Here is a 124,322-nt window from a genome sequence, read left to right on the forward strand (position 1 = left end):
TGTTGATTTTTTTTTTTTTTCTAGTACTAGGGATTGAACTCAGGGGTGCTCAACCACTGAGTCACATCTCCAGCCCTCTTTTTGAGACAGAATCCTGCTAAGTTGCTGAGGCTGGTTTTGAAGTAGCAATACTTCTAGGGTCTCCACCTCCAGAATTGCTAGGATTTGCACACTGGTGCATACCACTGTGCTCTGCCTTTGTCAGTGTTTCAAAACAGATTTAAGGTCACTTTCAAATCTGAACTAGGTGTTAAGGATTCAGAATGAGGAATAAAAGGAATAAGGAATAAAAATAAAAAGGGCTAGAAATGAGACTCAGCGGTTAAGTATCCTTGGGTTCAATGCCCACTACTGGAAGAGGCAAAATTATAGAGAGGGTAACTAGATCAGTGGCTGCCAGGGGTGGGATAGGAGGAGGCTGAACAGGGCAAACATTGGAGATTTTTTTCTGGACAGTGAAAATACTCTATATGACATGGCATTGATGGATACGTGATATGACACATTTGGCAAAATCCACAGAACTTTGCAACACAAAGATTTAAACCTCAATTATATAAATTGTAAACTCATTTAAGAGGCCTGGGATCCCAGGATGGAATGCAAAAGCCAACAGGAACCCAACTGTACAAGTTTAAAAGCAGTGTGTGTGTGTGTGTGTGTGTGTGTTGGTGGGTATTGAACCCAGAGTCTTGTACAACCTAAGTAGCCCTCATTCAAAATTAAAAGAACCACCAACCAGTTGAGGACTAGATACAGAACTTCTGGTAAACTGACTTATAGAATACAACTTAGTAGTCAGGCTAATGTGATTCTTCCTCCTACTCACCCAAAATTTAGAACTTAACATCTTAATGTGTTTAGGCTGCTATGATAATGCAATACTGTAGACTGGATGGTTTATAACAGAAATTTCTCAGTTTTGGAGGCTAGGAAGTTCAAGATCAAGGTGCTGGCAGATTTGCTTCCTGTAAGGGCCCTTTTTGTTTCTTGTAGAAGAGCTGTCTTCTTGCTGGGTCTCACATAGCAGAATGCTCGAACAGGAGAGGTAGGACACTAATCCCATTGATTGAAGACTCTACCCTCCTGACCTGATCACCTCCCAGAGACTCCACATTCAAGGACTATCATACTGGGTATTAGAATTTAATTATGAACTTTATGGAAACAGATTTAGTCCACAGCACTCCGTTATCATTTAATAGGAACACACCTGTAGTACTACATGTGCCTTATGCATATATTCCCAGTGAGGCCTAGGATGACTGGCTTGTCTTTAAAAGGCAGACCCTGACTTCTGCCTAGGTGTATTTATTTTGTGGAACCAAGAACCTAATAGTACATGAAAATGAGCACGGCATACATGGTTAGTGATGTGCCCACTAGATTATGTGGCTCAGTGAATATAACAAATTAAGTGACTATAGCAGCTAACTTGGAAAGAACAATCAGTTTAAAAGTTCCTAGTCTTATGCAACTCCTAGTCTGCAGTACTAACAGAGAAATTCCTTCAGTGAGGTCTCATTCTGGATATACATGCATCCTATCTCTCACCTTCCCCATAAATACAATAGGAAGACTTATTAATTTCTTGTAACACCTCTAATATAAGCCAAAGCATCACATAGTAAAGTTATAGCATTTTAAGAGGTGACAACAATATGCAGCCCAGGTATTTATAGACTGCAGTCAGAAATACATTAAAAAAAATTGGGTTGTTAAAGAAACATTATGTTGTCTAACTCGGGATATCTGTTTTCACATAATAATGCTATCACAGGGAATTCTTATCCTAGATGATATCTTAAGACTGAAACTCCTGGATTGATTATAATTATGAATTTAGGATTTGAATGGACATTAATGGTCTTTCCCCAAAAGCCAAATAAAGAAAGCACAGACAGAATTATCTAAAATTACAAATAAAGAATTTATTTAAAAGTTTTCATCTTTTTTAGAAATAAAGATTTAAAAAACAAAAAATTTGCAAAAATGGTAATTGTGTTATATCCTAATTGCTTAGGTGTGTTCTGTAAATTCCAAACAAGTAAAGTAATATAAAAATATATTTTCAAATCTTTATAGAACAAAAAAGAAAACCACATCAACCATTAAATACTTTTGGATTTTTCTCTACTCCTCCCACAGATGATTTCACAAATATAAAAACTGATGTACATTTACTCTCTGAAGTACAAATATCCAACAGCTCAGTAATTATGTGCAAAGTAGACATATATTTACTTGCTATGGAAAGCTGAATGAAGAATAATCATTAAACACTGATTATAGTTAAGAAAATGCTGTTGGGGAAATGTAAAATAATACATATACTTTTGGTTATTATGTACTTCTCTTTTTAAAGTAAATATAGCTTTTAGAGGTAAATCTTTTGAAGGTTATCTTTAAAGAGTTGTGAGGTGGCTATTTTATTTCAGATTTGTCGGTAAAACCCAAGCCAGGAGAGGATCATTTTCTTTTTTCTCCACGTGGTCAGTCAGTTTCATTCTCTTAAGGAAGGCCTGATGAAGTAAGTTGAGAGGATGTATTTCACCAACCACCAACACAAGATTGTGAACTGTCAACTAAAGACACCACCTCTGACATGGATGGCTTCATTCAATCCATGTTCTACCAACTTAATGTCTTCTAGATCATCTTTTATGATGCTAATCAAGTGACTAAGGCCTTCCTGTTGTTGTTTCAAATGCTAGAATAAAATAGAACATATTAATGTATTATTCTACTAAATTGCAAGCTACTCATAAGAAATTTTAGTATTGTATTAGCAATAATATAGTACGTAGTAACTGCTCTAAATAAAACAGGCAAGCAAACATTTTTACATCTTTTACTAATAAAACTTTAACATAACCCACAGTAAAAGTATACTCTCAAGAAAGGTAAAATATGAGCAGCATCTTAAACAGATATATTGTTATATTAAAACAAAATTAAGTTGAAGGTACTTAAATACAGATGAATACAGATGGTCAGAAAAGTAAACATTTTAAAAACAATTTTCATGTTTTGAAGTACAAAGTATGTAATGATGGTAAGGGTGATGATGAATATAGTTGATAACATTTTAGGAGTCCTTCCCATATACTAACATACTGTTTAATAACTTCACTGAAATTAACTTGCTTATTAATTCATTTAAAATCCTTGAGCACCCTTTGGAGTATCAGGGTCATTTTTACTTTAAAGAAACTGAGACGTAGGTAAGTCATTTGCCCAAGGCAATAAAGTAGAGGGCAAGTTGTGGTTCAATTCCAAAACATTTTAGAAAGATGGCTGTTTATATGATTTCCAATATTACTGCATGTACAGACTCTTTAATATGGCTCTGTACTATAATGTGCTAATAGTCACCTCACAACTCTTTAAAGATAACCTTCAAAAGATTTACCGCTAAAAGCTATATTTACTTTAAAAAGAGAAGCACAAAATAATCAAAAGTATATGCATTATTTTACATTTCCACAAAGTTCTAGATTTGCTTTGTTAATGACACAACTATCTAAAATCCTCAAGCTCATGCCAGTACACCTAGTATGTTTCACCAAGTTACCATCTTTTATACAAACAACAAATACATATGTGTATACATACACACATATATACATAATATATATGTATACATACACACATACATATATGTACTTAACACAACTATCTAAAATCCTCAAGCTCATGCCAGTACACCTAGTATGTTTCACCAAGTTACCATCTTTTATACAAACAACAAATACGTATGTGTACACATATGCACATAATATATATATATATGTATACATACACACATACATATATGTACTTATATACACACACAATTTTTTTTGTCATTGTTGCTGCTGCTGTTGCTAGGGACTGATTCCAGAAGCACTCTTCAACACTGAGTTACACCCCCGTCCTTTTTTTTTATTTTTAAATTTATTTTCAGACAGGGTCTTGCTAAATTGCTAAAGCTTGGCCTCAACCCTGTGATCCTTTCTGCCTTAGCCTCCCAAGTTGCTGGGATTACAGGCACGAGACATTATACCTGGTTTAATATTTTATTTATGCACAATCAATATTTGAATAGCTTTCATTAAATAAATTTGTATGAAAATACGTTATAGTAAAAAAATCTTTTTTTTTATTCAAAGTGAGCCTTAGACACATGGTTGAAGATTCTGGCTATCCCAACCTCTGCATAGGTCCCTTAACACTATATACTTGTATGTGGCATACAGATTGAGAAAGTATGATCTCCAATAGTTGCTCTTCAATTTAACATGCACACCCCTCCCCCTATGACCTTGGTAAAATGCAAGTTGAGTAGATTTAGAAAAAAGACTGAGATTTTGCATTTCTAATGATCTTCCAGGTGCTCCTGCCACCTACACTTTGAGTAGTAAGGTCTAGGTAACTTTACAGCTTCTATTACCTCTAAATTACCCTTTATATGCTCAGAGGAGATGATGATGGGCATGATTCACTTATTTTTTATTGTGGTAAAATAGAAAATAAAATTTATCATTTGAACTGTTAAGCCCAAATCAGGGGTATAAGTACATTGACAATGTTGGGCAGTAATCACCACCATCTATCTCTAGAACTTTTCATCTTCCCAAACTGAAATTCTGTGCCAATAAAATAGTACTCTCCATTCCCCCCTCTTCTCATCCCCTGGCAACCACCATTATTCTCTATTAACTGGACTATTTTAGGTACCTCATGTAAGTGGAATCATACAAAATTAGTCCTTTTATGGCTGGCTTATGTCACTTAGGATAACATCTTCAAGGTCTATCAATGTTATGGCATGTGTAAGAATTTTCTTCTTCTTAGGAATAAATAGCACATTGTGTGTGTATATACATGGAGGCATATCTGTTCAAATACCTGCTTTCAATTTCCTTGGGTCATCTAGAGTGGAACTGCCAGATCACCTAGTAACTCTGTTTATAACATTTTGAGGCCCTACCACATTGTTTTCCATAGGCTCCACTTTCCTTAACAGTTCAAAGGTTCCAACTTCTCCACATCATTGCAAACACATTATTATTATTTTTGGATAATAGCCATCCTAATGAATGTGAAGTGGTAAGCTGACACTTTTAAAAAGTACATCTTTGTATAACACTTACCTGCTTAATTTCTCTCAATAGATCTGCATCTATATAATATCTTTCTTCAGATTTGACTGCTCCAAAATGATTTTGCATTCTGATTTGGGACATCAGTTCATTTAGTCGGCCCTAAGAGTAAGAATGGGTCAAAATACAACTGCTAACAACAGCAACCATTTCAAAAAGAGAACCTTTTGAAAGGAGAGTTTCAAAATTATCAATTAAAAATTTCCAATTCTTGCTCTGTACATTATTCGAAGCACTAACACAAGGCAAAAAAAATCATGACTAAGGTCAATTAAAGAATGTTAAAAAATGCAAAGTTATTGTTTGAAAACTACTTAAAACTTGTCTGCAAATCCACCTGAAATAAATTCTAGCTTTATGTTGTAGAAATGCTTACTTTGAACTGAGTAGGTGCATTCAGTTCACACTGAATTGTATCTAGCTGAACCCGCAGCTGCTCTTCATCAGCTTGGATGGCATAACCACTTTTCCTTTGAATTTCCTGTTTGATTAGGACCTATTAAAAAGAAATCATCAATACTAATAGAACTTTTTTCAGTTATGCAAGTAATTTTACTAATTGTTGACAGAAATTAGCTGAAAACTAACAATAAAGCTGGGCTTAACAGTTCAAGACCTGACTCACATTTCTGTGGTACTAGGTATAAGTATCACTTAAGTGCTGGTAGAAGGAGTACAACAGTTCTTTTAAACCTATGGTTTTTATACTTTTTTTTCTTTTTGTAAAACACTGTTTTAAAAATTTATATATGACAGCGGAATGCATTACAATTCTTATAGAGCACAATTTTTTATCTCTGTTTGTATACAAAGTATATTCACACCAATCTTGTTTTCATACCTGTACTTTGGATAATAATGATCAACACATTCTACTATTATTAATAACCCCATACCCCCCCTCCAACCCCTCTGTCCTATCTAGAGTTTGTCTATTCCTCCCAGGCTCCCTCTCTCCCTACCTCACTATGAATCAGCCTCCTTATATCAAAACATTTAGCATTTGTTTTTTTGGGATTGGCTAACTTTACTTAGCATTATCTTCTCTAACTCCATCTATTTACCTGCAAATACCATGATTTTACTCTTTTTTATTGCTGAATAATATTCCATTGTATATACATGCCATATTTTTTAATCCATCTGTTGAAGGGCATCTAGGTTGGTTCCAAGAGTTTAACTATTATGAATTGTGCTGCTATAAACACTGATGTGGCTGTGTCCCTGTAGTATGCTGTTTTTAAGTCCTCTAGGTATAGACTGAGGCGAGGGATAGCTGGGTCAAATGGTGGTTCCATTCCCAATTTTCAAGAAATCTCCATACTTCTTTCTATATTGGCTATACCAATTTGCTGTCCCACCAGCAGTGTATGAGTGTACCTTTTTCGCCACATCTTCACCAACACTTATTGTCTGTCTTCATAATAGCTGCCATTCTGACTGGAGTGAAATGAAATCTTGAGTGGTTTTGATATGCATTTCACTAATTGCTAGTGATGATGAACATTTTTTCATATATTTGGTGATTGACTGTATATCATCTTCTGAAAAGTGTCTGTTCAGATCCTTGGCCCAATTTATTGATTGGGTTATTTACTTTTTTGGTGCTTAGCTTTTTGAGTTCTTTATATACCCTAGAGATTAGTGCTCTTCGGATGTGTGAGGGGTAGGCTCTCTATGCACCTCACAGTTTTACACCTTTATAGCCTTTCAGAATCAAGTGTTCTTTATATAAAAATGTGAGCTTAAAATAATTTTAAGTTTTTAAAAATTTTATTGGACTTCTGCTTCAGATTTAAAAAGCAGTATTAGCCTGTCTAGAAACCATACAAGAATTTTGGCAAATTTTCTCTCATTCTCTCAAGAGAAACAGCACTGACTAAAGTTCATTCCTCTATACTTTCGTTCACACATACAAAACATACATGCACATACATGTATCTAAAATACAACTATACTGTTATTATGTGTCGTGCTTCTTTCTTTAAGCGAACTTAATAGTACATCGGGAATCAGTGCTGAGACTACTAAAGGTAGATTTGCTCTGCTCTTACCCCCAATCCCAAAATACACAGTGTCAAAACTGCAAGTTCCTTCAAACTTTCATCCATACTCCTAATTCTTTTTTTCCCCACAAAGTTAACTCAATTATAATCATACTAAAATCCTTAAGAAGTGTGGCTCTAATTTGTTATTTTTAACAGCTTCATGCCTTTTCATGAGTAATAACCAATAATCAATCATTATTATCTTGATAGGCATATATTTATTTCTAGTTATGATTCTATGACCAATGCTTTAATACATATTTTTGTGTAAAGATCTTTCTAGACCCCCAAGAATGAGATTGCTGGGCTTAAAAGTATGTTTTCAGTTATAATAGAAGCTGCTAAGACGGCTTTCTCCAAAAATTCTAACTGTGTAGATTCACAAACCACTTGTCAGAGTTACCTATACCCCACATTCCTGCCAGCCACTGGTAGTGGTGGTTAAAATTTTCTGATCTGATGAACATAAAAATTTTTTTCTTTAATTTGCAAATCCCTGACTTCTAGTAAGCTAGAGGAGCATCTCTGGTTAAGAAGTAACTTTGTATTTGTTTTTCTGTGACATGCCTTTACAAATATTTTGCCCACATTTCAATTAGGTTTTCTTGTCAAATTATAGAATCTCTTTTGTATAATACATATATTAACCTAAAGATAAAATAAATGCTTTTTGCAAAATTTCCACAACTACTGACACATGGCTTCTGGTATATTTTGCCATAATGTTTTCTAATTCTTATGTAGTATCTGTTTTACAGTTTTTGACCAAGTGTCTCTCTAGTCCCTGAAGTTGTACATGCAGCCTCAGGAGTTTTTTTTTAAGAGTTGTGTCTTTAATCTACTTTTGTATATAGTATGATGCAGTGGTCTACATTTTATTTTCTCACAGATATTATAGCATTGTTTACTAAACAATCTCACTGAATTGAACTACCACCTCTGTCATATGTCAAGCATACAGATATACTTGCATCTACTTACAGATTTTCTATTCTCTTCCAGAGATCTTTATGTCTAATCCTATTGTCAATTTAACATTGATTTGACCACAAGAGTTTTTTTTTTTTTTTAAGAGAGGAGAGAAAGAGAGAGAGAGAGAGAGAGAGAGAGAGAGAGAGAGAGAGAGAGAGAGAGAGAGAATTTTTTTTAATATTTATTTTTCAGTTTTTGGTGGACACAACATCTTTATTTTTATGTGGTGCTGAGGATCGAACCCAGCGCCCTGCGCATGTCAGGCGAGTGCGTTATCACTTAAGCCACATCCCCAGCCTGACCACAAGAGTTTTAAAGTAGGTTCTTAAACCTTACTTATAAAGGAAGGTCCCATTCATTTTTTCTTTTATATTGTCCTAGAAGCTAGACTCAAACACTTATCCTTCTTTATTAAAAAAAAATTTTTTAATCAATTTTTTAAATATTTAATTCCTTTTTAAACTTTATGATGTCTTTTCATCTAAAAATATGTTTTTATCTATTTGTAAAGACCTCAAATTATGTACTTTCCTCATAAATTTATTCCTAAGTATTTTATAGTTTTGTCATCATAACAAATGTTGTATTTTCCTGTTTTCATGATGATATAAGAAAAGCTAATTTTTACACTTTATATCTAGCCAGATTACACTAATTCTATGAGAAATTGTCCTGAGTTTTCTAAATAATGTCATCAGCAAAATGATTGTTTTATCTCCTGTCCAGTATTGATATTATTTTATTGCTTATTATATTTTTGAAAACCTCCATGATAACAGTGATTAATAATGATAAGATTGGGTATCTCAGGGTCTAGGTTCTGAATATCCATTTTTATGTTTTGCCTTTTGAAATATTTGCTATTTTTGGATATAGTCTATTATATATTTTCCCTTAATGTGTTAGAACACTGTTATATTGAAAGACTGTCATTTCTTCATTTAGAATTTCTGGGGTTTTCTGGTCCCAATTCACTGAGGTATAATCCACATACAACAAAATTCACCCACTTAGGTGTAGAGTTCTATAGGTCTCTAGTTAATTTTGACAAATATATACAGTCATGTAACCACCACCAAAATTATGATGACCTGAGTCTGACCACTAGCACTGCAGAGCCTCCCACCCGCCACAAAAAAGCATGAGAGAATGAAAAGAAAAAAGATACCAAAAAAGTACAAGAAGTTTAAAGTAAGTTATAAATCTGATAAAGGAAGTCCCCATCATTATTTCTTTTTATCCCTCTAGAAGCTAGTTTCAAACACTTATCCTTCTTTATTAAAAAAAAAAAAAAAAAAAAAAAAAACCAAAACAAAAATAGACAAAAAAACTTGCAAAAAAAATAAATAAAAAAGGTGTTTGGAGTATAGCTAAATGGTAGAATTCATGCTTAGTATGTATAAGGCCCTGGGATAATCCCCCATACAACCCACAAAAGTATGTATAAACTATTTCCATCATCCCCAAAAGTTCTCATCTCCAGCCTCTAGCAGCACTGTCCCATTTTTGCATGTCATATAAATGAAATCATGCATTATATAGCCAGTAAGTCTTTTTTTCACTAAACATAATTTGCATTTTTTATTAGAACCTGTTCATAGATTTTTTTTTTAAGGTGCTAAAAATAGAGATGTAAAATGCTACAGCTGCTTTGAAAAACAGTTTGGCAATTTCACAAACAATTAAATGCAGTATTAACCATATGACCCAGAAATTTCACTCCTAGATTTATACCCAAGAAAATGGAAGCATACATCTAATAAAATGTCCACAAATATTAATGACAACATTATTCACAATAGCCAAAAGGTGAAAACAACCAAAGTGTGGATCAAATGATGAGTGAATAAAAATGCAGAACATTCATATGATGAAGTATTACTCAGCAATAAAAGAAAATGAAGTACTTTAACATGCTACCACATGAGTTTATTTTCTTTGATTTTTAGAAATGAAGTTTTTTTTTTTTTTTTTTTTTTTAAGCCTATACATTTTCCTCTTGAGGACAGTTTTTGCTGCATCCCACTGATTCTGGTATGTAATATTTGTTTTCATGATAGTTTATAATTTCAGGGTGCTTTTTTGTTATTGTTGTTCATTTTTAATTTTCTCTTGTTAATTTGGAAGTTCTGTTGTTTTTTTCAACCATTAGTGGTTACACTCCCTTTTCTGGCATTCAAAAATAAAAAGTATTTTCTACTTTATGAAGACTAGATATCAGTGATTTCATATATGCTTTCCTCATACTAAAATGCTTTATTTCTTCATGGTTTTCCTTTACTCTGTTACCAAGATGTGAGTTTTACTCTCCTTACCCAACCCTGTAAGACTTCTCCAATGTCTAGGTTTTACTAAGTTTGGTACTTACTGTTTGGATCATTATTTCTTCTGAGTCTCTTTTTTTCCTATATTCAGCTAGTAATTCACAGGTATCATCTTGTAAATGTTGGGGGGAAAATTCCAAATTACTACCTGTAAGGTTCTATGGGAAAGGTCCATGAGTTTCCTCTTATATTGTGCAATTTTGGCCATAGTTGTAGTTTGATTCTTTTGTAGCTCACTAATATCTTCAGATATAATCTGTGGGGAAAAAATGCCTTTTAGATAAGTCAGGTATGGGTATTACAATTATTTATCAGGGGAAAAAATGCCTTTTAGATAAGTCAGGTATGGGTATTACAATTATTTATCAGGTATGCCTATATACAAAGCCTAAATCTGAAATAAACTTGAAATTTATCTCTCAAAATATGAAATTCTTTCCCTTTAATTCTGCATTTGCAGTTTTTCCTTCTTATGTATCTAAAATCATAAGTTACTATTAAAAGAATTCTTCAGAGCACTAGGATATTTGGGCATTGCATAGTAAAAAGGGGCAGAGGATAGGGGTAGGCTTAATCACCTCAATCTATTGCCATAAAATATAGTATAGCCCAAAACAACTGTTTACAGAATATTTGGAGTAATCAGATTGGAGAGGAAAAGATATATGAATTCTACAACTGAATACATTTTTATGACACTGGATCTTTAATTTATTCTTTGCCTGGCTTAAAATCCTACTTTCTGCCTTACAAAATCTTAACAAACTAGGTTAAAAATCTCTCCATATCAGTAAAGCATTCCAACTGGATTTAATCCCATAACGGTCCCATCATAATTAATCATTCTATGTCACTGGCTAACATAGACATAGGAAAGAGGATAAGAAGATTGTATAACACATTTTAACAAGTCCATCTGTGCATATCACCTTTGAAGGAAATAAATGCCAGGCCATTATAAAGAGACAAAACTAGGTGACCATGTTACCATCTGCAGTATTTATTGACCATCCAGGAATTAACCAGAAAGGAGCATGCAAGATTTTTAAAAAGAATATATTAAAATAATTATGAAGGACATAAAAGACATCAGTGATTAAAGAGACAAATTATATTCATGTATGGAGTGATTTAGCATTAGGATTCAATTCTTTACTAATTAGTCTTTACATTTAATACAATTTCAAAATTCTGGCATTTTGAAAAACTGATTCCAGTATCTTTATGAAAAAATAAAGGTCCATAGGGAGCCAAGAAAACCCTGAGAAGAACAAAAACTGGAAATTCAATCTACTAGCTTTTAGTATGTGTTGCAAAGCCACAAAAGTAAAAAAACTCTTGTGAGAACAGACCAACTGGACCCTGAAACATAATAGATCTAGAATTAGATCATATACATATATATACATATAATAATTCAAATTCTTAGTTAAATGGGGTAAATCAAATTTTTTATGGATATTTGAAAAATAGACCCACCATTCAGAAAAAAAGTTCAAGTTACATAACATGTAAAGAGGTGAACTCCACTGAGGGCAAAAGAGGCAAATGTGAAAGATTAAACTCTAAATGTTAGAAAAAAATGTAGGTGACTCTTAGATCCTAGGGTAAAGAATGGTTTAAAAAAATTTCTAAGGACAAAAAAGGAAAATCAAAAACACCCCAATTTAGTTATAATAAAATTAAGAATTTCTATTCCACAAAGGACATCAAAGCAGAGATAATAGATGAAAAACTAGAAATTACTTGTAAAATTAAGATGTATGGGCTGGGCGTGGTAGCACACACCTGTAATCCCAGCAGCTGGGGAGGTTGAGGCAGGAGGATCACGAGTTCAAAGCCAGCCTCAGCAATGGCGCTAAGCAACTCAGTGAGACCCTGTCTCTAAATAAAATAAAAAATAGGGCTGGGGATGTGGCTCAGTGGTCTACTGCCCCTGAGTTCAATCCCCGAAAAACCTCCAACACTTGGAAATGAAAAATATTTTTAAATAATTCAATAATCAAAAACAATCAAAATTCTCAAAGGAAATTAGAAAATATTTTGAGTACCAAAAAAGAAAATCAATATTTTTGAAATATATCAAATCATATTTATATGATATCAAGAACCCTATTATAAAGAAGGTAGTTGTATAAAGCTATAATTGTTAAAGTGCAGTATACTGGTTCCCCATAAGAGAAAAATGGCACCCATGATAAAATAATTAAATGTCTCTAGTCCCTCTACCTACTTCCAGAACCAGAGAATAAAAAGCTAGTTGCTTACATCTAATCTGGTCTGATGCTGCTTAGTCATCTGATCTTGAACCTTCAATCTTCGAAGCAGCTCTTTGAAACCCACCATTGGTACAGGAATTAACCTGAAGAAATGCAAGTAGTCAATTATCTGATCTTAAGTCTGTTACTACAAAATATATAAGATTTTCATAGTAATATATAATTTTACATCAAATTTCTAGATGGATCAATATGAAATCAAGTGTTCCTCCCTATTTTACAAATGAGGAAATAATGAGGAAATATAGTTGTCAAAAATTATAATGAAACTCAATGTTAATTGGGGAAATGGCACTCAGATTTCTTCATCTCTAGTAGTTTTCACCACACTATGGGTCTCCCCAAACATTTTTTTTTTTTAAAGCAATGAAAATAGACTCCTCAAATGTTATAAATACAATTAAGAGCTTAGCTTACATCTGTTTGCTTCCATAGTAGTAAATATTAGCTTGAAGAAACACTTACTTTTCAGAATCAGGGTTATCCACCTTGGCTTGTTCCCAAATAATAGGATCAACACCTACCACAAAGAAAAAACATTTTTTAAACACTTTTCTGTGTTTAAAATATGTGTATGGGAAAGATTTTCCCCAAAGACAGACTCAGAAGCTATAATGAAAAATGATTGTCAAATATGATCATTCTAAAAGTAGAAAGTTTTATAGGACAAAGCTAAAACAAAAAATACAGGTTGAAAGGAAATACCTAAAACCTACAGGATAATAGATTAACCTCAGAATACAGTTAAGAGCTCCTATTATGACAGAGACAGACCCTAATAGAAAATGAACCAAGGACATAAATAGGTAATTCACAAAAAATACAAATATTTAGCTAATTCAACTTTGCTAGTAATCAGGAAAATGCAGATTAAATATTAATTTTTAAATTAATTTATTGCCATCTGTAGCAAAACAGCAGCAGTAAAAAATATTGCTGTTAAGAATTCCAATGGAGCCAGGCGTGGTGGCGCATGCCTACAATCCCAGAGGCTCGAAGTCTGAGAAAGAAGGATCGCAGGTTGAAAGCCAGCTTCAGCAACTCAGTGCGAAGCAACTCAGTGAGACCCTGTCTCTAAATAAAATACAAAATCAGGCTGGGGATGTAGCTGAGTGGTCGAATGTCCCTGAGTTCAATCCCCAGTAACCCCCCAAAAAACAAGAAATTTAAATGGTGGGGGTTTTTTAGAGGGAAATTTGGTAATATCAAACGTATATATCTAACATACATAATATTGACTCCAATTTCATTTCCAGAGATCCATTCTAAAAAAGTACATACCCATGTACTCCAGACATATCTACAAGGAAACAGTTTATAAAACTGAAAACTCAGAAACAACACGGGAATTAAATAGCAACACATATGTGTAAAATACTATGTAGGTGTTTAAATAGAATAAAATTTACCTTCATGTACTGACATGAAAAGTACTAAGGAAGACTGTAGATGAAAAGGCAAGCTACAGCAAATGTACAGTGGAAAATCCTTTTTTAAAGAAACTACAAGTACGTATGCTTACATTTAAAATCACAGATAAAGAATTAATAATTACTTCTAGGGAAGGGAAATAAAGGAAAACTAGTCAATAGAGTTAGGCCATCTAGAATCTCTTACGGTGGAAAAAAATCCAGGTTTTATTTGAATATTCAGCTTAAGAGATAAGCTATAGGAAATCAAAATAATATAAGAGGGTAGATGAATTATGTATTCTTTTTCTTTAGTTGATAATTTCTCAATATTTCTAACAAATATATTAGCTATATAGTAAAGAGTTACATGAATGAATGAATACAAATATTCAAAACGATCTCACAAATAAGTAGACATGTGATAAGCTCATACTGATTAACATTAATAACCAACCAACATCTCCTAAAAGGGGAACACTTATTTCTAAATCTTTCATTTTTTCAATTGTATGACTCTAGAAACATACCAGCAGGAGGATTCTGTAAAAGCTGTTTAATCTGTGCAGGAGATAGTTCTGTTCTAGTCATAGAAAGTGTTACACCAAGTTGCTGCAATTGTGTTTTTATATTAGCTTGTTCAAAATGTGCATATAATGTTGTAGCTGGAACTCTTCTTGATGTACCATTTGGAGAACGTTCAACAACATAAATGACAACTTCTGTCCTGTAGGAAAAAAACCCAACTTATAAAATATTGAGTACATATAACCCACAGCCACAAATATCAATACAACGTATGATTTTAGAAGGGTGCTAGATGAATTCAGAATTTTTTCCCCCTCAAATCTTGGACAATAAACCCTCAAATTCAGTTGTCAACCAATTTAAATGATAAAAGTTAAAATGCAGGTCAACAAGATCAAATTTGTGAAAAGGTTTGGTCAGCTGCAAAGTCCTACATAAATGTTATTTGATAATTTTTCAGGACTAAGAAATACTTTGAAGATTCTGCTGCAACTTATGGGTTACTTTTCTGCATTACTGATAGCAAGAAGTAAAATTCAACCTTAAAATGCCTTGCCACTAAGACTAAAAATCATATGAGGACAAGGGAAGTAAAGTAATCACAATTAGTCATGAATGAACATGAATGGTAATAAGTTAATTAAACCTTCTAGTAATATCATGTGGCATTCAGTTTGTATAACTGTGATAAAATATTTCCTCCTGGTCTTGAATGAAAGTCTGAAATTATTAGCATCTAATAAGAAATCCAAAATTTAAAAAAAAAAAAGCTTTTAAACAAACATTTCTACAAATACTAAATAACCACCAGCTGGGAAATAATATTCTGTTCTAAGATGTAATCTGTGTTTCAACAACAACAACAAAAAAAAACTCTGCTGACTACTCTCTGGACCAGGGCACACAAAAATAAATAGTATATTTTATGTATACTTACTGATCATCTGGCAATGTTTTAATACCCTCTACATTTACAGTTAAGGTCTGGTTTCCTCCCAAAATTTTGTGCAATGATTCTACCAACTGCTGTTGTTGGCTTCGAATATCTGTTTCCTTTTTGTTGAAAACTAAAACCACTAGCCCATCTTCATCTTTATTATTGGGCATACAACTATAACCTACTGCCTGCGAAATGACAAAATAAATAATATAAAAATATGTACACATCTTAAGTCAAGAGTTTAATATTAATAGCTTAATAACTGCTAAAATGAGGCAAAACAGCTTAATGTTTGGTTATGAAGAATACATTATTTTGTACCCAAAGAAGTCACACGATTATAACTATATTACCCAAGAATAATAACAGGGTGAAATTAAAATCTGCTCCTTAAAATAGTAACTGAAGAGCTTTTACTCAGAAAAAAGTTTGATATTCATTATTGTTGAATATTTAGAACCAATCAAACAACTTTGCATGTCATTATAAACATTAATGCAAAAATCACAGGCCAACTGAATTTATTTCTCAATATACCTGATTCATAGAATCTTAAAGTTCTAGATAAGGAAGTGATTTACAAATAAATACTTTTAATGTACAATAATGAAACTGTCAGGTTAAAATCACTAAAAAAAGGTCTATCATTTTATGGTTTCTTGTAACAAAACTTTTATTAAACATGTTAGTTTTGGGTGTTTTTTTTTTTTTTTGGTGTAGTTGTAAATGGATAGAATGCCTTTATTTTATTTATTTTGTATTCAATTCTAAGGATTGAACCCAGTGCCTCACATGTGCTAGGCAAGCACTCTACCACTGAACCATAAGCCCCAGACCCAGGCTAAAATATTTTTATTTTTATCTTGTTATTGCTCTTTATCTTGTTTTCAAGCCATTTATCTTGTTACCACTTACAACTTTTTAAAAGTATTTAAATTCACTCAAGTGTATAATATGCATTTTACCATTAGTATAGTATACTTCAACTTTTGAAAAAAGAAAAAGTTTAAATCATTATATTCAACTTATATCTACTATTGCATTTCTTATCACTAAACAAAAGGATTAAAATTTCAACTAATTTACTCAAAAAATATATAGGTTGAGTAACTGAAATCCAAAGTGCTTCAAATTCTGAAATTGTTTTTGATATGATGGCTCAGTGGAAACTTTCACACCTGCTCTCATGTAATGGGTTGCAGTCAAAACAGCAATGTGCTTCAGGTTGTGTATAAAACTATATAATACATATATGAATTTCATGTTTAGATTGGGTCCTATCCCCAAGGTGAGTCTCATTATGCATATGCAAATATTCTTATTCAGATGTGCAATCTGAAATGCCTTTGATCCCAAATGTGTACTTTTTTGTTAGAGTGATGAGACTAAGATATGTACTCTAACAAAGACAGGCTGACCACTTTTTGTTTCACTCTGTTCAAGCATCTGATCCTCAGCCTGTAGCTCCAAACACAAGACTACTGGTTAAGTTTAAGGGACTGACACAGGTCAACGTAACTCAGAAAAGGCTGAAGTACAAGGCTGGTGTGTGTATACAGCTAAGTGGTATGACATTTGCCTAGCATGCAAAAGGCCCTAGGTACCATCCCTAGCAACACACACACACACACACACACACACACACACACAAACACACACAGGTTGAAATATAAAACTGACTAAAATACATTAACTTTTTAAGTAGACCTACATATTCTCTTTCACTGATGGATGAATATATGAAGTCAAATTCAAATGAGATGGTTGCATCGCTAGCAATCAGAGAAATGCAAATTAAAACCACTCTAAGATACCATCTCACTCCAGTAAGAATGGCAGCCATTATGAAGTCAAACAACAACATGTGCTGTCGAGGATGCGTGAAAAAAGGTACACTCATACATTGCTGATGGGACTGCAAATTGGTGCAGCCAATTTGGAAAGCAGTGTGGAGATTCCTTGGAAAACTGGGAATGGAACCACCATTTGACCTAGCTATTCTTCTTCTCGGACTATACTCAAAAGACCTAAAAATGGCATACTATAGGGACACACCCAGATCAATGTTTATAGCAGCACAATTCCCAATAGCAGGACTGTGGAGCCAACCTAGATGCCCTTCAATGGATGAATGAATAAAAAAATATGAATAAAAAAATATGGCATTTATACACAATGGACTAAAAAATAACAAGATCATGTCATTTGCAGGGAAATGGTGGCAGATTATGCTAAGTAAAGTTAACCAATCCCCAAAAAACAAATGCCGAATGTCTTCTCTGATATAAGGGAGGTGACTCAAAATGGGGTAGGGAGGAAGAGCTTGAGAAGAAAATTACCTTTAGATAGGGAAGAGAGGTGGGAGGGAAAGGGAGGAAAATGGGAATTGCACAGAAGAGGGAAGGAAACCCCCTTTGTTATACAGAATACAGGTATGAAGATGTGAGGGGGGAAAAAAAAGAAGTGGGTCACATTAGATTAGGTAGAGAGAAGTGATGAGAGAAGAGGCGAGGGAAAGGGGGGAAAGGAAGGACAGCAGAATAAAATAGATATTATTACTTTGGTTATATACATGACTGCATGACCAATGTAATTCTGCAATCTGTACACTCAGAAAATGAGAAATTATATCCCATCTGATTCAAATGCATGATATATAAAGATCATTGTATTGTCATGTGTAACTAATTTAAAAAAATTTTTAAAAATGAGATGGTTGCTTGGTAGACAAGAAATTAGAACAAAGAAAATGGCAATAGGGTTACACGTGCCAAGGACAACTGTCCACTGGCCAGGTTGCAGTTTACTTACCAATGTTATATGAATACAACTAATGTCTAATTTTGAGTCTCCCCTTTACAGGTGTGCAAGGCAGACCATTTTCCCTTAAGTTATAAGTCATGTTCTAGTGATACATTATCTTTAGCCATATTCTGATCCCTCTGAGCCATAAAAGAAAACATTCTGATTTTATAATTTCTATATTTTTTAAAGTATAATCATACCATGTTCAAGAAGTACTAAAGAAACAAGCAACTGTTTTCTTGATATAATTTTAATTCAAAAATCATGTTCTTTTGAATGTATTCTTTGTAAAATAAAGAGCAGAAACAGAATTAATACCTTAAATCGGCAAAAGGGATTTTCTTGTGTGAATTCCACTGGTGGAATATTATTATTGAAATATCCTTTTCCTGTTCCCCAAAATGCCTGCAGTTGATTCCATTTTGCCAAAATAGCATCTCTTTCATCTCCCAATAGTGTCGGAGCAGAAAGAGCACTTGCAGTATTTATCAGCTGGTTGGACTGGGTAGGAGCTTGGGCAGGCTGACTGAAGAGACCACCTAATGCTAAAAACAAACAAACAACAACAAAACCCAATTCAAATCCTTAGATGGGATAGGCAGAATAATGCCCCTCCCCCAAGATGTCCTTATCCAATCTACAGACCCTTTATGTGTTATCTTACATGGCAAAAGGGACTTTATAGATGTAATTAAGATAGGTGTACTGCAATATGGAGATTACCCTGGGATTATCAGGATGGGTTCAGTATAATCATAATTGTCCTTTAAGATAGAAAAAGGAGCTCAAAGTCAAAGTAAGATTGGAAGACGCTATGCTGCTGACTTTGAAGATGGAGGAAGGAATCACAAACCATGAAGTGTAGGGAGATTCTAGGAGCTGGAAAAGGTAAGGGACTGAATTCTCCCTGAGAGTCTCCAGAATTTATCACAGATCTGCCATCACTTTAACACAGTGAAACCCATTCCTGGATTTCTTATCTTTAGAACTGTAAAGTAATAAATTTCTGTTGTCATAAGCCACGCTGATAATTTGTTATGGCAGTATAGAAAAATAAGACAAAGGGACACAAGACAAGTCTTAAATACTAAACTTGCTTTTTCTAATGATGAGAGCTTAATACAATTAATTCCATTACTAAAACTGGAATTAAACCATATGAATATGAAAAAGTAAAGTTTTTGAAGTTACAGGATTTAAAAAATAAAATTGCTATTGTATTTCAATAATATAAATTTGTATAATATGTTTCTATAATATAAATAATATAAAAATGATTCTAAAAATCATTATATCACTGATTATAAAGTAATATATAGTGAAAAGACTAACATAATTGGCATCAGTATGCCAGGCTAAAGCTTTAGATAACTGTGTAACTTGGAGCAAGTCTCTGGGCTTCAATTTCTCCAGTGTAACAATGGCAAAGTTGATAGAGCAGAAAAATATTAAGAAAGCTGTCAAGCTTGGGCTGGGACGCATTCATTCACGAAGCCCTAGGTTCAATCCCTAGTTCCAAAAAAGAAAAGACTAAAAAAAGAGACTCCCCCCCCACCAAAAAAACAAAGAAAGCTATCAAGCAAGAGCTGAGTTACTACTACATGGCATTAATTCACATAACAAAAAAGTTACCTTTTGATGATCTGATTATATCAAAAGTCTCAGGTTGTTGGCGAACAAAGGAAAGAAAAAGTCTAAGGCTCAGAGCTTAAGGCAAAGTTTATCTAGCTTATTAATAATATCGTATTTTCTTTGTACTTAATTTTGGTCATCTTTCTTTTCCTCTTAATTTTTGAGATGAGTACAGCCCAAGTTGGGCTTTGGTAGGCTCAAGTAACACTCCTGCCTCAGCCTCCTAAGCAGCTGGTACCACTGTGCTTGGCTGGTTCTATTTTTCTTTATAGCAAATTATACAGGGTTGCTTTCCATTTATATCAGCAATATATATCTTCCTTAAAATTTTAACTACATGATGTTAAAGAGGAAATAAATTTAAGGAAACTTCTTAAAAGGATATGTAGATAAGAAAAAAAAAAAAACCATGAAGACATTATCAAAATGACCTGAGTTTTAGAACACTATATCTGACATTTAAGTTCTCTCTCAGCTCTAAAGAGTGAAAGTATCACCAAGGTCTATAGGTCTTCTACAGAGATAGAGAGGTGCTCCTATTACCTACCATCCAGAAGAGTATTATTAGTACCCAAACGGGTACATAAAAATTGGAAAGAAATGGACTGGAAATCAAAACATGAATCCTGGCTTATTATAAGCTTACTTTTTAGCACTGAGTAAGAAATTCCAAGGTTTTTCTTCCTCAACTTTAAAAAAAAAAATTTAACATGTTAATGAACATTTATTTTATTAATTTATGCTGAGAATCAAGCCCAATGCCTCACACATGCTAGACAAACACTCTACCACTAAGCCCCAATCCCAACCCCTTCTTCAACTTTTCAATGAGAGAAGATCTATACTGATTTATATTCTGCCTCTCCTTTTACATTTCACACTGGATTACAGTCACACTAGTCTACTCAAAATTCACAAGCTAGAAGACATTAATGAACTCAAATTACAAAATCCAATAGACTCTCTTCAAGCCTTAGCATATCAGATTTCTTATATCTTCCTACCTTGTCAGAGTCATTTTGCCATTATTTCTTTAGCTACCCAAAGAAAATCTTTTTCATTGAACATACCACACCTTTAGAATTTTTTTATTTGTTTTTTTTAGTTATATGTAAAAAGTATAATGTATTTTGTCATATCATACCTACATAGAGTGCACAGCCATTTTGGGAGGCTGAACATGTTATGGTCGTTTAGAGTTCTTAACAATATTGTCTCTCCTGGTATATGTGTAAGTGCACATGTGTATGTATGTGTGTGTGTGTGTGTGTGTATATATATATATATATATATTTTTTTTTTTTTTTTTTTTTTTTTGTGGTACTGAGGATTGAACCCTAGTAGAACCTACCACTGAGCTACATCCCTAGCACCTTTTTTTTTGGTCCTGGGGATTGAACTCAGGGACACTCCACCACTGAGCCACATCCCCAGCCCTATTCTGTATTTTATTTAGAGACAGTCTCACCAAGTTGATTAGTGCCTTGCTTTTATTAAGGCTGGATTTGAACTTGCAATCTTCCTAACTCAGCATCCTGAGCTGCTGGGATTATGGACTACCACACCTAGCCCCAGAACCTTTTTACTTTATTTGCTAAGTTGCCCAGGCTAGCCTTGAACTTGAGATCTTCCTGTCTTAGCTTCCCAAGCAGCTATGATTACAGGTGTGTGCCACCAGGCCTGGCTATATACAGTGCATATGTGTGTGTGTGTGTGTGTGTGTGTTTACTATACCTTTATGCAACAAATGTGTCAGATAGAGCTACATACTAAGGATACAATGGTAAATAAGACAGATATCTTCTAAACAAATTGAGCATATCATAACAATTGTGAAAAGTTTCTCAGAGAAGAACAAAGGCTATGAGTACTAAGTAAGGGAGTAAATAAAGCCTGAGAAAGGGCGTCAAGAGAAATCTAACTGGAACTTGTTGGCTAGGCCATGAGGTAATACTATAGACAAACAGAATGTGCAAAATCTCTGGGGAAGAAGAAACTGGCAAAAAGTTTAAAGAGTACTGAAGGATGTGGCAGGGATAAAAATAGAATGAGAGTATCAACGAAGTGCTCCCATTTCCTAGAAACGTGACAAGGTAAGTGAGCATCAAGAATAATAATGAGCCGGGTACAGTAGCACTCTCCTTTAATCCCAGCAGCTTGGGAGGCTAAGGCAGGAAAATTACAAATTCAAAGACAGCCTCAGCAACTTAGCAAGGCCCTAAGCAACTCAGTGAGACTCTGTCTCTAAATAAGATACAAAAATGGGCTGGGGATGTGGCTCAGTAGGTTCAACCCCAGGAACCAAAAATAATAATAATAATAATAATAATAATAAATGCAACTAACTGAAATATATTTATTAAAGTCCACACTTTCAAATGATAATTTTAAAAAGATCAAAAATTTAAAAAATTCCAACTCATTGGACACTACTGGAAATGAGGCCACCAACTCCTTATAAAAATTTGTCTGTTAGAATTTTTCCTGTCTTTCCCATATAAACTTTGTATCAGGGTGATCAAGTAGGCTTGGGGAAATGAAGAAAAAATTCATTTTATAGAGAATTTCAGTGAGGAAGAAGGAAATTAGAAAATTAACATTTTGTAATTTCTCATAAAATAACTAAGGCAAAGATCACCAATGAATGAAGCCATCAGATTAAAGGCTGATGAGGAACTTTATAAAGAGATCAGCTACTACCACATGAACCCACTAATCAATTTTAGCTGGATAGCCTCCCAGTGTGATGTAATATGAAGCACATAACACCACTGCCAGGATTCTTGCCCACGAGTCTAACCTGAATCTAAGCAAGTCTCTAAAGTTAACTTCATTTATCAGAATTATGAAGGATGAAACTAAATAATACAAAGAAATAACCATTAAAAAAATCCAGAATGGGGGACATTTCACAGGACAACTGGCCCAATTTCTGCAACAGTTCCTGAGAGGGAGAACAAGAAAGTAGGAAATTCTGTATACTAAAAACCTTAAAGAGACATAACAAGAAAATTAATGTGTGGAGCTTATTAGGATTAGAAAAACCAAATGAGAGGCTGGAGTTGTGGTTCAATGGTAGAGTGCTCACCTAGCACACATGAGGCACTTGGTTTGATCCTCAGCAGCACATAAAAATAAAATAAAAGTATTGAATCCACCTATAACTACAAAAAACAAAACAAAAAAACACCAAATGAATAAAACATTTTGGGACATATGAGGAAATTTGATTATGGACCAGGTATTAGATAATAACAAGGAATTCCTGTGGGTTGGAATGATATCCATGGTTGTTTTTCATTTTTTTTTTGTATAAGGGATTGAACTCATCAGGGGCACTTGACCACTGAGCCACATCCCCAGCCCTATTTTATATTTTATTTAGGGACAGGGTCTCATTGAGTTGCTTAGCACCTTAATGTTGCTGAAACTAGCTTTAAACTCACAGTCCTCCTGCCTCAGCTTCTCAAACTGCTGGGATTACAAGTGTGTGCCACTGCGCCCTGGATGTTCTCGTTCTTAAAGAGAGAAACATTAAATAAAGGGTGAAATGATGTGTTTAGAATTTGCTTTAAAGTATTCCAATTTTTAAAAAAGGGGAAAAGGAGCTAGATAAAAACAAATGTAGCACATTCTGACTTGATAACTCCAGGTTGCAGATATATAAAAAACAGTAAATGTTCACTGGATTCACTGAGATAATAACTGACCTTAACTATTTGACAGAGTAAAGAACAGAAACCAGATTAGTGTGGGCTAAAAGGAAAGAGCACTAGAAGGTGTACTCTAACAATCATTTCAAGTAGTTTGTGAAAGGGAGAAGAGTGATAGTTGAAGTGAAATGTGAAAGTGTGTTTTTTTGTTGGTTTACAATTTTTATTATTGTTTTGAAGAGGAAAAAAACTACTTCAGGTTGTTTTCGATAAAAAGGACACAGGTAGAGAAAAGTTGAAGACTTTTTAGGGGTTGGGGAACGTAGCTAAGGTAGCTAGAAGAATCAACAGCACAAGGGCCCCTCTCGAAGATAGGCATTAAAAAATGCACAGCACCGGTGTAAGAAGGAAAAACTGCTTACAGATGGAGAAAGAGATTTAAAAGTGGGGAAAGTTGAAGGAACTGCAATAAAGGATTCCATCTATTCTTTGAATTGGGGGGTCAAGGCCATCTGCTAAAGTGAGAACAGAGAAATTTGAGATTTTAGGAAAATAAAGGTCCAAAATAACTACCATAGAAAGTGGGAGAATAAGTTAAAAATAGAAAATTTGTCTGATTACCAAGCAATGCTGAGGTCCCAACTGAGATTGGTGATACAGAATTTACAGGGGTTATACAATCTTCTGTATGATTTTTTTTTTTCTCAAGCACTATTTGGTTGGACAAATACACAGGCTTGGACTTTTTCCCCCTCGCTAGGCGAATGGGATACATTGCTAAGGGAATTTAACATACTGACAAGAGTCACTGATATGTAAGACAATGCAGTCTAAGCCAGTTAAAGAGATTATATCAAACAGACTTGGGAGCTAACCTAAGAGGTGCGCAAAGGTCAAAGATGGAAATATTTAAACATCAATAAGAATTACTGCATTGGATTAAAAAATGCTTGAGTTCCTGACCAAAAAATAGTCAACTTTGAAGAATGTTAGGGAATCAATTCTGAAAAGAGTAATAAAGGGAAAGAATCAACCAAATAGATGAGATAAAGTTTTTCTTTATAGATAACTCCAACAAGCAAATGGAAGAGAAATCAAGGTGAAATAGCACTGTTTCTTAATCCCTACTGAATTAATGGATCTAGGTAATGATCACCAATGGCTGCTAACATCACACACAAACAATCAGATATTATATGCCCTTCTGATGATGCATACACTACCTAGGAAATAATCTTATAAACAAAAACCTAAACTATCAATATAAAAAAGCCCCTGGATCCAACTCAACTACTAAGAAATATAGAGGACAAAAGAATGTCTTAAACCACACTACAAGAATGCAATCAGGGGAATGAGATTGATCAAATTATGTTATAAGCAAGTATGAATATGGCATAATGAATCCCACTATTATGTATAATTATAATGCACCAATAAAAAATGCAACCAATAAATTTCTAAACAAGAAACTAAGACAAATAATCTGATGTCTTCAACAAACTGAAAAATAAGAAAGAGCAATAAAAGGAGAACATACAGAGATTTAACACAGGCAATCAATACTATTACACACATGAGAAAAGAAAATGATAATAAAAGAGGACTATAGTTCCTCTGACTATGAACAAAAAAGGTGGTGGACTTCTGAAGTGGGTAGCCAGGGTCATCTCTCCAGAGTTCATCTTATGCATACTTCAGTAAGCTGAACTCTTGAGTAGTTTTCTGTGTTATTTTTAACAAAAAGAATTTAATGGAATGATCCTATACAAGGGACCTTGTGATCCTAATCATGTCCATCAGTTTTCTCCACAGTTGCTATCATATTCAAACATAAAAAGTAGCTTTTGGTCTCCTTGGAATGTTTATAATTCTTCAAAAAAAAAAAAAAAAGAAGATAATTCACTAAAGCATTTTAAATGATACATTCAATAATGTTGGCTATTATTGTTATGGCTTTATAGTTGAAGATGAAAACCTTATACTTACTATTTTGCTGCTGTTGCTGCTGCTGTGTGTTAAATCCTCCAAATCCCAGTCCAGTTCCCAAACCAGTACCTAAACCAGTACTAGTTCCTGTTGTTGTGCCAAAACCAGTACCAAATCCAAAACCTTTGTTCTGAGTACCACCAAAGAGTCCTTTGAATAAAGAAATAAAAATTAGAATTGCATAGGTTAAAAAAAAAAGTTGTCCTCTACCACATTTATTTTAACAATGACTTCTGATGGCTTCTTACCAGTAGTGCCTGTGTTAGTTGGGGCAGAAAAGCTGAATGCAGAACCTGCAGTTGTAGATGTTGTACCAAATCCTCCAAACCCACCTAATTAAAAAAGGATAAAAATAGAAAGAAAGATTCTTTTCTACATATAAAGGCAATTTTTCAAATTATATCATAAGTAATTGCTACACATAAAGTCAAAATATATTGATCTAAATTTTCCTTCCTCTACTTTCAACATTAATTTTTTAAAACTATACTACTAATCAAGAAGTCAATATATAACAAGAAATAGCAGCTAAATATTTTAAATAGAAATATCACATATAATATCTTCCACCTAAAGAGGTGATTCTTTCACAGCTGAGAAAACATATAAGTCTACTGCCATAACTCTAAAATGATTATTACGCATTTTCATTATTAATTATTATAGTTATTATTACTTTGAGATGTGATCTCACTATGTTGACCAGGCTAGTCTCAAACTCAATATCCTCCTGCCTCAGCCTTCTGAGTAGCTGAGATTACAGTTATGAGCCATCATGCCTGGCTCTTACATATACCTTTTTTGTTTTGGTAGCAAGAATTGAACTCAGGGCACTCCACCACTGAGCCACATCCCCAGCCCTATTTTGTATTTTATTTGGGGACAGGATCTCACTGAGTTGCTCAGCACCTTGCTGCTGCTGAGGTTGGCTTTGAACTCACGATCCTCCTGCCTCAGCCTCTTGAGCTGCTGGGATTACAGGTATATGCTACCGCGCCGGGCTCTTACATGTACTTTTAGAGTAGGATTGCAAATTCAAATGTCTGTAAGATTTAGACCAATAAAATTAATGAGTAAAGTAGACCAGATGTTTTCTGAACTGTTTAAAATGAAGTTTTTAAAAATGACAGCAGTTCCTAAATTCCAGCAGATTATTGTTGCAAAAGAATGGTAGTTTAGTAGATCATAATACTATTCCCATTTCCCCCCAAGAGACAGAAAATCTGAATTTTCTACACAGAATTTACAGTTTTTAGTTTTGTGTATGTGTGTGTTGCTGGGGCTCAAACCCAGGGCCTTAATCATGCTAGACAACTACCCCTGCCCTCATTTATAGATTTCTAAATCTTAATTCAATTTCAAATGTTTTAAAAAATAGTGTTGTGGGAGGCTGAGACTGGAGGATTACAAGTTAGAGCCCAGTTTGGATAACACAGCAAAACCCAGTCTCAAGGAAAAAAAAAGAGAGCGAGCGAGAGAGAGAGAGAGAGAGAGAGAGAGAGACTGAAATTGGCGAATTAATTTATATCTACATTACCTTATATTTCTATTTAAGTCCATGTCAAGACTAAGCAACTTTTCAAAGGAAACATACTACTATATAAGAATGTGTTTCTTAATGGAAGAAATAAGGGGAAATAACACAAATGGAAGCAGTGGCAGGGAAGATGAGCAGAGCTAGCACCAGTCTCTGAACTACAATGTGGAAACTCCAACAAATTTCTACTTTAGGTAGTCTAATAACAAAATTAACCTTAACCATATCTAACAACATACGAATGGAATGGAATAGGAGCCAATCTAAAATCATTTCGTTTTTACTTATTGCCAGTTTTTAGCTGATTATCAATTGATGGCAAAAAAACTTTCAAAGTGTATATTTGAAATATTAATACCGAGTTATAACATAGGTTTTCTGAGCTAACTTTGATCTCATGTTCTTGTAATAAAACTGATTCATCAATATTGCAAAATAAAAGATATAAGAAGAAAAAGCAATTTGATATCACCATTTAATTCGGATTTGGAAAGTTACTCAGAGTAGACTGTGTTTTGCATGTATAGGCACAACTAAATATTCTATTAACTTGTAGGTTTATTGCAGTACTGCAAACTAAATGATAAAAAAAACCTTAAAGTATTAAACACTGTTCTTAATCTTTTCATTACTCCTCACTTCCACAGAATAACTTATGATATAATCTGAATTGCCTACACACTGAAAACACTAGTTATTGACTTATCATGTTCCACAATGTTTTATTGAATTAGTGGATCTGCATGGACACAAAATAAGATAGTAAAAAGAGTTTCTACCAGTCCTTTGCTGAAAACTAAATTAGTCAACATATGAAAGGCACTGAAACATCATTTTATTATCAAAACTCAAAATTAACCATAACTCCAAATCAACATTAAATCAAGCGAATACCAACAGGTTTATTTATTGTTGTTGAATTATGAGCTGGGTGGCTTTACTTGGAAACACAAACTTCAAATTAAGGTTTGTTTTACCCAGTGCCAATTTTAAGCAATCAGGAAAGTAAACATACCAAAGGACAGTAATTAGTGTCCACTTCAAATATACCTTAATGATAACAGGTTATTTTATCTTTGGAATTTAAACTATTTCTCAAACTGTTTTCATATGCTAAGGTAATAGTCTTATTTCAGTAACAAGTGAATGAACAAAAATACATAACTTTCCAAGCATATTTTAAGAAGTAAAGAAAGTTTACAAAATGCATATAATTGGCATGGGCATAAAAGGCATAATGGATGAAAAATTCATATACGAGCAGCTGAAAAACAAGATTTTTCTATGGTATCACTGTATGTAAAGTATACATAAATCTATTTTAAATTCAGACATATATTTATTATTGTTTGTGTCTTGAAAAAATTTTGATGAGCTTCAAACAATCCATAAACAATCTTCATAATTATCTTTTTGAATGCAAAGACATCTGGTCCACCTTTTAAAACTCAAAATGTTATCTAATAAGTTAAATTTCTCTGAGAATTTCCTAAAAATCCAGTAAAGATGTGGATAATTTTTCCTATATGTCTTATAGAAATATATCCTAATCTGATGAGTTGACCAAAGAAGTACATTATTTTAAAAGGGTTATAAAACAAGACTTACTGCTGTTCGTATAAGACTGTTTCTCTTGGAAACACAAGAACAATAAAATGAAATCCCAATGAAAAAAATGTAAAAAAAAAAAAAATGAAAAATGACTGCAGGAGTCCAAGAATTCCAGGAAAATCAGCCTGTCTGGTGAGCTTACAATTTGAAAGACACATCTAATAATTTGGAAGATATAAAAATTCATTCCAAATTCTTATTTTATTCGTTCAATGAAATGCAGATTTAACAAGGGAACGTTATAACTTGCAAGGCCTTCCAAAACCCACATAATTTAAGATAGTCACAACTTGATAAAAATGTTTTATTTTCGATTTTCATTAAGAAATAAATTTCCTTCCCTTATTAGACAAGTCACTGTTCTTTCTCTGGAAACCACGAAATATTATTCTTGGACTCCAGCTCCCAACACTCGTTTATGACCCGCAGTTATCTACCTGCACTTGCCAGACTGTTACCAAAATTGAACGGAGTCGCCGAGGTAGTAGAAACACCGAAATTCCCAATATTAAAGTTCACTGCAGGATTAGCAGTTAATCCGAAACCCCCAAAATTAAACCCACTGGCGGTGGAGTTGGCAGTCTCAAGCCCACCAAATCCTGATAGGCGTGCAGGCAAAGAAACAAAAATTTAAAAGGGGGAAGGGGAAGAAGAAGAAAAAGAAAAGAAAAGTAAGATAAGGATTACAAGATTCAGCAAGGAATTTCACAGAAGTGAACAAACCTACTTCGCTTCAAATAGGTTGAGAAAGCAGAGGAGATGGGGACACAGAGGGAAGGAGCTGGAGCGTGAATTCCCTCGGCGAAGACCACTAAGGGCTTAGGCACCGCCCCCCACTCCGCCCCAGGGCTAGGACGAAGGAGTCTCCCGGCAGCTCGGGGCTCCCCAACCTTATACTCGCCCGAACCACTGTGCATTCCCGCCTGGCCGAGAGACTGATGCGGAGAGGAGCTGGGGGTGTCGGGTACGAGGAGATTGGAGCGGTCTCCAACCTCTACGAGTAGGACTCCTCATGGGCGGGAAGCAATCTGCGGGAGGATGGAGTCCCGCGGGGACCCAAGCGCAGGGCGCGAGATGCAGATAGGGCCTCGAGTACCCCAGCGGCCTCCTCAGGAACCGCCTCCACCCGACCTGCGGCCGCCCGCCCTCTTCCATTGCCCCCCTAAAGTGTTTTGCGCGGTCGGGAGACCCAGGATCTCCAAGCCCGCGTCTCGGACCCGGGGGATGGACCAAAAGCTTCCCTAGTTCCGAGAAGGTCCGGGGGATAACTTACCCGCGGGTGCCCCGGTGGCTGCAGCGGTGCCCGAGGTGCCCGAGGGAGCCCCAAAATTGAAGGCCATGTCGCGGGAGCGGGGAACTAAACCGGAGCAAAGAGCTGCTCCCGCGACGCGACGCTCAGTACGCTCCTCTTTTCAGTCCGGAAGAGAAACCACCAGCCTTTCTACCGCGTTCCGCCCCTTTCGGGCCTACCCGAAGAGGCGGGAACAGACCCTGGGCGTAGTGGGTGGAGAGTCGAAAGGGAACGCCCAGGACCCGCTCGCTTCCGGCGGGGGGTGGTGTTTCGTGGCTTCACGTGGCGTGGAGCGTCACAACTCAGGAAAATGCTGGAGAGCTCGCCAGGATGTGCCGCCCGCCTGAGCGCCCTTAGAAATTACCATAGCGGGGTTCTTTGGAAAAGTTTTGCAGGGGCCGAAGTTGTTACTGAAGAGATGGGCGGTCAGCCGCTTGGGATGAGCACGTGCTGGAGAGTACACGATGCTGACCCACTAAAAAGAGGGCCTGGAATCTGGGGAAAGCTCCCTGAGGAAGTGATGTTTGAACCCAGTCCTGAAAGCTGAGTTGGAGAAGCAGAGGCAGAAAGAGGAGGCATGTCGGAAGAACTGAAAGATAATTGTGTAGTGGCAACACGTTATGTGTACCATGTGCCAGGCAGTCTACTTATCATTTTACACTATTTTAATCCTTAACTGTCTAAGGAGACAGTTGACGATTATTCCCATTTTATGGTGGAAGTAACAGGTACCGGGGAGGTTGTACCCTTGACCTATAAACAGTAAGGTGAGCATTGAGAAGAATAGAATGGCCCCTGCTGAAGCCAGTGAGCCTTGTAACTGCTGACATCTGTGCCCCTATTAGTCCTCGCAATAACCCTACAGAAGAATCTGTTGTTAAGCCCTTTTGGACTGAGGTTGAGTTGCTAAGCAGATTACCCAAGCTACCCCAAATCACCTTGCTGGTAAGTTTTGGAGCCTAGTTTTGAACTCAGGTTTCTTGACTCCAAAACCCACATTTTAAAAAAATTATAAAGATATTTAGACAGCACAAATTTGAAAGTAGAGAAAAGAGACAATGTCTCAGAAAGGAAAAATAATAAAAGGTTATGACATGGCTTACTTGTGGAGAGTTCCCACATAATCCCAGTAATTATGATCTAGTCATAATTATAACACAACTCCCTACTGGAAAGATGGGGGAAATAGAGAAAAAAATATGAGTGTATAGGGAAAATGGTAGGAAAGAGCCAGTCTTCATCCTTCATAGATGGGAGTCTGGGTAACACTAAAATTTACAATTTTAAAATAAATAAATAAACCTGAAAATATACAAAGCAGATGCTATCTAGAGTCAAGGAGCTAAATTTAAAATAAAGGACTAAAAGAGGTACTTCTGTGTGTGGGTTTTTTTTTTTTTTTTAATACCATACTTTGTAGAATTCTGTATGTGTTTGTATGGATAATTTTAGTAAAAATAAAACCATAAAAGCCCATGTACCTATCAAAAACTTAACAAACGTCCATTGCTACTGCTAGGAATTTACCTTATAAATGACTTGGCAAAAGGTTATTCAATATTGCATTACTTTAATGATAAATTATTGGAAACAGGGATTTGGCTAAATCAATTGTTGACATTTTTACAAAGGGGTATTATTCAACCATAGACTTGGAACAAAAAGAAAAGCTCTTTATGCATTAATAAGAAAGCTCTCAAAAGATAAATCTCACATACACACACAGGTACAAAACAATTCAGAACAACTATAATATGCCACAATTTGGGTTTAAAAAAGAGAGAGCTAGAAAATATAAATATACATATTCAAAATAGTCCTGGAAGATATACTTTTTTAAAAAAACAATATTGGTTGTATCTGGGATAATGAATTGGGTGGCTAAGAGATAGTAGTAAGGGAAGACTTTTCACTTTTTGAAAATGTAAAAAGTTTACTTATTTAAAAATTATTAATATGCTAACAGTCATTATTGCCAGATTCCTAGTGAAAGCCATGATATGCAGGTGAGGATGAAGACTGAAAAATGATTGGTTGATGCAATGTAAAGGGGAGGGAAAGTGTCCATCAGGAATCTCTAGTTTCTGGCTTGATCAACAGGACAGATTGTGATGCCATTTCACATTTTGGAAAATGAGTTTTCTTTACTTACTGACTTGAGGACAAGGTGACTGGGGATATCCAACAGGTGTTTGGGTTTGTGGGGCTGAGATTGAGCAGAGAGATTCATGTGTAGATTATAAGTGAAAGCAGGGAAATAAATGCTATTATTAGGGAGAGGGTATGTGTACCTTTCCTTTTGTTTTGTGGTGCTGGGATTGAATCCAGTGCCTTGTACATGCGCATATGAGGCAAGCACTCCACCAACTGAGCTACATCCCCAGCCCTGTGCACCATTTTTAAGAAGAGAGCCGAGACCCCTCATGGGAGCCTAAGATAGAGTGTCCAGTCCATTGCCTATTTTTGAAAAATACAGCTTTATTGGAACACAGGCACATCTTTCACATGTTGTTTATAGCTGCTTTCAGGCTGCAAACAGCAGAATTGATAAGTTATGGCAGAGCATAACTAATGCCAGCATGTGGCTGGCAAAACCAAAACTACTTTCTATCTGGTTCTTTGCAGAAAAAATAATAATCCCAACCTAGACTTCTGCAGTGGCCCTTGTAGAGTGGTGAGCAGGACTGTCTGAGTGTGACCCAGGCAGTTCATTCTGGGTCACCTGGAAAATGAATTAGTTGTGGCTGGAGTAACCCCCTTCTAGTAAGGAGCACCCAAACTCAGGTTCCCATGGAACCAATGCCATCTCCCCAGCAAGATTGTAACATTCTAGGGACAACTGGCATTCCCAAATAACAGTAAACCAATGGCAGTCCAAATCCAAACCACCTGTTACTATAACTGCTTCTTCATGCTTCTCCTATCGGAAGGAGGATGAGCAGGGAGACACATTCTCCCTACAGAGACTACTGTGACCCTCAACTTACTTCCCCATGGGCTAGCAGGAGGATGGAGAGTCTGTACCTTCTTTTATTCTGACAGTCTTCACCTTATACATTTTAACTTCTCCCCCATAAAACCCATTCCTTAGCCCATGCTATGTGGCTTTGTGGAATTCACCAGGAAGGATGGCATATGACAGCTGAAAACAGAATACCTATCTTCCCTACCAGTGGGGACATCAAAAGGACCCACTTGGCACTACAGCCTTCTAGCATTTCTCTGCATTCATGTCCACTTTTCTAATTCATTCTTCACCTGAAGCTACAATGGGTCTTTCTAAACAAACCTGTTATCTCACTTACCTTCTCCTCACAATCCAGTTTAAAATACTTCAGTAACTTACCATTGGTCTTAAAATAAGCCAAAATACCGAAATCTTTATATAGCTCAATGTGACCCAACATGACATGGCCCCTCCTTTCTCCATAGCCTTAGCTTCCCTTTCTGAACTCCAGCCAAACATCTCAAGTCACTTGAAGTAAATATGCTTCTTCCTGCTCTTGGGCACATTCATTCCTTCTGTCTGAGATGCTTTGCTTTGCATGAAACTTAGTTGAATTATTACATTTACCTGTATGATCGTTTGGTTACTATTTTTCCCACTAGACCATAAGGTTCATGTCTCTTTTTGGTCATCAGTAGCCTAGTTTATGGTATAGTACCTGGCATATAGTGGATGCCCAATAAAATTAGTTGAGCACATTTTTAGGTATAATGTAGAAAAGTCAGGCCTTAGTACCACATACTGTATGATTGTGTTTATATTAAATGTGTGGAAAAGGCAAATCTATATAGACAGAAAGCAGCTTAGTGGTTACCAGGGACTGGGTAAAGGGAATGACTGTAAACTGGCATGAGAGACTTTATTGAGATGATGAAAATCTTCTAAAATTGTACAACTCAGTAAGTTTACTAAAGATCATTCTATTGTATATTTTAAAAGGGTGAATTTTATGGTGTGTAAACTGTATGTCAAGGTGTTTAAAAGTTTAAAAATAGTTGAACAAGTGGAAGAATATAATTGCTGGAAATGCAACTTTCATCTTGTGATACACGTACACGTTTCTGGTTTTTGTTTTCTACACCTTTCACCTTATACCATACTGTCTTAATTGTTGTTTCTGGATATGTTTTAATACCTATTAGTCTTTTAAATATGTTTTCTGGATTTTTCTACTCCTTGATTTGAAATCATTAGGCTTGGTATGTTGCAAAGTTCCATGTGTCTTTATATACCTTTGGTTAAGAAGATATAGATTTAGAGGATCCTCTCTGAAAGCCTTCTGGTTGGACCCCTGCGGGCTCTTCCCCGCCCCTCTTCCCCGGGGAGCGGATCGCCACTGTGAGCCCAAATCTAGACCTGACCTGGAGGCACTGTCTCGCAGGCTTTTGCTCCCTGTGCCCGAAAACAGTTTGAGCTCAGGACTCTCCCCGGGGCCATCTGGGCTGCCAGGGATGCTACAGCTGGCAGAAGACGCTACTGGCATCCCTGAAGTTTGATCATTTCCAAGGCCAGTAACTACAATGGGTCTCCCACACCAGGAGGCTGATGAGTAATGAGTACTATTAAGGCTTATTTCAAATGTAAAAAACCTTGAGATAATGTACTAAAATTGTTCAGAAGGTTGTTTTCTTAGTGAAATGCTACAGGATTTTCTTTAGCCATCCGGAGTTCCTGCCTTCGTCCCAGTGCCAAGGTGAAAGAATTTACAGTGTTGCTAAGAACGGGAGGAAACTTCGGCTGAGAACTGAAAAGAAACTTTGGCTGAGAAACGGAGGAGACTTCGGAGCTGTTGCTGTTTCTGTTGCTACAACTTAAGCTAGCTGCCTGCAGAACTTACCTGGACTGTGATTTACCTGGACTGTGAGTTAATTTATTGAGACACTGTTTTACCTGGACTGAGACAACAAACTGTAATCTACAACAAATTGTAACTCGATATTTTTGCTAACGGTGTCATTGCTGGTATAATTTTTCCAAGGGCTTCTTGCATGGAGCCATCAATTAGCTTGGAATTGTAACATTTTGTATCCTCCCTTTCTGTTTCTAGCAGGTTATTTATGGTGTTTCTGTAAAAAACACTATGGTCGTTATTTAAATTAAACAAAAGGGGGAAATGTTAAGGTCTGTAAACAAGTCAGGATGGCACCTGGTATTTTGCCAAGAAATGTTAGAGTCTGTAAACAAGTCTGCATGGTGCCTGGCAAAATGCCAGAGGGAGTGGTTTGTGAAGTAACAAAAGCGAGCCATTAAGTGTGGAGATTCCTTATTGGGTTGACTGCTGTATCAACGTACACAAGTTATTCGTCACCCCCCCCCCCTCGCTTATTTTGCTGCAGTCGGACTTCGACAGACCCCAAAACTGAAGGAGAAAAGACTAAAGGTATAACATTAGACTTTGCCTTCTCAGCCAAAGGGCTTAAGCCCTAGGCTGGAGAAGTGGTGGATGAAGACTGGTTTCTGTGTTCTTCATGGGCCTGTAACAACCTCTAAGTGAAGTAGGGATGGAAGGAGCAGGAAAAGCCCAAAGCCGAAGGGGCGGAGCCAAGACTCCTGGGTTACTGAGGACCTCCCTTCTGTCCTCTGGTGGCATTTAGCTACTTTGAAAAATGGGGAGAAACTGTACAGAGTCTTACTGTCTGGTACACAGTAGGTGCTTAACAATTACTGAAAGAACAAATAAATGGTGCGATGCTCAAAAAAAAAAAAAAAGATGATGATATAGGTTTGAGGCATTCCCCTTGTGACACAAACCAACTGAAATTGGATTTGGGATTCCTAGGAAAGGCGTATGCTAGGGACCACGTCCTTGATGTATAGGGACATTTGTAACACAGAGCAAGGAACTGTATGACTGATCTGGATCTTCTCTGATTTGAGGAATAAGATGCAACATTGAGAAGGGAAAAATTTTGAAGATGATCTGAATTTTTGGACTAATGATTCCTAATATTGGAATTATGGAATAATAAAAGTCCCGATGTCCCTAGAAACAGAAGCTTCAGAACCTCTCCAGTAGCTTTCTTATCCTCCTGAGCACTTCTGGGTGGATTTGTCTGCATTTTACTTGCGTGTTCATGAAGGCAGATTTGAGATAAGGATATTAGTGCAGATAGATGATTTGAGAGGAAGCAGCAGCTCAGGCACAGGACCAGTGAGGCAGAATGAGGAAATGCTAATAGAAAGCAGCTCCCGCTGTGCCCAGTCCTGGTTCAGGAGCCATGTTGAATAAGCATGAGCACTGCTCCTCTGTGGATTAGAACACTGATCAGCTCATTGAGCCTTCTTTGATTTAGGGTGGCCCTTGTATTATTAGCTCTCCCCACACTCCTTTGGGGCTTCCAAGGGCTCTGGAGAAACCCCCGAGGCAGAAAAGTAGAGTATGGGACCAATTGAGGGTGGCCTGAAGGGGTGCCTCAGGGCTGCATCTGTTAAGATGTATTTTTTAAGAGAAACTCCATAGAAAACTGGACATCAAATGACATATGATTCTCAGTGAACTTTTATATAAAGTTTTTTATTAGTGAAATATTTCATTGCATTAAGGGTAGAAATAAATCAGGCCAAGAATCACATGAAATAAACCAACTGTATAAGATACATGAAGAACATTCTGACACAAGCAGTTTACTCCAGTAATAATGTCCAGAGGGCCAACTATGAGGATCATTTTTTGGCAGAATTCATGTCTCAAGCAATTTAAATTAAAAATTAGTCTCCCTTAAGTAAAAACCCCAATAGGGGTTAGTTGTGTAGTGCTTATTCCACTTGACCATTGGTGATCTTTCTAGAACACGATGAAATAAAGTCTAATGGGAAAAGCCGGGAGCTAAAAGTGGAAACGGCCATTTCCTGCCCTGTGATCAACTCCCAGTTTTCCCTGTCTGCCATGCTGTGATTACGGCAATGTTGACAATCACAAAGCCTTTGGGGTCTTTCCAGGATGATGGCTGCAAGGGAATAAGCAAGAGGAATAGTTTGCTATTTTCAACCTAAAATCAAATAGGTATAATCATTCTTCTTAACCAACCTATAATTTTAACTATAGTTTATGGATTTGCCACAGACTTTTCAAAAGGAAAATATCAAATGTAGTTTTAAGTTGTCACTGTTAAGAATCATGGCACAAAAATATAATCAATGTATATTTGGTCTCCTTGCTTATATGAGATTTAGTCTAAATGTGTACATCATTTATAGTATTTAAAAGTCTTCTCACAGATATTCATATCCTGAGAATAGAACCAATGAGTACATACTGGCCTATCTGTTTCATTAGTGTGGATAAGTAGATACATGATAAACAAAATATGCCAATTATATAATTAAATATTGATAAATATTTAATGTAGGTATTTGGCATTATTGAAGACCAAATATATTTGATACAAATTTTCATGTTTTGATGATTTGGGGTATCTAAGGTTTTTATGTTGATTTATAGAAATGTTTGAGTGTATAATGAATTGCCCCTTCAAGAAGGGAAACACATTACATATTGCTTTAGTCTATAGAGAAGAAAAATTGGGGCATGTAAATTAATTTATTACTTCCCTGTAGGGCTAAGAAACTATGTAAGTGAAATCCATGATTTTTTTCTTCATTTGCTTACAGTGAAATTCAGTTTTAAACAAATATCAAAAAAATCCCTTCGAATGATTCAGTTGTTAGGAAGTTCTATAGGCACTTTGCCAGATAACTGTATAGGCTTCTCAATTAAAAATGCATGATGAACTTTGAGAATCAAAGAAAATACCCTTGAATCCTGAACACTGTGACTAATGATGATTCCCAATCTTCTGCCTTTGATTACACTGAAAACCAAGAATTATTTTGAAGAGACTTGACTCTGCTTCTCATCCCAAGGGGACCTTTCTTTAAAGCACATTAGGTGTAGTACTTTACTCGTCATTCTGTTAGCAAAATGATTGTCGCAGGAAATGTAGGGCATTTTCTCTACTCAGTGAATGACAGTGAGCCACAAAACACTGGAAGAAACTGAATCTGAGGAAAGAATTTATAAAAAGTTTCAAGTTACCAAGAAGACTGCTGAAGAAGAAATGTCTTTCTAATCTAGACAGACTCCCTGAAATTTATGTGTAACTTAGGCTATGGATGGGTAGATTTTTTATATTCATAATTTTACCCAAAAAATCACTCAGTGGGGGATCACTGATTACATCCTCCCAGAAGCATCTTTCCACATCAAGATAATTTTAACTAAAAGTAAAGTTAACTATCTACAAATATCATAACTAGCATTTAGTTCTACTCGACATGAAATATCTGGAGCTATCCTCACCAAGCTTACTTATGCATTCTCTTTGTTCACAAAAGTACAACTTAAAAATCCTTAGGAGCATATCACTATCCACTCATGGGTACCACCTCACCTGATCCCTTCCCTGCTTGAGTCCCACATAGAATAAATGTAACCAGAAGACCATGTTATTTTCCTGGAGGAATTTGAACTGAAGACTAACATGAAATGCAATATGTAATGTTTTAAAGAGGAAATCAAATGCATTTGAATAATGTACTGAAAAAGGTTATCATTTTACCCTGTATTCGAAACTCTTATTTACTTTTGTTTGGGGAGTGAAGTGGAGGAATACAACATAAAGCAGTATATACGTATTTTGAGCACAAAATTTGGTGAATGAAACATATTGACAGGTAGTATTAACAAGAGATGTAGAGACATTATATCTACAACTGGTCACAAAATTCTGTAGCTACCCAACAACAAAAAATGACTATACAAGAGTTTATTAAATACTTGCTAGACACATGAAAAAACAGTTTCAGAAACCATGTGATTTTCATGAAGCATAATGGTCAGCCATGTCAGTCTGCTTTTCACCTCTGGCCAACATGCTGTCATCACTTGCCAGCACTGTCTTCTCTCTCCTAACAGGCGAGGAGTCTACGAGGATGTGGAGTTTCCCCTCATCTGTTTCAGGACAGTTCACAAGTTCCTTCACCAAGCTCAGGTGATGGTTAAATTCAGTTAGGTTCGTATGAGTGGTGCTCTTTCATCTGCTGTTCCCTGAGACACAGAAGAGAGACAGAAGGGAAGTCAGGTGTTCATGTCAGAAACTGCCCCATATGTGAAGAGTTGGGGTTGGGGTGGTAGGTGGAGGAAGATGGAGGAAGAGAGCCTAATAGTGTGATCAGTAAGTGTGGCCTGAGCTAACACAGAGAAGGGTGCTTCTCTGGTATAGGCGTGAAAGTGGTCAGAAAAGGCCTACTGGAGAAGGTTACGTCTGAAGCTTCTTAAGGGGCCCTTGAAGAAGCAGGCCAAGAGAAGAAATGTGAGTGGATTCCACTCCCACCAAGAAAACCCCACTCTATCCCCCTGCCTTACTTGACACACTCTTCTTTGACACACATGCCTTGCTTACCATTTGGTCCATCAGTAATGTAACCAGGAAATCATTGTGTTCCCACATAGAAAGCCCCAGAATCCATCCTACTGAGCCAGCTAATGGCCCTTCAATGAAGCATAGTTGAGGAATCCTCTGGAAAGTTAACCAAGTAAGGGAGAAAGAAGTTCATTTAATCAGTATTCACCTCCTCCATGGATCCCTGTCCTCGGCAAGCCAGCCAGGTGAAGACCAAACCAAAGAACACACCGAGTGCCATGATGATGTAGGGTATGTTGGTGATAATCAAAGTAGTGTTAATCACAGACTTTAGTCGACTAGCAGTCTCTTTATCAATGAGAACACTCTGCGAAGCAAGAACATAATATTCCCTTGATGACTAAGTATCAGGAGTAATGGTTTTCTTTCAAATCACCGAACACAATTTGGTTATGTCCTTTTGTTAGAAAGCCACATATATTGAAAATTGATTTATATATTAGAGTAACCAGAGGGGGAATTTATTCATGAATATCTTTTCTCCTGAAGACATATGTAACTCTCAACATAAATTGTAAAAGAGTGAAAAATAATTCAGAAATGCTGAGATAATGTATTTTGTATCAGATAATTTCTTCAAAATCTGGCTCAGCATTGCTTCCTTCCAGAAGTTACCTCTGGCCACCTCAGACCTGACAAAAGGCCTGTTCTCTAGACTTCCTCCTCACCCTATGGAACCTCCATTTGTTGTTTCTGCATTCCCCATCATAACTGTGGTTTACCTGTTTATCTCCCAGTGACTGTAGGGTCAGTGAATGTAAGACATCTCAGTCACCTCTGCACTGGATACAGCACCCAGCACAAAGAAAGTGACCAGTTAATCCTGATTGACTCCATGGATGAATGAAACACTCCAAAAATGGTGCATGGAAAGTGTCATTTCTCTCTTGATTCATCTATAGTAATCAGGACCAGATGTCTTAACAGAAAGTTCAGGTAAGTTGTAGGGCTAACCAGAATTCCAGAGTGTTTTCAGCATGTAGTGCAGAGGAATTCTCATCTAGTGTCATGGATGAGGTATCTAAAGACCTTAATCCCATAAAAATTAAGGGCAACAATTCTGACTTAATTTGCATTGAATGAGTCACAAGGTGGAATGGCGATTCTTTCAAAAACTGACCAATACCCCTCAGGGTCAGAATTTCCTTATTGGTAAAAAGATGTTGGGGCAGGAATCTCCAAGATCACTTCCAGGTCTAATATTTCATTTTTCTAGAGAAGAAAAAATCGAACTTCTAGAAGATAGCAAAAGCAAAAGCTTTTACTCGATGTTTTGAGATTCAATCAGGTATTTAACAAAAAAGCAAAGCAAAAGCTAGGGGGAGAGAGCACTTCAAAAATGCCACTCTTTTGAACTCAAACTGGCAGGAAATCATCTGTCTGTACTGTCAAAAAGTTCTATGTTTGTGTCCTTCCCCACAAACAATGACAATGACAATTCCTGGAGCGATCCCAACCAGGTCCTCTAAATTGGCAAATACTGCCTGAATTTTTCCTATGAAACAATAAGGCTTGTCTTAGAACTGTAATCACAATTTATAAACATGACCACCAACATAATGCTAAATGAAGAAATAAAAGATGCAAACCTGCGTCTATGATATTATTTCAATAACATCAACTCATAATATCAAAACTAGAAAAATACTTGGAGGCAACAAACATCTGAAGATGTCACCTGTCGTCCTCAAGGACTGAAAGGCTTATCAGTGCTTTACTTTATACACTTTTTTTTTGTCATTTCCCAACAGTTCTACAAAGGGCACAGGTTTTACTAAATAGAAAACATTAATCTTTGTTTAGTTGTCTCTGGAAAAAATTTTTAGAAAACACTGAGAAATAAAAACGATACCTTAAGTGGGCATTAGATTTTGTGAATAGCGATTTTAAAAATTCTTTTTCTTACTAATTTCATTAAATTTTCTATGAATAACAAGTATTTTAAGGAAATGGAGAAAAATAATAAAAACTTTAAAATGTAACTGTTAATAATAGAAGTTTACCAATCAATAATTTATTATTATTTTTCTCTTTTTATTATTTTTTGCATTACAATTCTTAATACACCTTTATACCACAATTTATCATGTCTCTGATTGTATATAAGGTATGTTGACACCAAATTCACATCTTCATACGTGTATTTTGTATAATGATGAGGGTCTCCTTCCACCATCCATGCTCAATAATTTATTTAAGGAGAAAAACTTACATGTTTTCCCCTTCAAAACTAGATGAAAGAGGGGAATGAAGACATATAATCACAGTAAATCAGATACGTGATTTTAAAGAGAGTTTATCACAGGGGTCTTAAACTGACAGGGTTTCAAATAAGGAGGCAAAGACTTAAGACATATACATGAGCTCTGGCTATTCTGCTTCAGCAGAGCTGGACAATGCCTCATTTCACTTCTGCATTTTGTTTCTCACATAACCAGTTCCAGAAGGGAGTTTTACCCAACTAATGTTCTTTTTTTTTTTTTTTTAAAGAGGAGAGAGAGAGAGAGAGAGAGAGAGAGAGAGAGAGAGAGAATTTTTTAATATTTTTAGTTTTCGGCGGGCACAACATCTTTGTTTGTATGTGGTGCTGAGGATTGAACCCGGGCCGCACGCATGCCAGGAGAGCGCGCTACCGCTTGAGCCACATTCCCCAGCCCCCAACTAATGTTCTTGAGAAGGAAAAATTCTGTCATTTCTTCAAAACTCCCAGACACAGGCATTGCCATGTAAACATTTAAGAGAAATTTTCTGAGGACAAACAGTTTTAAAATCATCTTTCCTCCAGCATGGTGGCACGTGTTTGTAATCCTACCTACTCCAGAGGAAGGAGGATCACAAATTCAATGCCAGTCTGGAGAATTTAATAAGCCTCTCTCTCAAAATACAAAAAAAAAGGGCTGGGGGTATAGCTCAGTGATAAAGCACTTGCCTAGCATGTGCTATTCCCAGAACCCACTCCTCTACAAGTATCTTTCCCTACTTTTTCATATCTTAAATTATACAGAGCTACAATAGAAGACATTATAATGGAAGTTTTCCAAGATTAGATAGTTAAAACATACCTGTGGCTCCCTCCCTCTCAGAACTTACCTCATTGAGATACATCACTGGGAAAACCATGGTTCTAATGTCTCCTGTTTCACTACAAAGACAAATGATGACATTATTTAATAGTTTTCCTCATCACCATAGTACCTTCACCTGGAGAACATGTTTATATGAAAATTTCAGTACATGTTTTTCATTAAATTACTGGAATTTACAGCATATTTCTTAGTTATGTTTGCAAACATATCAATCATAAGTTATATTTCAGTGTGTCAGTCTAGCAACTCCAAGGGCTGCACTTAGATTATCATTTTATTATTATTATTATTATCATCATCATCATTTTATCAAAACACAAATCACTGAAAGTAAACTCATCAAAATGATCACTGTTCTCCCTAGAATCATCACAAGAAGACTACACCAGATAGAACAATGCCACTGTTCCTCAGAAAGTTTTGTAACTAGGCCACTTAAGTACTAACTTTGAAACAAGAGTCAACTAAATGTTTTCCATGTGCCAGCTTTGTGATGGGTGTTTTGAGGACATTATTTGATTCAATTTTTGATGGCAGTCACATGCAGAAGGCATTAATTCAGATTTACAGCTGAGAAAATTACAGCTCAGAGAAGATAATTTGCTGAGAATTGCCAAGAGCAGGTGGTGGAGCCAGGATTGTATTCCAGATTTTAGCTACTAAATTATATTGCCTCTTTAATACATATATGCATGTTTTTTGTTTGTTTGTTGTTTTGTTTTTGTTTTTTATTTTTTGAGACAGAGTCTCACTATGTTGCCCACACTGGTCTTGAACTTATGGGCTCAAGCAATCTTCTTACTTTTCCTGCTTTAGCCTCCCAACTACCGGGGACTAAGGCACACTCCACCATACTTGATTGAGAAAACATATTCTTACAAACCCCATTTGCTTCTTAAAAAGAACCACAACATAAAATTAAATCTGGTGAATTCAATGGGAGAAACAAAGCAAGATGATAGATAAATAGAATAAGACAGTATGTATAGTTTCGCATCCTGTTTTTCATTCAACATTTTATCCTAAGCATTTTCGCATATCTAAAAAAAGTCCCATTGAAAGTTTGGGCAGGAGGTTATACTTAAGAATTCTAACCTAAGGAGTGGTTTATAGGTGGAAAATGGGAGGAAAAGCCTGGACTCAAGAAACTCTTTTAATTGTCCAAATGAGACTTTTGGCTGGCCCCAGATGGGAGCAGAAACAGGGGAGGGATGGCAACCAGAGTCATGGTGTATGATGGGAAAGGCTTGATGGAGTAGGTAAAAGCAGGTTGTATGCACAAGTCTTACTAGCTATGTGAGCTTCAGCAAGTTTCTTAAATTCTCTGTGCCTTGGTTTCCTCATCTGTAAAATGAGGATAATACAAAGCTGTAAACTAAGGACTTAGAACATCTACAGAAAGCATATGATTATAAAACAAGTAAATTCCAAGACCTTGGCACCCACAAAAATGCTGATCATTCCCCTCCCTGAAGAATGGGGTGAGCAGTTAGACACTGCCCCATCAGAAAGTCAAGGTAGCAAAACTAGTTTCTTGCTTCTGTAGAAAAAAGCAAAACTTACATAAAGTCATCTAATTTTTTGACATAAATGTTGATTTGGAACCTCTTGGCTGCTCTTAGGATAATTCCAGTCAACTGCAAATCAGAAGTGAGAAGAAAACATTAGGATTTATTATATCACAAACATGATATTTTCAATCAAGCATCATTTCTATGAGGCTCTGATAAATAGGCGACTATTACCATGTTTAATGGGCAGAGTAATACAAGGAAAAACTGAACAAGAATTGATTGTGTCAGGTAGACCAATGCTTTCATATGAATGTGAATCCTTGGGAATTCTATAAAAATTCTGATTCAGTAAGTCTGGAGTAGGGCCTGAGACTGGGCATTTCTAAAAAGCTCACAGGATACTGCCACTTTGCATGGCAAAACCTGAGAGGATCCCAGCAGGAAGGACAGCCACAGATCCCCTGTCAGGACTGGACAATTGTCCAGAGCTAAGAGGAGGATGGTGGTCCCATCTAGGGAATGGCATCCCAGTCTAGGCCTACATCACAGAGCCCAGGGAGAGTAGCTACATCAGTTGTCTTCCCCAGGGCAGCTCCATCTTTGCACTAATAGAACCATGTCCATCCCTTGGCAACAAGCACTGCACTCCATTGGCTGATGAGAACTGATTGGTGGCTAGGAGAGAAGGAAGAGAGTCACACCTGATCTCATTCAACGAAGGGTAAGATCACTGGTTCTCAGATACCGATGTGTTGAGTGTAGCTGAGAGTGAAATGCCCATGAAATGTGGTACTAAAATATTGTTGCAGGGCTGGGGATATGGCTCAAGCGGTAGCATGCTCGCCTGGCATGTGCGGGGCACTGGGTTTGATCCTTAGCACCACATAAAAATAAAATAAAGATGTTATGGCCACCGAAAAACTAAAAAATAAACATTTAAAAAAAGAATATTGTTGCTTTTCTTTATTATCCCATAATGTTCAAAGTTCCAAGATAAAGTTATCTGACCTGATTTAGCCTCTACAGTGAGAGACTCTCACATTGTGAAATGATATTCCTATCATTTCAACATGGTTTTAGTTTTTCTCCTCTATGAATACAGGATCAAAAATGCATAAATAGATCTGATGTTTTAAAAATTAATAATATCATATAATAAACTCTCAAAAGTACCATAGAAAGAAGTTTACCAAAAGTGACTGAAGCTAATATACATATTTAAATTTCAGCCAAAATGTTCCTGACAGTGAGCAAGCAGAAAGATGTCTTTAACCTTACTGATTTGTGTCCCAATGGGAAAAACATATATATGCTCAGGTCCAGGGTTGGCAACAGAAGACTAACAAGGTTAGTTACATGATTCCAATCTCAGGTGTTTCCAATAGCTGAATTTTCACTGCTGCTACCTCCATCCTTCCTTCTTTTTTTTTTTCAAGTAAGTTTGAAGGTGTTTCTGCATATTAGATCCTCAGACTCAGCCCTCTAATGACAGGACTATAAGACCATCCCTCAACCTGCACTGATCTACCTTTTCTTCCCCACTTGAAGGAATACACATATGTAAAAAAGTGTGCTTATTAAGATGCTCAAGACCAATTGAACATCGCATATACAGAATAAAAAAATGTATTCTTTTACCAAGAAGAAGGGTGTACTCACAGGATTAATGTCCACAAATGTCTCATGATCTTCCTTATTTGGATGCATGCCATGTATGGCAGAAACAAACTTCTCATCTGCCTGGTAAAAGTGTGGGAAAGACATAATAATGGGTGCACCTGCATTTTAATGGAAACAGAAATGAATGAAGGTGGTTTTTAAATTTTTAAAATATAAAATGTATATACAGTTCCTGAATACAAACTTGGTTCCTAAAGTAAAAAGAAAAGCCATACATAAACTTGAAGACAGTGGGCAAACTAAAATACCTTTCTGTACCTCCTAATTCAAGACTTATGCATCATCTTCTGCCATCTCATATACTCCACATTATTTTATTGCACATTATATATACAGAAGTCCTTGCTAAATTATTTATTCTTCAACAAATATTTATTGAACCTATAAAGTGCAAACTTTATGTACATTAAGTAATACTCCTAGTAGTTCTATGAAATTAGAATTAATATATCCTTGTTTTGCATTTGTAGAAGCTGAGGTTCACAGAAGTTACAAAATTTGCCCAGGGGGCTGGGTGTGGTGGCACACACCTGTAACCCCAGAGGCTGATTCAGGAGGATCATGAGTTCAAACCCAGCCTAGGAATGGTGAGGTGCTAAGCAAGTCAGTGAGACCCTGTCTCTTAATAAAAAAACAAAAAATAGGACTGGGCATGTGGCTCAATGGTGGAGTGCCCCTAAATTTAATCCCCAGTACCAGAAAAGAAAAAGAAAGAAAGAAATTTTCCCAGGATATGTAGCTCTCAGGTTAGGAAGGCAGAATTCTAATTGAATGAGGACATCCCACCTCTAAGTACCCATTTCAATTGCCATTCTTTGGGCTGGCAGTTCTGGCTCAGTGAGAGATGCTTTCCTAGTAAGTATGTTGTTCTGGGTTCAACGCCCACCACAAAGACAGGAAAAATTCTCTACCAGTGAATAGAAATGTATTTTTTCCTTGTTTCTGCTTTTTTTTTAATTTATTTTTTATTATTTATCAAAGATAAACTTTGTTCTCCTGGATACGTTGATGCAAGAATTTTTAAAGAGTTTGCCTGGCATAATGAATCCAACTATTATGCATAATTATAATGCACCAATTAAAGAATTAAAAAAGAGAGTTTGCCTGGTTGGTGCAGTATGTCTGTTAACCAGATCAAGGTTTGCCCATATGAAGACGGATTTTTTTTTTCTTTCTTACTCATTTTAAGAACTGAATAGGGAAATAATTATTAAAGGAAATCTATTCCAGATCTGGATACTGAAAAGAAGATATTGCTGCCAGAAAAATATGGTTTTGGAGAAACGAGCTTATTGGCAAGTAATTTAAATCTGTTTACAAACATACCAGCCCATGGCTCCAGGTACACGTCATCTCTCACGTGCATAGCAGTTTGCACTTTACTGCTAAACAGTTTCACACAGCCCCAATTTTCTTCTCTCTGACCTACGATGACCTTTGAAATGTCTCTTGAGGGTTTAATAAGAGCCAGACACTGTCTACAATTATAAAAAGAGGATTCTGAACATCTATTTAGTAAGTTATTGTGGATAATTCAACATATAACTGTTAAAACTAATCTTCAAGATGAAGAAGAGGAGACTGGGGTTGTGGCTCAGGGGTAGAGCACTCACCTAGCACATGCGAGGCCCCAGGTTTGATCTTCAGCACCACAATAAATAAATAAATAAATAAATAAATAAATAAATGTATTGTGTACAACTAAAAAATAAATATTTTCAAAAAGTTTAAAAAAAAAACTGATGTGATTCTGCAATCTGTATATGGGGTAAAAATGGGAGTTCATATTCCACTTGAATCAAAGTGTGAAATATAATATATCAAGAACTATGTAATGTTTTGAACAACCTACAATAAAAATTAATTAAAAAAAAATAAAAATAAAAACTAAAAAAAAAAAAGTTTAAAAAAAGAAGAAGATAGCTCTGTCAGCCATATCACTGGTATTATCAGTGATACAGATAAAAGGAGATAAAGGTGCAGACAGTAAGAGACAATGGGAAATCTGTGGTCAGGTTCAAAACTGATTCTACCTCAAAATCATTATAAATCTTTGCCAAGATCTGTTCTTCCTGGAAATCAGATTGTCCAGCTTTTCCTTTAGCATTGTGTGAAACATAAAACCAGTACATTACTTTGTATGTATTAACTACATGTAAATATGCAAAGCCATTAGAATAGCAGCACATGCAGTAGAAAATGCTCAGTAAATATAAGGTATTATTACAATTATGACTTCTAAACTACTGCTCAGAAAACAAAAACAAAAACAAAAACATGGCATTCTAAAACAACATCACACACATTTTTTTTTTTTTTTTTTTTTTGTCATTCAATAGCCATGCCATAAAACATTATTCTGGAAAGCTCAGAATCATTCTTTCTGTTGGGCTGGCATCATGTTCTTGGTTGCACTCCCCATCTTTCTGTACCCTAGACCACCACGATCCAAGTCTCTCTGAGTTCTTACCATTTTTGCAGATGCTGACATTCAACACTCCTGACCCCAAGCACTTTCCTTCAGGTAGACAGAAGCCGGTATTGTCTGAGGTATTGGCTAATATTTCTGCAGGCACCTTATACCGGAAGGCAGGCAGTCCCTGTACACTCTCAAAGTCACTGAAAGTTATGTACACTGACCTGTTAGGGTGTAAGAATAAAAAGTCAATGTGGGCTCTAGTCAGCATGATCTGCCCAGAATGGGTAAGTGAGCAATAGTTCTCAGGGACAACACAGCCCAAAGCTATGGGTAAGTGGAAAATGAAGATGCAAAAGAATGATTGAAAGGTGTTTGGCTGACTCACTGTGAAATAAAGTAGGTCGATTGTAATGAAAGATGTTGAAGAGGTGGCAACTATGGTAATAGCCAATGAGGCCAGGGAAAACAGAATGTGTGGTAAAAAATTAAATAGATAACATAAGCAGAGTGTGGTAGCACACACCTGTAGTCTAGCCACTTGGGAGGCTGAGGCAGCAGAGAGAGACCCCATGTCAAAAAGAAGAAGAGATGGAGGAAAAGAAGGAAGACATCTGGAACGGAGACATGTTTAAAAATAAATAAATAAAAGAGTCCTCTAGACCAGCATGGACAGATGACAGTGTGGTGACCACAAGCAGAGAAGGTGGCACCAAGTGTAAGACCCAAGCAAAGCACAAGGGGAAAAGGCAGCCAAAGGCTTGGCCAGGTAGAGTCTTAGGAACTTGAAAAGTGCCACATGGGGCAGATATTTGATTTCAGCACATAGAGTCTTGAACCATATAATGACATTTCAGTGGGCGATGACCACATATGGGACAGTGGTCCCATAGGGTACTGCCTAGTGACATCAGTGCCCTATATGAGTTTGTGAGTATACTTTATGATGTTCACACAATGAGGAAATCACCTAATGATGTGTTTTTCTTAAAAAATTCCTGTCATTAAATGATGCATGATGCACCTTGATACCCATTTCCCCAAATAAAGAGTTTCCATGTTTTGTCCCAATCATTCATTTAAATAGAGTTCAATATTATCTGCCTTCCTAACTGTTTCAAATGCAGTTCCATGTATTGTTATAATTACCCTGCCTTACATCTGCATGGGGCCTGATCGACACAGCACATTCACGTACACCACCCTCACTGATCCTCCAGCCCTTCATTTGAAGATGAGGGGAATAGATTCCTGGGCCTCACTTTTTCATCTTGGAACCAGAGGCATTGATGCATCTTTGCAAGGTTGTGAATCACACGAGAGGCCTTCCACTGTACATCCTAGCCCAGGACAATTTTTAATGAAATATTTTAAGCAAACAGAGAAAGAATATAGAAAATACCTTTATATCCACTTCTCAGGTAAGTAAAAAACTATATTATGGATACCACTGATGCTCTCTATATAATGTTTTGGTTTCATTCCTTCTCTGCCTCTCCTGAGGAAACTACTATCCTGAATCTGGGGTTTGTCATTCCATTCAAGTCTTTGTACTTTTCACATATTTGTGTATTCATAAACTATGTCATTGTTGAGTTTTAGAAATATAAACAATACCCCAAATTCTCTTACTGTAATTTGCTTCATTTGGCATTATATTTTAAAATTTTATTATATTAATGTACATATAGCCTGGTTCTTTTATTTTAAATCCTATAAGATATTCCATCATATGAATACACCACAACTTATTTACATTCTCCCTTTTCATAAGCATAGATTGCTTCTAATTTTTCACTAGATAGTCCATATTGCAATGAACTTCCTTTCTGTGTTTCCTTGCATGCAGATACAAGAGTTCATGCCTGGAACCATCTTGTAGAGAATTACAGAGCCATGAGTTTGTACCTCTTTGTTTTACTAAACTTTACCAAATGGTTCTCCAAAGCCAGTTACATCAGACAAGAATATGTTTCCTCTGTCCCCAATCTTTTTTTTTTAAGCTTTGAGTATTTATTAAAACACTTATTTAATTTATTTTAAAAACACTAACTATACATTTAACTTTTTAAATTATACATTCATGTAATTTAATTTTTAATTATATCTATATTTAACAACAGAGTCACAAAACTTCCCCAAATTCAACTGGTCTGTCAGAACAAGCCAGCTCCAGTATCTATGACCCATAAAGTCCTTAATAAAGGGAAAAAGGAGTATCAGCAAACCAAAGTCTGGTTCAGGACACCGAGTACATGAAGGGTAGGGTTTACATTTTTTAAAATTTATTTTTCCATATTTTTATCGGTGCATTATGGTTGTATATAATGGTGGGGTTGATACAAGCACACAATATTACAATATAATTGGCCAATATAATTTCCCATTTCCCTCCTTTCCTCCTTCTCCTAGTCTGTCCCTCTCCTCTACTCAACTGGTCTCCTTTGATTTTCATGAGATCCCTGCCCCTCACCTTTCTTCTCTCTAGTTTCCACATGTAAGAGAAAACACAACTCTTGACCTTCTGAATTTGACTTATTTCAAATGGTCTAAAGTTCCATCCATTTTCCTGCAAATGACATAATTTCATTCTTCTTTAAGGCAGAATACAACTCCATTTTGTATATATACCGCATTTTCTTTATCCTTGCCTACAGTGACACTCACCTTGGATGCATAGTTTGGCTACTGTGAAAGGTGCTGCTATAAACCTGGGTATGCATGCATCACTACAGTATGATGTCTGTCCCAAATCTTTGAAACTTCCTCTGGCCCTTCTGAGTTCCTCTGTTCTACACTGCACTCAAACATCTCCTCTTTCCATCCTTCCATAGGTATTTAGTAAAGAGAGTGGTTAGATAGAAGGTGAGTGTGATGTTCTACAGGAGAGGTGGCAAGGATCTAAAAGGGTCCAAACTGTGGCACACACAGGGAGCAGGGATGGAGAGGCGGGGTGAATCCAAGTGCCACCTCTGAGGGTGGACTGATATCACGTGGTGCCTGAATAAGTGTAATACAGGAGGGAGAAGGACAGGTCTGCAGGCCAAGGACTCTGGGGTGTGGCTGATGGCAGGTGGTGCAGTCATGGGAGACAGGAAACCCTGGCAGAACAGCAGTGTAGAGAAGTGTGAGAGCAACGAATCACAGTGTGTAATGCTACAGGTTCCTTCTGCCTGGAGGAGAAGTTTCACAGGAAGCCCCACAGGAGTTGGTGAGCAAGAAGATGGAGGAGGCAGGGGTTGGCTGTTCCAGAAGTCTGAGAATAGAAGCAGAGGTGACGTGACAGAAGAGCAAGGTCAGGGTGGAGAGGATGAGGTCAGGGAAAACAGAATGTATGGTAAAAAATTAAAAAGATAACGTAAGCAGAGTGTGGTAGCACACACCTGCAGTCCAGCCACTTGGGAGGCTGAGGCAGCATAGAAAGACCCCGTGTCAAAAAGAAGAGATGGAGGAAAAGAAGGAAGACATTTGGAATGGAGATATGTTTAAAAATAAATAAATAAAAGAGTCCTCTAGACCAGCATGGACAGATGCCAGTGTGGTGACCACAAGCAGAGAAGGTGGCACCAAGTGTAAGACCCAAGCAAAGCACAAGTGGAAAAGACGGGGTTGGGGTACCAGCTCAGTGGGTAGAGCACTTGCCTGGCATGTGTGAGGCACTGGGTTTGATTCTCAGCACCACATATAAATAAATGAATAAAATAAAGGTCCATTAACAACTAAAAAAATGTATTAAAAAACTATATTGAGATTCCATCTCACTTCAGTCAGAATGGCAATTAGGAAGAATACAAATAATAATAAATGTTGGCAAGGATGTGGGGGAAAAGGTACACTCATACATTGCTGGTGGGACTGCAAATTGTTATAACCATCCTCAAAAGCAGTATGGAGATTCCTCAGAAACCTACAATGGAACCACCATTTGACCCAGTTATCCCACTCCTTGGCATATACCCAAAGGACTTAAAATCAGCATACTATAGAGATGCAGCCAAATCAATTTTTTACAGAAGCTCAATGCACAGTAGCTAAACTATGTAACCAAGTGCCTTTCAGCAGATGAATGATAAAGAAAATGTGGTAAATATGTACAATGGACTATGACTCAGTCTTAAAGAAGAATGGAATTTTGGTATTTGTCAATAAATGCATGGAACTGGAGGCTATCATGCTAAGTGAAATAAGCCAATCCCCCCAAACCAAAGGCCCAATGTTCCCTCTGATATGTGGATGCCAACGCACAATAAGGGGTAGGGGGATAGATGTTCACTGGATTAGACAAAGGGGACTAAAGGGAAGGGAGAGGGATGGGAGTAGGAAAGACAGTAGAATTAATTGGACATAATTTTCCTATGTTCACATATGAATATGTGACCAGTGAAACACCACATCATGTATAACCACAAGAATGGGAAAGTGTACTCCATGTATATCAAAATACAATCTACTGGGCTGGAGATTTGGCTCAAGTAGTACCGCGCTCGCCTTGCATGCGTGCGGCCCAGGTTTGATCCTCAGCACCACATATACACAAAGATGTTGTGTCCGCCAAGAACTAAAAAATAAATATTAAAAAAATTCTCTCTCTTTAAAAATAAAATAAAAAAAATACAATCTACTATCATGTATATATAAAAAGAACAAATAAAAAAATAATTGGAAAAAAAAACAAACAGGCTCTGGAGTCTGTGCTCTCTTAATGTGCCATCAGCATTCATCACTATTATGCATAATAAGTACATTTGCACACATTCCTCATGCTTTAGGTGTTCTTGTAGTAAAAATCCTTAGCTTTAAAAAATAGAACTCATTTTTAAAGTTCTTACCTGCAGAAATCAGATGGGAAGACATAAAGGACTTCATCTTTGGTTATTAATGGATGAAAAGAATCTCCATCTGTCCCATTAATCATATTGCATTCATCTGTTGCCCACCAGTTAAGTGACCTACAATTGATAAGAGTCATGATGATCAAAATGGAATGTAGATTATTTTAAATGGTCAAGACTTTCCATGATGGAATCGGAGGTGGCTATATTCATACACAGACACAGAGTCCTAGGGATTAGGAGAGGAGAAAAGTAGGTCCTGGACCTCAAATCCATCTTAGTAACATAAAAGCTCCAAAGCCTTATTTTCTTCTTCCAAACTGTGTATCCTACATAAAGATTTAGGAATATTGATTTACTTAAAGCAGTAACCCAATTTAGCATTAATAATGCCTTGTCCACAGCCAGCCCAGGCCACAGACTCTGAATAGACATATCTGGCTCTATAATATTCATGACAGAGTCAATGCATCTTCTGAATACTACTCTCTTCCAAAAATAATGGAGGACTTCTCTTGGATCACAAGAAATACTGAAATGACTTTATGCTAACTGAAAGCACAGTTGAGATAGCATGTTTTTTAAAAAACAGTTTTTAGCCATGTGTGGTGGCACATGCCTATACTTTCAGCAATTCAGGAGGCTGAGGCAGGAGGATCACAAATGTAAGGCCAACCTTAGCAACTTAGTGAGACCTGATGTCTAAACAAACAAACAAACAAATGAAGGAGGATGTAGCTCAGTGGTAAAGCACCATTGGGTTCAATTCCCAGCACCAAACACACACACACACACACACACACACACACACACACGTTTGTATGTATATTTTAAACTAATGATACATCAGTAGAATAAATACTTATGTCTGCTCCCCCAGGTGATAGTAACAGGATCTTTGGGAGGTGAACAGATCACAAAAGCAGAGGCCTGATGAATGACACTAGTGCCTTTGTTAAAGAGAAGCCAGTGATTCCCTTCGCCTTCCCATGTGAAGTTACAGTGAGAAGAAAGTCACCGTGAGGAACTGAGCCCTTGCCAGTCATGAGTCAGCCAGGGCCTTGATCCTGGACTTCCCAGCATCCAAAACTGTTTCTGTAATCTGCTCAGTCTATGATAATTTGTTTTAGAGGTTTGAATGGACTAAAACAGTTCAAAATACAAAAGAAAGGAAAGGGCAGGCAATACATAGTAATTTCCCCAATTTCAGTACAAGTTCAAGAACTTGGGGCTTTTCCCAAGTCCAAGGAAAGTTGTGGGTGATAAAACATGAAAGGAGAATATCTGGAAAGTCTATACTAGAATTCAAACGTCTCCTTAGATAAGGTAGAGATGAGAGATGCCAAGTGGTGAGTAGGGCTAAAGACGTCTGGCTGCAGATTTGAACGCAAGGAGAAAGAACTGGAAGTTCCGCCCTGAAGTTAATAAAGATTAAAAGTGGTCCACCACGGGTTTGAAATCAGGGTCTAACGGGCAGAGATCAAAGAGGCCAAAGAGCCGGGCACTGTGGCACTCCTGTAATGCCAGTGACTCAGGAAGGTTGAGGCAGGAGGATTGCAAGTTTGAGGCCAATCCAGGGAACTTAGAGAAACACTGTCTCAACATTTTAAAGCCTTACGAAGGTCTGGGGTTGTAGCTCTGTGATAGAGCACAACTGGGTTCAGTCCCCAGTATGGAGAAAAAAAGAAATAGCCAAAAAGCAGGGTGTAGTGGTGCACCTCTGGAATCCAGCTGTTTGGGAAGCTGAAGCAGGAGGATAACAAGTTCGAGGCCAGCCTGGTCAACTTAGCAAGATGCTGTCTCAAGATAAAAAAATAAAATAAAATGAAGGGCTGAGGGTGAGCATGTGGCAGAGCTATTGTATTTCACTGGCTACTCAGAATCTCCCTGTCCCATCCCCTGGGCTTGTGACCCCACCTTGAGGAACCCCCTTTATCCTCCAGTTCAGAAGGCCTAACTCCCCTAGAGCTCTTGTCCCTGCCTGCTGGGTTCCTGCTGCAGCCCAGTGCCCGAAGCAGACAATCACCTACCCTACCCATGAGCAGTATCATGGGTGAGGAGCCTGCCCCTGGCAGACAGCTCTGGTCCCCAGGTGTGATGGGGCACACAAAGGGGGCTCTATAAGCTCAGTGCCCTTGGAGCCATCCCCACTGGCCCCTAGAATGGTCTGGATGAGCCCCTCCTTCAGAGGTCTGCCACAAGCTGCACTAGGGCACTGTGTGCCCATCTTCTGGTGTCCTCTGGCCCATGCAACACCCTCTTCCCCTTTCCTGAGGCCTCCCAGCACTTGGGTCTGTCTCCCTCTGTAGTATGGGGTCTGGTAGGTGAGGTGAGTGGAGGTGACATGTCTATAGTGTCCCCTGTAGAACAGGCAATGTAAACCACACTTGGTCCCAGCCCAGGTCTGGGCCTTGTGCTAGTGATGGCATTCCTTGGGTCCAAGCATGGGTGGCCATCAGAGCAGAGAGTGCCATCAGAAAGCAGAGGTGAGCTGTGTCCTCCCACCCACTGACAGTCCCCCATTTGTTCAAATTGTCAGAAAGGTCTCTGTGATGCCTGTCTCATTCCCTTGTTTCGAAGGTCCCTTTGTGGGGGGTTCCCTGCAGGACAATTAAGAGTTATTGAATCAAAAAAAAAAAAAAAGGAGGGGGGGCTTGTGTGTGGTTCAGTGGTAGAATGCTTGCCTAGCATGTGCAAGGTCCTCAGGCTCCTCCTCAATTCAAAACAAACAAACAAACAAACAAAACCGCCAAAGAAAGCAGCTTGTACCTGCTGTTTGGATTTAAACTTGTAGAAAGTTTAGTGGCTGGGGAGGCGGGAAACCCAGACATATACCCATAACCAGAAGTGGAGCCCAGCTTTCTGCTGATTACCCCAGTGCAACTGCTGGAGGCTCAAGGTGGGCACACTGGTTCTGGACTGGGGACTCCGGAGTGTGTGACTCCGGAGAAGTACAAAATCCGTAGAGAGAGGTAAGGAGAGATAAGTAAACCTGTGCACACTGATAACAGACTCCCTTCCCAACTAAGGTAACAAGATTCCTTTAGGGGCTTGGGTTGTGGCTCAGTGGCAGAGCACTTACCTAGCATGCGTGAGGCACCAGGTTCTAACCTCAGCACCACATATAAATAAGCAAAAGATAAAGGTACATCAACAACTAAGATAATTTAAAAAAAAAAGATTTCTTTAATTGAAGGAAACTTACATTAAAGGACCAGAAACAAAATCAACAACAAAGAAATGAATTCACTTTAGAAGAAATTAAAATAATGAAACAACCTGGCCAATACTTTAAATATGTATTCTGGTTAGTATCCTCCAAGAGACAAATGAAAAAATAACATCCTTAAAAAATAGTGGGAAATTATTTAAAAAATAAAAAAGAATGAAATAAGGAAGATACAAAAATGTAAAATAAAGAAATCTTAGATATAAAAAAAATAGGTTATTTTTCTGGGGCGGGAGCACTCAGTATAGGAATAAAACCCAGGCTGTACATAGCTAAAGAGAAAACTGAACTGGAAGATAGTTCTAAGGAATTTACAAAAATAAAAGCTCAGAAAAATTAAAAATTAAAGGACCAAGATATAGAAAGTAGATGAGAGGCTTCAATAAATGTGTAACAGGAATTCAGGGAATTGGGGGTTAAGTAAGACTAGGCTGAAAAATACCAGAGGGGCTGGGTTGTGGCTCAGTGGTAGAGCACTTGCCTAGTATGTGTGAGGCACTGGGTTCAATTCTCAGCACCACATATAAATACATAAAATAAAGGTCCACTGACAACTAAAAACTATTTAAAAAATAATACCAGAGAAACAGTGATTGAAGAGAGATAATTGCTGAAAGTATTCAAGGTATCCCTCAAGGGCCAAACAAAATAACTACAATAAATTCAGATCTGGATATGGTTTTGCAGAAGATAAAGGGAAAAGATGAAGACCAAAGGTCAATGGAGTAACAGCACCGTAATATTGAACAGTTGTTCTGGAATTCTGTACCTGGATAAAATCATTCAAAACTCAGAGTGGAATAATGACATTTAATATATGCAAAGTCACAGAGATTCTACCACCTCAGAGCCTTACTGAATGAAAGAGCTAAGCATTCTGGGTTTCTCCATCTATTTAACATTCTGGACTTGGGACTTTCTGTCCTGTATTGGTAGGCTTTAGGGCTGCAATGCCACTACCCAGTAGACCGATGCCAGCAGCACTCCTAGGCTGAGACAACTAAAAAAACGTCCAGACACCAACAAATGTCTCCTGGGGTCGGGTGCAGGGGAGTGAGGTGGGGTAGCAAAATGACCTGTGATTGCAAATCACCATATTAACAGACAATCTTTAGCAAGAAAAAAAATGAACCCAGGAGGAAGACATAAGAAGAAAAAAAGTATAAATTAGTAAATATGTTGGTGAGATAATGATTTTTTTTTCTTATATTTAACTTGGTAAGAGTGAGAAGTAAGGTGTAGACAAGAGTAACAAGGAAGAGGTACATGTGTGGGTGGTAAGATCTGGGTAAAGTTATTGTCTTTCTCCTTCCTTTGGAAGGAGAAAAAGAGAAGAAACAGATGTTGGGAAAAGTTATGGCTAAATATAAATCATAAAAACCTAAGTGTGGAAGCAAATGTAGAAATAAGTCCAATATATCAAATAACATATCATTTTATCACAAATGTACCCATAATTACAACATCTATATAAAAAGATTAAGCTCTCCTATTAAAAGCGTGGAAAATAGATTGGATATAGAATGACATTCAGCTATATATATCCTTTTTACAAGTACCAATACCTAGCCACCTCGGACTTCCTCCACCCCACCACCAGACTGTTAGACAGTCGTCCTGGCTTCTTCAAAAATTCTTTTAGAGATCTTATATATTCGGGTGTGTGTGTAAATATGTTCGTGTACATATATGTGCATGCTTTTAAAATTTATATGACTGTTAATTTAAAAACAGTTCAAAAATTGTGACGCTAGAAGAGTCCCCCCATTCTGCACCCAGTTTCTCCCATTGTTAGCATTGGGCATTACTGTAGAACATTTGTTACAATTAATGAAGTAATGTAGATATGTTATTATTAACTGATGTCCATACAATATTCCCATTTCCTTAGTTTTTCCCTGATGTTCTATTTCTGTTCCAGGATCCATCCAGGACACTATGTGACACATCATGGTCATATTTCCTGGGGTTCTTCTGTGTTGCAATACTTTATCACACTTGCCTTTGTATTTGATGACCTTGGCAGTTTTGAGCAGGGATGGCTGGGTATTTTTTAAAATATCCCTCCTTGAGGATTAGTCTGGTATTTTTCTCATGGCTGGGCTTTGGGAAGAAGACCACAGAGACAAAGTACCGCTTTGTGCCTGTTATCACCCGGGTATCCACACGACCTGCCACTGCTGATGCCCTTGGCTACCTGGCTGAGGAGGAGTTTGCCGGTTTTCACCTCTGGGAAGTGACTGCTCACCCTCCTTACTGCCTCCTTGGTTCGTTTGACATGGTTCATGTGTGGACATGCTTTTTAAATTTGTAGTTCTTAAAAGAAGTAGTATGTCAGGTACACCGTGCAGCATTTTGCCTTAATAATTCTTACAGAAAATGCCTTTTATTTTTTCCTGTTCTTTAACTAGCCAGATGACTGATACGGAATAAGCACTAACAGGACAAGTTAACCACTCATTTCATGGATTTTCTGGAATCTACCTTTGAAACAGAAAGAAATGTACCTCTCACAGATATTAGCTAAGCTTTCTGTAAAATTATTCCAATGAATTAGAAATACGGTAATATGATATGCTTACTTTACACCTAAAATTGCTATTGACATTTTTCATTATGTTACCCAAAATTCTTTCTACAAAAAATACACATGATGAATTTCTCTCAGAATGTGAAGTCAGGATGCAGTCTATTTGCTTGAAATAACACAGCCAATAAACCCCACAAAACTCATTGTACATCCCTTTTCCTGGATTGCTCTGAAGTTTACAAGTAAATCAAATGTTCAGGAATGGAACTCCTTGATATTGGGCTTTGAAGAACTAGCCTCCTTCTCCCTAAAAGGTTTCTCATTTTTCTGACTCTAAAAAAAATCAAATTATTTTGTTTTCTATATAGTTTTATTGTAAGCTATCTCAGCTCCTGTTTTGGAAATAGCTTAGTGATACATTGTAAGTATTAAAATATAAAACATTCTTAAAATGCTATAATACTGAACTTACACATATTTTATCTTTAGAGAAAAATACATCAACAATTCACAACCATGAAATTAAAAAGAGAACCAGAATCATCCTTCCCTCCCCAAACAATCACTGGTTGGAAAGTATTTGTGCTGTGGCTACGGCACATCTTTCCATGACTACTGAGAGAGACTTGACCCTGACTTGTAATTTACACCTGATCCTGATAACTCTACAAATCATTATTTAATTTGAAAAATATATCATGTCCCCTTAATTCACAAAATAATTACAAGAATATTTATACATTTTCACATTTACATACTTTGACATTTTCATTCAAAAATGCTAAAATTTTTAAAGAATGCATACTTAGTTCAAATAAAAAATGAAAAAAATAATTAAACCTATAAGTCGTTAGACTTACGTTTTTCCATTCCACTCCACAATTTTTGTAAAGTTAAGGTAATTGTCTTCTCCAGTTAGGAAAACGTAATCTCCATCATTAGTTCCATTTTTCTGAAAATAAATGAATGTGATAATTTAAAATAACTATGGTGGTTAACTTTATGTCACTTAGTCTAGGATAGGCTGTTCAGTTGTTTGGTTAAACACAAGTCTAGACGTGCTATTGTGACAGCATTTCATGGATGGAATAAATACCTACAATCAGTTAACTAACTAAAAGACATCACCCTCAAGAACGTGAGTGGGTGAGGCAGATGCCTATAATCCCAACCGCTCAGGAGGCTGAGGCAGGAGGATTGCAAATTCAAAGCCAGCCTCAGGATTTAGTGAGGCCCTAAGCAACTCAGCAAGATCCTGTTTCAAAATGAAAAACTTTTTAAAAAGCACTGGGGATGTGGCTCAGTGGTTAATTTAACCCTGGGTTAAATTCCTAGTATCAAAAAAAAAAAAAAAAAAAAAAAAAGTGAGTTGGTGGACCTCATTCAATCAGTTCAAAGGCTTGAGAACAAAATCTGAAGCATCCTGGAGAAGGAATTTTTTCAGAAGACTGTGACATAGATAAGAGTATCTATCTTATACTGAACTTGAAAATAACTACATATTTAAAGATCAGCAAACTACCTGCGATCCTGGAGCCTACCTACCCCTAATCTAACACTTCCTTCCTGAGGTTAATTTTGTCTATTACCAACTTGCCAACTATTTATGTTATTCAAGAATTTTTTCTTCCAAAAAAAAAAAAAAAAAAAAACACTTTCTTGTCAGGCATGGTGGCAGATGCCTATAATTCCAGCTACTCAGGAAGCTGAAACAGGGAGGGTTGAGGCCAGTCTTTGCAACTTAGCAAGACCCTATCTCAAAATAGAATTTAAAAAGGGCTGGGGATGTAGCTCAGGGGTAGAGCACTTTCCTAGCATGTGCAAGCCCTGAATTCAATCCCCAGCTTTAGGGTAAAAAAGAAAAACAAAACAAAACAAAAAAAACCACATGCACATACACTTTCTTATTTTTCTTACAGTATAAGACACATCTAGAATGACAGACAATTTTGGAATTCTAGAAGAAAATTTAAGTTAAGAAGAAATCTTGTTGCCCTCACCATAAGCTGAACAAAGAAGGTTTGAAAAAAACTCAACGTACCTCATAAAATAGGCCAAAATATGGGGAGATGTCAGATCTGAAGGCATGGATAAGGGACAAGATCTCATCTTTGTAGCCCCAGAGCAATTCGTCAACCGTGTGAGTCACGAAGAGCTTCTGCTGATAGGCTTTCAACATGGCTTCGATGAGCGTCCTGAGGAAGCGGACCTGGGCCCATTCTATGACCGTCTGGGTGACAAAGGCAACTTAAGATCAGAGTGTGCTCCTCTCCAAAACACCTCCACCCTACTCCCTTCTACTATCCCTCAGCAAGAGGAGCTGGAAACTTCTATGTTGAGGTTAAAGAGCTGAAAATCAGTCTGTGAGCTCCTCTCTGGTTGCATGTGGAATAATAAGGCTCTTCAGTTGTTGTTCTTTCTCATATTATATTTTGTAAATGTGAGCTTAGCATCCTCATTTGCAGGCTGTTATCCCAACATCACAGAAGGGGAAAGTTCTTGTGAATACGTGGCATTTTTGACCACACGGTGGCGCTAAGGTTCCTTCTGAGCGGAGCTGAAAGTTGTACCCTCATTATAAATGGCACACAACTAGGTCTCAGAGTAAGGCAGGATCTGGGATCCATATTCCCTCAGGTTCTAGGTCCAACAAGTGTCTAACTGAATATGTATGGGGAAGTCACCTAGGAGGTACAGTGAGAACCTCAGAAGAGGTTGGTGTACTTGAATCAGAAAGTTTCCTAGTCCCAGAGGCTCGGGAGGCTGAGGCAGGAGGATTGCAAGTTCAAAGCCAGCCACAGCAACTTAGCGAGGCCCTAAAGCAATTTAGCAAGACTCTGTCTCAAAAATTTAAAAAATATAAAAAGGGATGGGGATGTGGCTCAGTGGTTAAGTACCTCTGGGTTCAATCCCTGGTCCCCCACAACCTTCAAAAACAAGTTTCCTGGGTTTCAGTATAGTATAGGTAGAATATAGGTGCCATTATAAAGTGGAATTGCCATTATCAATAGGTTCTAATCAATGGCCCATTCTTTGCAATTTGAAAAAGGGAGAAAAAAGTCATTCTGCATATTTTGAGAATCTGAAATACCAGATAGAAATCTGAACTAAGAAGTGGTATGCGAATTCTATTGTTAGAATAACAAAAAAGTGGGGGAGGGGGCAAATAAGTATGTTTTAAATTACTAGCTACCAAAGAAATTCTTATTTATTTCACAAGTGCTAATGCTGAACACACAGAAAGAAACTTTGAAAACAAATCCTAAAATTTGTATTTTTATTATCATTTGAAAAGACCTTGTTAATAGACCTCAGGGGAAAAAGTCTAAGATGGCTTTAAAGAAGAGAAGGAAGATACGTTTTCTATATTTTATATATATATTTTAAACATAGTAGTTCCTAAATAGGTTTCTAAATAGTGGTTCCTAAAACCAAAACCATATACTAGCCTTATCTCTTTCCTTTCTTCTAAAATTCACAATGACATAAAAATGCCTGCTTACCAGTACAGGAATATTCAGTGTTCTAATTAAGTCAACTTTAGGGTCTCCAACAGATTGGTTCCGTTCAAAAACGTATGCCTTGTTGCTAACGGCAGATATTGTTGTTCCGTTATCTCCAAATTGAACATTTGCCTTGTTTCTGATTTCCCTAAAAGAAAAAAAAAAATATTTGAAAATAGATACCACTTTCATAAACAAGACTTTTCCTTTTTTTTCAGTATCAAAGTTATACTTTCAATGTAACTCTTTCTAAAGGATAAATTATTTAGAGAGGCTGTATATAGAAACCCTTAAAACCTTGGGATTGAAGCTAAAATGTGGGATTGATTGAAGAAAATGAGGCTTCAGATAGTTTTCTCCAAAAAGGTTGTTTTCATTCTTTCCCCCCATGATTGGGAAAGGACAGCAGTCAAGGGCCATCTTGACCAGGGAACTGAAGTAACCAAGAAACTCTCTTTCCTTGGATATGGTTTGATCCTGAAATATTATCAACATTTTTACTTCAGTTTATAGCTTCACTTTGAATTTCAATTTATTTATTAATGCCTTCTTATTTCTATCCTGAATGCAGTTGAAAATTCATTGAAGAAATTGTGGTTTACTGGGTGTGGTGGTGCATGCCTGTAAGACCAGCTACTTAGGGGGCTGAGTGAGACAGAATTGAAACTTTGAGGCCAGCCTCAGCAACTTAACAAGATTCTATCTCAAAATAAAAATTTTGAAAAGGGCTGTGGATATAGCTAAGTGATAGAGCACTTGCCTGTCATATGCAAGGGCCTCCCCTGGGTTCAAACCCCACTACTGAGGAAAAAAACAATGAGGCCCAAGGCTTGGTAAGTTAAAACAGTTTATTCTTGTTTGTGATGCAGTTCAGTTTGGTTCAAGTTAGTTCCCCAAACGAGGTATTAGGAAATCTCTTAGAAAGTGTTTGGTAGAGCACAGTAGGATAACTATGGTTGACTCTAATAACTGAATAGTACAAAATATCTAATAGAAAGAATTTCAATGTTCCTAACATATATAATAAATGAGATGATAAGTTAGTTGTCATGATTAGATCAGTCCACATCCCACATACAATACATATAACGAAATGTCCCACTGTTCAGCATCAATATATATAATTACTAAGTCAATCAAACATATGTCTACATACATGAATATATAAAGAACTCAAAAAATGCCGAGAAAACAAATAAACCAATTAATAAATAGGCAAATGAATTAAATAGACATTTCTCAAAGAAGAAATACAAATGGCCCAACAAATATATGAAAGAATGTTCTACATCATTATCAATTAGGGAACTGAAAATCAAAACAACATTGAGATTTCCTGTCAGTCCAGTCGGAATGGCAGTCATCAAGAATACAAACAAGAATAAGTTCTGGAGAGGATATGGAGAAAAAGTAATACTTTTACATTGTTGATGGTTTTGTAAATTAGTACAAACACTATGAAAATTAGTATGAAGATTCCCCAAAAGACTAGACAGGGAACCACCATATGACTCAGCTATGTCACTCCTTGGTATTTATCCTAAGGAATTAAAGTCAGTATACTATAGTGATACATGCATACCCATGTTTATAGCAGCACAGTTCACAATAGCCAAACTATGGAACCAGTCTAGGTGTCCATCAACTGATGAACGGATAAAGAAAATGTGGTATATATACATAATGAGTTTTATTTGGCCATAAAGGAGATTAAAATTATGTCATTTGCAGGAAAATGGATGGAACTTGAGACTATTGTTAAGTGGAATAAGCTAAACTCAGTAATGTTATATGTTTTCTCTCCTATATGGAAGCTAGAGAGGAAAAAGGAAAAGAAAGATATTCAGGGGTAGGTGTCTTTTGAAAATCAAATGGAGATCAGTAGAGCAGAGGAAGGGCCCAGAGGGGAGGGAAAGAGGAAATACTGGGGAATGAATGCTATTGGCCAAATTATATTGTTACATTGTGTTCATGTATAAGTATGTAACAATGAATTCCCACCACTATGTACAACTATAATGAACCAATAAAAATATGGAAAAATAAATGAATAAAATTAAGGGTTAGACTAGAAATAACAAAACAAAGTGATTTGTTAGAAGATGGAGGAGGAGAGGGAATTTCAAAACTAAACCCCTGCTCAGCCACATCTGGTGCTGACAGAGAGGACACATTTCTCCACATTCAACTGGCATCCCCAGAGCTTCTCTGTAGCAAGTATGAGGACCAAACCTTCTGCAAGAGTAGCTGTTTACAATATGTGCTTAGCTCTGCACATTAACTGAGCTCGATGCTAAGGAACTAGATGTAGAAAAAGTGACGCGAGAGTGAACACGAGTTTGCAGGCAAAGAAAGCCAGGCTGAGGAGCCAAGAGGAAGAACTCAGAATAGGTCCAGGGGTCAACTCTGCCAAGTTAGAAAACTAATGTCAAAAGTCAATGATCTGGCCCTAGGTCATGAACTTAGAAGCCTGGATAACCCCAAACCTAGAGCCTGCTTTCTTTATGTTTATTTATATTTACTGACTAGAGATAGCTTTTTAAATGTTTTCTTTTTTGCTTACCCTGGAAGATCAAGGTTTTCCAAATCTAAAAAAAAAAAAAGTAATTCCCTGAAGGTTGACTTCGTCAGGTCACTTACAGTTAACTACGTGACTTCTCTCACAGTCTGGAGTCCTCCACCAGTCATCGTAAGGCATGACTGACACTTGGCCTTTACAGAGCGCTCTAACTGAAAGAAGACAGTAAGACATGACCTCTGATTCCACAGAGGCCAAGCAACCACAGAGAGAGACAGCCAGGGCTTTCCTCTCAAAACAACATGCTAGGGGCTGGGGTGGTGGCTCAGAGCGCTCGCCTGGCATGCGTGAGGCATTGGGTTCGATCCTCAGCACCACATGAAAATGAAATAAAGGTATTATGTCCATCTGTAACTAAAAAAGAAATATTTAAAAAATATATATGTTAGTCTGAGGAAACTAAAATGTTTTCCTCCCAAGCACTCTGGTCACTCTGGCAACAATGAGATGAACACAGCACACAAAGAAGGGTTTTTAGTAATAACATCAACAAATCTAGTGACCCAAATCCCCCATGAGTAATCACCAACAGTCAACTAAAATCAAAGAGGCCATTGGTAAACAGCGGGTCGAGAGCAAGAAGTGATCACTTACTGCCCTATGGTATCAGAGAACAGGAAAAGACACTTTTAAAAGTAGACCAAAGAAGCATCTAGAAATACAAACAAGAGTTTAAGACAAAAACAAAATTAGTCAAGAAACCATATTTAAAAGTGCCTGATAGTTCCTCTTAATTAAGAGATGCTAATGAAACTCAGACCACAGTTAACATTTGTTAATCTCAAAGATGGTTCTAGTCATTAAGAAATGACCTGGGCCTGTGCTCTAGACCTGTAATTCAAAGCAACTCAGAAGATTGAGGCAGGAAAATCAAAAGTTTGAGGTCAGGCTGGGCAACTTGGTGAGACCCTGTCTCAAAAAACAACAACAAAAAAGGGCTGGGTGTAGTTCAGGGCTGTCTGCAATACTGTCATTCAACCCTTTCTTTGGGTCCTTTTGGTTCCTTTATTCACTTAATCCTCCGTTGAGAATCACTGTAGGGAGTGACTGAGCACAAGAGAGAAGCTTAAGTTGAGATCTGACTGCTAGGTTTAGCATTCAACCCTAGCATTCAACCCATACTTGTTCTGGGACTAAGAAGTTGCTCATTGCTTCTGTGCTCAGTTTCCTCATCTGCAAAATGGAGGTAATAACATGTCTATCTTGTAGGGTTGTTATGAGAATTGAATCCATAGAAATCGACGATCCAGTGAGGACACACCTGGCACATACTAAGTGCCTAGAAGCACTAGTTACGAATACCATGTGCAAGGCTTGTGCTTAGCTCTTGAGAGGCAGGATGAGTCCTGGTTCTTGTTTGTTTTCAGAGAACCCACAGCAGGACAGGGAGACTGCCACTGAAACACTGCCTTCCTTGTGGTAGGTGCTCTGCTGGAAGACCACAGGAGCTAGGAGGACCATGGGGAGGGCGGCAGCGGGAAAGCAAATCCTGAGAACATCATCATGCACCTGTGGGTTGGTCCTGGATAGTACAGAATGCCCCTAGGTAGGATGGTGGAGGATGCCTTCCAGACAGAGGCGGACGGACAGCCGGACAGACAGCACAGAATGACAGCACAGGACCCACTTCCTGAGTGCATAGGGGAAAGCTGTGGTCAGGGCAGAGGATGACATGACTGAGATGATGTGAAAGAGCAGCATCAAGTAAGAGCAAGGCTGCACGGAAAAATCACGTCTCAAAGGCAAGCACTAAGGTGTGGGGGATCTTTTTCTATTTTGCTTACTTTTGAGTTTAAGGATTTAAAAAAAATACATTATTTCATTCAAAACCACTTCTGTTCCTTTTTTTTGGGTGGGGGGCTACTAATCTAAAAGACTATCATAGAAGAGCAAGTCAGGCTTAGAAGAAGGGTAGGCACTCTTCTTGGAAACAACCGTGGGATTTTAATTTTTTTATCATTTCTTTGATATTAAAAAATTATATGCTTAGCTGAGAGATAAGAATCCAAGAAATAGAAGCACACAATTTAAAAATTTGAACAAAGTTTCTACCTTTGCTAAATGGAAAGGAAGACAGTTTGATCCTTAAAAAGTTCCATGTGAAAAAAAAAGGCTGAATTATAAGAAAATAGACTTGAATATCAAACCTTTGATGGGAGTAGGACTTCTTTCTTTGTAACTGACACATATAATTGTGCATATTTATGAGGCACAGTGTAGTCCAATACACTATAAAATGTGTGACAATCAGATCAGGGCAACTGGCATATCGATGGCCCAACTTAGGAAGCAGTGCTCCTTCCTTTGTTCTGGGAGCATTCCAAATTCTCCTACTAGCTATTTGGAAGTAATTAATTGTTGTCTTACCGTGTGCTATTAGAATATTAGAAGTTCCTCCTCCTATTCCTTGAACTCACTGTCCTCCATCTCTTCAACCCCCCACCCCAGGCTCTGGTAACCTCTATTCTGCTCTCTGCTTCTAGGGGAGCAAGGTTTTTACATCCCTCCTACCGAGGTTTTTAGATCCCGCATACGCATAAGATCGTGCAGTCTTTGCCTTTCTGCGCTTGACTTATTTCACTTAACCTAACGGCCTTCAGTTATATTGCCACAAATGATAGGAGCTCCTCCTTTTCTAAGTCTCAATACTATTCTCTTCTGATACAAGAACTGGATCTGTATGTTCAAAAAGGAAGGAATCATTAGAAGAAGGTGTAGTAGTAATATATTCACTATTAAATATTATCATGATCAACATTTATTTTATAAAAATCAAGATACAACATGGACCCTTCTTTGTGTGCAACCAGAGAAGTGAAAAATTGTGCCCCATGTGTGTACAATGAATGGAAGAGCATTCTGCTGTCCTGTATAACTGATTAGAACAAATAAATAAATTAAAAAAAAAAAAAAAGATATAACATGGGGGCGCGGCCCGGGACGCGGGGGCAGGCACTAGCTACCCCGGGGGTGGGCGCTGCGGTTGAGAGGCTCTGAGGCTGCGGCTGAGGACCTTGAACGCTGTGTGGTGCCACCGTGCAGCGCGGGGTCTCTGGGGTGTCCGCAGAAACCCAGCCTCCGGGACCTGCCTGCCCTGCGACTATGGCGTCCTGGAGCAGCACGTCAACGCCCAGATCATGCAGCTGCGCCACAGCAAGCACCACGCTGCCAACGTGAACAACCTGAACGTGGCGGAGGAGAAAAGTACCGGGAGGCACTGGCCAAGGGAGAAGTTACCGCTCAGGTGGCCCTTCAATCTGCACTGAAGTTCAGTGGCGAAGGTCATGTCAATCACACCATTTTCTGGACAAATCTGAGTCCTAATGGTGGTGGAGAACCCAAAGGAGAGTTGCTGGAAGCCATCAAATGTGACTTGGGTTCTTTCCACAAGTTTAAAGAGAAGCTGACAGGTGTCTCTCTGGGTGTGTGTGTGTGGGGGGGGGTCAGGTTGGGGTTGGCTCTGTTTCAATAAGGAGCAGGGACGCCTGCAGATCGCTGCCTGTTCTAATTAGGATCCTTTGCAAAGAACAGCAGGTTTTATTCCACTGCAGGGGATGGATGTCTGGGAGCATGCTTATTACCTTCAGCATGAAAACATCAGCTCTGGGGCTGGGGCTGGGGCTCAGCGGTAGTGCACTTGCCTGGCATGTGTGAGTCACTGGTGTTCGATTCTCAGCACTACATATAAATAAATAAAATAAAGGTCTATCAACAACTTAAAAAATATTTTTTAAAAAAGTCAGACCTGATTATATCTGAAAGCTATTTGGAATGTAATCAATTGGGAGAATGTAACTGAAAGATACATGGCATGCAAAAATTAAAACATTATCATTATATTGAGTATGTTAAGCTCCTTATGGCTATTTTTGTAGTAGAATACTGCAATATACTAATAAGCCACTTGACTATAGCATTTATTGATGATGATATATGATGACATGATGATTCATTGATATACATATTCGATAACAATAATTTAGTGTTATAATTTCCTTTTTAAAAAATTTTTTATTAGGCAATTGTTTGAGAATCATTACTGCTCTGTGTGATTTAGTCTTAATTGAACATTTTCCTCAGAGAGCTAAACTTGCTAGTAGTTATAATTGTCAACATAAAACAATGAAGAATATTCCATCCCTATATTTTGGGGCTTATGGAGAAGCCCTTGTAACTCCATTCTATTGCACTTAGAGAAAATGTAACCTTTTGCCCCAGTTCTCACAGTAAAATAGGAAATGGAGTATTTCTTTTTGTATTGAAAATTGTTCTTTTCTTACATAATGCTCTATCTAATGGTACTTGTGATGGCTATCACCCAATGGTCTCTATGGTCCCATGTATAAATAGTTAATACCACCTTGTCATTTAAAAAACAAAAAACTTATTGCTGATTGAAAACTGCTTTATTATGAGGAGATAATTATGCATCTGGATTTACAAAGACTGATGTAAAATTTTGTTCTCAAACATTGAAGTATGTATTTATGAAAGTGCTGTAGGTGGGCACATCAGGGACTGGCTGGCACTGTCGACAGTGGGGACACTGAGGATCTCGGGTGAGGCCATGGACATTCTAGGGTACTCCCCTTCTCTCCCTCCTATTGAAGGGTCTCTCCCTCTCCTGAGAGCTGCGCCTGGCCAGATGCCACCTTCCCTAGTCGAGGCAAATGGATTTCTGCCTGGTGTCAACACTGGCCTCCCTCAGGTGCATTTCTTTCAAATATATGTTTTATATTTCTGTTTTCTTCTAAAGAATTTGTAGCCACCACAAAAGCTTTCTATCATTTTTCAATGGAGGGAAAAACTACCCATATCAGTGACACAGCATTTCAGCATACATTCCAGGTAGTTTTTGCACAGGAATGCCCTATACATGCTGTTCCCATGTGGCAGGGATTCTGCTTGTATCTGGCTTAGCAATGTCACGAATCTTCATCTTTCATCATCTCCCTAATTATCTTTAATGGCTATATGACATTTTATCATTTGAGCATTTCCTCATTTATTTCATAGTTTTATTACTGAATATTTCATTTGCTTCTGTTATTTATTATCAGTTATGCTCTTGTGAGCAACCCTATGCATGTAGGTTTTTACCGCCTGTTGGAATATTTTCTTTATTTTTATTTTTATTTTATTTTTTCAGTTGTAGGTGAACACAATACCTTTATTTTATTTATTTATATATGGTGCTGAGGATCTAACCCAGGGCCTCACATGTGATAGGCGATCACTGTATCACTGAGCCACAACCCCAGCCCAGGATATTTTCTTTATATGTAGGTTTTTTCTTAACCTAGTTAATAATGTTTTCCCAAGGTCATTCATTTTAAACATTTTTCCCCCAACTTAATTTTTCTATTTCTTTTCATGGAAAAATGGATAACACAGCAGTTTCAATACTGAAGACTAAAGTTTAAAAAAAAAAAAAACACCTTAAATACAAGGTACTTTTCCTTTAGAATTCAGTTAGGAAAGTATTTAGTTTTCTGAGTGTCAGCAGTGTTGGCTGTTGATAACTCTGTGTGTGTGTGTGTGTGTGTGTGTGTGTGTGTGCATGGATTGAAATGCTCTGGAGACTTATAGCTGTCCTTTATATCACAGGGACGTGACTCTCACAGAGTGCAAATGGGAGGCACATGGTTACCGGTGGCCTCTGTTTAATAGACCTTCTAGGAACGTGGGACTTTTTGAGAGATAGGCTTTGGAATACACATCATCTGCTAGATCAGGGTTTATTTTGAGCTAACAAAGATTTGCAGAGTCTACTGACACATAAAGCTTTGACTCCTAAGCTTCCAGATTTCAAAACAATTCAATGTTGAAATTTCTATGGGGCTCTATTTTTGCTTTGGCTTTCCTATCGATAAGAATGAGGGAAGCACACTCCCTCACTGTTTGTGTCTCCTCCATGATGGATCATAGTTAAGTGACCAAGAGGATTTATATACTCACGACTTTAATCAGCCAGCAGAAAACGATGCTAAAACTGTCTAGCTCTCTTTTCCATAATAGAAAAGAAAAACAAGTAAAATTTTCATTTTTTAAAAAAAGAACGAATATTGTTCATGCAAGGATTTTTGTGACCAGTTCAACAGTGCCTGCTGTAGTCATGATTGTGCTGGAGGGAAAGAAGCAAGCAATACAAATATTTTCTTTGTATTTGTTGCTTGAAACGTTGTGCAGTAATTAAACTTTGATGTTAAGAAATTGCTATATCACATCCCTCAATTTCATGGCCTTAAAATGAAATTTGAGTTTGTGTTGAGCACCTTTAAAAAAGTAATAATGAAACTGTAAAATGAAGATTGATGCAGGTGGTGAGTCATGTCTGAAATTGGGTATACATATATTTTATTTTCTGTTTTAATTTCAGGGGAATGACTTTGGGGGAAAATCGTTAGGAAAATGTTTGATAAATTATTGTTCCTCCTTTTCACTCCTTGCTGCTCCCAGCAAGCTGATGTCCTGTCCTAGGAGGTATGCACCAAACCCAGAACCTGCTGAAAACCCTGTAAGATCCAGGTTAGTTTTCATTTAATTCATTAAAGAAACATTGATTTTCCTATTGCAGTTGTATAGTTTTATGATTGTTAATAAAAGAATCTGTCAGTTTTTTTAAAAAAGATATAACATGGGAAAATGCCTATATATATACTTATATAATGCCTATGTATATTTACATATATATAATATATATGTATTTGCACATGCATATAGTATGAGGACTACCTAAAAGTTAAACTCACCCTAGAAAAATGGCTGAGAGCACATCCACCAAAATATTAACATTGCTTATCTTTGCGACAGTGAAATCTTGGATAGTAGATTTTTCCTCTTTTACTTTATTGCAGTTTCAAGTTTATATTTAGTGATTACTGTATATGTATGTATAGCATATAAATACACAAATATAGGTATACATACATGCATATATATAATGTTTATAATATAAAATATAGCTTATCCCTTTAAAGATAATGCTACATATGATATTATATATTTTGATTACTATTTCATAATTCAATATTACTTCATAATCAATGAACAGTTTTTTAAAAGCCCACTTTATATCCCTCACATCTTCTTTTCTTTTCTTCTTCTTCTTTTAGTATTGGATTTTGAATCCTGGGCCTCGTGAATGCTATGCAAGCACTCTACTACTGAGCTACATCCCCAGCTCTTTTAATTTTATTCTAGACAGGGTATCACTATGTTGCCCAGGTTGGCCTCAAAGTTTCACTCCTCCTGCCTCAGCCTCCTGAGTAGCTGGGATTACAGGTGTGTGGTAACACACCTGCCTCACATCTTTTTTCCTTACTATCAGGCCTAAAAAAGAAATGAACAAAACCGACAATGTAACTACGAAACCCAACATTATATAATGGGACATTTTAACAAATTCATATAAGAGGGCAGGGGATATAGCTCAGTTGGTAAAGTGCTTGCCTCACATGCACATGGCCCTGATTCAATCCCCAGTACCAAAAAAAAAAAAAAAAAAAAAAAGAAGAAGAAAGAAAAAAGAATTAGTTGAAAAGGACTTGGACAATTATCTTTTTAATTTTTGAAATGTTAAATAGTAAGAAAAAGAAAAAAGATGCCTAGAAAAATTTTTTTAAATCTCAAAATGGTTGCAAAGCCACGAGATATTATAAATTCGATACAAATTTTAGGCACATTTGTCACTAAACAAAGAATTAATGAAGCAAAGTCGTATCGATCCACAGCTTTACAAAAATACAAAAAATACAAATAAGGCACTACATTCCTTACACCAGACGGACTGGTTTTTATCAACACGTGGAACTGCATCATCTTTTCCCAAGAACAATCACAGTCTGAACTAGCCCAAGGTGTCAACCTAGGGGGAAATGTGCCAACTGTCAATGGTAATGGGCAGGTGAGTCAGGCCTAGCACAGCCTTTCCCCACTCAGAGATTTCCCATCACCAGCAGCCCCACACCCTCCCCTTCCTTTGCCCCAGGTCCCTTGGCACAGCAGACACAGTCAGCTGATTCGGGTGGAGGGAGGGAGACTGTGGAACTACCAAACACCTGAGCAGGAGCTTCTGAATGCTCAGCCTATCCTGTATAGGAAACAACAGTCTCAAGTGACAGAAATTAGATCCAAGGAATGACTACCAAAAGCAAATATATGGAGCCCAACAGGCCCCATAGAGGGGCCTGAAAAGCCATGTTTTTCTATGAATCCCAGATCTCACAATCCATTCAATCTAGTTAGAAGTCCTCAACAGTCTGCTCTGTGTTTATGCATGTTCCTAACAAAGCTACTCATTTTCAGGACCCAGTCCCTCCTTCTTGATCCTATTCTTGAGTTTTCCTGCCTAAGTCTTGTGGCTCCAGCTAAGCCACTCCTGTTCTTTGTTTTTAAACAATTTCTCCTCTTGTGTCCTATGAATTTAAGCCACAGCCAAGAATATTTCATTAACTTATTCCACACATATTCATTAGACACTGAATATTCCAAATGAAAGGACTTGATTCTTGTTCTCCATGGAGCTTCTGGTACTTTGGAAGGAAAGACAGATATGTAAATCAATTATTAAGATGATATAAGGAGGCTGATTCATGGTGGGATAGGGAGAGGGAGCAAGGGAGGAATAGACGAACTCTAGATAGGGCAGAGGGCTTAGAGGGGAAGGGAGGGGGCAGGGGGTTTTTAATGATGGTGAAATGTGATGATCATTATTACCCAAAGTACAGTTATGAAGACACGAATTGGTATGAATATACTTTGTATCCAACCAGAGATATGAAAAATTTTGCTCTATATGTGTAATAAGAATTGTAATGCATTCCGCTGTCATATATAAATAAATTTTTTTTTTAAAAAAAACGATGCATTTAGTTACTGTTGTAATGGGTGCACATACCAGGGACAAGTTCCAGGAAGAGGCAGATTTAAGCTAAATAAAATGTTGATGAATTCACTCTTTGACAGAGGCAACTGATGCAAGGTAGAGTTTGGGACAGTTTATGAGTAATTGCAGAATGGTTAGAATTGAGCTGTCCAATATGGTAACCCCTGGCGGCATACAGCTATGTGTGCTAAAAATATAACTAGAAGGAAATGAAACATGCTGTAAATGTAAAAGACACATGGGATTTCAAAGCCTTAGTATAAAAAAGTGTAAACTATCTCATTAATATTCTGAATATCAATAACATGTTGAAATGATACCATTTTGGATCTTATTGAATTATATAAAATATTAAAATTATATTTGCCTGATTTTTTAACTTTTTTTTTTTTTTTTTTTTACCAGGGATTGAGTCCAGAGGTACTTAATCACTGAGACACATCCCAGCCCTTTTTTAATTTTGAAACAGGGTCTCACTAAGTTGCTGAGGCTAGCTTTGAATTTGCAATCCTCCTGCCTTAGCCTCCTGAGTTACAGGGATTATGTGGGTGCACCGCCATACCTGGCTGTTTTGTTGTTGTTGTTAACTTTTTAAAATGTGTCTAATAGAAAAAAAAATTCAATGTCTTGTGTGACTTGTATTAAATTTCTATTAGGAGATTCCTAACCTTCTTTGTGCCATAAGCTCCATCGGCTGTCTATGATAAAACCCTCAGGATCATTTCTCAGATCAACATTTTAAAATACAGGAAATAAAATACCCAGAATTATTAAGGAAACCAATTTTAGTCATCCCTTGGTATCTGCAGGGGGTCTGTTCTAGCTCCCCACCCCCATATGCACATCCCCAGATACTCAAGTCCCTTAGATAAAATGGTGTAATATATGCATATAACCTACGCACATCCTCCCATACATTTTAAATTATCTCTAGATTACGACACCTAGTACAATGTAAATGCTATGTAAATAGTTGCATATTATTGTATTGTTCAGGAAATAATAACCAGGAAAAAATATGTACCTATTCAATAAGAAACAATACCACAGCACTAACTATATTGTACATAGCAGCAACAATGTAATGTTTTCCCAAATATTTTCAAATCAACAGTTGATTAACTATTCAAACAGACAGAAAGATGGACAAGCCCAGAACTTACAGATACAGAGGGCCTACTATATACTAAAATACTGTTATCAAGTTAAAAATCTGTGATTTAAGAAGCAATATGTATATGCCTCTTTATCAACACTGTAAGAAGTAGCAGCAGGTTGGATGATTACCATAACTTTAAAGTATTTATGAACATCAACAATATTTCAAGCAGCTTCAATGAGATCCAATGTCTGTGCCTCCAGTAGTAAGGCCTCAGGAACTGCTAATACAACATATGATCTATGGAAGAACCCCTGAAAACAATGTTCCTGAACTTTCCCCAAGAGTAATTAGTCAAGGCCCATATTAAATGGGAACATGGAGGGCTGTGTTTATAGTTGAACACTGTTTTAATTCTAGGATTTATTCCTAAAACACATCTAACAGAGCATACCTACGCCTAGATACAACAACCAGGAGACATTTCAGCAGAATGTTGAGTTTACTTTCAGTTGACTAGAAAACATGTCGTCTTCTTGGTGGTTTGCTTTTTGGAGTTGAGGTCCAGTAATCCTCTTGCCTCACTCACCCTCTTTTTTACTTATTTATTTATTTTTTGTGGTGCTGGGGATTGAACCCAGGGCCTTGTGCATTCTAGGCAAGCACTCTACCAACTGAGCTATATCCCCAGCCCTTGCCTTACCCTCTTCACTAGCTGGGACTATAGGCACATATCACAGCACCCAGCTTAGAGTCCATGTCTTTTTTTCTCAGGAGTCAAGGATAATGACCACAGGAACAGGCCAGGAGACCCGGAGTGGAAGTCGTGTGTTGGGGTTCTTTTTGAGTTCTCAGGGGAGTTTTGTTCCTGTGGAGGCAGCCTCCCCCTCACCTTAAGGAATTTAGTTAAAACACTAAAACTACCACCATGCAGTATACTGGATCCTAATCCTGTAACCATTTGTTGCTGCCCAGGAGAGCCTCATATAGAGAACTGCTCTGCCACACAGCACAGTTTCTTTAGTCATAGCATTTTTAAAGAATATTTTTTAGTTGCCAATGGGTTTTTCACTTTATTTGTTTATTTATATATTGTGCTAAGGATCAAACCCAGGACCTCACAAGGTTTGATGCCAGGCAAGTACTCTACAACTGAGCCACAACCCCAGTCCCTAGTCATAGCATTTTCCCTAGTCATAGACATAAAAGTGCTTTAAAAAATGAGGACCCCACCAGGCACTGTGGCACACACCTGCAGTCCTGGCTCTTTGGGAGACTGAGGCAGGAGAATCACTTGAGCCCAGGAGTTTGAAGTCAACTTGAGTAACACAGTGAGACCTTGTCTCTCAATAAATAAGAAAATAAAAATAAGGACCTAAGCGTTTTCTTAAAATTACTTTACATAACAACTGGGTTCATTTTACCATTCTGGATTTTTGAATTATGACCAGACCAAATAAATCCATTAAGACTAATAATAATAGCAAACACTTACTTGCTATCACTAATTGTGTGCTAGGCACTAGTTTGAGCATTTTATAAATACTGACTCATCAAATCATTTAATCTTCAAATAATCCTACTTGGAGGTTTTATTTTTATCCTTACTTTACAGATAAGGCAACTAAAACACAGTGAGTCAATAAGTTGCAGAGGTAAGATTAGAAATAGGTCATTGTCTGACTCCAAAGGTAGAGTGAGATCACTGAAGGCAGGACCAGGGCTTTTATCTCTGAATTTTCAGCACCAAGAAAAATATTGATTCATAACAAATGAATCAGCCATGCATCAAACACTGAGTGATCAGTTATGACAGATTATAGGCATTTCGACCATTTAGTGGTCCTAAAAAAGAAAGAACTTACTCTCAGCTTCCTCTATTAATCTATCCATTTTTAACTTGGCAAGGAGAGACTTTACTGGAAAGATTATTGCAGAGGGAAGGAGGAGCTACTTTAGCAGGGAGAAGGGGGATATTGCAAGAGGGAAAAAATTCTGATTATAAGATCCACAAGCATTGCCCTCTGCTCATCTTTTAAAAAATAATTAAAGCAATTCTACCTCCCCAATGTTTGAAACTGGTGGTTATTGCCAAAGACTCTAACCAACCCTGCCACTCAGTTATCTTTCATACCCAGGATAAGTCGGGGGAAGGGGCAGAGAAGAAACAGAAAGATATCTCAGACCAATGGTGAATTCTGGAAACTGACTTTAAAAGGTATGTGGGAAAGGGAAATGGTAGGGAAGACCCTGAAAGTCACTAAAGAGTATCAAGTGGTGACCTTAAAACAGCCAGAGGTGGGGAGTAGTTCTTCATGGCAAACAAAATACACTAGAACTTGGCCCAGTCCACACAGTCAGTCATTTTCTATGGAGGTATCATGCCCATCAGCAGTGTTTCAGACAGAATGGAGCCAACACCTGTGCTCCCCACAGAGCTCACATGGTGATGCCAGCAGAGGCAACGAGGGGCAGGCACAATGTGGTCCTTCCATATTTCCAGCATGGCAAGGAGGCAAGTGGTTGGGACTTACCTGTAGGTATATGGCCCCACCTCCTCTAACCGAGGGATCTCTCCTCTGAGGATCTCCTCTGGATTGGTGACATTGAAGAAATAGAACTGAGTATACACGGGCAGTGGGGGCTTCTCCCAGGAGTCAAAGATCTCAGTACCATTCCTTAACACCATATTCTAGGAAAGAAAAAATAAAAGGAGATTTATAAAACTGTAAGGCCATTGGTTTTGGACATGAAGCAGGAAGTATACTCCCTACTCAAATGTCCTACCTCAGTTATTTTAATTATTTCACAGGCATTCAACGGCTATCTCTTGAGAACAGTTCCATGCATTACACCAAGAGGCCCTATAATCCCACAAAGCCATAGGTCCTCAATGAATATTTGTTGTAAAGGAAGGTTGCTAGAGACATAGCTCATGGGTGGGAACATGGCATTGCCAAAACCAAATGCCCCACTTGGCTCTGTTATTTTCAAAGATTTCACTGAAACTACAGCTGCTGAAGAATTTAGCCTCTTCTGAAAAGTACCATATACTTCCAGCTTGCCCAGGTGAGACAAGAACAAGGAGACAGGCTCAAGACCAGTTTGGGTCCTTCCAATTGAGATGAAACCACATTCATCCTGACTCACTTCACCACCAGGAGTTTATATGCATTTTTATATAAATCCCCAACAAATTCATAAAATGGAGATGCCTGACCCTGTTTCAAAGACAAGGAAACCGAGCCTCACTGAGGTTAAGCGACTATGGTAGACTGTATTCTTTGTCCATAATTCTTCCTTTGCTTCCTACCCTTGCCAGATGTTTTGGGCTAAATTATATACCCCTATCACCCCCAAGTTCATATGTTGAAGTCCTAACTCCCAGGACCTCAGAATGTAACTATATGCAGAGACTGGGTCTTTAGAGAGGTAACCAAAGTTACATAAGGTCATGAGGTTGGGCCTTAATCAAATATGACTAGTGTCCATGTAAGAAGTCAGGAGATATATATACATATATAGAAAAAGATCACATAAAGACACAGGGAAAGATGGCCATCTACAAGCCAAGGAGAGAGGCTTCAGAAGAAGTCAATCCTGTTGTCAAAGGACAAAATAACAATAATTTAAAGATTTTACTTGACTTTGTGTGCTGTAAAATAGAATAAGTGTTCTGATGTACTGAGCAGAGGAGGTTGGTATTATAGACAGAAAAGGCATGAGGAAAGTAGAAACAAAACAATAAAGTAGATTGGTCATTTTTTTATTTTCCTTGTAAGCAGGGGCAATAGAAGTTTACTTTTAACAACAATTTACTTTAGGTTCTAGGAAATTTGGTTCTCTCTTTATTTTGCAGAAGATAACTTAATTTTAGTTTGGTTAACTTTATTATGAATGGCTCCATTTTGATTTTTAATTGGGTCTCTGAGGACCTGGTACAGAGCTCAGTCCGAAACAATGGCCTCTTAGTTTCTGTTGTTCAAGCTACCCAGCCTGTGGCACTTATTATGGCAGCCTTACCAAATGAATTGTCACGGTTCCCTAGGGCAGGAGTATTCTTCCCACCCCACTGATTTCAGGCCAGGCCAATGCCAAGGTTTCACCAACTGAATGTAAGTGGGTGGTTGCAATGCACCATTTGAAGGTAAGGTCTTAAGATGCATGGCACCTCTCTATCAGATGTGTTGGAGATGTCACTTTCTGCCAAGAGAAGAGCCTGGCAGCTGGTGATCCTCAGCTTAGATCCTAAAATGGAAATGTGCAGACCAGGCCTGAAGTTGACTAAAAGCCTAGAAGCCAGCCTAATTGAGCTCAGCCAGTCAAGCCGGAACTGCAGCCAGCCTACACCCATCAAGGTGAAATAGATGTTACTTCAAGACAGTGAGATTTGGGTGCTGTATGTTATTCACAGTTGCCTGATAACATAAGCCTGATAAATAAAGTAGCCACAGCTAACAGGCAGACTCCTATTACCTTGTAGCCATAACAGTCTTCAATATGTTAAAGGAGAAAAACTGTATTTCCATAGCAGAAGTTATTAAAAGACCCAAGAAAGATAAAAGCACAGACTAAAAATAAATAAACCAAAATGAAAACAGTTATTAACTCTAAGCGTTGGGACTTTGGATAACTGTTATTTTCTCCTTCATGAGATTTTGTATTTTCCAACTTTTAAAATAATGAGTAGGGAAATTAATATTGAGAAAATTTAAAAAATAAAACTGAGAAAGGAAAATGAGGTCCACTGATACAATATCATGACACTAGTGAAACAATAAGAATCAGATTGCAAGACGGAGAAGAGGCAGGAGGATTGGGAGTTCAAAGGCAGCCTCAGCAACAAGGAGGCACTAAGCAACTCAGTGAGACCCTATCTCTAATAAAATACAAAGTAGGGCTGGGGATATGGCTCAGTGGTCAAATGCCTCTGAGTTCAATCTCTGGTATTATCCCCTCCCCCACAAAACAGCATCAGATTGCAAGCAAAGCAGCCCTTGCTCTCCCTGTCAATCCTCTGACAAAGAAGCTCTGGGTGACAATAAACAGAGACCAGCTTCAGAACAGGTTGGAAAACCACTGGCTATAAATGTAACAAGCACATGACAGAATGTCAACTTTGAGTAGCCCAGGGCTCCAATTTAATAGAAGCAATGTTGCAAGAAAATGCAATGACACAGCTCTATTAATGAACAGAAAAAATACCAAGAATCTCTGCTGAAGAAAAAAAAAAACAAACAAACAAAAAAAAAAACGCAAGGTGACTATGGAATAAACAAATGCAGAAAAACTTCAGGTCAGTTTGGAATGTCCAACCTTCAGTTTTCTATCCAAACCATACATTGTTCAAATACTCTTGGTCTTCACTGACTGATTTAACCCATTAATGTCCCATCATTCTATTTACAGGATTCCTATAAAAACTTACATTGAGCAATTTTATAAGTATCCTAAAATTTTTATAGGTATTTATAGGTGTTGGGACATAATGGGATGAGCTGAGATCAGGATGATGAAATGGAAAAAAATCAAACTATGAAATCCCTTGTGTTCTTCCAACCCCAAGATTCTGCTCTTGACTCCTTGGCAAGTTCTGATCTGTTCTGCCACACACTGATCACTTCCTGCCCCAGGTATGGGAGATATTTAATCAATCATTTGAAGCAGTTAGGAGCTTTGTAACTTTTTATCTTACCTTCTAAACAGAAGCCTAACCTATTTGAGGAGGAGAGAGAAACAGTTCAAGCCCAGAGTACAAGAAAACACTGTAACTGGAAAGGTTCTGCGGCTGATAAGAGGTATACAACGTTTCTCTACTTATGTCAGATCTGGGTCTGGAACTCAGAGAAGCTTTTCCTCCATTCTCCATTCTCTTATCCCATCTCTGCATAAAACATTTTAATAAGATATTTATAACATACTACACATTTTAATTATACATGTTATATGGTGGAGTCTCCTGTGATAAAGTACACATACAGCACTTCAAAAAAACAGCTCAGTTACTGGAGTTTAACCTACCTACAACTAATATGTTACATATGGGGTCTAATGTGTAAATAATATTACTTATCTTCTAAAGGATTTTGAAGATCCATAGATACTTAAAAAGTTGATTTCATTAAAATAAGGATCTCTTTTTCTTGTCCATGACATTCCAGAAAAGGGCAAGACAATAATTTTTCCTCTTCCACAAATTGCTTGAGTGTCCCCAACAGGACAAATTCTCCCTTCCTTTGAACCTTCTGACATATTATATAGGAATTGCTAAGGCATTTGACCACTGAGCCATATCCCCAGCCCTACTTTGTATTTTATTTAGAGATAGGGTCTCACTAAAAAATTGAAGTTTCTAGGAATTAACACAAAACATATGAATCTAGCAACCTAAAATGAAAAGAAAAATGCCACTATTCAATATGTCAATGTATTAAGTTATCTGATGGTGTCTCAAAATGAAAAGTGCTTATCTACAAAAAGAAGAATAGGGTGTTTGTTTGTTTGTTTAATACTTCCTATAGCACCTGGGACACCTAGAACAGTGACCTCCCTGGAGAAATATTTGTTCAATTAACTAAATATGATTCTAGGAAACATAGACACTAGCTTCCCTTGATTTTGCTTGTGATATTGGAAGAGAAGATAGTCTTGATCAGATTCCTTCAGCCAGGCAGAAAAAAACAAGGGTGGAGGCAAAGATTGGGGAGAAGCCAGGTGTAGTACAATCTCCCATTAGCCATGACTCTAGCAAGCCGTCAGGGGCTATTTTAATTGTTTTCACTAATATTTTAATTTGCTTGTTTAGTTAGGGAATCAAGTCTACTAAATGTTTATTTCTCTCCTGAAACAGAGGGACATGTTAAAGTCAAAGCAGGCAAGAAAAAACAGAGGACTAACCAGGCTGATTGACACTTGAGAATTCTCTTGGGTTGCAAAATTCTTTTTATTTTATTTTATTTCTTAGTTATAGGTGGACACAATACCTTTATTTTATTTATTTATATGTGGTGCTGAGGATGGAACCCAGGGCCTCACACATACTAGGCAAGCGCTCTACCACTGAGCTACAACCCAGCCCACCCCCGCAGGGTACATAGTTTTGAGGTGATCTTTTTTAAACAGATAAAATTATTCATACACTGTGAAAAGTGTCCAGAAAAATCAGCAAGGAAATTAGAGTGCTAAATCAACCAGGAAAGTGCAATGTCAGGTGACTGTGCCTGGGGCTCCTGGAGAGCTGAACCTAGGAACACTAGGCTCACCCGGTTTTGCAAGAATAAAGGAAGACTAGAAGGAACCGGTTCTCTTTGTTTCCATTCCTTCTCCCTCCCTTAGAGTTTATCAGTAGCATTTTATAGAATCTGATTTTCACTTAAAAAAAAAAAAAGGAACAATTATTTTTAGGGTAACTAAAAAATTAAAATCTTTAAATTATCTTTATTTCCCCCACTTTATCTGCTCACTGTGTCCCCACACAGGCATGCTTTTTACTTTTAACATAGATCATTAAGTACGTTGCTTATTTCTATGTAGTCTTTTCAATTGCTTTTTTTCTAACCTAAACTATAATTTTCTAAGTCATTCTTTTCCTGTTCCACCTTTGGGTTATCACCCCTCTCTGCCCCCTCCAGGGTCCAAACCCAGGGCAGATACTGCTGGGAAGAGCTTTACCATTCAGCTGCACTCCAGCCCTTGTTTCCAGTCTTATTGTTTTGGGCTAGAAGAGAGGACTGTGATTAATGACTCCTGCCCCACCCCCTTGTTCTGTTTCACATTTGCTGAGTTGCCTATATTTCATCTGACTCACTGGAGTGACATGATCTGTTTTTGTTTGTTTGTTTTCTTCTTTAGACCATGCCCTGACATCCTCTAAACCCCAACCTGAAGATGGTAATAACTAAGACCACAAGCATTTACTGAGCACTTGGACTAGGTCCTGAGATACACATACAACTCGTCTCAATTAATCCTTATCTTGCTCCCAGTCCACCCCTCCTCCTATTTACACTGGTCTAATCTTCTACAACTCTTTCCTGTGTCAACTCAACGTAGACAGTTGGTACAAAGTCAGGAGTGTCAAATAAAAACCAAATCTTTAGTGAGGAGAGGCTATTTGTAAGGATTATTGCAAGGAGTATTTGAGAGACAGCTCTGACAATGATATCTCCAGCAATCTCAAGGGTTAGGCAAAAGAGTTTTCTACAGGAAGGAGTCAGGTCCAGAAGAACCAGGGTATGGGAAGAATTAGGGTGGATGGTGTAGTGGGATCAGGCAGTGATCACAGTGATTCGCCTGGAGACCAGCCTATATGCTGACAGCCATCACAGTTCGTGGGGAATTTTATAGGGAGACAGAACTTCAGATCTCCTTTCTTTGTTTAAGATAACCAACTCCAAATGATGACCTCAGAGAATCAGCAAATGTGAGTGAACAGATGTTTCACTGCTCAGGTTTATCTTTTGGTTTCCATCCAGCTCTTAGGTAACCAAAGATCCAAAGGTAAAATGGGAAAGTTTCCAGAAGCAAGGAAAGAAGGTAACAAAACCATTTCCAGAAAGGAGGATACGCCATGCTGTTCAAGCATCTATGAATAGTCTGACTTGAACTCGTCACTCCAACTTTTAGGATAGAAATAAACATTTGGTAGACTCGACTCCTTAACTAAACAAGCCAAATGAAAACACTCTTCACACACATGCACACACACACACCAAAAAAAAAAAAAAAAAAAAAATCCTTGATAGCAGGCCAGAGTCACAGCTGGCGGCAAATTCTGTTCCACCCGGCTTGGCTGTCCCTGGTAGGCCACCTCTCAGGGGTAGTTCTCTGCCCTAGCAGCTTTCTACTTGAGTGGATGACATCCAACAAACTCTCGCACTTCTTTTATTCCATTCGAATCTCCCCTTCGACAATGGTGCTTTTTATGCACTTTTCATAAGTCTCTTTTTCTCCACCTCACGGCTGAGGGTCGTCAGGGAACCTTCTCTAAACCCCGGGTACACCGGGGGCTCTGTGTTTGTGCGCCGGTGCGCGCCCTTGCGCACGCGCGCGTCCCCTCCACCGCCCTCCATCGCCAAGTCCGCAGGGAGAAGGGGAAGGAGAGAACAGAGGGGAGTTGTAAATACAGTTAGCTGCCAGCGTTTCTAAAACAGTTGCATCTTTATTTTTATCTTCTCCTGAGTTTCGGCTCAGAAGAGGGTTACCATCAGTGCCACTTGCCAGCTGCTAGAGTTAGGGGCTGCACGAGGCTTTACGTACGTTATGAGTTTTAATTCGAGTCGCGCAAAATAAGAATTCCCATTTTTTTTTTTTCCGGTTTGTAAAATTCTGTAAACTTTCCCACCGCAGTGACAAATCAAAGTCACAGAAAAAAGAGAGAGAAAATTTACCCCTGTGTTCATGCTATCGCTGTAAACATGTGGGTTTATTTTTCTCTGGTCTTTTATCTTCCTATATATAAATTAAGTCAAATTCGATCAAGTCCAGGTCTGTAGTGTTGCAAAGCCTATGCTTGGCCACCCCACAGCACCCCTATTTACAGTCACAGATTTAGCAAGTAAAAACACAGATTTTCCAGTTTAAATTGAATTTCATATAAACAACAATTTTTTTTTTTTTTTTTTTTTTTTGGAATTAGTATGTCCCAAATACCACGTGGGTTATGTAAACAAAATGCTTTAATCCCTCTGAGATGCATACTGAAGGATTTAGGGGCAGAGTGTTTTGATGCCTGTATCTTATATTTAAATACTTTCCCCAAAAAAGTGTACATGAGAGCGACGAAATAAATATGGCAGGATGTTAACAACTAATAACTCACAGTGAACAGAAATATTGCAGGACACATATTATCACTAAAACATTTGTTACCATGAGGAATTCAAATTTAACATCTTATAGTTTATCTGGCAACCTTACTCCCAGAGGGACTGTAAAACTACAGAAAAGCCATAAATTGATCTCTGACTTCTGGAGGAGGCACCCTGATCTTTTAAGGAAAGGAAACCAGGGCAGCTCCCCACACAGGAGGAACCAAGAAAGGGTGAACTGAAACCTAGAGCTCCTGGTGACTGCTCAGTCCCCCTTATGCTAATGTATCCAGAGAAAACCCCTCCATCCCATGCCACCCTAAGATGTCCAGAAGAGGGCCCTGTTTTGATTTAAATTTCCAATTTCTGCCCCAGATATTCAACATGTATTCTCAGAGCTTGCTCCGCAAGGGAAGGACTGGGAAACTAACAAATAATAACCTTAAGCTCAGGCCTGGAGAATGTCTGGCACAAGAGGGCATTTATTCTGTCAGATACAAGGAGCCAGTATCCCCGGTCACAGCCCAGTGCCAGCCTAAACTTAACACCATGGCTTGGGAACAACTGATCCCCTTCTCTGAGGATTCTGCCTCAGTGACAGCTACCGGATGAACCTTGTAATCAGCTGAGTTTTCTTCATTAAACCAATTTTTAAAAATCAGCATAACTGATCCTAAATCAATTTTACCATGTGACTTTGGATGGCACTAAATGTGGTCAAGCAGAACATGATGAATGTTTCCAAGCACAATACTGGGACACTATCAGTAAAAGAAATATTAGAATGATGACCAACTTATGTGCTGAATTTGCAGCATCAACAGCCAAACTTATAATTTATTCTGAGAATTTACTTTTCTGTTTATCATCCAATATGTATATAGTGAGGGCTTTCAATATGTCTGAGAGGCATAAGCCTGTTTAGGTGAAGACACAAAAGTTCCACTGACTTATAATCAAGAAAATATTGCATTTCATCAGGTAAAAATACCTAGATATCATGATAAATTATCAATCAATAGGAATTTGTATACCGATATTTAGAAGAGACAGTTAAAAGCTGCAAATCATATTACTTCAAATGTTCAGGAAAGAACCAAGTGCTGCTTTCAATCTCTTCTCACCTAAGAAGCTACTGGTGGTTGTTACCTTAAATCAAGCAAACTGTTTCTCTTTTGTCCTTCCCTACCCACTCCATCTTGCTTGTAGAAAATTGGGATAATGAACTAAAAGGAAGAAAATTTATTTGTCCTGTCATCCATGCTATCACTATTAACAGGTGGATTTATTTCTCTCTGGTATTTTATATATGTGTATAAGTGTATTTTGGATAAAATGAAGATCATAAGATATATATTATTTCATATCAATTTTTACTTGCCCTTTTATACACGGTTATTATTAGTTTTTGAAAATATTATTTTAATATCTGTATGCTTTTCCATTGCAGTGATAAATCAGTTTACTTAGTCATTCTCTTATTATTGGATATTTGTGGGTTTTTTTTTATACTGCAGCAAATGTTCTTGAATATCTTTGGATATCAAGTCATTGATTAATTTCTTAGAATTAGTGGGTCAAAACTGTCACAAACAGATGAGCCTGTAAATATTGTCAAGTTATTTTCAGAAAACAGTTTATGAGCAATTACCTCAGCATTTCCACATCAATACTGATTTTAAAAGATTTTTAGAAATTTTTGGTTATTTAATAGTGGCAAAATAGCATCTTGGATTACTAGGAAAGTATGATATTTTTGATTATGTATAAAGTAAGACTGCTTTAAAATAAAAGTAAAGTTTCCACCAGCATAATCTTAAACTTGAATGGATAAGAAGCAGATCAGAGGCAGGACTGAAGAAATCTCCATGAGTGGATAATAATGGGCAGGGAGTCACTCACCAGGCTGCGGCCTGATGTGTATGCGACAGATCAGAGGATTAAGTTTGACTGCTGACCACTGACGTGATTTAATACAGCCACAAGTCACATCACCTCCAAGTTGGTCTGAAGATGACCTTTCAGGAAGTTAATGCCACAAGAGTTGTTGAACAAACTGTCCTGGTATAAGCCACTCCAAATGATAAAAATAAGCACTTAGGGAATTGCATTAGACTTTGATGGCAATGAGCAATACTTTTAAGAAAACTTTCATAACTCAAGAGCACTGCTAGTCACTGTTTCAGGGCAACAGGATGACTTAATAATTAAACACAACTTGTACATCCATGCTGCCATTTACAGAGTCTAAATTCACCCAGAGGTGATGCAGACCTGGCTGAATAGTGTATAAATGGATCTTATTGGATTTCAGATTAATAAAACTTACCAAATATCAAAATATCTGTTGTTTTGCTTTGTGTTTAAAAATTTCTCTCAATTAACCAAACCCAAACCAGACTCTTATAGTTATTTAAGAAATGCCCACTACTCAACATTTCTTTCTAGTGCTAAAAGAAATAAGCTGCCATTATCATTCTATCCTTATTTTAACTTAGGAACCAAAATATTGGCATTCATTGTTTTTGTAGCACTGTTTTTTAACTCATTTGGCTTTAATTGCAACTGTCATGATTTTAGCTAATAAGATCTGATAGGTGAGATTCAAAGACTAGTTCGTGAGTAAGCTGCTACTCTGTCTAAAAAGTCCATACAGGACCATGTGGAGGAATAGCTATTCCAAAAATCCTCCTGCCATGAAATACCGACTAGGGTATGTTTTTAGAGGTTTTAGGTGATTACACATGTGCAGCCAAGGTTAGGAACTGCCAGTCTAATGGGAAAAAGCAGCTACCAGAAGGGAACTTAAACATAAGAGAGTGGCATTGTGCTTCATTCAATCTTTCTATTTTTTTTCCATTCAAGTTTAAGATTATGCTGGTGGAAACTTTACTTTTATTTTAAAGCAGTGAGAAAAAGAATTTTAAGGTTTGAATAAACAAGAAATGTGGCCATGGGAACAATGTCCAGGTTCTATGCATAACTTGTACGTCCAGTCTCTTTTTACAACTTGTTTGGTTATGATTATATCTCTTAAAGTTGAACTATGTGATGTGTTCCTTACCTTCTTATTTATACCTATGTTCCCTCTTCCTTCCATTACTGATTATCAGAAATTAAGTATAAAAAGAAGATTCCCTTAAAATGGACTTGCATGGGGTGGTTGGGGGGCATTGAAAAGGACACAAAATTTCAGTTACACAGAATGAGTAAGTTCAAGAGATCTGTTGTATATCACGGTGACTATAGCTAAATAGCAATGTATTTTATGTGTAACTGTATTTCAAAATTGCTAAGAGAGTAAATTTTAAGTTCTTTTTTTTTCCAGGGGTTGAGGGATATCAGGGATTGAATCCCAGGGCACTTAACCACTGAGCCACATCCCCAGCCCTTTTTTATATTTTATTAGAGATAGGGTCTTGTTGAATTGCTTAGGGACTCGCAAAGTTGCTGAGGCTGGGTTTGAACTCACAATCTTCCTGCCTCAGCCTCCAGAGTGGCTGGGATTACAGGTGTACCACAGCACCTGGCCCAGATTTTAAGTTCTCACCATTCAAAATAATAAGTATATGAAATAATACATGGGTTAATTAACTTGATTTAGTCATTTTATGATGTAAACATACATCTAAACATCTTGTTGTATACTATAAATATATACATTTTTTTAACATTTTAATCAGTAAAATAAATTTTAAAAAATAGGACTTGTGATGAGTGATGACATTACTATAATAATGGCATTGTGCTTCAATCTTTCTGGACAGGGTGTGAAAATCAGTGAAGAGGTCAGATGGATGAAAGAACTCACTTCTAGGTAGAAATATGCCTTGTCCCATTTTTGTTAAATAAGTGACCTTCTTCGAGCTGTCTTTCGATTTCTCTCTTTTGGTAAACAGGGTCAGATACAGAGAGATATTTCTCTATTCTAAAAAAGACAACAGAGAAAGCATGATGACGAGGGTACCTTTCTTGGGCATTGGAATCTAAGAGGGTGTTAATGACAGTGGATGCTGTGGTAGGAATGTCTCTACTAAATGTCTCTGTTGAAATCCTCACCCCCAAGGTAGTGGTGTAGAAGGTACTTTGGGGAAGTAATTAGGTCCTAAGAGCACAGCCTTCATGAATTGGATTCAGTGCCCCTATAAAAGAGGCTGCTGTGTGAAGCTATTGACAAGACCTCCATCTATGAGGAAGCAGGCCTTCACTGGATGTCAGATCTGTCAGTGCCTTGACTTGGACTTCCTAGCCTCCAGAACTGTAAGAAATACATTTCTATTGTTCATAAGCCATCCAGTCCTTGGCATTTTGTGGACGCAGTTCAAACTGGCTAAGACAGCAGAGAACAGGGAAGGCAGGTTCCAAGTAAGGGCTGGTCCCTGTCTTCATGGACCGCTGCCACACAGGACTTGGTGGGGCCAGCACTGCAGAGTATCCACAGGTTCCAAGAGAAGCTAGAAATCTGGATCACTGAGTGAAATTTCCAGATCTTTTCCCCGACCTCCAATTCTGGAGATTGAACCTCCAGAGTCTCACATGTGCTAGGCAGGCACTCCACCTCTGAGATACATCCCCAGCCTTTTAAAATTTTATTTCCAGACAGACTCACTAAGTTGCTGAGGCTGGCTTTGAATTTGTGATTCTCCTGTCTCAGTCTCCAGAGTAGCTAGGATTACATAAATGTGCCACCAATCACAGCAGTTTCCCAATTTTAAATGTATAAAAGCCATTCATGAGGCAAATATGTGACCACTGTCCTACAGAATGGGACAAATGTAAAGCTAAATGACAACATGCAAACAGAATCATCCCCAAAGATATAAATTTCATCCATACTTCCATTCATTTAATAATTTTTATTGACATCCCCCCCTTTTTTTTTCAGTGCTGGGCCTTAACCATGCTAGACATGTGCTCTATCACTGAGCTATACCCCCAAACCCTGACCACCTATTTTGTATAAGGTATTGCATTTGAAAGTATGAGAAGATGGTATATAATTAAATAAGACAAGACCTCTACCTTCAGAAAGAGATTTCAAGCTAGTTTAAAATGCCAAACAATGTCATATGGATTGAAAATCCTTGCAGGGATGCAGCTAGAAGGGAATCATTGAAATTTAATTATAGAGATGCAGGTATTCTCATTTAATTTGAACAGCACACAGCTAAAGACAGGAGATATGCAAACAATTGTTTTTAACACTGGGTTAAACTATTGTTTTTAACACTGGGTTAAAAACAGTGAACCCAAACTATTGTTCCTGGGGACACTTGAAGGACACAGTCAACAAATAACACACTTCAAAAAAAATCTGGTGGTTTGAAAATGTTAATAGTATAGTTTCCAAACTGGTCTTACAGAAACGTAAGACAAGGAAATTATGTATTTTAAAAATTATTCTAAAAATTAACATAGTTAAATGAAAACTGGATCAGTATAGTGTGTAGACCCCTGGGATCTCAGGGGATTCCACAAAGTCAAAACTATCATAATAACACTGAGATAGTGTTTGCCTTTTTTACTTGCATTCTGAGAGTAGAGTGGAGTTTTCCAGATGCTACCTGACATGTAACATTTCCTTGCTCTAATGGATACTGGAGTATGTGTGTGTTCTTGTTTTTGAAAAAAGTTCTTTAAAAATATCAGTTTTAATTAAAAAAATTTTTTTTGTAGTTGTAGATGGACAGAATGTCTTTATATTATTTATTTTCATGTGGTGCTGAGGATCAAACCCAATGCCTCACACATGTTAGGCAAGTGCTCTGCCACTGAGCTACAGCCCCAGCTCACCAGTTTTAATTTTTAATAGTGTAAACATCAATAGATATAACCCACAGAAACATAAATTATTTGGGATCCTCAACATTTTTTAAGAGGTTAAAAAAATAGAGGCCAAAATATTTGAATTGTATCATAAAGTCTGTAAGGGGAGGCATGGTATCTTGTTCACTGTTAATCCATTCTGCCTTAAAAATGATACACACTCTGTCAATATTTTGCTAAATAAAGGAATGAATGCCAAAGCATATACCTAAAAGTGCTTTTAGAAATAGAAAGCAAATAGCTTCAACAACCTTTATTTTCCTTTAGATACTTAGTTACCATCTCTGATAAAAAACAGTCCCTTTCTCAGTGTACTGTATATGTATAGTACATATCTTGATGATAAAGGCCACTAATGTCTCCTCACTTGGCCAACCTCCTATGTTATCATTAATGAGCTTATTCCCACCTGCTGATTCTTCTCTGGGAAACAAGCAAATGTCTGGTAGAACAGATGGCCAGCCCCTTTGCTGTGGCCTGACAGTCTGAAATTTTGCTCTTTATTAAGCAAAGCAAAACAATTTTCATAGGCAAAAACTTCCCCTCACCCCAATCTTTGCTTTAATTTAATTTGGAGAATGGTAGTAATTATGAGTAGTAATATCCTCAACTAGAATCCCCATCTCAAGAAATGAAGATATGGGCTACTATAATCGCTATTCAAACTAGTAATGGATTTCATGGTTAGCTCTTTAACTTGATTAACGGGTTTGGGCAAGTCTGCTATTTTTTACATTTCCATAAGCGATTTTGCATCTCCCTAGAATCTAGGTACTATGCTGAGAACTACTGGTCTACTCCATTGCCATAAATATTAATAATAGGTGCATTTGTGGTCAAGGTGGAATAGTAAGAAGCTGAAAGAAACATACTATGGTTGTGCTATCACAAGACCATGTTTCTAGAAGCCAGCAAAGAGTTGCATAATTTTGTTTAGGAATCAAAGAATCCTGCAAGGAAATAAATGATATTGCCTTTATAGGTCGGTCATTTCTGCTTGTGCTGAGTCAACCACATCACTCTGATATAAACCCAGAAAGGCGAAACTAAGCGATGAAGCATGACTATGGGAGTCTCAGCAGCTGGAAAGCCATTCAGAGGTGGGGCTTGGGAAGCCCCAGATGCATAAACAGCTAGGGCAGGATGAGTCATTAGAGAAAGCTGGTTGGTGGAGAAAGAAAAGCAAAGAATGGGAAAGTATGCCTGGTTCCTGCTGACTTTCCAATTTTTACTGTACTCTCAGGAGGACTTAATATGCTGTGCTTTTCATCCTTAGGTATCCAAGGGCTGCCCCCTCCAGCTTAGCTTGAGCTAGCTTGAATAGGACACAGCTCTTAAAGAGCATGAGTCCTTTTTAATGCCAAAGAGTGGAAGACAGCGCAGTATATGAAGACAATGTGACACGGAATGGGGGTGGGGAGGCATAGGATTTATTGTCCAAATCAGAAATCTTTTGGAGAAAAGAGGGTGCTAATATTTAAACCAGAATAATAGGTACCGGGCAGGATGATCCTGGGCAAATAGATCGCGTGGCCATCCTTGAGGTGGGGAAAGTGGGTTCAGTATCAGGAGACCCAGCACACATGCCTAACTCTACCCCTACCTCTCCATTAGACTGTAGGTAAATTACTTACTTTCCCTAGGCCTCACTTTGCTTAAATGCAAAATAACATATAAAGCAATCTCTTCATTTTTCTGATTAAGAAAAAAAATCGTAATGCATGATATATATTCACGTATGAAAATTTCACAGTGAATCTCATTAATTTGTACAATCGATATGTTCATAACTATAATTTTAAAAGACAAAAATATTAGATATAGAAACTGGAGAAAAAGAAAAATCTTACACTAAGATTTTAAGTTTTCCTAGTTTCCAATAGAAGCAACTCAGGAGATAAAGTATATACCCAGGAAGGAGCCCTTTAGGATAAAATATAGCTGATCGCCTTTACATATACAGCAACAAAGCTGTTTTACTGCATTGACTTTAAAAAAGAAGACTTCAAAAAATGAAAAACGAAAATCAAAAAGAAGACTCCATATATTCACCAACCAAAGCTACTTGGTTAAAAATGATTCTATTTTATTTCTTGAGGCATTAGTAGAACCCTTGAAAGTTGCTATATTCCCAAAGAGGCCAGCTGCTACTCATTTGCCCAAAGCCTCCATCCAGGTGAAGGGTAAGTGTGTTTGTCCTGTTCATTTGCTATACCCTGCCTTGGCTTGTGAAGAAGAGGTAAAAGGTATGAAGTCTCTTTTCCTCTCATTGGTTTTCTTGCCAACCCATTTCTTGTTAGCCTAAGGTTAGTTCCACACTCCTGTTTCTATTAAATGTTCAAACTGTCAACAAGTCTGCAGGGGTCAAGAGGTAAATTTACTATTCTGAGGTGTATAACTGCCCCTAAATAAAAGTCACTGTGCCTGTATCATAGAATCTCAGAAATTTGGAGCTAGAAGGAATTTGAATTACCATAGAAGCTTCAGTCAACAGATGAGATGGGCATAGTGGCACACGCCTGTAATCCTAGGGACTTGGGAGAATGAGGCAGGAGGATCACAAGTTAGAAACAACTTAGTGAGACTTTTAGCAACTCAGTATAGTTGTTGATCCCTAGTATAGTAGGAGGAGGAGGAGAAGGAGGAGGAGGAGGAAGATGATGAGGAAGAGGAGAAGGAGAGAAAACTATAGCTAAACACAATAACAAATGTTAATGTTCTGGCATTGTATGAGGCACTAAGCTGATGGCTTTACAGAAATAATTTTATTTCATTATTTGACAACCCAATATATTCTTATTATCCTCATTTTCAAAATGAGAAACCTGAACCTTTCAGGGTTAAATAATTTGCTACTAGGAAATTTGTTTAATTAAAAAATAAGTTTAAAATAACTTGCTATTTAGTTTACTCAACATAATCCAAGTATTTGTAGGTGACAAAAGGATTTGAGTCTAGTTCTGCTATTTCTCAGGACATTCTTCTTTCCATTAAAACGATCAAAAGTGAGACAACAGTGGCTCAGTTTTGGAGTGCTTGCCTAGCATGTGCAAAGCTCTGAGAATAAAATTAAAAAGGGAAACAGCAGGCATTTATTATGTCCCTACAATGTAGCAGGCACTGTGCCAGGTGTCAAGACAATTGGTTGGGCTACTACATGAAATACAACATGAAATTCTCCCTTCTCCCTTGTAAGAGGAAAAGGGTTTGCCAGATCTCTGCACTAGGTCTTTAGGAAAGTTCAAGTGCTTGATAGAAAAGGCCTTGTTAATGCCATAATGTCCCCCAGGAAATGAATATATGGGCCCAAAAGGAGGAAGGTACTACAAGGCCTCTTTTGCAAAGCAGAACATTGAACAGCAATTATTACAGGGCTTGCCCAATACAAAGCAGTCTCCAGTGAGCCAACACAGGCTGTTGGTACAAGAATATTTTAGTTTTTTCTACTATAGTCACTGGCCATTATAAAAGTCTCCCTTTAGTCACCTCTGATCATTGCAGAGCACAAGGACAATGTTCACTTTGAGACAAATTATTCTTACAGGAATTACTGTACTAATTACTTCTCACAATTAGCCAAACTATGCATTTGAACTTCATCCCTTTTCCCTCTCCTTTTTTTCCAATGGACAACTTTCCAATGAAAACACTAAGAATTGAAAATATAATAATGGATTCAATTACAACTATATAATAGTCAAATTATGAAAGAATTATTATATGATAATACTAATAGGAATATAATGACTGTCCTATATTGGTCATGTGTTTCTTGCCTGACACTATGTAAAATTCTACATTTGCCCCATAATACTATGCAGAGGCAGATTCAGATTCTTTGGGTCCTGAACCTCATATAAATTGAGGGGTCCTTCCTGGGAATAAAAATTGGGATACAGAATTAGGTACAGGACTTTGGAAGGGCCTCTGCAAGTGAGGGATCTAAAGCTTAAGTTTTATGAGCCCCATAGTAAATATACCACTGTGTCCAAAATACTAACATCTCTCATTCCTACTTTTACAAGTAATGAAACTGAGGCTCAGAGAAGTTGCCCAGAGGAAAAAACTTGAAAATGGCAAATTTAGGATCTAAATACAGTGTGTCTGACTCCCAATCTCATGTACACTTTCATTGTGTGTCTTCTAATAAAAACAAAATTGCTATTATGTATTAAGTACTAACTATATCCCAGGAAAATCATATCCATTTTCTTGAATACTTCTTATAACCTTTCTACGTACACTATTTGTTATTATCTCCATTTACAGATAGGGGAAATGAATGAAGAGGGATTAAACAACTAGTCCATGGTCACCCAGCTAGAACCTGAACCCAGGATTCATTCCCAGGAGTTTTTATCTGCAAAGTCCTTACTCTTTCCCACTGTCCTGTGCTACCTTGTACCCTACAGATTATCCAGGAAAGAGCGAAATGGTAAGGTGTGTCCTCTGGTGCAGTTACAACATTCCTGAATCTGTTCACTGAACCTAGCCCTAACCTTTTATTTCAGACATCCCATTGTACAGTGCTCCAGAGCTGGGGTTGGTTAGTTCTAAAGGACCCCTGCACTGTAACATCAGTCTGAGGCCATTCCTTGTGGAGAAAATCAACTGGAAAAACCTATACAAACTTAGGTATTAGGCTGCCTTGTAGCAACACCCCACCTGCAATCTGGGCCAACATGAAATGGAGACCCACAGGGAATCTGAGGGCTGGCTTGAGCTGAGGAACTGGGAAGATCACTCACCCTATCTGGCTCCCCTGAAACAATTCTTTAAAGCCATACAAGAAAATTCACATATCAACCAGCAGATTACTTAGACCCTCAAGACTAGGGTTTACCTCCTCAAACAAATCCTGTGAAATCTTGATTTGAATGTGGAGAGAAAAGGTTTGCTTTATTTTGTTCCTGAACTCGGTGCTCAGGAAAAGAATGGTCTTTGAGAAGCTCAGACAGTAGGCCTTGTCTTCCCTTGGCAATGTGAACTTGTGAAAAATTAAATGATGCTTTGCCATGGCACTTTCTTTAAAAATTGCCTTTAATTGTCAGATTCCAAGTAATTGATTACTTCTCAAAACCTCTGTTAGAGGAAGATGCTGTTATCACCTGGAATAAAAAAAAAAAAACTTTACTAACCAGGAAGTAGAGTAACTCAACCTGGACAAGGCCTGGACTCTATTTTATCTAGCTGATAACAAGTGTAGATCAGTGGTATAATGGCATGAAGTTGTTGGTGATAAAAAGAAAGGCTGCTCCAGTGACTAAAAAAAAAAAAAAAAAAATAGGAAAAAGATCCCAATACCTTTCTCTGTTCCTCTTTCCACATGGCTTGGTGGATGTGGGTGAAAGGGCAGAGGAAATGACCGGTTAAGTCAAAGGATGGAGAGGGCTCCTGACATAACTAGCTTTTCAGCCTACTCATGCAAGGGGAGAGACAGGTCCCAATTCCTAGAGGGATCTACATGCACCTGTGCCTGAGAGTGGTGGCTGTCTGAGAAAGACAAGAATGATGGTGAGACAAGGTGACACAGGTTGTTGGTACAAGATACAAAGCTGCTAAGTCTGTGTAAGCAGATTGAGATGGATGAAATGTCACCTAGTCCAACGACTTGGCCTGTCTACTCCAACTGCCCTACCCAGCACAGGAAGGCAAGAACACAATAGACCACACACCCACTTCTCATCCCCAGCCCTACACCACTTCAAAGGCTAGGCAAGCAGCTAACATAGCCTGCCTCTTCTGTGGTGTCTTTCATTTACTTTTAGTTCTTCATGAAACAGAAAAACAGTTTGGGTCCAACAGAGATTGAGGTGTGTGTGTGGGGGGGGGGGGGTAGGGAAAGATACAAATGACAATCTAAGCGCAAGCATTTTTGAAAAGTCAAGAATCACAGTCCAATTTGTTATTATGAAAGGAAACACAGTCATCTGCATTCCTCTTGCTCCATCTCCATCCTTTAATCCTCTCTACAAAGCACAGGAAGAAAGGAGGGTCCCCGTCTGGAGGGTTTGACCGGGTGCAGGTCTTCCCTGCCCGTGGTCCAAGTGCGAGGGTGTCCTGCAAACACACACACACACACACACACACACTCTCTCTCTCTCTCTCTCTCTCTCTCTCTCTCTCTCTCTCTCTCTCTCTCTCTCTCTCTCACACACACACACACACACACACACACTCTCTCTCTCTCTCTCTCTCTCTCTCTCTCACACACACACACACACACACACACACACGCCCAGTACCGCTCACCTTCTCGATCGTCTGGTCCACGGCCTTCTGGAAGACCCGGGCCACAAGCAGCGTGACACCAGTCACCAGCAGGAGCAAGGACAGTGTCCCCGCCGTGTAGAAGCAGCATTTGCCCATTCTGCGCGCGGCTCCCGGGCCGGGTCAGGCCGCACCCGCTGCTACTCAACTGCAAGGAGGGAGGAGCAGCCGCCAAGGCCGCTGCAGTAGCGGCGGCGAGAAGACCTGGGACCCTCTGGCACCCGCGCCCTCCCGGTGCCCGTGTCCTCGGTGCCCAGCTCGCCGCGCTGCCGGGGCGGTGCGCTGTGTGGGCTCTGCAGCTGGGCGAGCGCGGCCCTCGGAGCACCAGGCAGGCGGGGCCGCGGGGTGAAGGACAGGCTTGGTTTCGGTTTTCCTCGATGGGACAGCTGGGAGGGTGGAGGGAGCTCGCAGAGCCTAGACGCCTGCCGGTCGGCCTCGCAGCAACCCGGGGAGGCGACCAGCGGCGACTGCGCGGGGAAGCGGGCGGGGCCGAGGCGAGGCTGCAGTCATGTGCTTCGCAGCAGCGGCCGCGATTCGGCCGGTGCCAGCAGCTGCAGGTCCCCGCAGGCCCTCAGCGGCTGCGGCTGTGACTGTGGGACCGCGGCCAGCCCCGGCCGCGCCCCCAGCCCCTCGCCACAGGCTCCGCAGTCATCCTGGGCTAGGGCAGTGGGAAGTCGCTTTTCTCGGGTTGCTCATTGACTTGCCCACTCCGTGGATAAATGCTGAGAGCCTATCATGGGCCAAATGCTGGGGCTTCATATAAGATGAGACATTGCTCCTGCTCCAGAGGAACTTCCAAGTTAACCAGCACACTGTCACAGAAATTATAGCACAGTGTAACAAGTGCTTTTACAAGATACATGCTGAGATCTGAGCCAGCCAGCTACTTCTCTTGGATGACCTAGGACCCCACGGTTGAAGATATGTAAGAGTTTGTCTCCAAAGGGAAGTATGCAAGAAAGAGTGGAGAAGGCATTTCAGAGTAGGAAACAGAGGGCAAGGCATTGAAAGAGCCAGATCTGTAGGAGGGAAGAAGGAAGTTTCTATTGACCATAGGCTCAGATGTGCAGGGCATTGGATGGATATCTAGGCCCTGGGGATCAGATTTGAAAGGCTCTTTGTGTCCTGTTGAAGAGCTGGGATTCTGCAAGAGCTTTAAGCAAATTAAATTGGTAGTGTCATCTGCTTTGCTCACCATTTGGTCCCATGCACCCAGGTCAGGCCTACACACAGCAAGGACTCAATAAGTGTGGAATGAATGTTAGTTCTGTGCTAAGCCTTTCCTAGTGCTTTACACACACCCACACATTTAATACCTGCAGCAGCTCTATGATTAAATGGTTGTGTCCTCAAGGAACAATGTCCCATAGGAGTATTGCACAATGAAATGTAGGAGGGGAACTGGACAAGGAGTTGGACCTGGGATGCAGATGTGATTCTTGTGAAGGAAAGGGGCAAAGAAGGAAGGTGGATGGAAGGAAGCAGGTGACACTGCTGTGCGAGTCTAGCAAAGCCATGGGGGAGGGGTGTTGGTTCTTGAACCTTGTCCCCAAAGTCTGGCATGTCCTGCCTTAGTATCCCTGCTGTGCTTAGTCCTGGGCTGGGAGTAGCCTTGGAAAGCTAGCCTCTTGCCCGACCTGGAGATAGATATCAGAGGATAGATTTCAGCAGAGCTCAGCAGCTAGGGCAGAGCCCCTGGGCAGTTATGCTATCTGCCCTGGAAGATCTGAGAAGTACATTTCTTGGCCAGTGCAGTAGTACAGTCAGTCCTCCTTATCCTTAGGATTCCACCAACCCTAGATTGAAAACATTGGAGTAAAAGCTAGATTGTTGCTGATATATACAATGTAGTTAAATTTAGGAATAAAAGCTAGCTTTTTGCTAATGTGTATTATGTAGTTAGACCTAGGATGGTTGCATCTGTGTGGAATCACAAATTCTTTTTTCTTGTCACTATTGCCTAAACCCAGTACAACAGTACTTACACAGCATTTACATTGTATTATAAGTGATCTACTGATGATTTAAAAGTATGTAGAGGGGGCTGAGGATATAGCTTAGTTGGTAGAGTGTTTGCCTCACAAACACAAGGCCCTGGGTTCAATTCCCAGCAACACACACACACACACACACACACACACACACACACACACCACCCTAAAAGTATATGGGGAATGAGTGTAGGTTCTGTGCAAATTCTGTGTCTTTTTCTATTAGGGATTTAAGCACCCAGGGATTTTGATATCCACGGGCATGAGGGTGTCCCGGAACCAATCTCCTAAAGATTCTGTGGGACACCATATTATCCTCATTTTACATGAGGAAATTGGGCTCCAGGGAGTTATGCAACCTAACAAGTTCAACTAGTTGCTAAGTGGTGGATCCTGCCTAGGACCAATTTAGGGTTGGTGACCTCCAATGCCCTCACCTTTTCTACTCCATGCATTGCTGTCACTAATGAGAACCTGGGGACAGGAATCAAGAGGTGTTGCTAAGGACTTGTTGAGATGGAGTAATGGATTAAAAAGGTGACAAATTCTTTGCCACTCCTCCTATTAAGTGTAGTATCGATACCTTCTCCTCTTGAATTTTAATGATTTACTAATCCAATAGAACATGGTAGAAATGACCATATCTTGGAACTTCTGAAGCTAGGACATAAATATCTTGCAACTTCTACCTGGGACTCCGGACATACTCGCTCTTGGAACATGAGCCTCCCCTAAGTTTAACTACATTGAGACTGCTATCCCAGAGAGGGCATGGGAAGGACTGCAGGGAGATGCTTTGAGCCTGCAAGAAAAAAAGATGTTCTCCTGTCTCCCACCTGTCCCCAGCCATTTGAGTCATGCGCTCCAGACATTATGGAGCAGGGATGAGTGACCACTGCTGAGCCCTGCTTGAAATGCAAAATAAAGGATTATTGTTGGTTTAAGCTATTAACTCTTGGTATGGTATGTCACTCAATCATAGTTAACTGCACCTGATAGTGGGACAGGACTGAGGCTAGAATATTGGCAGTGACTGTAGCTGTACACTCCTTGGCTCTACCCAGTTGCAGCTACCAACAATCTTTGAGTGGCAGATCCTGTTGGAGGCTGGAATGATTCAACTATTCCAAGCCTGGTGGCTCCTGTGCCTGTGTGGCCCACAGTCCTCATGTGTTCACCATCTCCCTACCTGAAATTCTGCTATGGTCACAGTCTATTTTGTCCCCATTTCTGCTCTAGATTTCATTTGTCTGAACAACTTCACTCTGCCCAGTGTTCCAGTTTGCTTGAGGGACCACGCTAACCCATCAACCCTCACTTATCTTTTTCCTAGGTTTTTATTTTTGGGGGGTGGGGGAGAGCTGGGGGTTCTGCAGCAATCCTTGTGTGTCTTTTCCTTCTCTAACTAGAAAAATGATTTGGTAACATGTCTGAACAAATGCTTGGAACTCACAGGTTCATGCTCAAATTGAACCCCTACCCCCACCTCTGACAACTAAAATCAGATTTTCTATTTGCTGGCTTCATTCTGTAGTGTAAAGTCCATTATTCCCTACCCATTATTCCCTGCCCTGGTCACCAATTCCACCGCATTTATCTCATTATTCATTGAGATTCCTTCTTGCCTCTTGTCTGGGTCTCAGGATAAGTCACTGACTGTGAGGATGGAGAGATGGAGCCATGTATGACAGATATATAGTGTGGGGAGAGTTTCTCAACAAGGGCTTCCTGCTCTGATGTCCTCGGTTTACCTTCCCATTGAGGATCTGTCACTTGATTGTTTCTACTGCGTCAGGCTGTTGTGAACCACTTCCCTTTTAAATCTCTGGCCCAAGCTGACAAAAAGCTCTTTCTTGGTTCCTCTTAGCACAGCTGACTAGACCAGCATTCTAAAAATGTACTAAACACTATGACAGAACAAAAATGACCTAATTACAGAAAATATAAACAGGTTTTAAAAAGAATGCATATCCCCTAAATAGCAGTCTTTAATCCGGCAGTAATTTCTGTCTTATCATGAAGGCTGGCATAACTTTTGAACCTATTGGCCTTTCTGGTTGGATCCTTCATCTCCACCCCATGACTACTACGTTCAGGGACTTTGGTCCAAAGACTAAAAATCTCACCGGCATCCCTCACAGTCAACAGAACTGAAGTTCCTCTTTGTGGAGTGGGCTGACTGTGAAAATCAAGCTAAGAAAGAGCAGGTGGCAAAAAAAAAAAAAAAAAAAAAAAAAACCACAGGACACAGAAAGGAATTCTTAAAAAGCGGGGGTGGAACACCTAGTAGATCTTAGGGATGGAGCTTCCACATTAGAGAGAGCTGGAGCCTCTGCTTGCTTTATTTATATGGGGGAACATCAAATAAGGCAGGAGGTGGGCTGTCCAGTTTCCAATGGGTTACACCCCACTCCAGAGGCACGAAAGCTGTCTCCCTAGTAGAACAGAGGCAGAGATCTCATGCCTTGGGCAATCTGATGCACACAGGAGAGCCAGGATAGTTCCCAAGGGAAAAACCTGAGTCTCCATGGCTCAGTACCAAGTGAAGACCCCTCAAGTAGCTCAGGGTGGCTCCCCATATAAAAATCTGATATAAGCTTCTCAATGCTCCTTGGAACTTCCTCCTCATTTCTGAGCTGGAATATTAAAATAATCAATAAATAACAAAACACATGATGAAACAATCCCTCTAAGAGTTAGTAGTTTTGTACACAGCCATTCATTTCTTCCTCTACCACTAATTAGCATCATTAATTTAATTGCCATAGAATCATCTCACCCTACAGGTGACATTCTGCACTTTACTTCAGGGTGTGGCCACTGCTTGGCAGCATATACTAATAACCCCTGAAATTCCAGAGGGCGAGGTACTAAGGCAAGGGACCACTGCTCCTACGTTTCATGGGGAGCCTCGTATCCTGGTAGGGACACAATCAGAAAAATTCTACACATAAAATCAGAATACTTGAAAAAGAACAAGTACACTAATGAATAAATTATTTTTGGTGCCTTTTGAAATTACACAGTCATTCAGGATGAAAAAGAATTTTGTCCATATTTTTCAAGACAGGGCTACCTGGGGAAACAAGAGGCTATTTGGGCCCCAACTTAAATTTAGAATGTTGACATTACACTTAAAGGAGGTTAGTCATATAGTCATTGTATACTTTTATGCTAAAAGCATTTATAAGGTGAATATTTATTATATACCACTTTTTTTCTCTCCAGTACTAGGAACAGAACTCAGGGAGCTCCATCACTGAGTCACATCCCCAGAACTTATAATTTGAATTTTGAAACAGGGTCTTGCTAGGTTGCCTAGGGCCTTTCTAAATTGCTTTGACTGGCCCTGAACTTTTGACTCTCCTGCCTCAGCCTCCTGAGTTCCTAGGATTACAGGTGTACTCCGTCATGCCCATCATATAATACATCATTATTCTTAACAACCAGGATGGTTCCCTGTAATTGCTAATGGTTCTTGTTCTTCCCATAGTCCTGTGTCCTGTCAAAGTCCTTCCCTAAAGCTGGGGCTGGCCAGGTGACCTGCTTTAACTAACAGAACATGACAAAATGGATACCGAGCCATATCTAGGGTTGGACTTTACTGAGCTTGGCAGCTGCTTCTTTTGCCTTTTTGGGATCTAACTTGTGTTAGAAGCTCAGACTAGATGACTGAATGATAAGAGACCACATGGGAAGGACCCTGGAGCATGAAAGGCCATTCATGATGTCATACTCCCAACCAAGTTCCCAGCTGAAAATAACCTATGCCCCGTGGGTCAGAAGTAATAAACTATTGCTGCTGAGCTTTGCCCGAATTGCAGAATGGTGAGCAAATGACCAACTTGATACAAAACTACTAACTCTTGGAGTGAATTGTTTCATCATGTGTTTTGTTATATATTGATTATTTTAATATTCCAGGAGCCTAAAAAAGAATGGAAGTGACCCTAGGCTTTGCTAAATTAGTGATAAGTCTGGGTTCAACATGCTTCTAAAACTCTTGACTTTATTATTATTTGAAGATGATCTGTAAAATGTACCATCATACTGTAGTAATGGACGTGTTATTTCTAAATGTTTGTGGAGCATTTTCTACCCTGACCATTGTGGGATTCATAAGAAAAAAATTACTCTCTCCTCCCTTTCTTCTATCATTCCAAAGTTCTGGCATTGCAAACTTCTTTGTGTAGACAGGTTACAAATCCCTGAAGGAGAGTTTATTTACCAGGAACATTTAATCACATTTATGCCCTGACGGGGCAGAGGGCATCTCTGGGAGGCTGCCCAAGGGCACTCTCTGTTTTTTCTTCCAACCGCGAGGTAAATTCTCACAGCTTCCCATTATCATCTTTGTTCCCCAGTCTGGGGGATCTTTTCTAGTTTATTGTTTGTTTGTTTTCTAGTACTGGGTATTGAAACCAGGGTACTCTATCATTGAGCAACACCACTAGCCCAGTTTTTAATTTTGAGACAGGGTCTCACTAAGTTGCCCAGACTGACCTCAAACCTGCAATGCTCCTGCCTTAGGCTCCCGAGAGGCTGGGATTACAGGGTTATGGGAAAATGAGAATTCTCCTCTTCAACTCCTTTTTTAAAATTATTATTACTAATTTGAATTGTGGTTCCTCTAAGGATGCAGACATTTTTTAAAAATACAAAAATTAGGAAAAAGCAAACAATTTGCCTTGTTCCCTTTCCTGTCCTGAAACCACAAACCATAGACTCTTCTAACTAATAGAATGTGTAGGTGGAGTGGAGTGGAGATGAGTAGGAAGCAGGGAACTAAAAAGAAGAAAAGAAATAGTGACAAATCTGATGAATACATCACTATTCTCCACCAGCTGTTCAGGGGAGACTTGTGCCAGACGGTGGACTTGTATTACTTCATTTGACCCTCATGTGCCCGGTGAGGTAAATGCTCTCTATTCTAAGGATGAGGAAGTGGGCACAGAGAAGGTGACTAACATCATGTCTAACAGCAAGTAGCCAGTCAGAAGCAAAGTTTGTACCCAAACCCCAGTCAGCTAGACACTTACATCAAGTCTTTTGTTCATTTATTTTTTAATTTTTAGTTGTAGATGGACACAATACCTTTATTTTAATTCTTTATTATTATTTATATACAGTGCTGAGAATCGAACCCAGTGCCTCACACATACTAGGCTTGTGCTCTACAACTGAACCCCAACCTGAGCCCTAACATCAGCTGTTAACTCTTTCACCACTGTTCAGGATTTCTGGCCTCCTGTAATTGAGAGCAAAAAGAAAACAATGAATTATATTTGCTGAAAAAGCTGTGACATTAGAATGATTTCAGGGTTTGGGCATTCAGGAGAACAAGGGTTGGAATTAATTGTGTGTGAGAGAGAATACCTCTGCCTGCCTGGACTTGCTATTCTAATGGAGAGTCAGGAGTGAGTTGCCAGGTGGGTGGCTAAAAATATAATTTCCAAAATATGTTCTAACATGAAAAATGTTCCCTCTGGAAATAGTTTGATGGTACTTTCTAGAAGCAAATGAGGCTTGGGTTGTGTTTAAATAGCTATTCAACTCAGTGTGACAAAGCTGGGGGATTGTGAAATGTCAGGGCTGCCTGATTTCCTGCACATTGTGAAATCAAGGCCAAATAAACAACACAAGAGTACAGTTATTCTTGAGTGATTCATTCCATCCGTAGACATTGTTCAAACAAAAAGCCAAGTTCACTCAGTATCTCTCTGGGGGCAGAGTGGGGGACAGGAGAGATGGAAAGTAAAGAAGGAATGGCCTGCTGACCAAGGCAGGCCTTGTGGGCCCCAAGTAGTGTGGAAGAAGTGTCCAATCAGGGACAGCAGTGCAGGAGAGGAGGGGCAGACAGGACATGCGGGTTTAGGATATTACACTATAGAAGGTGTAAAATAAAACCTGTTTTTGTCTCTAACCCAGTCCCCACATGACTTCTGACCACATTCCCTGGGCCTCTTTGGAATTGTTACCCAGAAGTTTCCTTATTGATCCAACTTCAAAGAGAACTTTTATTCAGTTAACTTTACATTGTTTGTTTAGAAACATTTCCAGTTTTAGGGGCTTGGGATATGGCTCAGTAACAGAGAGTTTGCTTGGCATGTGGGGGGCCTGGGGTTTCATCCCTAGCAAAGAAGGAAAGGGAGAAGAAGAAGAGGGAGGAGGAGAAGGAGCAGGAGGAGGAAGAAGAAGAAGAGGAGGAGGAGGAGAAACATTTCCAGCTCTTAATAAATAAATACTATCTACTTAGCCTCAGTGGAAAATGTTTCAGAATGTTCAAGACTAGTGATTGCTTCAACAGCATTGCAACCTATCTTGAGCACAGTGGTCATCTATCCTAAATCAAACTAGAAATTGATTCAAAAGATAACAAATCTTTTTAAAGAACCATGGCTCTTTAAAAAGTTTAATACAGAATTACCATGTGACACAGGAATGTCATTCCTAAGTATATATTCAAGGGAATCGAAAATGGGCACTTATACAAGTACTGTGTACAAATGCTCACAGCAGCACTTTTTATACAAGCCAAGAGGTGGAAACAACCGAAATGTCTATCAGCCAATAATAAATAAACAAATGTGGTATTTACAACAGGATGTTATTCAGTCAAAGAAAGGAGTGAAGTCCTGAGAGATGCTACAACATGGATGTACCCTGAAGACAGTATGCCAAGTACAGAAGCCAGACACAAAAGATCATGTATGAAATACCTTAGAGACAGAAAACAGATTGATGTTGTCAGGAATTAGGAAGAGGAGGGAACAAGGAGTAACTTTTAGTAGGTACAGGATTTTTCCTTGTGGGTGATAAAAATGTTTTGGAGTGATCCAAGGATGATAGTTGCACAATAACATGAACTTACTAGAAGATTCAGATCTATGCTTAACTTTTATGTTATATGAATTTTACATCCATAAAAACTGCAAATCATGGGAGAATTTTAAAAGAAGAGGGGAGTATAAGGAATTGTATAGATACCAAACGCTCCTGAGGAATGTTTGTCTTTCTCTTATACCATTTCTGACTTACATGATGGTCTGAGAGTAAAATATTGGATATGATCTGATAGAATATGATATTTGAAAATTCAATGATGTGAGAAAATTTCCTCAGGGAGAAATAAAAGGGCTAACTAGTCACAGGTGAGTTTCGTGTTCTATAACGAGCAGGATTGTCCACGAATGGCTCTGGGTGCTCCTCTGGTGCCAGTTAGGACCCAAAAGTTCCCTCATTTTTTCAGCAGCCACAGAGCCCACACCCAGCTCCTCATGGGACTTCTATACGCCTTACTTTCCCTTGAGGGGCTGCAAAACCCATTGCTCCAAGGTCCTTAGGTGGAGGAGAACTGGCATTCCTAATTGACCCTATAGTTAGCACCAAGCCATCTGTACATTCTCTAGTGAGCAAGGCCACTTTCTCACACTTACTGTATAGGAAGGGAGACCCAATGTGGTGGGGTTAGGGGACAGATGTCCAGCAACCTTGCCCCGATGGTGAAATTGTACTAATGCTGCCTCACTGACATTGGCCTTGGGGATTTTCCTTTTTCCTAGTAAATTCAGTTTCTTAACCCATGCCACCGGATGCTGAGGAATTTATCCCAAAATCTTGAATAGTAGGAGACCACCCTGAAGGGATCTGCCTGGTATATTACCTGGAATACAACAACAGAAAGAAAGCGCACATTTAGGAATAAGAATCCTAACCAGATGGAATGCCAGAGTTCTACCTAATCCTTTATCAGAAATAAAATTTTAATATTGATACTGATACTTCATATTGGTACTGAACAAGGACTTGGTGTTTGACCTGCTGCATAGAAGTCAATATGAAAGCACTGGTTTTTGAAAAAAGAAAATAAAACTTTATTAGAAGTTCCCTGGTATGGAGACAGGAGGCAAGCTCCAAGCATCTCCTTGATCAGCCAGTAAAGAGGGTTTTCAAGAGCTTTTGGGAGTTGATGGATCTCATAATGTCTCTGGTCTGGATTGGATAAGTTGTTCTTTCAAGGCTTATGCTACTTGAGTCCTGTGTTGTAATCTCGTGATCAGCGCCCCTCGTTCTTGATTGAAGTCTATATAGCTCCCATTCCTGAATATAAGTCTGAGGCTTAGTTTTCTCCATCTTGGGGTGATCCTTAGGTCAGACTTTTAAGGTGCTTCATAGTATAGCGTGGAGCATAGGCTTAGGTGGGTTCTTTATCTTACAAATTTAAAGAATAAAATCAATGGACAAAGGTGAGAGCCAAGTAACAAGATTCATTAGAGTAATAGAAAAAAGAAAGCAGAGGTCCCAAAGGGGGAAATGTCCCAAAGCAGGAGGTTGCCAATGGGTGTCTGTTGTCTAGGGGTTTATATGCATCTACTGAGCCAAGGAAGTTAGCCCTCGACCCAATCCTGGGTAGGACACTCAGTGTCCATGAACCTTTTAGTCCAATTTGGTTACTGTGCCCTTTTTGGAGGGGGTCTGGGCACTAGGCAACAGATGTCTCCCTATCAACTCATTTTTTTTTTTTTTGCTTACAAAGGAATCAACTTGACCTTGATGAGACCTGGCTTATATCTGTTACAGTGAAAACTTGACATTGGAGGCTGCCCATATTTCCTATCTGTCTATCCTAGCTCTTTCTCCTGCCTCAGTAGGACCACATGTTCTGTAAAACATCTTATACAACAACTATAAATGAGGAGTTTTTTTTAAAAAACCTAATAGTTGGGGAAGAGAGATTAGCTCCATTCTAATTTGGGCAGTTTAGAGGAAGGGGGCATTCAGCAGGCAGAAAAGTAAATAGTACAAAAGATTGGTTAGTGTGAAGGAGATGAGGCCAGCTGGTGTTTGTTGGCTGGCGATTATCAAAGTTAAGATTCTGTCTTCCCATGCAGTCTTGGAAACAGAGGGCTCATTCTTTTCATGGTTATATTGGTGGGAATGGCACTTGGGTCCTTGAGAGATGCTTCTGAGTTGCAAAGGATACATATTTACAACTGTAAGCCCTCTTTAGCAAATACATAGTGGGAGGTTGCGGGAGGTTGTAATATATAGAGCAAGAGCTGGGATTCATTATTAGATGGTGCAAAATATGATTTTTTCCTCCAACCTTTCCAAACAGTACCCACATCTGGACATTCCCACTTCACTCTCCCACCTTCTCCTTACTTGTTTTTTTCTCTCTGCCTCCCCAGTTTTGTCTTGAATTGCCACTCAGCACTATGTTATCACCAGAAGAGGCTTTGGGTCCTTCAGTTTATCAGTTAGGTCTGCAACATAAACCCAGACTTTTCTTGCTACTGTTGAAATCCTCTCAAATTCTCTATTTACTCTTTTATCAAAAGTTAAATATTACCTGCTATATCTTAGGCTCTATTCTAAGTACTTTATACATACATAATCACACATCACCGAATGATATGGACGCATCTTAAGGAATGTGTCTTTAGGTAATATTGTCATTTTGTGAACATCATACAGTGTACTTACACAAACTAACACCACTACCACTACTACCATCACTTATGGGACCACTGTACTACATATATGCAGTCTGTCATTGATTAAAACATTGTTATGCATTGCATGACTGTGTCAGTAATTTTTCAAAGGTCTGGGTAGGGGGGAGAAAACCCCATTTAGTCATGAATATTCTCATCACAGAGGACTAGTGAGCCCCAGCTAAGTAACTAGTTTTAATTTTTGGTCAAGAAAGAATTCTAAACTGAAGCTCAGAAGAAAGGCAGGGTGGAAAGGGATCCAGGTAAAGGCTGGTATATGGGAAGAGACCTTGTAGGTATAAGAACTTTCTGGCAGGGTCAGACCTAAATAGGTAGGTGCATCAGACTAGCAATAATTTTACACCTCTTCAAAGCTCTATTTTCCTTTAACATCAAATGCAGTGTTTATGGGGCTGGTGGCAAAGATCAGCCTCTTTTCTAGTCTAGCTCTGGAAGCATATTTGTACACACATTCAGTAAAACGGAAGGCCTACAATTGGTAATGAAAACTGCCCTCCTTGGAAGCACTTTATTTTAACCCTAACTCTGTCTTTGGAATCTCATCCCTAAACTACAAGTGGCTTATTCAAGTGTTCTCCAAAGACATAGAGGGCTTTGGTCTGAGAAGGGCTCTGGTCGATAAACTTGTCTCCTTCTTAGTACTTTGCCAATGAGTTTGGGTCAATTTATATCCTATGGAAATGGCCCTGTAGCCTCTATTTTATCTGGTCCTACTTAGTCAGAAGCCTAACTTTCAGGAAAATTAGTCAAAACTAGGCTGTGTACCATTAGAAGATGGCAGATCCTGTATAATCCAGAATTTGTATTATCTGTCCAGGGTCTGAGCAGAGAATATTCCTAACAATAATTAGGGGTCCTCTTGGAGGACAAGGCAGTGACTTCTGATTGCCCTGAGGGCTATGTGACTTTCTCCTCTGGCTTCCAGCTGGCTCCTCCTATGCCCAGTGCGGGTCTGTCTCCTGCTTCCTTTTTCTCCCTAACTCTTTGCCTCTCAGAATGTGTTCCCAAGATACAGAGCATCAGAACCACATGGGAGCTCCTTAGAAATAAACAATCTCAGGCCACAGGCTGGACCATGGAAGCCAAATTTGCATTTGAACAAAAACGACCCATGACCTCTGGACATGGGAAGACATGGGTAGTAAAGCAGGCTGCCCATGGTCCCTCAAGCCTGAGTCCCAATCCTGCTTTTTCATAAGCCTCCTTCAGTAGACCTCACTGATGGTATTGGCAGTCTCCATTCTCACCCTACCCCCTCCACACACACTCACCCTTGAACTTAAGGAACCATGTCCCTGGCCTACTTTACACTCCCAGCATCCCTGTGGACCTCAAACCATCCCTCTGTCCTGGGATTTTTAAGCTTGATTTTTGGACAGCTAGCTCTGCCTCTGAGGGGTATGTGATGCAGTTATGTCCTCTTTTCCAAGGTCCTGAAGATGTTGGGGAAATTTAATTAAAAACAAAATCTGGGGTTGGCAGTGTAGCTCAGTGGTAGAGTGAGTGCTTATTACATGCAAGACCCTGGGTTCAATCCCTGACACTGGGAAAAAAACAAAAAACAAAAAACTCCTGCCAACTCAGGAACCTTCTCCACAAAGGGAAAAGAGAAAGAAGTGGTTTTGTTATTGAATAACACTAAGCCTGAAAGTGAGAGAGGTCCTGCCCTTGTACACATCCAGGCCGATACAGCCCCTTGTGTATGTGTGTCCTCCAGTAAGAGGACTTGACGGCAGCATTTGTCATACACAGTTTATCCTAAATTCACTTGGTAATTGGGCTGGCCATCTGTGTTAGCTCATCGCCTTAATCCCAAGGAAAAAGAAAACTTATCTTTATGGCAAGAGGTAGTTCTGCAACTTGGAGCCAGGCACCAGCCAAATTAGGCTCCTACCCTCCCACAGAACTGAGAGATAAGGTCGCTGTCTTTCTTGATGGTTCTATTTCTAAGAGTTGGCTCTCAGGTCCTTGAGAAAGACATTTCTGGGCTGTGAAGGCAGCCAAAGCTTTTTAAAGGAGATTTACATACATCTTAAAGGGGCAGAGAAAGAATTTGCAGGGACAAGTTTTCTCAAGTAAAAGCTCTGTGTGGAAATGTCATGAATCCTTTAATTCATACAATTTATATGTGTTGATCATTGTATTAAAGAAACAAAGCAAATGTCTTAAGATAAGGCAGGGATGGGGTGGGCATGGGGGGAGGGTCTCTTTCCCTTGTTGCATTAGGCAAAATTAATTTTTTCTTGATTTGTTTTTACCCGCCCAGTGAACATTCTCTTGCTTCTCAGCTGGCCTTGGTTTTCTAATGTGCTCCTCGGCATCCCTGCAGCTCTCCCAGGAAGCTGGATATTGCATTCCGGCACTTTCCTCAGCCGAGGATAATTTGAGAGGAATCCCAGGGAAGGCAAACAGGTGAAATTTGGGAGAAAGTGGAAAATGGGTGTAAACAGGTTTATCTGGGCAGAGCAGGAAGGGGAGAACCTGAAGGCCACACCCTTCTAGTGAGCTCTCCAGGGCGCTTCTTAGCTGTCTTCCATCAATAATTGCATCTTAATTAATGACAACTACCATGAGAATAAAAATACTGAGCAAAATGAAAGCCCTTGCTAGGAAATTGTGTCTTAAAGGAGAGACAACAACAGCAAAGCAGGTAATTATAGTCAATGACAGAAGTACTACAATGAATTGCCTTCTCAATGCTTGTAACCTTCTTCTGAACATTTCCCCAAATTTATTTTAATGAAGTGTTTTATAAAAATTCCCACAAAGGACACTGTAAAATAATTTGCTTTAAGGGCTGGAAATGTAGCTCAGTAGCCAGGCACTTGTCTAACATGTGAGAAGCCCTGGGTTTTGATTCCCAGCACAAACTTGTTATCTATGGTAATATCAGAAGAGAAAAAAATAAAAGAATGTTTTCTATGGATCTTGATCAAAAAGAAAATGAAGTGTGAAATACTAACAGTACCAGATGTGTTAGAATTACAAAAATGAGATGGAGATCTTGACCATCTATTCTCAGGATTTCCCTCCTGGAGATTGAAAGCAAATGTCATACACAAGGGGATACAGGCGTTCTCACCGTGTCACCTGTGTGCCTTACTCCTGACATCATAAAATAGTGGAGAAACTGAGACATGGGTATCTTCAACCATGAGATTATTTCTTCAGTGTCTGAAAGAGGTCTTGGAAGATAGTAGGTTCTTAACATTTGTTGCAAGGTGAATACTCACACTTGTCAAACACTAAGGTGGGAGAAATTCAGGAGTTTGGTTCTTCTTGAGAGAGGATGATAATACTCTTCAGAGTCATCTATCTTCGTCCTTGGTATTATTCATTGCTCTAGAAAAGTCCATATACGGTTGTCCTCAACCAGTGTGCTCCAATAAGCAATCCTATATAGAGAGAAGTAGGATGAAATGCTACCAGACTATTGGTCAATTTTTGTGTCAACTCTATGAGAGCAAGACATGGACTTTATTGATTTCTGTACCCTAGAAAATTATGTGGTAGAATATAGTAGATATTCATAAATGCTGATTGTAATTTTGCTAGTGCTTCCTATTGAGAACACTTACATTCATTGAACTGAAAGAGAGAGAGAGAGAGAGAGAGAGAGAGAGAGAGAGAGAGAGAGAGAGATTGATTTTGGAAAGGAGTTGTATTTTCATAAATCTCTGTTGTTGCATCAGGTTCCTAGAAACTTACCTACCTCACACCTCCTCATGGATCTACCTTCTTCCCATGGTAAAATTTCTGAAATGATTGTGAGAGAATGGGTGGAATGAGTGTGGCTCACTCAACCAAAGCAATAGTTTAGGAGTCTTCGAATTGGATTTGTTTTGAGAGGTATTTGGGATCTGGTGGTTACCTGATGCTTTTATGGAATGAAGGCAAAAGGCACCAGAAGTTTAGTAGAGGGTCTATACAAGGCCTTGCAAGGGTGAAAATGCTCATTAAGGAGGAACATTTCAAAGAATGAAACAGGGCCATTTAGAAGACTGAGGGAGTTTATAGAGAAAGTCAACAAGAATCTTGAGGAAGGATAAAGACAGGTCTTAATCTCTGACGGGTTGAGGGTTTTTTGCTAGCTGAAATGCATATGCATTGGGAAGTTTCTCAAGTGTGGTTGCTTCCTGGAAGTACAGGGCTCAGATAAAATTCCATCTCAACAATGGACTCTGGAGGGCTCCAGAGTCTATTTGTGTTTGAATACTTTGTGTTAGAATTCCATCCCTTAGTAGAATATATGAAGTCACTTATTTTTCATGGATCAGTGTTTTGAGGAATAGGATGCTTGATTAGTATATTTCAATTTTGTCTTGTATATTTTTACTAATATATATATTCTCTCACTCATCTAATTCCCTGGATTCTCTTTCTCTCTTTTCTTCTGATAATAGCCAATCTCTATTGCTCTCTCTTTCACACTTCCTTTAATTTTTTACTTTTATCTTCTCTCCTTCTCCCTCAAAATCATCACAGCCTACATCACTTCTGTTTTTTCTCAGTCCGCCATTTGAAATTGTAAATGCTTTTGCAAGCTTACTGTTTTTACTGTAGGCAATAACTGATCATACCATTTATGTTTGTTGTGACAATTAACATTGTAGACTTCATAGTAGGAAATATTTGCCTTAATGTTGTATATTGTTTGTATTGGTTATTGTTATTATTTGTCTCCCCCTAAACAGTGAGTTACTGGAAACCTACAGGGACACTCTAAGTCCTCAGGGTAGAAACTCTACTGCCTCAGATCCATACTGTTAGATGTGTAGACATACAAACAACATGAAAAACAAGGGAACAAATCTCCCCAAACAAACAAAGATACTTCAATAACAGAATCCACTGATGCCACAGTGGAAAAAATATCAGAGAAGAAGTTTAGAAAGTATAGAGTTAAACTGATCTATGAGATAAAGGACAATATAATGAGTGAAATCAGAAAGAAAATATAGAAATTGAAAATCACTTTAATAAAGAGAGATTCTGAAAAATAATCAAGCAGAAATCTTCAAAATGAAGGAATCAATAAGTCAAATTAAAAATTCATTGGAACACATCACCAACAGACTACACCACTTGGAAGACAATTTCAGGCAATGAAGACAAAAAGTAATTTTGAAAATCAAGTTGACCATAGAGAAAAGATGTTAAAAGACCATAAACAGAACTTCCAAGAAATATGGGATAACCTGAAAAGACCAAAATTAAGATTTACCAGGATAGATGAAGGCTTGGTGATACAAATCAAAGGAATGCATATTTTTTTCAATAAAATAATATCAGAACAATTCCCAAACATAAAAAATGAAATGGAAAATCAAATATAAGTGGCTTATAGGATCCCAAATGTGCAATTTACAACAGACCCACACCAAGTCACATTATTATGAAAATTCCTAACATAAAAATTAAGAATAGAATTTTAAAGGCTTCCAGAGAGAAATGACAGATCATATTAGAGGAAAAACAATCCAGATCTTAGCTGATTTCTCAACCCAGACCCTCAAAGTGAGGAGGTTTTGGAAGCTCTGAAAGAAAATGGATGCCAGCCAAAAATACTATGCCCACAAAATTAAGCTTCAGAATTGATAAAATAAAAACCTTTCATGATAAACAAAAGAAAAAATTCACAACCAGAAAGCCTGCACTACAAAACACACTCAATAAGATATTTCATGAAAAAGAAATGAAAAATAAAAGTAAAATCCAGTAAAAGAAGGAAGTACATTAGAAGAATAGTGAATCAAAGGAGAAACTGATTCAAATTAAAAACCATAAATAAATAAAAATTACAGGGAATAAAAATCATTTCTCAATAATAACATTGAATGTAAATGGCCTCAATTCATCAATCAAAGACATACATAGACTGTCAGATGGGATTAAAAAACAAGACCCCAAAATATGCTATCTCCAATAGACTCACCTCATAGGCAAAGACATCCACAGACTGAAGGTGAAAGAATGGGAAAAAGCATATCATTCACATAGACCTCATAAACAAGCAGGGGTTTTTATCCTCATATCAGATAAAGAAGACCTCAAGACAAAGTTAATCAGAAGGGACAAAGAGAAACATTTCATACTGCTTAAGGGAATTGTATATCAATAAGACATAACCATCATAAATATTTCTGTCCCAAACAATGGAGCATCTATGTACTCTTCTCTAAATAAACCATATTTTAGGCCACAAAGCAACTCTTAGCAAATACAAAAAAATAGAGATAATACCTTGCATTCTATTAGAGCATAAGGGAATCAAATTAGAAATCAATGATAAAAAAATAGAAGCTACTCTAACACCTGGAGACTAAATAATATGCTACTGAATGACCAATGAATAGCCAAATAAATCAGGGATGAAATTTAGAAAAATGTTTGGAGGTAAATGAAAATAGTGACACAACATATAAAAAATCTCTGGAAAACTATAAAGACAATTTGAAGAGGTAAGTTCATTGCATTGAGCACATTCATTAAAATAATAGAAAGTCACCAAACAAAAACCCAACATTACATCTCAAAACCCTAAAAAAGTAGAACAAATCATCACCAAAAGCAAAAGACAGGAAATGATTAAAATCAGAGCTGAAATCAATGAAATTGAAACAAAAAAAAAGAATATTTCTTAGCCTTAAAGCAGAACAAAATTATGGCATTTGCCAGTAAATTGATGGGACTAGAGACTATCATGCTAAATGAAATAAACCAATCCCCCCCCAAATGAAGGCCAAATGTTCTAATATATGGATACTAACACACAATAAAGGGGATGGAGAGGGAAGAATAGAAGTTCATTGGATTATACAAAGGGGAATGAAGTGAAGAGAGGGGGGATGGGAATAGAAAAGACAGTAAAATTAATCAGACATAACTTTCCTCTGTTCATATATGAATACATGATCAGTGAAATTCCACATCATGTGCAACTACAGGAAGGGGAAGTTATACTCCATGTATGTATAATAGGTCAAAATAGACTCTAGTATCATGTTTATCTAAAAAGAACAAAATTTTTAAAAATAAGAATTATATCAATTATTTTGAAGCAATGATTCTTAGCTATAAGAATCAATTATAAGGACAGTATCAGTCCAAAATTAAACAGACCCTTGTTGGGCCTACATCCTTTGCAGAAGTACTTTTTGTACAATATTGTAATGGTCTTTGTACAAGGTTGTGGTTCTGGTAGAATCTGTTGTGATAGTTATTGTTATCAGGCAGAGGCATAAGATATCCTCCTTCATAGCCTCCCAGTTTCATTTTATTAATTTTTTATTAGATCTTAACAAAAGTCATTCCATTTTTATTCTGACAACTTTTCACAATTGTGAAGCTAATAACTAGGTACAGATATGGATTGCCAGGTAAGGGGTGATGAAAGATAAACACACCCCACCCCTCATATATTTCTTTGGCATATTTTGAGCCACTTATTCAGAGAAACTGGTGACTTCTGCATACACAGGAGTGGCACTGGAAAGCTGTTCCTTTGCAAAAATAAATCCACATCTACCTGTATTGGTAAAGTAAATAACAAAGCAGACAGGAACATTTCTATTGGATATCTCCCTTTCTCTGGGAAGGGATCATTCCACAGAAGGAAGAGGTTGAGGGTTTGACACCTGGCTCAGACAGAGATGACCACAGGTGACTTTTCCTTGAGAGACTTCACCTGCATAAGATGCCTGTGCCATCTTCTACCCGGAGAACTGAGTCCCAGTCCTTTTAAACTCTCTATATGGGTCAATTGTTTGAATCTAATACTCTCATGCCTTAGACATGTAATATTTGTATGTAAACTTTGTACTTTTTTCAATTATTTATAGTCAGTTTAATGTGGTCTAAAATTATCAAATCTTCAGGGGAAAAGAGCAAATTTAAAACTTCCATATAGGTTTAAGAGAGATCAATCTATTAAGGAAAAAGATACGATTTTCATCTTCATGGAAATTTTTACCTAATTACTGTGTCCTGTTGTTTAAAAAGTTATATCTGGGAATTTCCAGATCTACAACACCACTGAAACTCATCAGAGAGCTCTAGTTGGAGTTTTCGACTTCAGAAATCCTCTGTGTTTTAACCTTAATATTTCCCAGGAGATTAGCTACATGCAAGACACTGTTCTAAGTGTAACATGTGGTAACCAATTTAATATTCACAAAATCCGATGAAACAAGTTACATTATTATTCTCATTGTCATCGATGAGGACACAGATAACTTTCCCAAGGTCGTACAGCTAGTAGGTCTTAGAGTGAGGGTTCAAATACAGGCCAACATTCATGCTCTCAACACCCTTCTTTAATCTCTGAACCCAAACAAAAGGAATCATTAGTTTGAATTTTGTTCATATGTGCGATGGTTTAGAAGGATTTTTAAAATATTTTAATTAGTTGTCCCCAAACAACCAAAACCTGTCAGTCTAGCTATTCAGGTTTAAGTCACTATAATTTTAAAGGAACATAATAAAAATAAACAGTAAATGATTCACTCCAGGATCAGCACAATTGTTCAGATTCCTGCATTCCTCTAGTCATTGAAATGTGTTTTCTTGACTTTGACCAAGTCTGAAACTTTTTCATTCCATATTTCATGTAACCAGATGATCAGGGGTGATCATCTATGCAGCGCTGTGACACACTGCAGCAGCTGGTGGCATCCAGATTGATGCGAAAGTTGTCTGGACATGATATGAAGAACAGGTATGTCTGACTCAGGCTCAGGCTTTAGTCCATAGATGTCTGTCTGTCTATTCCACATATTTCATTATCACTGAAAGTAAACTCCACTTATTTTAGGGATAAACCCAGGAGTTTGAACCCATGGATGAGTCTGGTGTGTGTTTCCCAATTCTTCAGAAACTGAATGTAAATTTGACCAACATTTGTAGAGTTTCTTGAAAGACACCACCATGTGCTATGGTCTGAATGTGTCCCCCCAAATTCAATTTAAAATCCTAATTCCCAAGGCGATGGTATTAGAAAATAGGGCCTTTGATAGATTATTAGTTCGTGATCTTGGTCCGTTTTTTGTTGCTGTAGCAGAATACCTGAGATAGGAGACTTATCAAAAACAGAGGTTTATTTTGGTTCATAGTTCTAGAGACTGGAAAGTCTAAGAGCAGGTGACCACATCTGGTGAGGGTCACATACTGTTTCAACCAATGGTGGAAAAATGGAAGGAGAAGCAGGGAATTGGAAAAAAGAAAAAAGGTCACCAGACTCCAAAATAGCTAACCCATTACTATAAGAAAGGCATTAATTCATTCAAGCTCTGTCCACGAGGCCCCATATTCTCAAACTGCTGCATTTAGTAATTAAGATTCCAATACATGAAATTTTGGGGGACACACTTCACCACTGTAGTCCTCATGAATGGGGTTGGCATCTTTATAAAAGAGTCTATGAGAGAACTTTCAGCTTTTCTACCATGTAAGGGCACAGCAAGAAGGTACCATTTATAAGCAAGAAAATGGATCTTCTCCAGATATTGATTCCACCTTGATCTTGGACCTCCCAGCCTCCAGAATAGTGAGAAATTTCTGTTGTTAATAAGCCAAGAGTTGATGACATGTTGTTCTAGCAGTCCAAATGGACTAAGAACCATAGTGGGGGGTAAGAAGTGTGGTAAATAATTTGTAGCCTTCCAATGGCTCAAATTCAATGGTAGGGTCAATCATCTCAAAAATTTTGGTGAAAAAAGATTAATTATGAGTTGTAATGATAAATGCCACTGACAACATCTCTTCCCCAACCATGGGATTTGCACTTTACCCTAAGCCTTTGAACTTGCTTTGGACACTAGAGCAATTTGAACTAGGTATCTAGGGGACGCTATGTACTGATTGACTTGGGCTGGGTTTGTCTATGTCTAAGCTAGTCTCTGTCTATGTCTAAGCTAGTCTCTGGTGGAATGTAATTATAGTGGTTGGTTTCTACTAATCAGAGTCAATAATTAGAGCTGAAAGGGGAAAGGGTAGGATAATTACTGAAGAGGCATCTATAATCTTCACTAACTGGGAGTGTCTAGGAACACCTCTGGGAAGACGTGAGATTAGAATTGGAACTTCCAAGATAGCTGTGGAGACCCACTACAAAGGAATTTTTAGACAACATGAAGAAAATTAAGAAGGAAAATATATGGAAGGGGAGAATAGAAAGTAGAATAATTTAACTAGAGAGAAGAAAGAGCAGGAAATAAGGGAAGATAGGTGATGAGGCCAGACTTGGATGCTTTGAATACTCATCTGCTGCGGTTTGGATATGGACTGAGAGTGCTTCCCAAGAGCCCATGTGTGAGGAAGCTTGGTCTCCAGTGTGGTGATGTTAAGAGGCAACGGGTTACTACACGCACCTCAGATAGAGCACTAATCTCCAGGAGATATAAAGAACTCGAAACACTTAACACCCCAAAACCCACAAACAACCCAATCAATAAATGGGCTAAGGAACACTTCATAGAAGAAGAAATACAATCAATCAACAAACATGAAAAGATGTTCATCATCTCTAGCAATTAGAGAAATGCAAATCAAAACTACTCTAAGATTTCATCTCACTCCAGTCAGAATGGCAATTATCAAGAATACAAGCAATAATAAGTGTTGGCGAGGATGTGGTCCCATACATTGCTGATGGGACTGCAAATTGGTGTAACCACTCTGGAAAGCAGTATGGAGATTCCTCAGAAAACTTGCAATTGATCCACCATTTGACCCAGCTATCTTACTCTCTGGTTTATACCCAAAGCACTTAAAATCAGCATACAGCAACATAGCCACATCAGTGTTTATAGTAGCTCAATTCACAATAGCTAAACTATGGAACCAACCTGATGCCCTTCAACAGATAAATGGATGAAGAAACTGTGGTATACATACATAATGAAGTATTGCTCAGCCTTAAAGAAGAATGAAATTATGGCATTTTCAGGTAAATGGCTGGAACTAGAGAATATCATGCTAAGTGAAATAAGCCAATCCCCCCCAAAACAAAAGCCGAATGTTTTCTCTGATAAGTATATGCTGATTCATAGTGGGATTGGGGGATAGGGAAAAATGAAGGAACTTTGGTTTGTGTAGAGGGGAGTGAGGGGGTTATGGGAATGGGAAGGGCATTAGAATGAGACAGACATTATTACCCTCTATACATATATGATTATATTACTGGAATGACTACACCACGTAGAGCCAGAGGAATGATAAATTCTGCTCCACTTGTGTACAATGTCAAAAATGCATTCTATTGTAAAGTAAATAAATTTAAAAAAAAAAGAGGCAATGGGACCCTTGATGTTATCTATTCTTAGGCACTTACCAGAGACCAAACTGATAGGACTGCATCATCTTGGACTTTTGGCCTCCAAAACTGTGAATTAAATAAACTTCTTTTTAAAAATAAAGTATCCAACCTTGGGTAATTTGATATAACAATGGAAAATGGAGAGCTTGCGGCATCTACACTTATTCTATATCTAATGGAGAGCCATGTAAGGATTTAAGGAAGGCTATGGGATTATTAGGTCTCTGCTTGCCAAGAATCTAAGTACTCTTCTGTGTCAGTGTTGACCCAGGTCTAGCGGAATGTCTCCAGGTTACCTTGACCAGGCTGCTGTTTTCAAGGCTAGTTTGGTGTTCCAGCACTAGGGACAGAGGTTCCCATCAACCTCCAATCCCTGTCAAATTTTGATCTAACTCTCAAAGGAAATTTCTACCATTCTACAAATATGAATGTGTGCTTTCCAGGGCAGATGGACAATAACCACCCCTTGGACTAGCCAAAGGATCTGCCAGGGGGAATCTACCTCTTCATCTTACCTTTATTTTTTATACAGCCACAACAGTAGTAGGGTTCCTAGCTCAAGGCTAGCAAAGAGGAGACTTAAAAGGGGCAAGTCCCAGGTTCCCAAGGAAGTCTAGGAGGCGTGTGATGGGAAGGAGAAAAGCGGGTGCTTACCAATGTTAGGTACAAAGACATAACATGTTTAAAAGCATTATTGTCTTTCCAACTCTTCAGTGTGATAAAATACAGGGGATTAGAGGTATAACTCAGCGGTGGATTACTTGCCTAGCAGGCACGAGACCTTGGGTTTAACCTCTAGCTCCACAAAAACCAAACCAAAACAAAAATGTATGACGTGAAAGTTACTATCTGAACCATTTTAAGTGTACAGTTCCATGGCATAAAGGACATTCAGATTGTCACGTAACTATCACCACAACCGTTTGTCACTGTTATTATTTGAATATTAGATGTCTCCCCAAAAGCTCAAGAATGTTCAAAGGTGAAATGATTGGATTTAGAAGCTCTAACCTAACTGGTGGATTAATCCATCTGATGATTAAAAATTCAAACGAATTACTAGATGATAACTGTAGGCAGGAGGGGCAGGGCTAGAGGAAGTAGGTCTCTGGGGGTGTGCCCTTGAGGACTATATTTTGTCCCTGGATCCTCTCTTTCTCTCTCTGTGCTTCCTGGCTGCCATGAGCTGATCCACTTTCCTCTGCCACGCCTCTACCATGGTTCTGCCTCACTCTGGCCCAGAGGTATGGAGTTGGCTGACCATGGACTGAATCTCTGAAACTATGAGCCCCAAATAAACTTTCCCTTCTCTAAGTTGTATTTGTCAGGTATTATGGTCATGACAATGAAAAGTGACTAACCATTTTTCTGGCAACTGTTTTTTCATTGGTTAATCTTACTCTTAAATTCCTGGCACTGCACTAGCAATTGGGTATATAAGTAATCATTTCAGATACACTAATAATTGGGTATTATATATTCATTTACTCATTCATTCTTTTTTATCCCTATTTCCCACTTCTATTCTTCTGTTCATCTCCATGATCATTCACTCTTCAGTGTTTGGAGTATATTCTTCTCTATGTATATGTTCTTATATATATGATGGGTTTTTAAAAAATTACTATAAAACTCACACAGTATAATGCACAATCAGAAGAGTGCAACTCATTAAATTTTTACATATGATCCTCATAAGCCATAATCCAGATGTAGATATAGAACATTTCCATCTTCCCAGTAGACTCCCTCAATGTCTCCTGCCAATTACCTCCAGGTAACCACAATCCAAACATTTATTGCTATAAATTAATTTTGCCTGTTTCAAAATTTATGTAAACAGAAGCACAGAATTTATTCTCAAAATCTGGCTTCTTCTGCTTAATGTAAAAAAAATCTTCATTTTGGAGTTTACCTCTTTTTCTAATTTTTTAAGTTGGATTCATTAATTTTCAAACTTCCTTCTTTTAATTTTTTTGGTATCAACTCTGAAAATTTTTCAGCCATTGTGTGTGTTTTTGCTGCTGTTGTTGTTGTTTTATTATTGCCTCTCTCCCATTCTACTATCATCTTACTGAAAGCTAATTAGAAGTTAGATTTTTTTCTTCTTTCTTCCACATCTTCCTATCTCTTCTCTTCCATAGTTTCCATTTCTTTATGCTAGTGTTTGTTCAGAGTTTTCTTTGGTTTACTAATTTTCTTTTGAGCTATTTGTACTCTATTGTTTAACCAGTTCACAGGGTTTTCAATGGCAAAGAGTATATATATTTTTTATTTCTATGAGTTTTAGATGGTTCTTTTTTAAACCTATCTTTAAAAATAATTTTGTATACTTTGTTATAGTTCCAATTCTTTCTACTATTTTCTAAACACATTAAACATGCTTATTACACATGTTTCATTTTTAACTAATCTTGTAGATTCTGTATCTGAACATACAAATATGCACAGTCTCTGTAAATATGGTTCTGCTTTTGATTGTTTCTGCTTTCTCTTGAAAAAAGTGTCTTGATTCTTTGTAGATTTTGCTATTTTTGTTGGTGGCTCATGTCCACTGTTAGTTTATCTATGGAAAAATTTGTGAAAACCTGGCTAAGTATATAGTTGTCTTGGTTCTCTGTAGGACTTACTTTGTCCAGACACCTAGGGTTTCTTCTGATCCAGGGCTGCTTTCTAATTTCTCATATTAAAGTTTCTGATGTTTTTGTTTTTCAAATGCTATTTTTCCCTTGAAAGTACCATAAACCAAATATTGTTGGGTATGTGGTGAAATGCTCAGAGAGCTTCGGCTCAGTGGTAGAGTACTTGCTTAGCATGTGTGAGGCCTGGATTCGATCACCAGCACTGCCAAAACAACCAAACCAAAAGAAGTGCTCAGAGGTACACAGAGGTAGTAATTAGTCATCAAGTGGGAAAGATGCAATAATAATGCTTGGAGACCCTGTTATTTAGTCAGCCCTTGGTGACCATGGGGGAATTCATTCTAGCACCCCATCCCCCCCATGCCAAAAGGGTAATCAAGTCCCTTAAATAAAATGGTATATGCCTGGCATGGTGGCACACACCTGTAATCCCAAGTACTCAGGAGTCTGAGGCAGGAAGATTGCAAATTCAAGGCCAGTAGGTGCAACATAGAAAGACCTTAATCTCAAGATAAAATGAAAAGGGCTGAGGATATAGCTCAGTGGTAGAATGCAAGGCCTCAGGGTTCAATACACAGTGCTAAAAAAGAAAAATAAAGAAAAAGAAAAAGGTGTAGCATTACCATATAACCTACATATAACTATCTGCTTACTTTAAATAATCTCTAGATTACTTGTAATACCTAATATAAGGTGAATGCTATCTAAGTGAATGTTCTACTGTGTTGTTTAGAGAATAATGACAAGAAAAATGTCTGGACATGCTCAGTACATATGTAATCTTTTTTCCTGAATATTTATGATCCACAGTTGGTTGATTTTGCTGGTATGGAGGGCAGACTATATTTTAATAATCTTTTTTTGGAAACAAAATGGTCACTCTACCTAGTAGAGGACCAGGGAAAACAAATACACATGAAACATCACCTACTTCATTCTTAAATAACACGTATTTCTTAAATTGCTGCATGTAACACATTTTACCTTTGCATTGAAAGCAAAGGGAGGAGAATTAAATTATAATGGTTATAAATAATGTTAATTATCTCCTACTAAATATGAATCAAAATTACTATATGGAGCAAATATAAACTTGTAAGGATGTAAAAGTCATAAAAATAGATGGTGTGTCCGTCAGCTTCTCATTGCTATGACCCAAATACCTGACAAGAACAACTTAGAAGAGGAAAGGTTTATTTTGGCTCATGGTTTCAGAGGACCCAGTACATGGTGATTCCATTGTCAAAGGGCCTGGTGGAGAACAGCTTCTCGGTTCATCGCAGCCAGGAAGCAGAGTCAAAGAGACAGAAAGGGGCCAGGGACAGATATAGTCCCCAAGGCTATGTTCCCAGTGACCTACTTCCTCCAGCCATGCCCTATCCATCTGTTATTTTCACCACTCTCCACTAAATCCTCTCAAACTATTAATTTATCACATGGATCAATCCACTGATGAGGTCAGAGACTTCATGATCCAAATCTTTTCACCTGTGAACATTGCTGAATTGCCTGACACGTGAGTTTTCTTGGGGACAATCCAGATCTAAACCATAACAGGTGGCTTCTAATTTATTCATTCAACAAATACTAGAAACTAAGTGCCTAGATGAGAGGAACCAAGTCTGATTTATTCTTCTTTGCATCTCAAGTGCCTAGCATAGTACACAACAGATCAAAAGTTATTGAGTGAATAACTGTTGCAGGCCATATATATAAATTATGCTTTCTTTGAGCCATTAAGGCAGGGAGGCCACTCTTCTGGGAGCTCCTGGGTTGAAAACCCTCAGTTAGAGAATGCCCCAATCATTGCCCCCTGTGTTAGCTCACAACCTTAGGTTCAAACAGCCTTTGGAGATGGGTGTAGCCTGCCAACTGTCAATCAACCAGTTTACTGTAAGACTTCTGCCACAGTGAGAAGCAAGCACCAAATAAGACTCCTCCCATTGAAACCTTATCCTTGCCTTTGATATATTCCCCCTTAAATAAAGAATTGGGGCCTTTTTTCAG

General features: G+C 38.1%; 2 protein-coding genes and 1 pseudogene across 3 annotated transcripts; 1 reads left to right on the top strand and 2 right to left on the bottom strand.

Moving 5' to 3' along the window:
• Nucleotides 1-1,906: 1,906 nt before the first annotated feature.
• Nucleotides 1,907-30,297, bottom strand: Nup54 (nucleoporin 54). 2 transcript variants are annotated; one of them, XM_076864986.2, is made up of 12 exons: nucleotides 30,145-30,297; nucleotides 25,972-26,055; nucleotides 25,724-25,873; nucleotides 18,768-18,994; nucleotides 15,642-15,829; nucleotides 14,707-14,903; nucleotides 13,233-13,287; nucleotides 12,757-12,850; nucleotides 10,637-10,744; nucleotides 5,521-5,640; nucleotides 5,136-5,246; nucleotides 1,907-2,710 (listed from the first exon to the last, which is right to left on the bottom strand). In XM_076864986.2, the coding sequence occupies exons 1-12, from the start codon at nucleotides 30,209-30,211 to the stop codon at nucleotides 2,582-2,584; spliced, it is 1,530 nt and encodes a 509-aa protein (XP_076721101.1). In that variant the 5' UTR covers nucleotides 30,212-30,297; the 3' UTR covers nucleotides 1,907-2,581. The 2 variants fall into 2 exon arrangements, with proteins under 2 accessions (XP_076721101.1, XP_076721102.1); XM_076864987.2 differs by lacking the exon at nucleotides 25,972-26,055 and having other exon boundaries at nucleotides 30,145-30,254.
• A 6,365-nt stretch (nucleotides 30,298-36,662) lies between these two features.
• On the bottom strand, nucleotides 36,663-97,304 carry Scarb2 (scavenger receptor class B member 2). Its single transcript, XM_076864488.2, has 12 exons — nucleotides 96,833-97,304; nucleotides 77,480-77,637; nucleotides 62,382-62,529; nucleotides 60,920-61,108; nucleotides 59,739-59,830; nucleotides 53,117-53,236; nucleotides 48,342-48,511; nucleotides 45,851-45,969; nucleotides 44,241-44,314; nucleotides 42,682-42,733; nucleotides 39,740-39,898; nucleotides 36,663-39,215 (listed from the first exon to the last, which is right to left on the bottom strand). The coding sequence occupies exons 1-12, from the start codon at nucleotides 96,947-96,949 to the stop codon at nucleotides 39,177-39,179; spliced, it is 1,437 nt and encodes a 478-aa protein (XP_076720603.1). The 5' UTR covers nucleotides 96,950-97,304; the 3' UTR covers nucleotides 36,663-39,176.
• Nucleotides 68,082-68,783, top strand: LOC143406382 (superoxide dismutase [Mn], mitochondrial pseudogene; annotated as a pseudogene).
• Nucleotides 97,305-124,322: the final 27,018 nt, after the last annotated feature.

This window comes from Callospermophilus lateralis, chromosome 8, assembly GCF_048772815.1.
Source record: "Callospermophilus lateralis isolate mCalLat2 chromosome 8, mCalLat2.hap1, whole genome shotgun sequence".
In the NCBI taxonomy this organism is placed as follows: Eukaryota; Metazoa; Chordata; class Mammalia; order Rodentia; family Sciuridae; genus Callospermophilus; species Callospermophilus lateralis.

Excerpts from the sequence above, each read along its gene's own strand:
- Scarb2 (XM_076864488.2), bottom strand. The coding sequence starts at position 96,949 with ATGGGCAAATGCTGCTTCTACACGGCGGGGACACTGTCCTTGCTCCTG. Across the intron at positions 59,831-60,919 it reads ATTTTGGCCTATTTTATGAG|AAAAATGGAACTAATGATGG; the intron begins GTACGTTGAGTT and ends ATTTATTTTCAG. Across the intron at positions 45,970-48,341 it reads TGTCAGCATCTGCAAAAATG|GTGCACCCATTATTATGTCT; the intron begins GTAAGAACTCAG and ends ATTAAAATGCAG.
- Nup54 (XM_076864986.2), bottom strand. The coding sequence starts at position 30,211 with ATGGCCTTCAATTTTGGGGCTCCCTCGGGCACCTCGGGCACCGCTGCA. Across the intron at positions 10,745-12,756 it reads AGCATCAGACCAGATTAGAT|ATTATATCTGAAGATATTAG; the intron begins GTAAGCAACTAG and ends TTTTCCCCACAG. Across the intron at positions 2,711-5,135 it reads TATTGAGAGAAATTAAGCAG|CATTTGAAACAACAACAGGA; the intron begins GTAAGTGTTATA and ends ATTTTATTCTAG.